The sequence below is a fragment of the Haliotis rufescens genome, unplaced genomic scaffold (assembly GCF_023055435.1).
Source record: "Haliotis rufescens isolate VD_foot unplaced genomic scaffold, xgHalRufe1.0.p SCAF_35, whole genome shotgun sequence".
NCBI lineage: Eukaryota > Metazoa > Mollusca > Gastropoda > Lepetellida > Haliotidae > Haliotis > Haliotis rufescens.
Window position 1 is genome coordinate 1,807,072 of NW_025964057.1, and position 144,179 is coordinate 1,951,250.

At 43.1% G+C, this 144,179-nt stretch overlaps 8 protein-coding genes and 1 long non-coding RNA gene across 10 annotated transcripts in view; 5 read left to right on the forward strand and 4 right to left on the reverse strand.

The window, feature by feature from the left end:
- Positions 1-3,042: 3,042 nt before the first annotated feature.
- LOC124134415 lies at positions 3,043-15,746 on the reverse strand. Its single transcript, XM_048381095.1, has 7 exons — positions 15,302-15,746; positions 11,906-11,985; positions 10,752-10,861; positions 10,025-10,097; positions 7,083-7,162; positions 6,022-6,100; positions 3,043-5,199 (listed from the first exon to the last, which is right to left on the reverse strand). Exons 1-7 carry the CDS (start codon positions 15,595-15,597, stop codon positions 5,018-5,020), a joined length of 900 nt encoding a protein of 299 aa, XP_048237052.1. The 5' UTR covers positions 15,598-15,746; the 3' UTR covers positions 3,043-5,017.
- A 34-nt stretch (positions 15,747-15,780) lies between these two features.
- LOC124134416 (exocyst complex component 1-like) lies at positions 15,781-60,490 on the forward strand. Of its 2 annotated transcripts, XM_048381047.1 has the most exons (26): positions 15,781-15,869; positions 16,293-16,433; positions 17,067-17,200; positions 17,596-17,691; positions 18,313-18,376; positions 19,132-19,328; positions 20,009-20,134; positions 22,213-22,314; positions 24,733-24,865; positions 28,513-28,622; positions 29,706-29,855; positions 31,929-32,034; positions 34,447-34,589; positions 39,993-40,103; positions 41,300-41,379; positions 45,667-45,726; positions 49,049-49,072; positions 49,836-49,916; positions 50,699-50,825; positions 51,838-51,921; positions 52,470-52,623; positions 53,021-53,041; positions 56,040-56,164; positions 56,567-56,689; positions 57,424-57,495; positions 58,641-60,490. In XM_048381047.1, the coding sequence occupies exons 2-26, from the start codon at positions 16,310-16,312 to the stop codon at positions 58,791-58,793; spliced, it is 2,700 nt and encodes an 899-aa protein (XP_048237004.1). In that variant the 5' UTR covers positions 15,781-15,869; positions 16,293-16,309; the 3' UTR covers positions 58,794-60,490. The 2 variants fall into 2 exon arrangements, with proteins under 2 accessions (XP_048237004.1, XP_048237005.1); XM_048381048.1 differs by lacking the exon at positions 45,667-45,726.
- On the forward strand, positions 53,595-56,030 carry LOC125372092. The gene is made up of 3 exons (XR_007217965.1): positions 53,595-54,513; positions 54,593-55,203; positions 55,283-56,030. It is a non-coding gene; the product is annotated as an uncharacterized LOC125372092 (long non-coding RNA).
- A 2,840-nt stretch (positions 60,491-63,330) lies between the features above and the next one.
- Positions 63,331-71,465, reverse strand: LOC124134499. The gene is made up of 9 exons (XM_048381093.1): positions 70,942-71,465; positions 70,169-70,314; positions 69,140-69,288; positions 68,810-68,930; positions 67,932-68,022; positions 67,334-67,490; positions 66,038-66,205; positions 64,368-64,581; positions 63,331-64,255 (listed from the first exon to the last, which is right to left on the reverse strand). Exons 1-9 carry the CDS (start codon positions 71,275-71,277, stop codon positions 63,877-63,879), a joined length of 1,761 nt encoding a protein of 586 aa, XP_048237050.1. The 5' UTR covers positions 71,278-71,465; the 3' UTR covers positions 63,331-63,876.
- Positions 71,466-76,232: 4,767 nt separating this feature from the next.
- On the forward strand, positions 76,233-85,375 carry LOC124134419 (collagen alpha-1(XXVII) chain-like). Its single transcript, XM_046499213.2, has 9 exons — positions 76,233-76,471; positions 76,762-76,848; positions 77,176-77,227; positions 78,117-78,152; positions 78,763-79,164; positions 79,969-80,232; positions 81,479-81,619; positions 83,902-84,059; positions 85,132-85,375. The coding sequence occupies exons 1-9, from the start codon at positions 76,277-76,279 to the stop codon at positions 85,321-85,323; spliced, it is 1,527 nt and encodes a 508-aa protein (XP_046355169.2). The 5' UTR covers positions 76,233-76,276; the 3' UTR covers positions 85,324-85,375.
- A 1,848-nt stretch (positions 85,376-87,223) lies between these two features.
- Positions 87,224-100,639, forward strand: LOC124134417. The gene is made up of 7 exons (XM_046499209.2): positions 87,224-87,810; positions 88,933-89,081; positions 89,724-89,841; positions 91,736-91,826; positions 96,741-96,897; positions 98,058-98,225; positions 100,091-100,639. The coding sequence occupies exons 1-7, from the start codon at positions 87,329-87,331 to the stop codon at positions 100,519-100,521; spliced, it is 1,596 nt and encodes a 531-aa protein (XP_046355165.2). The 5' UTR covers positions 87,224-87,328; the 3' UTR covers positions 100,522-100,639.
- Positions 100,640-102,095: 1,456 nt separating this feature from the next.
- Positions 102,096-120,246, forward strand: LOC124134500 (beta-lactamase-like protein 4). Its single transcript, XM_046499344.2, has 7 exons — positions 102,096-102,972; positions 112,933-113,081; positions 113,957-114,074; positions 115,792-115,882; positions 116,640-116,796; positions 117,341-117,508; positions 119,424-120,246. The coding sequence occupies exons 1-7, from the start codon at positions 102,452-102,454 to the stop codon at positions 119,969-119,971; spliced, it is 1,752 nt and encodes a 583-aa protein (XP_046355300.2). The 5' UTR covers positions 102,096-102,451; the 3' UTR covers positions 119,972-120,246.
- Positions 120,247-132,943: 12,697 nt separating this feature from the next.
- The window catches only part of LOC124134420 (folate receptor gamma-like), an 11,301-nt gene continuing 65 nt past the window's right edge, over positions 132,944-144,179 (reverse strand). The window contains exons 1-5 of the mRNA XM_046499214.2: positions 144,112-144,179; positions 138,296-138,458; positions 136,114-136,299; positions 135,501-135,636; positions 132,944-133,599 (exon numbers count right to left, since the gene is read on the reverse strand). The exon at positions 144,112-144,179 is cut by the window's right edge and continues 65 nt beyond it. Coding sequence (XP_046355170.2) covers positions 133,319-133,599; positions 135,501-135,636; positions 136,114-136,299; positions 138,296-138,451 — 759 coding nt within the window. The 5' untranslated portion in view covers positions 138,452-138,458; positions 144,112-144,179 and the 3' untranslated portion in view covers positions 132,944-133,318. The remainder of the gene's footprint in view (positions 133,600-135,500; positions 135,637-136,113; positions 136,300-138,295; positions 138,459-144,111) is intronic.
- LOC125372081 lies at positions 139,303-141,871 on the reverse strand. Its single transcript, XM_048381034.1, has 2 exons — positions 141,014-141,871; positions 139,303-139,354 (listed from the first exon to the last, which is right to left on the reverse strand). Exons 1-2 carry the CDS (start codon positions 141,385-141,387, stop codon positions 139,303-139,305), a joined length of 426 nt encoding a protein of 141 aa, XP_048236991.1. The 5' UTR covers positions 141,388-141,871.

Consider the following 144,179-nt stretch of genomic DNA (forward strand, 5'->3'; position numbering starts at 1 on the left):
GTAGGACGTGGCCAGGTTTTTGAGTAGCATTCTGGTGGTTGCTACACAGCAATATACCAAACACAAGAGAGATGTCGGTTCACACTATAGCAGGATCACGTGGTGAACATGGGATTTTATGCGTCCCGCGTTAGGCTTTACACGCGCCGGATTAATAAAACCTCATGTACCCCGAGTTATCTTACCGACATGTCTTAATATGGCATTGTCAATGAATTCAAACAAATTCAAAATTAACAGAAAACAGATGTTTGATTGAGCTAAGGTTAGCTTGCGCTATGTCACGTGAATTCCCTTGATTCCGGAAAAGCGTGCGACTTTTTGCTTTGAAGCGGGGTAGCTCCTCTGAGTAAGCGCCAGCGCAGCATACCCAGGGAACCAGGCTGGATTCATTCTACCTCTCAGAAATCCACGTGCAGCCTGACTTGCTCGTGTCGGAGTATAAAAGATTTAGTCCCCCGCTGAGAAACAAGTATTGCCCCCCCAAGGCGGGATACACAGTATTTAATCAAGACCACGTGGACCAATCAGATCACATCATTCTGACGTGGTGGAATGGTAATTCCATTTATTTCAAACGGCCTACAGACCAAAGTGTCGTAAAAGGCGACTAAGGGGATCGGGTGGTCAGAGTCGCTGACTTGGTTGATGTCATCGTATCCCAATTGCGTAGATCGATGCTCACGATGTCAATCACTGGATTGCCTTGCCCAGACGATTATTTACAGACCGCCGTCATATAGCTGGAATATTGTTGAGTGCGGCGTTAAACAACAAACAAACAAACAATCAATCATTACAGACGGAATGCATGTGAATACACATCAGAAATAGTTTGCACAGTAACACTTTTCCAGAAAATATACTGACCAATATTTACTTAAAGCAACTTGTGCACTTTAGTGTAACTGTTTAACAACAACACCATACTGCGTGACGGCTGCTGCTGCTGATACAGCAGTCCCAACATACAGAAGGTCTACAATAATCATAACACACCAGGAACAATATTTACTGGTCTTTCAGATTTCTCTGAACTCTGGCCTGAATTTCGAATACTACTTGCAACTTCGCACAAAAAATACTATTTCAAAAAAAAGACTTAGCATGAAGTGCAATAATATACAAAATTTGACCTATCAATGATAGGTCATACTGTTCATGTTTTACACAATCTTTCAATGTCAAAACGCCTAACGCTCACCACGAGGTTTCTGCCTCGCCTCGATACATCGAAAATACAACAATTATAAAATGCTATATCTGACAAAATACCTACAACATATTTACTAGCATTGTTATCTACAATATTTGATACAAGACGGCCTTATTTCAACCATTATTAATGCATACATACATAAAACAAAAGAAAGGTCAGGTCACACTTCATTTATTTCAAGCGGCATAGAGATCTTAGTCAGTTGTCAGTTGTTGTTAGTCAGTTGAGTTTACGGTGGTACCGCATCCACAAGCTCCTTCCTAGCGCGTGACACCTTCGTTACACTCTCGGTAACATCGCTGCCACCAGTGGCCTCAGACCACAGTTATCCCATGAACCGGAAGGAAAATAGGAGAATATAGTACCCAGTTGAAATGGGCTGTTCAGCCTGTGGCAATTTTTTTGGAGTGACTTGTGATAGCTTAAATGAAAGATAAGACATTGTAGTTTGCTGTCAATTTTTTGTAAGCCCCAATCTGTGAAGGTATTGATTCCAGCTTCCCATGATTTGACCCCAAGTTGAAGGCCGCTGTGTGTGTTTCGGCTCGAAATTTCCGGTGAGCATTGTTGACAGTGGTTACTGCGAAAGCAAGGTGGTGGATGCTGGACGTAAGTTTGCGTTTTAAGTGACAAGTGGCAGGTTGGTCAGCATGCAACAGGAGAACAGCCTACGACTGATAATAATTATGGTGGGCTGTCATGTCACTGTAGATAGCAAAGAAGGAAATTAATTGTGGTCTGAGGCCCAGTGTGAGCGCGGCCATTACAAGAATCTTGAAATTTGCCCTCTAACCCCAAATGAAGTAACGTTGATACTTTTGTTTATGTCTTTGGGAATGCCATGATATTTCATTTTGAAAAGGTTTACGACTGACCATGTTTTCCAGATGAATTTACTTTGTTGTTTTAATAATCAGATTGGTTCGAGAGTGCAGACTAACGGAAAATCAACCAACTTCTCCCTTACATTCTTACTATATCAATCAAGGATAGTTTTAATGAAACAGAAGTTCAAATTGACAAACGAAGAAAGTAATTTAGCAGCGATAAGTTTATTCGGCGTCACGACAGTCGTCACTTGTTTGTAAACATAACGGTCATTCGGTTGCGAGTGCAACTCCAAGCATGGTTGTGGCCACCTAGTCACAGTGGGGAGTTTTGACTGGTGGCAGCGATAGTATAGAGAGCTCCGCGAACGGGCTATCGCTGTGAGGAGCTTGCCGCGTGCATCCAATGAGTTACTTCCCTTTGACCATGGAAATTACCATGCGGCACTACAGTAATTTACCATTATATCACTTTCGTCCACCAGATAAAGTCGAAAAAAATTCTTTGCGCAAAATATTGATGTGTCTACTCTAAAAGAAATGTTTGGGCTGTGAGACATTAAAACTGCCACCCTCTGCGCTGCAATACGAACCCATTTCTTAAACCTCTTTCTTTACTTGTGGGCTCTGCACTTATACACAGCAGACGTAATTCGAAATTAACATATCGTTTTCAGTTTCAACAAAATCAGTAAATGGAGAAGAACTGTCTGCGGCGTCAGGCAACAACCAAACGCTAACTTTTTTTATGGGGTGACGAGTGGGGGCAGGACATACATTATTACCCTTTTCGCAGACACCTTGTATCATCACTGTTTTCCCGTGATCCATTCATATAATTATAAACACAATATTCCTGTTACGCCCAGTGGAATCTGTCTCGGCAGATAATCAAGGCTGGTTGTTCTACGGCGTTGACGTCATATATTCATAACACTAAAAGTAACATGTTTCATCATCCGTGATACCTTTTATTCAAGAAAAAATAAGACGACCCAATTTCAAACTGTTTATTCACAAAACAGACGTTATATTAAACAAATCGCATCTACAAAATCTGGCTACGAGTTCATTTTGGCAAAACAGGCTTTGGATACTGGGGCTTGTCGCTGGTGATGGTGATAAAAGACAATACATATATGGAATAAGTAATACTGGAGAATTACATTAATACTGGGGTGTATTATTACATTAAGGCTATAACATATACCAGTACCCATATACTGTCAGTGTATACGTGCTCCGGTACCTATTCAACAAACATATCTCCAGCATAAACAGCTGGTGTCATCAATTGGTGTATTAGTAATAACAACAAAACAGGACTTGACACACCACAATGTTCTTCCATAAATCGCTACAAACATTTCTGTTATTAACAAGGGCGTGTTCAACCGATTAGGAATACACAATGACGGCGAAAAGTGTCAAACCGCCACGTCCCAATAAATAAATAACTAAGGTATTAACCGAGTGAAACACATTGTTCATCAAGATACTTTATATTTTGGTGTCAAGGGCAGATAAAATCTTCTACGACTGCAGCTGTCTTAAGTGAGTGTGGTCGGTGTAATATATATTGTGATTCATTCAACAGCTGCAGATGCATATGTATGACGGATACTAGATATCCAAAGCAATGTTATGACATGTTGAGAGGACTGGACGAGCAAGGCAGCAATGGACCTCAAATGTTAAGAAATTACTTTATTCACGTGGTTTTAAATATGTATGGAATAATCAAAGTGTCGGAAACATTGATTTATTTCTTTTAGAATTTCAACAAAGATTTAGAGACTGTTGTGTTCAATCTCCTTTTCCAAAGTTAAATGAGCATTCAAAAGTAGATTTTTACTCCACTATGAAGTGAACTTTCGCAATTGAACCATATTTGCTTCATGTAAACCATCTTCCCGTGGCAAAAGTGGAGACTGACTTTTATTAAGTTAACACCTTTCCCGGGAAGATGCATGTACACCAAAGAGACCAAAGAAGATATTTAACATCATTAAGAATTGTAGAATTACAAATTATGAAATATATAGGTAGGCGGGAGGGTGTAGCTAGAAACCTCAGATTTTTTTCTTTTTGTAAAAATATTATTGAAGGTGAGTTACATTTATTGTTAGTATGCCCATCTTATGATATTTTAAGATACACAGATTTTCCCAACACTAACTTAAAAAAGAATATTCTCTCAGAACTTTACTACAAACTTCTAACATTGAAACCATGTCACTATGTGCTAAATACATTAAAGAGGCCCGATCTTTACGTTCTTCATAATAATAATAATAATAATAATAATTTTGTACTTTAATCGCACTCTGTACCTCTGGATATTAAGCCACCACTTTGTACATAATGCATGTACCTATAGTGTACTTGGGTCTGTGGCCTTTACACTAAAATAAACTTACTTACTGATGTCAGATGTTTTCATTAAGACGAGGATTTTCAGTTCGGCGTTACCACTGTAACTGCCAACGCATGCATCCACTTCTAAGAAACTGATACAGAGACCAATGTGTACATGGACTATAGTACATCTCTGACGATACATTACATACAGAGAAACCCGCACTTTGGCTTGCTTATCAACGTACAATGGAACGCATGTGTAAAAGTATAAAAAACACTCTTGTCATGGTATATGTAAGGAAGAATAATGCTGTCATTTCTGTTTCAAATGTACGAGAATTGCATTCTCATAATATGAAATCCAAACATCTCTTTGGTTCTTTACGGCGTCTGATCCCTGTGGAAGTTAGTAACTGGGAGTCTATATAAGGGAGTGGGTACTGGCTGGATCCACCTTCTTATGCAGGCTTCCTGGACTAGAGATCCTATTCTACAATGCCAGTGGGGGTTCATACGTATGCTGGCCTTCTCGCTACATGTCATTGGTTTTGACAAACTTAACACTACTATCTACAAGTCAGCAGCACGTATCTAGTCATGTGACTGTACGCTAAGGCACTCGATGGTGGGGCAAGGTTGGCGGCCAATCAGGATGCAGCAGAAAGTCACCACGACCGCATGCAGACGATACCCGCACCCGGCTGGTTGCCTCGATGTCACGTGACCTCATGTCCCCACTGTAGCCAATGATGGCGTGCGGAGGTCTCAGAAGAGGAGCCATTGCGCTGGATTCTGAAGTGAAAGAGATGTTTATAAATATACATTTAGAGGCACACTTTGCTCCCTTCCTCTTCTGTGGAACATCATTTTTTCACGGTTTACAAGTAACCAGCGAAATGTATTGCTGTGTGTATCTTTTATTTCAAACACCATCTTCCCGAGGCAAAGGAGTTAACTCTAAAAAGTAAATGTGGAAACAGTCAGTTAACTCTCTGGCCTCGGGGAGATGCTCAAAAACACAAAATCCGAGCAAAAGTAACAGTACACAAGTAGCCAGACTCTTAGTAAGCAAGTTGAGAAAATAAATATTTGCTATCTGTCAATTGAGTTATGAATCCGTTTTAATACCGTGAACCATGGCTACAAATAGGGAGATTTTGGTTTTGGATAGAAGATTTAACAGAGATTTCACCAGGAATGAAGTCTTCCTCGTGAAAGTAGTTACTGCTGTGGAGTAGGAGAGAACACATTGACTCCAGTCCGAAGTCAGAGTCTAGTACCTTTATTCGGTTTTGGAAACTTAGATATAAAAGCAGTCTTCAGCAGCCCATGCTTGTCATGAGAGGCAACTAAAGGGATCGGGTGGTCAGGCTCGCTGACTTAGTTGATGCATATCATCGTATCCTAATTGCGTAGATGCTGTTGATGTCACTCACTGGATTGTCTGGTTCGGACTTGATTATTTACAGACCGCCGTCATATAGCTGGAATATTGCTTAGTGCGGCGTAAAACAACAAACAAACAAAGATATAACAGGTCTTGATATAAAGGAGGTCACTGTACTGAAGGATGGAAGAGAACACGAGTCTTGTGTTTCTGACAGGGTGCCGTACCTGTGGCTCCAGCATACTTCATGAACCTGTTGAGTGACGGGTAGGCTGTGTTGGCTCTCGGCACCATTGGCGGGGTGGGCTGCAACATCGGTACGTGGAATGTACTCACACAATAATATATCAACATGGAATATTAATAACATAGATGTGTACATCTACAATGGTCTACTGGTGTTATGGGATATGAAGCATGGTTTGACGACTGATGCAACATACGTATTAAGGTTTCCATGTGTAAAATGATAATAACATATGTTCAATCGATAGGGATCATAAAAAGTGTTACCATTAATTGCAGCCGTGTGGTTGAAACAAGCACAGAGGTACATGATTGAGTGAGATGTGTTTAACGCAGTTTTCAACAGTATTTCGGTTGTAACAGGTATGTCATCTTGATGTGGAAAAAAAGGTACATAGACGCTAAACAAAGAGCACGGGTATAGTGCTGACAGACATAGTTTATTAAGGGAGAAAGTCCCCTTGCCGGGCATTAAAGGGACTCAACTCTGCACCAACTTGATGCGGTGCCTCAGAGCACTGAGGGGGCGGTCGGGTAGCCTAGTGGTTTAAGCGTTCGCTCGCCACGCCTAAGACCCGGGTTCGATTCCCAACATGGGTACATTGTGTGAAGCCCATTTCTGGTGTCCCCCGCCGTGATATTGCTGGAATATTGCTAAAAGCGGCGTAAAACCATACTCACTCACTCAGAGCACTGAGACAGTTCCACAAAGCAAATACTGTTCAAACCTTTTCAGCAATAATTACAGACATTGGCACTGAGACATCTTTCTTCCCTGTAGACGTGTAATTATGCAACGTTTTTTGATCACACATGACAGTATTGCCAACCATGCAGTCTGTTTCCAACCCAAACCAGTGACATTCTATCACTATATGTAACGTGAATGCACAGTAGACGTGTAATTATGCAACGTTTTTTGATCACACATGACAGTATTGCCAACCATGCAGTCTGTTTCCAACCCAAACCAGTGACATTCTATCACTATATGTAACGTGAATGCACAGTTACTACAAGTACACATCTATGTAATTGTTACCTGTCTGTGGGCGTCCCTGGTCGCCTGCAGGTCTTCCTGTTCGCGGTGTTTCTGTACAGCCATCATCACCTCGTCCTTGTCTGGTGACACACGGGGGAACAGTCAGGTAGGAGGCATAGAATGTTGTATTTAATATGTCATGTTGTTCGGGTAAACTTTAACGAAACGCTCAGCAATATTAATATTATGACGGCGGTCTGTAAATAATCAAGTCTGGGCCAGACAGTAGTGATCGATATCATGAGCATCGACCTTCGCAACTGGGATACGATGACAAACATCAACCAAGTCATCGAGCCTCTTTCGTCTGGAATAATACACTAAGTGCCTGTGGCGATGAGACTGGCAAACTGGATCTTTTAATAATTACTTTCAAAACGTCTTTCCTATCTTTAGTAACCGTGTCAGCATTGAAATACAGGTCACCTTTGCATAACTAAATATTAGTTTTATAATAATAACCTCAATTGGGATTTTCTCCATTCTAATTTGGGAGTTTCCTAGTCATGGTGTGGAATATATCAACACTTTGAGTGTGACTAGTTTATTCCCTGACAGGACACTTGGGACTCTCGCATTCGGGGACATTCTGCTTGGAACATCATTCGTGACCAACTCGTGTTATTCCGGGACAAGCCGAATGGCGTCTCGTGCCCCGCTCGTGGACATTTTTGCGACTGGGTTCCGCCTAAGCGCAAATGGGCATAGTTAAAAGAATTGTCAACTCGTTGCGTAATAAGTCACGTATATTTCCCCAAAGTCATATATGTTCCAGATGCTATTAAAACACATCGGGACTTACGGTATTTATACAGTATGATTGAACACATTCAACTGTATCTAGGGTATATTTTTAGATGCAAAACATATGTAAGATAATAAATTACCCTTGAGGGATTTTTTTACCAAAGCACTTGAAGTCATACGCGCATTCTGATTGGTTTGTAATATTCTTTCACATAACATTCATCGATTCTTCTACGGGGTTTTTGCAGGTTATGGAAAGGGGCGAGCGGTGACGAATAGTAGAACGTCTTAGAGCTGAGTATCGCCGGGTATCTTGCGATACAATACGTCACTGAACTATTTTACTCTGAAACCTCCGGATTTATACATTTATTATCACACAACAAAAATTTGTCAACAAAACCGTTTTAAATGAAGGGATGGTTATTAAATGTAACAGTTTAATAGCGGACACGCCCTTAATCACCACGTCCTCGTGTTCTGCTTTCAAGTTGCGCTGTCGCCCCATTCCGGGATATGCCGAATGCAGCCTTGTTGCAGGTTACGGAATCATGCGAGTGGTGACGAATGGTTGCTCTGTGCCACATCTGCCATTACGGGAGGTAACTCTATCAGTCTCTGTTCTATTTATAGCGTATCACATATAGCGATGTCATATTTATACCGTATGTACCTTAGTATCGATGATATCGTAGGTATCGGATAATCGTTACAGCCCAAGTCAACATATATACAAGATACATTACGCCGTGTCAGCGAAATGATAACCCGGTAAAACCGTTAATCTAGACGATTTCCCTGGGAAAAGTACCGTCCCGATTAAGCAGGTTTCATTGTACATACACAATGTACATGGGGAACGGGGACTATCGAACTCATCAAAATGAGTGAACACATCCACATGCCTTGCTCGTCTATATACAGCTGAAGGGGTGGTCGGGTAGCCTAGTGGTTAAAGCGTTCGTTCGTCACGACGAAGACCTGGGTTCGATTCCCCACATGGGTACAATGTGAAACCCATTTCTGGTGTCCCCCGCCGTCATAGTGATGGACTATTGCTAAAAGCGAGGTAAAACTATACTCAATCTTTATATACAGACGGTCCTGGGGGTATTCGGGATAGGATGGGTCACAAGGAATCAATGCTTGTCGCTAGAGGTGACTACATTGGTCGGGTTGCCAAGCTCAGACTCATTGGGTCATCGTTACCGAGAGTGAGTGAGTGAGTATGGTTTTACGCCGCTTTTAGCAATATTCCAGCAATATCACGGCGGGGGACACCAGAAATGGGCTTCACACATTGTACCCACGTCGGGAATCGAACCCGGGTTGTTACCGAGAGAGCGGGACGTTGCACATGATATAAACATGATATAAACAACTGGTCCTCGGTTTGTGTATCCCAGACCTGATTATTTACAGACCACCATGATGTAATTGCGGCGTTTATTAAAAACCTCCAGTCAGGTCATCCTATTGTTCTGCAGTGGGTTTAAATCTCATAAACGGGGATGTCATATAATATCTCAGGGATTTCTTTAATACAACTTCCGTTTATATTGTAACATATGAATGTTTCTCGCTAGAAATTAATTATGCATTTGAACACAATGTAATGTAAAATAAAATGACAAAGGTACCACTACAGAGGCGCTGATAAATCACAATGCTATTGAGAATGTCTTTTTCAAGTACACGTACGCCGGCAGCAGATATTTTACGCCCGTTTCTTACGGTTCATTGAATGTATGTTTGAAACATAAAAATGTTGATAATGTTGTTTTAAGTTTCTTTTTTTCGGTTTATATGTTAGAAAAGACACTTAGCCTCGTTTTTATGAGATTTAAAACCTTTATCCTCAGGATAACGCCCCCTTATTCTGACCCTTTGATTCGGGAATAAATCTCATAAAAAAACCCTGGCGTGTTTCATCCGACACATAACACTCATTCTCAAGCTGCGGACTATGAAGTCTTACGTATACATGACGGAGGGTGTTGAACAGAATCGCAGAGTATCAGCTTGAATATCAGCAAATACTGGAGTGAGGTTTACAAGACCTGATGGTCGTACGAAAGTCACTGATCACTATGTATTTGACAACTATGTTGTTTGTTTGTTGTGTAACGCCGAACTCAGCACTATGACAACTATGTAATAAAGGCATGAGTATATAGAACAAATGTATACCCCACCTTTATCATCCGCTATCTTGAGCCACGCCTCCGCTCCCTGGGCCGCAACGGGATCCAGGTAGTTCTTCACGCCCTATTGGAAATTAACAGTTTCTTTTATCCTGCCTTTACATAATTTCATGTCACTGCAGTGTGATAACGTGTAAGTTCGTGCACTTTCGAGAATTAGGAACACAGAAATGAATATGTAACAGTTACCATCCTGGTGAATATTGAAGAAGAAATATGTGACCTACATAGCCAATTACACCTTACCTCCATGTCAGAATACTGAGATCTGATTGGTTCAAGTTATCGTGATCTTGATAAATACTACGTATTCAGCCTAGGAGTGAAATATATTTGAGAGCGGGAGAATAACTCCCTTATACACCGCCCCGAAGACAACGGTCTGTACGTGGATTTCTGAGTGGGAGAATAAATCCTTTATACCCCGCCACGAAGCAAAAAAAAGCTCAATGTTTACGAGTCAGTGAAAGTCACGTTAGACATCACATGTTAACCTCAGCTCAACCGAACAGCTGTTTTCTATCAATATTGATAGAACCAGGACAGCCAAGTCGGAGTATTAATCATCAGTGCGATTTATTTCTGATCTAAATGTACCATCAAAATAATATCAACTTACTGACGTAAGGCGCTTTTGGACCTACCGAAAGCATTAAATTTTAAAATGATTAAGAATACAATATTACAATCCCAAACAGACTGCCCGCCCTATACGTACATATTGATCCTTATATGTGTTCAACAGTGCCGTGGATGGGCGGTCGGCGACGTATTTACGTCGTATATGACGTCGCTGATGCTGCTCTTCAGGCGGAAGACTAGCGTCGACTGAAACACACACTGTACTATAGAAACGCATTGAACATAAAATATATCCTTCCATAATTAACTAGGATTTCATAATTTCCAGCGGACATGTGTGAACGAGTTGTTTAAGGAGACCCTAGAAAGATGTGCTTGGATCCACGAGTCCATTTCTGGTTCGAATCCCAGACTCCTCCCATTATGATCCTTGATACATGAGCACAATATCCGTGTTCATATTCGTGCTGCTCTTCAGGCGGAAGACTAGCGTCGACTGAAACACACACTGTACTATAGAAACGCATTGAACATAAAATATATCCTTCCATAATTAACTAGGATTTCATAATTTCCAGCGGACATGTGTGAACGAGTTGTTTAAGGAGACCCTAGAAAGATGTGCTTGGATCCACGAGTCCATTTCTGGTTCGAATCCCAGACTCCTCCCATTATGATCCTTGATACATGAGCACAATATCCGTGTTCATATTCGTGCTGCTCTTCAGGCGGAAGACTAGCGTCGACTGAAACACACACTGTACTATAGAAACGCATTGAACATAAAATATATCCTTCCATAATTAACTAGGATTTCATAATTTCCAGCGGACATGTGTGAACGAGTTGTTTAAGGAGACCCTAGAAAGATGTGCTTGGATCCACGAGTCCATTTCTGGTTCGAATCCCAGACTCCTCCCATTATGATCCTTGATACATGAGCACAATATCCGTGTTCATATTCGTGCCCACCCCCCCCCCCCCCCCCATTTTTAAAAAAATGCGGAACGCCATGACATACCTTACATATTGGCCCTCCAACACCATCTCACTTTCGATCAAGTGACGGTTCCCCATGTGATCGAATGTCAACAACATTTCTCAAGTGCAGATAGGGGGCATAAATATCTTGACACGTCGTTATTCAAGAAAATAGTTTAAGACGCCGATTTTAGTTTTTATTCATAATATGTGATTTTCGTAAACTAACACACGTATATGTCATACAGTACCGTGGCAACAAGCTGAAAAAGGACACACTATGTGACTGACACGGAGCCTGCAGCTTACTTCTGTAGCACTGTTTGCCCAGCCTGGTGTCCGGGTTGTGGTATCCTTCAATGTAATGGAGTCGGTTGGTGAGAAAAACTCTAAAACAATGAATAAAGACAAATTACACAATGCGTGGACATATATAATCTTTCATTGTGACACCCCGAGTGTCCTTATCTCTTTGAATAAAACTTTCAACTCTCACTGATTTACTGATTACGACGGGAATACGTAAATGAAATGTACAAATAATACCACAAGGCACCACATAACCCTACAAACATTAGGCCACACATTTTTTATTTTTCGTTTCACGGCCCGCCGCCCCTAACGAAATGCATCTGGAAAAGAAATAAATTAAACATGAAAATATTTATTTTTATCATGTCACCCGCTAGTGATATACGAGTAGACCCTCTTACACAATACAAAATGCTATTTATAAATTCCACGTATACATCACTATCAGTGATTCATGAAGCCAGCTGCAGTTTTAACTCTACGGCAGAATGACTCTCATATAAATAAATGATTAACATAGTGTTTTATTTTTATTTTCGTTTCGACCGACCTTGTGTGGAAAATCTGGAATAAATCCGTGAAACATAAAACTAAAAAAGTGTGGCCTTAACCGTCACCATCTAGAGGTGAAATATACAGCAAGATCATGATACAATACGTATCACGATACACTACGTCACGATGTGATATACGTATCGCGATATACATACATCTTATCGCGTAGAAACGTCTTGACAATATACATGTATATTTCAGAACGGATTCAAAGGGAAAAAACTGGCTGTAGACACATGTTTGTAGCGGCTATTTCTGTTTTGAACTTGAAACGCTAAATTACAACGCATTTTGCGATATTGACAGACAAAAACGCTTGGGGCAATTTAACGAATAGTAAGTAATATATTTTAGCAAGTGTATCGTCTTATATCGATACAGAAAAAAACCATATTGTGTATCGTATCGTTGCATGTACAGTCACGACGCACCAGTTCACCGATATATGTTTTACCCCTATCAACATCCCTTACATTTTTGTACTGCGAATGCCAAATTTAATTTAGGGTAAGAGTTCAACATGCTTGAGTTTTCAATATGTATACAATGTTAACCATACCATTTAATATCTAAGGGTCACAATTACTCTCAAACTGAAGGTATGAATGAGTTGTTTGCCATACTATTTCACGTTGTAAAAAATATTTATATTGAGTCAGTGCTAATAAATCACGACTCCATAAAACGTACATTACTTGAGGTTGTTTGATAAACGAACTCGTTTACCTGTCGGATTCCTGAACAGAATTTAGGGCCAGTAGGAAGACTCCGCCTACTACAGACATGCAGTATTATTTTCAGACTGATTGGAGGTGAGATATATTAGCCATAATATACCACTCTATACTATTTGCTAACCCCGCGAGTGTTCTAACAACCATATCACCCTACTTATCAGATAGTCGACCGGAGGCAGTGTGTGTTAACACGGGTGTCAGGAGATTACCTCACGGGACGACGTCACATGATGATGCAGACAATGCCAACACGAAGGGGTGAAACGACAAAGCACGGCCACGATACGATACGTATCACGATACGCATATATACATCAAATCGCATGTAACTTCTTGACAATAAATATTTCAGAACAATTTCAAAAGGAAAAGCTACCCGTGGACATATGTTCGTTATGGCTATTTTAGTAGTGAACTTGAAACGCTAACTACAACACATATTGCGATATCTGACTGACAAAAACGCCAGAGGTCATAAAGCGAATAGTGAGTACAGTAAACTACGGTTATAACGAACTCAAAGGGACTACTAATTTTAGTTCGTTATAACCGTAGTTCGTTATAAGCATATATACAGCATGACTACAGCAATAGTCGGGACCAAAAAAGTTCGTTATATCCGTCAGTTCGTTATAAGCGTGTTCGTTATAACCGTAGTTTACTGTAATTTATTTCAGCAGGTATTTCATTTTGTATCATGACAGAAGAAAATGTATCGTGTATCGGGTATCGTATCATCACATGAAATCTTACACCGGTGCACCGGTATCGATTCACCCCGATGTCTATTCGTACACACCTTTCGTGTACTGATGTAGTTTGAAATTTAATATACTCCATTGCTACCTGGTAGAGTAAATAAGTCATGTTGTGATTGGCATGTATACTTTGGAAGAACATGACTCCATGACACATTCACGGAGAACAACACCTGGGGCTACTTCTAAACTAGTCATTTACATTTTCGTGACATCCCACACATCTTGTGGCTGCAATATTGCCATTGTGTTGATTGTTATGGATCTTCCATAAGCGCATTACAGGCAACTGTACAATCCGTACACACGGAGATCCGCACCTTGTATACATGTTGGCGTATTCGGACACAAATATTGGACAACCCGTACCCACCCGTACCTAATCCACTGAATGGCTCGTACCCAAATGAAAATTGATCTCATTTTCAACATTATTTATTTCTGTTGATATCTGTTGACCCGGAAATGTTATTTGACACTGGAGATTATGTAGTGACAGGCTGTTATAATGAAATTCAAGCTTAAATTCCATAAAATCCGTTTAGTACTCCCAACCTCTTCTGACCGCAATCTGATTTTTATAAGTACTCGTTACAAATGCAACAAATATGAAAATAAATGAGTACGGGTCATCCAAATTTATGTACGGGTCATCCAAATTTGTGCACGAGTCGGCGGAATAAAGTACGAATTCTGGAAATTAGGTACGGATCTGACGGGAATTTTAGGTACAGGTGAGCCATTTTCGGTACGGATGGACTAGTATCTGTATTATACTATAACCATTCAATGGTGGAATTTTCTCAATGAGTTATTTTGTTAATCCGTTACTCCCAAGACGTACCAATAGCAGTCTTATACTTTGTGAACAATTCAGAAACACATCGACTAAGATTTATTCATCACAGAGGACAAACTTAACAGCTGATAAATGCACTCATAGAGGTTGCATCTATTTTGCAATAACTTGGAATGACTGTCATCGGTTCTATAAATACATAACATAACTCTGAGATTATGCATCGCGGACAACTAATATTGAGGATCGCTGTTTAGTAAGAGCAGCTCCTTTGCTATGGAACACTCTACCGCCGTTTAACCTCAGAAGAATTCAAGAACGGACCTAATTCCAATCACAACTATTATGACCAGCGTCATATGCAGTCTCCAACAACGCGCTTTTGAACACTTAACTGTAGCTTGAATCTAGTGCTATATATACATGTTTAGTTGTTATTATCATCACCACCATCATCATCAACAACAACAATACCACCAACAACAACAATAATACATTACAATGCATGACATATTTCATAAGCAGTGGATGTTTGCAGACTTACGGCGGTGGGTGGGGCTTGTTCCTTCTGGTCGGCGATGTTGGTCGGGATCGTGTCTGTTCCTCTGGTGGTAGTTCCTGGCCCGAATGGAAGTGGTGGTAGGTTGTAGGTTCCCTATCCCTCCTCGACCACATATGACGCGCCTGTGCCCTTATCCTGTCGAACTCAAGGTCCCTGAGTTTGTAACTTGCCTCCATCTGCAGCAGGGTGTTACTGTCTAAGGGGTACCCTGACGAATTCACGCGCCTCAGCCTTGAGACTGGATCCCCATAGCCGGGCAAAATATGCCCCGTCGCCATTGTCAGTAACTGTCTATCAAATGATCCTTGTTAAACCGGGATCGTGATCTACTCCGCCGACACGATCACGGCTGGTGGGTTCAAACAATAACCAACTAACCGCTCTCGAATATCATTTGTTTACAATCGCCAGGCAACGACCGGAAGGAAGCAGGTCATCGGAAGTGTATGCTGCGTGCGCATTGAACACTGAAAGGGGAGTAATCCTGCTTCCGCATTAGGTGTGCGAACATTATTTATCGTGTTTGTTCCGCATTATCGATGAGCAATGTGTAAGTTGCGTTGCTTAGATTGCCATATTTTATTTCAGGCATGATGAAAAGTATGTGTCTCACATTTGTCCGTGCAGCCAGACCCAATGGTATCATAACCGTTGTCACAAATGCGAAGACTTGAAAAATCGTCTGCAATTTCGGATGACATAGTCACTAGCACCTGCACCATTAGCGGTGCAGTTATGTACGTTATTGAAAAAAATCACTCTCACTCATTTTTGTGTGTAGTATTATGAAAGTTTTAAGCACCTTTGTTTTTTAATTGTGTATTGCTTTATCATGCTTCCTGAAATATTTACTTTTAACTTAACAGTTTTGTCTGGTGACTATAGGCCTGTATTGTATTTGTGATGAAGGATGTTTCAAAATGCATGGAAATTATGATGAATCTTCCTATAAACTATGTCTTTTCTGACGCAGATTGATGACACCTGACGATGGCGGCCATAAAGCACACATTGAACCGTGACCTGTTCCTCCCCAATGATGAACGACTGATAGGTCTGATATACGTGTTTAAGGCCCCCAAAAAGAAGAAAGGGAGTTTCCTCTGTGCTGTCCGTAAGTGGTATATTATCAGAGACAGGAATTAGCATGAGAAGTGATTGAGAGTGTACTCCATGATGAGATTGATGCTTAAAAGGCCTTCTATGATTTTATCACAACTTAAATATTTTAAAGCATGTAATACACTGAAACTGTATCATCAAGAAAGGATGATTTCCAGACAAAACAGGGTCCTCAATTCTCGCACAATCTTATAATCCAAACATTCGTGACGTTACATTCGCTAAGCAACACATTTTGTCATAGGTTATGCTACACAACTGGGAACATATTTCATTGTTCAGTTTCTGACTGACCCGTGAAGATTCCAGGGTAGAAAAGATCTTTAGCAACTCATACTTGCCGTAAAAGGCAACTATGCTTGTCGTAAAAGGCGACTAACACGATCGGGTGGTCAGGCTCGCTGACTTGGTTGATACATGTCATCGATCCCAATTGTGTAGATCGATGCTTATGATGTCAATCACTGGATTGTCTGGTCCAGACTTGATTATTTTACAGACCGCCGTCATATAGCTGGAATATTGCTGAGTGCGGCGTTAAACAACAAACAAACAAACAAACAGTTTCTGACTAATGTTGTGATGAAATGTGAATTTGTCCCTGAAGTGTATAGGCTTGTTTCAGTGAACCAAGCAGAGAGCCCGGTACAAGCCCGCGTGTATCAGGTGAAGAAAGCCGACAGAGGAGAGTCGTACAAGAAGAAACTGTCATGGCTGCTCAGAGACCTCAAGATTGTTGATGGAAAGAATGCTAACAAAGTAGGAATGTCATGTTTGGAAAACAGTTACTTAAATATTATGAGATATAAATTTGTAAATGTTAAGTATATATTTTATTTTGAGAGTGAATGATAAATATATTATGTTCAATGTACAAGATGTTTATTTATTCACAGTATTTAGTTTCCATTCAAACTATTATAAACTGTTGTACACAAAAAAAAGTATTTTAAAACAAAGGAATAATGTTCTTGTAAAGTGTGGTAATTTCAATCTTAGGTGAATCAATTTTAAATGTGTTGTCTTTGGACATTAGATTCATCACAATTTGTGCATCTGATAGTGCTCTGGTACAGGGTAGTGTGTTTAAAACAGTTCTCCCTGTGGTTGTGTATGTTGCTTGATCAGCCTCTAGATGACTGATGTTATTTCAGGAGACAGCTGAATTTGACCTGAACTTTGAGAAGCTGTACAAATGGGTGGCCAGTAGTATTGATGAGAAGGAGTCCTTCATTGCCTGCTTGTGGAGGGTAGGTAACTCATGGACCACTTGACTACTCGTGACAACATTGACACGGTACCCTGGGGAAGAATAGGTCTCCAGCAACCTATGCTTTCTGTAAAAGGCGACTATGCTTGTTGTACCAGGCGACTTACGGGATCGGTTGGTCAGGCTCGCGGACTTGGTTGATGCATGTCAGCGTATCCCAATTGAGTAGATTGATGCTGATGATGTCAATCACTGGATTAACTGGTCATCACTCGATTATTTAGAGACTGTAAATAATCGAGTCTGGACCAGACAATAGCTGGAATATTGCTGAGTGCGCCGTTAAGTAACAAACAAACAAACAAAATATACATCTTAAACATTATTTCATAGTTTTTGAGATGTCAAAATATTTACTCAATTTCGGAAAAACCCCAATAGAGTTATAAATAGATGAGTGAAAAATATTGGTTACCCAATGAAAAATGTAATAACCCAATTAAAATAGAAACTCAATTGCTTTGCAATATTGCTTCAACAGAGAACATTAATCATCAAGTCAATTCATGTTATTTTTCTTTTTGTTTCCTTTATTAATTAGTATATATTGTTATGATCAAGCATTATTCCTTATCCTTTCCTATGAATGTTTCTCTTTCAGCTGAGTCAGCGATATCTGATACAGAAGCCTGAGTTTGTCAATGTCCCGCCAGGGCTGCTTGAAGGTACGTACACTAGTGTCCTGATTCATTGTAGTACTGGGGCAGTGTGGGTCAATGTGTGAAGCAGATCCTAGGTAGAATCTGTATACAGCAACCCATGCTTGCCGTAAATGGCGACTGTGCTTGTCATTAAAGGCGACTAATGGGATCGGGTTGTCAGACACGCTGACTTGGTTGATTCATGTCATCGATCCCAATTGTGTGGATCGATGCTCATGATATTAATCTCTGGATTGTCTGGTCCAGACTTGATTATTTACAGACCGCCGTCATATAGCTGGAATATTGCTGAGTGCGGCGTTACACAACCAACCATGTGTGAAGGATATAGTAAAGCAATATGGGCCTAGCACAATGACTACTGCAATCATTTGTAAAACCCTGTGAAGATCCAGTCAGAATTGGTCTTCAGCAACCCATGCTTGTCGTAAAAAAGGCGACTAACAGGATCAGGGAATCATGCTGAGATTGTATCAGAATTGTGTTGATCGATGTTCATGATATCAATCACTGGACCATCTTGTCTTGACTTGTTATTTACAAACTGCGAAGTATAGGTGAAATATTCATCATTTTTACATAAGTACTGTGATCTTATGTTAACTTATTTAAATTGCCAAAGTCATCCTGCTGTGATTACCTAATGGAATGAAGTCGTCACTATTCACAAGAGTTACTGCTGTTGTCATGTTAAATTTGGACTGGCTCACTTTTGGATGAGGCCCCAGTTTTCAGTGTTCCATGGTTCCTGTCCCCAGATATCACCGCCCCTCATGACCAGAACCAGAAGTCGGAGGGCGGGGACGACATCTCCATCGAGGACGAGGACTACCAGGCGCTCTCCTCCAAGGAAGAGTCGGACCTGGAACTCCTCATGTCCGAGTGCAAGGTGGCCATCAGTAACGCAGAGACCTTCACTGACCAGCTCTCCAGGCAGCTGTCCGTCCTAGATGGGGTGAGGGCAACACATGGCTATGGGTTTTTTGAGGCAAAATGTGCATTTTTTTATGGATTTTCAGAGGCAAATATACAGCCCTAGATCTGGAGCAAGTAACTAAATTCCCAAATTGGAACATTTTTGGATTCAGGTTATTGTTTAAGCAACCTATGTTGCAGTCAGAATGTGTTCACTCCCCACTGACCCGTGCGCCTTCTTCCTCCACTGGATTGTTTACGCTTTGATGTCTACATTTTGACACATGAATGTTACTTGTTATGTCATTGTTCTGTGACGTGGATTTTCATATTCAGCCCTTTGGGTTGCATAAGGGCTCCAGATAAGCTGGACATTTGAGAAAATTCTGAGGTTATAGCATACAAATATATATAATGAATGTCTTAACTTCATAATTATGTTTCCGGGGTAGAATAGGTCTTCAGCAACCCATACTTGCCGTAAAAGGTGACTATGCTTGTCGTAAAAGGTGGTCAGGCTCTCTGACTTGGTTGATACATGTCATCGATCCCAATTGCATGGGTCGATGCTCATGATTTCAATCACTGGATTGTCTGGTCCAGACTCGATTATTTTACAGACCGCCGTCATTTAGCTGGAATATTCCTTGGTGCGGCGTTAAACAACAAACAAACAAACAAAAATCATAATTATGTCTACATCTATTCCCCGTCCCCCAGGCCAACATCCACTCTATCATGGGGTCGGAGGACCAAGTGCTGAACCTGATGCGGCTGCTGGACGAGGGAATCCAACAGGCTGAGAGGATAGAGCGCAAGCTGGACTCGTATGACAACATACTGCTGGTAGGCTCAGTAGGAAAGGAAATCAGCTTGACTTGAGTGCAGGCAATTACTTTTGAAGACTTCTTGTGGGAGGTTATTTAACAATTGTGCTTACAATGGATTTCGAATTCCCAAGTTATAATAATAATAACAACAACAACAATAATAATAAACAGAAATGAGTGTCAACCAAGCGAAGTGCCATATCAAATCGGTCCAGACTCTATCTGAACGACCACTGCATCGAGTGTATATGCAGTGTGTTGAGAAGTTCAGCAATCCTGCAGAGTCCTTCGCTTGGATGAAGAAGGCTTTCTGTTTGCTGCTCAGTACCAGTCACTTCCCACTCGAAACCTTCAATGTGTGCTTTTGCATCAAAATATAAATATGAAATGTCGATTATGTAATGAATTTAATGAGACTGTCCAACACATTGTCAGTGGATGACCAGCTTTGGCACAAACACAGTATCTTAAGCGACGAGATGGAGTAGCTCGATCATTACCGTCTTTGCCATGCTTGTGGTTTTGACGCAGAGGTCCATCCATGGTACAACCCAGAATATGTCGAGGGTGTCATGGAAAATGATCAATACAAAATTCTTTGGAATAGGCCCATAAACAGCCTCAGACAAATCCAGGCCAACAAACCTGATGTTGTCCTTTTTGATAAATCCAATGAAATCATTTATATCATTGAATTTTCTGTCCCTTTTGACACTAATGTGATTGACAAGATTCCAAGAAAAACATATGCCAGACCTCGCTTTCGAAATGTCACGCTTGCATCCCAAGTACTAAGTTGTCGGACTCCCCATTGTTTTTGGTGCCTTAGGTTTGGTACCTCCCAATCTGTTGACTGACATTGGGAGAGTACCCGGATTTGCTACCAGGAATACAGCCCTTCTGACAATCTGGGTAATGCAGAAGGCTGCAGTGTTGGGGAGTCTTCACATTCCCCGAAAAGTTCTGGGTGGGTTTGACTAGGCAGCGCTTCCTGGGAGAAGTCCCATTTGCTGTCTGGGCTGCGTCTGGACTGCCAGGATCACCCAAACCCTCTTTGCTGCATTTTAAAAATTTTAATCTGTAAATAATAATAATAATAATAATAATAATAATAATAATAAGTGCATTTATATTGCGCCAGATTCCATTCACCAAGTGGATGTTCATGGCGCTGCACTTTTATTACCCCGGTCAATAGATCACTGATCACTCGATTTTCATTCTCAGCTCCCTGAGGAGTATACAACCTATGATGCCTGTGAGGTGCTAGAAGGTTAACAGCCACATTACCATTTCATCCCACCGTGTAATAATCCTGTTGTGTGTGCACCATACCCATCCTCTTTGTTTCACCAAAGTACACATCTAGTGGTGCCACGTACCTGCACCACTGTCGGCTTGACTCCCAGATAAGGCGGCACACATGTATAACTACATCCCAAAGCAGCAGAATAGGTCTTCATCAACCCATGCTTGCCGTAAAAGGTCACTTTGCTTGTCATAAGAAAAAAAGGCATATAATGTCGGGGGATGGAAAAGGCTACAAGTCTGCATAGTGATAAAATATAGCTATACCCCACCAAAATGTTTGAAATTCTGCCAGCACCAAGGATACCTTTAACTGTCACAAAACTGGTCTTGGCTAGCGGGCTAGTGCCAATATCTATTTTGTTATGTTATGTTCATGTAAGACACAGATATAGGGTTGACATTTCTACCAACGGGAGTGGGTGGTCAGACTCACTGACCACCCAATGTCTTGTATCCCAACTGCTCGATGCTCATGATGTCAATCTCTGGATTGTCTGGTTCAGGCTTGATTATTTACAGGCCGCTGTGTTATAGCTGGAATATTGCTGAGTGCGGCATTAAAAAACAAACAAACAAAGCAGCATCATACCAAATTCACTCGTCCATCTATGTATGTCAGTCACAGAAAATGGAAATGGACTGTGTTACTTGTATTTAGTGGGTATTACAATATATATTGCATTGTGGGTGTAGAAATCCCAGCTTGTGATTGGTGGGTGCAGAAATACCAACTTGTGATTGGTGGGTGTAGAAATACCAACTTGTGATTGGTTGTTCATGCAGAATGTGAAGGAGCAGATGGAGGTGATGCGGGACAAGGACATGCTGGTGAAGATCCGGAACATCAACCATCAGCAGCTGCTGGAGGAACTGGAGAGAGTGGTGGTGTGTATAGCTTGTATAGCCTGTCTGAAGAGAGTGGTGGTGTGTATAGCTTGTACAGCCTGTCTGGAGAGAGTGGTGGTGTGTATAGCCTGTCTGGAGAGAGTGGTGGTGTGTATAGCTTGTATAGCCTGTCTGGAGAGAGTGGTGGTGTGTACAGCTTGTATAGCCTGTCTGGAGAGAGTGGTGGTGTGTATAGCTTGTATAGCCTGTCTGGAGAGAGTGGTGGGGTGTATAGCCTGTCTGGAGAGAGTGGTGGTGTGTATAGCTTGTATAGCCTGTCTGGAGAGAGTGGTGGGGTGTAAAGCTAGTATAGCCTATCTGGAGAGAGTGGTGGTGTGTATAGCTTGTATAGCCTGTCTGGAGAGAGTGGTGGTGTGTATAGCTTGTATAGCCTGTCTGGAGAGAGTGGTGGTGTGTATAGCTTGTATAGCCTGTCTGGAGAGAGTGGTGATGTGTATAGCTTGTATAGCCTGTCTGGAGAGAGTGGTGGTGTGTATAGCTTGTATAGCCTGTCTAGAGAGAGTGGTGGTGTGTATAGCTTGTATAGCCTGTCTGGAGAGAGTGGTGGGGTGTATAGCCTGTCTGGAGAGAGTGGTGGTGTGTATAGCTTGTATAGCCTGTCTGGAGAGAGTGGTGGTGTGTATAGCTTGTATAGCCTGTCTGGAGAGAGTGGTGGTGTGTATAGCTTGTATAGCCTGTCTGGAGAGAGTGGTGGGGTGTATAGCCTGTCTGGAGAGAGTGGTGGTGTGTATAGCTTGTATAGCCTGTCTGGAGAGAGTGGTGGCTTGTATAGCTTGTATAGCCTATCTGGAGAGAGTGGTGGTGTGTATAGCTTGTATAGCCTGTCTGGAGAGAGTGGTGGTGTGTATAGCTTGTATAGCCTGTCTGGAGAGGGTGGTGGGGTGTATAGCCTGTCTGGAGAGAGTGGTGGTGTGTCTAGCTTGTATAGCCTGTCTGGAGAGAGTGGTGGTGTGTATAGCTTGTATAGCCTGTCTGGAGAGAGTGGTGGGGTGTAAAGCTAGTATAGACTATCTGGAGAGAGTGGTGGTGTGTATAGCTTGTATAGCCTGTCTGGAGAGAGTGGTGGGGTGTATAGCCTGTCTGGAGAGAGTGGTGGTGTGTATAGCTTGTATAGCCTGTCTGGAGAGAGTGGTGGTGTGTATAGCTTGTATAGCCTGTCTGGAGAGAGTGGTGGTGTGTATAGCTTGTATAGCCTGTCTGGAGAGAGTGGTGGGGTGTATAGCCTGTCTGGAGAGAGTGGTGGTGTGTATAGCTTGTATAGCCTGTCTGGAGAGAGTGGTGGTGTGTATAGCTTGTATAGCCTATCTGGAGAGAGTGGTGGTGTGTATAGCTTGTATAGCCTGTCTGGAGAGAGTGGTGGTGTGTATAGCTTGTATAGCCTGTCTGGAGAGGGTGGTGGGGTGTATAGCCTGTCTGGAGAGAGTGGTGGTGTGTCTAGCTTGTATAGCCTGTCTGGAGAGAGTGGTGGTGTGTATAGCTTGTATAGCCTGTCTGGAGAGAGTGGTGGGGTGTAAAGCTAGTATAGACTATCTGGAGAGAGTGGTGGTGTGTATAGCTTGTATAGCCTGTCTGGAGAGAGTGGCGGTGTGTATAGCTTGTATAGCCTGTCTGGAGAGAGTGGTGGTGTGTATAGCTTGTATAGCCTGTCTGGAGAGAGTGGTGGTGTGTATAGCTTGTATAGCCTATCTGGAGAGAGTGGTGGTGTGTATAGCTAGTATAGCCTGTCTGGAGAGAGTGGTGGTGGGTATAGCCTGTAAAGCCTGTATGGAGAGAATGGTGGTGGTTATAGCTTATTTACCCTGCCTTCAGAGAGTGGTGGCAGGTATAGCTAGTATAGCCTGTCTCGAGAGTATGGTGGTAGGTATGGCTTGTATAGCCTGTCTGTAGAGAGTGGTGGTGGGTATAGCTTGTATAGCCTGTATGGAGAGAATGGTGGTTTGTATAGCAGGCAAAGCGGATGACCTTGTGTATAGTCTGTCTGGAGAGAATGGCGGTGTGTATAGCAGGCAAAGAGGATGGCGGTGTGTATAGCAGGCAAAGAGGATGGCAGTGTGTATAGCAGGCAAAGAGGATTGCAGTGTGTATAGCAGACAAAGAGGATGGTGGGTTTGTATAGCAGGCAAAGAGGATGGCGGTGTGTGTAGCAGGCAAAGAGGATGGTAGTGTGTGTAGCAGGCAAAGAGGATGGTAGTGTGTATAGCAGGCAAAGAGGATGGCGGTGTGTATAGCAGGCAAAGAGGATGGTAGTGTGTATAGCAGGCAAAGAGGATGATGGTGTGTGTAGCAGGCAAAGAGGATGACGATGTGCATAACAGGCGAAGAGGATGGCGGTGTGTGTCGCTGATATCCATGGATATAAGAGAGGTGGGATTTGCAGGCTGTGCATATCTGTTATAGAACCAGCTTGACCTTGACGTAAAGCATGTGGACGCCTTAGTGAATGGTGACCTGGCGACACCCAATGGAATCTACGAGTGTACAAGGGCAGCACAGGCGTTACTCAAGTGCATGAATGCAAACATACACCCAGGTAATGGTGATTGTCTCCCTCTAGTTGTCAGAGCTGTATCATGTTGTATCTCCCTCAGAAATAAGGTACTTGGATCTGTTACATTAAGCATCAGGTACTTGGATCTGTTACATTAAGCATCAGGTACTTGGATCTGTTATATTAAGCATCAGGTACTTGGATGTGTTACATTAAGCAGTAGGTACTTGGATGTGTTACATTAAGCATCAGGTACTTGGATCTGTTACATTAAGCAGTAGGTACTTGGATGTGTTACATTAAGCATCAGGTACTTGGATCTGTTACATTAAGCATCAGGTACTTGGATCTGTTACATTAAGCATCAGGTACTTGGATCTGTTACATTAAGCATCAGGTACTTGGATGTGTTACATTAAGCATCAGGTACTTGGATCTGTTACATTAAGCATCAGGTACTTGGATGTGTTACATTAGGCTTCTGGTACTTGGATCTGTTACATTAAGCATCAGGTACTTGGATGTGTTACATTAAGCATCAGGTACTTGGATCTGTTACATTAAGCATCAGGTACTTGGATCTGTTACATTAAGCATCAGGTACTTGGATCTGTTACATTAAGCATCAGGTACTTGGATCTGTTACATTAAGCATCAGGTACTTGGATGTGTTACATTAAGCATCAGGTACTTGGATCTGTTACATTAAGCATCAGGTACTTGGATGTGTTACATTAGGCTTCTGGTACTTGGATCTGTTACATTAAGCATCAGGTACTTGGATGTGTTACATTAAGCATCAGGTACTTGGATCTGTTACATTAAGCATCAGGTACTTGGATCTGTTACATTAAGCAGTAGGTACTTGGATCTGTTACATTAAGCAGTAGGTACTTAGGTGTGTTACATTAAGCATCAGGTACTTGGATGTGTTACATTAAGCATCAGGTACTTGGATGTGTTACATTAAGCATCAGGTACTTGGATGTGTTACATTAGGCTTCTGGTACTTGGATGTGTTACATTAAGCATCAGGTACTTGGATCTGTTACATTAAGCATCAGGTACTTGGATCTGTTACATTAAGCATCAGGTACTTGGATGTGTTACATTAAGCATCAGGTACTTGGATCTGTTACATTAAGCATCAGGTACTTGGATGTGTTACATTAGGCTTCTGGTACTTGGATCTGTTACATTAAGCATCAGGTACTTGGATGTGTTACATTAAGCATCAGGTACTTGGATCTGTTACATTAAGCATCAGGTACTTGGATCTGTTACATTAAGCAGTAGGTACTTGGATCTGTTACATTAAGCAGTAGGTACTTAGGTGTGTTACTTTAAGCATCAGGTACTTGGATCTGTTACATTAAGCAGTAGGTACTTAGGTGTGTTACATTAGGCTTCTGGTACTTGGATGTGTTACATTAGGCTTCTGGTACTTGGATGTGTTACATTAAGCATCAGGTACTTGGATGTGTTACATTAAGCATCAGGTACTTGGATGTGTTACATTAGGCTTCTGGTACTTGGATGTGTTACATTAAGCATCAGGTACTTGGATGTGTTACATTAAGCATCAGGTACTTGGATGTGTTACATTAAGCATCAGGTACTTGGATGTGTTACATTAAGCATCAGGTACTTGGATGTGTTACATTAAGCATCAGGTACTTGGATGTGTTACATTAAGCATCAGGTACTTGGATGTGTTACATTAAGCATCAGGTACTTGGATCTGTTACATTAGGCTTCTGGTACTTGGATGTGTTACATTAAGCATCAGGTACTTGGATGTGTTACATTAAGCATCAGGTACTTGGATGTGTTACATTAAGCATCAGGTACTTGGATGTGTTACATTAGGCTTCTGGTACTTGGATGTGTTACATTAAGCATCAGGTACTTGGATGTGTTACATTAAGCATCAGGTACTTGGATGTGTTACATTAGGCATCAGGTACTTGGATGTGTTACATTAAGCATCAGGTACTTGGATGTGTTACATTAGGCTTCTGGTACTTGGATGTGTTACATTAAGCATCAGGTACTTGGATGTGTTACATTAGGCTTCTGGTACTTGGATGTGTTACATTAAGCATCAGGTACTTGGATCTGTTACATTGCATCAGGTACTTGGATGTGTTACATTAAGCATCAGGTTCTTTGATCTGTTACATTAAGCATCAGGTACTTGGATCTGTTACATTAAGCATCAGGTACTTGGATGTGTTACATGAAGCAGTAGGTACTTGGATCCGTTACATTAAGCATCAGGTACTTGGATCTGTTACATTAAGCATCAGGTACTTGGATGTGTTACATTAAGCATCAGGTACTTGGATCTGTTACATTAAGCAGTAGGTACTTGGATCTGTTACATTAAGCATCAGGTACTTGGATCTGTTACATTAAGCATCAGGTACTTGGATCTGTTACATTAAGCAGTAGGTACTTGGATGTGTTACATTAAGCATCAGGTACTTGGATCTGTTACATTAAGCAGTAGGTACTTGGATCTGTTACATTAAGCAGTAGGTACTTGGATGTGTTACATTAAGCATCAGGTACTTGGATGTGTTACATTAGGCATCAGGTACTTGGATGTGTTACATTAGGCTTCTGGTACTTGGATGTGTTACATTAAGCATCAGGTACTTGGATGTGTTACATTAAGCATCAGGTACTTGGATCTGTTACATTAGGCTTCTGGTACTTGGATGTGTTACATTAAGCATCAGGTACTTGGATCTGTTACATTGCATCAGGTACTTGGATGTGTTACATTAAGCATCAGGTTCTTTGATCTGTTACATTAAGCATCAGGTACTTGGATCTGTTACATTAAGCATCAGGTACTTGGATCTGTTACATTAAGCATCAGGTACTTGGATCTGTTACATTAAGCATCAGGTACTTGGATGTGTTACATTAGGCTTCTGGTACTTGGATCTGTTACATTAAGCATCAGGTACTTGGATGTGTTACATTAAGCATCAGGTACTTGGATCTGTTACATTAAGCATCAGGTACTTGGATCTGTTACATTAAGCATCAGGTACTTGGATCTGTTACATTAAGCATCAGGTACTTGGATCTGTTACATTAAGCAGTAGGTACTTGGATCTGTTACATTAAGCATCAGGTACTTGGATCTGTTACATTAAGCATCAGGTACTTGGATCTGTTACATTAAGCAGTAGGTACTTGGATCTGTTACATTAAGCAGTAGGTACTTGGATGTGTTACATTAAGCATCAGGTACTTGGATCTGTTACATTAAGCAGTAGGTACTTGGATCTGTTACATTAAGCATCAGGTACTTGGATCTGTTACATTAAGCATCAGGTACTTGGATCCGTTACATTAAGCATCAGGTACTTGGATCTGTTACATTAAGCATCAGGTAATTGGATCTGTTACATTAAGCATCAGGTACTTGGATCTGTTACATTAAGCATCAGGTACTGGTCATCTTTTATAACAAATGTTCAATATAGACAAAAACAAATGCTACACTACACTCAAACACTGTTTAAATTTGTGAAATGTGTGTGCTCAGTGCTTGCTCGTTACTGGTTTTTATCATAATCATGATAATGCTGCCAGACAAATCAGGTTACATTTGTGACCAAGTTGATCCTCCAAGCTCCGAGTTGTAATGCCTTGTTTTGTTCGTCTGTCAGCGGTGAGGAGGATGGCGGCAGTGGAGGAACAACAGAAGAGGTTCAGCAAGCTGTCCGTCAGTTTCTCCAAGCGGGTGGCCCACCACCTCAACAATCTCTTCATACACCAGGTCAGCCCGTGTTGTCGTGTAGTCGGTGTCCCAAATATCTGGCTGCCCCACTGCCCATGGCTGGTAACTTTTCTGTTGGGCTGTCGGAAACTTTCCTCCACCTGTCCACCTGTCAGGCAGATAATTGTAACACTACTTATGTATTCACTTTTATCATAACTATATTAGATTTTCAAGAAATTTTGTTTGCATAACTTCAACTGAATCAAGATACAATTTGTCTCTTATTTTTCACGATCTTTCAATATATAATGTCTGTGTGCGGGCAGGAAGCTCTGAAGATGGGCAGGCAACACTTATGGGTCTCGACTGTCTTTTTGTTTTGTATAAATTATTTCAAACACTGAGGGTACTGTTATCATGTGCAAAGTACTGTCCTACATGATAGATTTCCATTGCAAGGCATCCGTTATATTTCTGCTTAACTCTTTAGATTTTTAAATGTTTTTTTTTGAGATTTTCATTTGTTCATTCTTTACTGGGAAAAGGCATATAATGTCGGGGGATGGAAAAGGCAACAAGTCTGCTTACTGATAATATATTGCAATACCCCACCAAAATGTTTGAAATTCTGCCAGCACTAACGATACCTTTAACAGTCACAATACTGGTCAGGGCTAGTGCCAATATCTATTTTGTTACATTATGTTCATGTAAGGCACAGATATAGGGTTAACGTTTCAATTTGTACTTTCTGACCCTTGAAGATCTGGGTTAGAAAAGGTCTTCAGCTTGTGGTAAGAGTCGACTAACGGGAGCGGATGATCAGACTCACTGACTTGGTTGATGAATGTCTTGTATCCCAACTGCTCGATGCTCATTGGATAGTCTGGTTCAGACTTGATTATTTACAGACCACCATCATATAGCTGAAATATTGCTGAGTGCGGCGTTAAACAACAAACGTACAAACAACCTTGTACTTTCTGGAACTGTGAAAATAGATCTTTATACATTTTGTCTGGCTATTATGAGTCATTGTGGAAATATCTCAATGAGAGGTGTATTATATTTACTGATTGTCACTATGATTTTTCAAAAAGCTATTAATTATGATGCTCTGCATTGTCTGTCGGACCACAGGGTAACGAGTTGGGAGAAACACTGAGTCGTTTCTCGGGGGAGCTGAAGATGCCAATCCATGACACGATGCAGAGGGAGTTGGTTGTCTATGCAGACCTGATGCTGTGGCTGAAGAACACTGACCTCCTTGTGTTTGAGGAACTGACCAAGGTATGTCCACCTGATCCAGGTGTGGGGAGTGAGAGGGTGAAGCTATGATCCAGGTGTGGGGAGTGAGAGGGTGAAGCTATGATCCAGGTGTGGGGAGTGAGAGGGTGAAGCTATGATCCAGGTTTGGGGAGTGAGAGGGTGAAGCTATGATCCAGGTGTGGGGAGTGAGAGGGTGAAGCTATGATCCAGGTGTGGGGAGTGAGAGGGTGAAGCTATGATCCAGGTGTGGGGAGTGAAATGGTGAAGCTATGATCCAGGTGTGTGGAGAGAGAGGGTAAAGCTATGATCCAGGTGTGGGGAGTGAGAGGGTGAAGCTGTGATCCAGGTGTGGGGAGTGAGAGGGTGAAGCTGTGATCCAGGTGTGGGGAGTGAGAGGGTGAAGCTATGATCCAGGTGTGGAGAGAGAGGGTGAAGCTATGATCCAGGTGTGGGGAGTGAGAGGGTGAAGCTATGATCCAGGTGTGGGGAGTGAGAGGGTGAAGCTATGATCCAGGTGTGTGGAGAGAGAGGGTAAAGCTATGATCCAGGTGTGGGGAGTGAGAGGGTGAAGCTGTGATCCAGGTGTGGGGAGTGAGAGGGTGAAGCTATGATCCAGGTGTGGAGAGAGAGGGTGAAGCTATGATCCAGGTGTGGGGAGAGAGAGGGTGAAGCTATGATCCAGGTGTGGGGAGAGAGAGGGTAAAGCTATGATCCAGGTGTGGAGAGAGAGGGTAAAGCTATGATCCAGGTGTAGGGAGAGAGAGGGTGAAGCTATGATCCAGGTGTGGGGAGAGAGAGGGTGAAGCTATGATCCAGGTGTGGAGAGAGAGGGTAAAGCTATGATCCAGGTGTGGGAGTGAGAGGGTGAAGCTATGATCCAGGTGTGGAGAGAGAGGGTAAAGCTATGATCCAGGTGTGGGGAGAGAGGGTAAAGCTATGATCCAGGTGTGGGAGTGAGAGGGTGAAGCTATGATCCAGGTGTGGGGAGAGAGGCTGAAGCTATGATCCAGGTGTGGGGAGTGAGAGGGTGAAGCTATGATCCAGGTGTGGGCAGTGAGAGGGTAAAGCTATGATCCAGGTGTGGGGAGTGAGAGGGTGAAGCTATGATCCAGGTGTGGGGAGTGAGAGGGTGAAGTTATGATCCAGGTGTGTGGAGAGAGAGGGTGAAGCTATGATCCAGGTGTGGGGAGTGAGAGGGTGAAGCTATGATCCAGGTGTGGGGAGTGAGAGGGTGAAACTATGATGCAGGCAAGGTGAGTGAGAAGGTGAAGCTATGATCCAGGTGTGGGGAGTGAGAAGGTGAAGCTATGATCCAGGTGTGGGGAGTGAGAGGGTGAAGTTATGATCCAGGTGTGTGGAGAGAGAGGGTGAAGCTATGATCCAGGTGTGGGGAGTGAGAGGGTGAAGTTATGATCCAGGTGTGGGGAGTGAGAGGGTGAAACTATGATGCAGGCAAGGTGAGTGAGAAGGTGAAGCTATGATCCAGGTGTGGGGAGTGAGAGGGTGAAGCTATGATCCAGGTGTGGGGAGTGAGAGGGTGAAGCTATGATCCAGGTGTGGGGAGTGAGAGGGTGAAGCTATGATCCAGGTGTGGGGAGTGAGAGGGTGAAGCTATGATCCAGGTGTGGGGAGTGAAATGGTGAAGCTGTGTTCCAGGTGTGGGGAGTGAGAGGGTGAAGCTATGATCCAGGTGTGGGGAGTGAGAGGGTGAAGCTATGATCCAGGTGTGGGGAGTGAGAGGGTAAAGCTATGATCCAGGTGTGGGGAGTGAAAGGGTGAAGCTATGATCCAGGTGTGGGGAGTGAGAGGGTGAAGCTATGATCCAGGTGTGGGGAGTGAGAGGTTGAAGCTGTGATCCAGGTGTGTGTAGAGAGAGGGTGAAGTTATGATCCAGGTGTGGGGAGTGAGAAGGTGAAGCTATGATCCAGGTGTGGGGAGTGAGAGGGTGAAGCTATGATCCAGGTGTGGGGAGTGAGAGGGTGAAGCTATGATCATTATAACACGACAAATCACTGTCAAATACGGCTTTTTGAAAATAGGTGTCATTCGAAAATTGGGTACTTGATGATATCTACTTTATCCTGTGTTGACTAGGTGTACACAGTCAGCATGAACAAGATGTACACACGGGAATTACAAGACTTCCTGGAGAATGCCAAGCAGAGACTTATGGGAAAATCTGAAAAGGGAAGTAAATACGGTAAGATGTCACTATTATTAAATGGGTTAAAGCGTTCGCTTGTCACGCCGAAGACCCGGTACCATGGGTACAATGTGTGAAGCCCATTTCTGGTGTCACCCGCCGTGATATTGCTGGAATATTGCTAAAAGCGGCGTAAAACCATACTCACTCACTCACTATTATTAAATGTTGTGTAGCAGTGTGTGGAGTCATCCCACAGTTGACACCCTTACCTTGCCAGCTTGCTGATGGGGTTAACCTCTTTGGTCATGTGGATAAGGTGTCCAAGCTTGGATGAGAAGGTCTGTGGTTCGAATCCCATCACGGGACTTGGAAATTTTATGGCCACTACAGTTGCACACCATAGCGGGTGCACAGCTACAATGCCAGGTAGGATCAGTGGTGTCAACTACATGCAAGTGCTGGGGTATTTTATGAAGAAGATTGTGCTGAGGAAGAGAATTTATGGATGTCAATGTTTCGGAGTATATACGCCCGCCTCCGTGGTCTAGAAGTAGAGCGTCCGCCTGGAGAGCGGAAGGTCCGGGGTTCGATCCCCAGCCACGTCATACCAAAAGACGTTAAAAGATGGTACTTGTTGTTACCCTGTCTGGCGCTCGGCATTAAGGGGCTAAACAAGGACTGGTCAGCTCGGAGTCAATATACTGTGTCTGAGTGGGGTATTCATGTGAAACTGCGGCATGGTATCTAATGAGCTAGCACTATAAATCGGCATCAGTCCGGTCTAGTACAAGCAGCCACACACACACGTGCATGCACGTGGCTATATAAGTGCAATAGTCTTGGACGCGACGTTAAACCCAATTTCATCTCACCTCACCTCAGAGTATATACCTACTTCTTCATCAGGTGAATGAAGGTGTAAGTAAACACTCCGAAATGTTGTGTCCCTCCTAAAAAAGAAGTTGACATCTATAAATTCTCTTCCTTATGTGTATCACTTCTAAATGCCTTAAATTTGCACAAAAAAAAGGCCATCACATGAAAAATACAGCACTGAAGATGTTACGTACTATCACAAGGTAATTTATGAATTGAAATGCAAATGTTAACCCAGAAATGTGAAATCAGTGGTGATGAAACAAGATCAATGAATAACCAACACGTTATATTGAAACACACAATTTTAGGTATACAATAAAGAAAACAATAAAATGGGTCAAGTACATGCTGCAACAATGAGTACCAAGCCCTATGATAAATAATAGTGCACTGATGTCCACATTTTTGTCACTGACAAATGTTTTGCAACAGCCTTTCACTGTTCTAGAATCTGGAATAGAGTTGGAGTGAGTGAGTGAGTATGGTTTTACGCTGCTTTTAGCAATATTCCAGCAATATCACGGCGGTGGACACCAGAAATGGGCATCACACATTGTACCCATGTCGGGAATCGAACCCGGGTCTTCGGCGTGACAAGCAAACGCTTTAACCACTAGGCTTCTCGACCGCCCCGAATAGTGTTGGAAGCTGCCACGAATTTGGTGTATCACATTCACACTTGGCAAGGAGATAAGGTGTAAAAGACCTCGAACCACCCCTGTGTAGCTTCTATGAGGTACCGCCGGCCTTTTAGAAACTGTCTCATCCCACAACTTGGGGTGGGTTGTCAACAACTGATGGTAACTTTAATTTTAATCAGCTTTAATCATTTGCTGCAGCCGACAATCACTACACATTAACCTCCAACAATCTCTACTGCCATATAATAATACAGACTTGTTTTAAATCTTGGACAGTTTGGCGGCTGAGGTGGTCATTACAGCTGGTGTGATAAGTGAAAAATAACCACTGCATTATGCACGAGACCTGTGTCATTCTGGTTGAGACGAGGTTCCTGCTATGTCTGTCTTAGTCACCTACACTGGGTCTTCAGTTGTTAATCCATCTCTTCCTGGATTGGTGGATAACAGGCTATAAGATGCCGCAAACATAAATAGCAATGAATTCTATATGCAGAGTTGCCTCCCTTAGTTGTGACGCTAAGACGGATCAAGAGGCTGAAAGACTTGGTTGTTTGTGGGTCGACATACATCGACGATGAGGGACCTTGCTCATGATATCAATCACGGGTTTGTCTGATCCAGATTTGATTAATTACAGGCCGCCATCATGTTCTGGGAATATTGCTCAGTGCTGCGTTAAACAACAAGCAAGCAAACTTCAACCTTTGTTAACATGATTACAATGGCATACAGTGTTGTAACCATGGTAACGGAAATACTTTTCTGTTAATACTGTGTTGAAGCTAGCTTGCTCAGACTCCAGTTAATGCATGGTTCTGGTGATCGAATTCTACGGAAACTGATCAGTGGAAAGATGGTAGACAAGAAGCATTTGTCGAGGACCTTGTCCTACTCCTGCTGTTGTGTGTTGAGCACTAACTGTGAGGCTCTCTCCACCCTACAGCCACACTGACCAAGCTGTCTGGGTCCTCCACCAGTCTGGGGAAGATCTCCGAGCTCCGGGGGAGATCCTCCTCCATGCAGAGCGTGGACAGAGCATCGCTGGGCTCGGACCAGGACCTGGCTCAACGTGGACCCTTTGAACAGGTGAGACGCTTGTGTAGAATACAGGGTGGGACAAGTACTGTGTAGAATACGGAGTGGGACTGGTACTGTGTAGAATACGGAGTGGGACTAGTACTGTGTAGAATACGGAGTGGGACTAGTACTGTGTAGAATACGGAGTGGGACTGGTACTGTGTAGAATACGGAGTGGGACTGGTACTGTGTAGAATACAGGGTGGGACAAGTACTGTGTAGAATACGGAGTGGGACTAGTACTGTGTAGAATACGGAGTGGGACTAGTACTGTGTAGAATACGGAGTGGGACTGGTACTGTGTAGAATACGGAGTGGGACAAGTACTGTGTAGAATACGGAGTGGGACAAGTACTGTGTAGAATACGGAGTGGGACTAGTACTGTGTAGAATACGGAGTGGGACTAGTACTGTGTAGAATACGGAGTGGGACTGGTACTGTGTAGAATACGGAGTGGGACTGGTACTGTGTAGAATACAGGGTGGGACAAGTACTGTGTAGAATACGGAGTGGGACTAGTACTGTGTAGAATACGGAGTGGGACTAGTACTGTGTAGAATACGGAGTGGGACTGGTACTGTGTAGAATACGGAGTGGGACAAGTACTGTGTAGAATACGGAGTGGGACAAGTACTGTGTAGAATACGGAGTGGGACAAGTACTGTGTAGAATACGGAGTGGGACTGGTACTGTGTAGAATACGGAGTGGGACTGGTACTGTGTAGAATACGGAGTGGGACTGGTACTGTGTAGAATACAGGGTGGGACTAGTACTGTGTAGAATACAGGGTGGGACTAGTACTGTGTAGAATACGGAGTTGGACAAGTACTGTGTAGAATACGGAGTGGGACAAGTACTGTGTAGAATACGGAGTGGGACTGGTACTGTGTAGAATACGGAGTGGGACTGGTACTGTGTAGAATACAGGGTGGGACTAGTACTGTGTAGAATACGGAGTGGGACAAGTACTGTGTAGAATACGGAGTGGGACTAGTACTGTGTAGAATACGGAGTGGGACTGGTACTGTGTAGAATACGGAGTGGGACTAGTACTGTGTAGAATACAGGGTGGGACTAGTACTGTGTAGAATACAGGGTGGGACTAGTACTGTGTAGAATACGGAGTGGGACTAGTACTGTGTAGAATACGGAGTGGGACTAGTACTGTGTAGAATACGGAGTGGGACTAGTACTGTGTAGAATACGGAGTGGGACAAGTACTGTGTAGAATACAGGGTGGGACTAGTACTGTGTAGAATACGGAGTGGGACAAGTACTGTGTAGAATACGGAGTGGGACTGGTACTGTGTAGAATACGGAGTGGGACTGGTACTGTGTAGAATACAGGGTGGGACTAGTACTGTGTAGAATACGGAGTGGGACAAGTACTGTGTAGAATACGGAGTGGGACTAGTACTGTGTAGAATACGGAGTGGGACTGGTACTGTGTAGAATACGGAGTGGGACTAGTACTGTGTAGAATACAGGGTGGGACTAGTACTGTGTAGAATACAGGGTGGGACTAGTACTGTGTAGAATACGGAGTGGGACTAGTACTGTGTAGAATACGGAGTGGGACTAGTACTGTGTAGAATACGGAGTGGGACTAGTACTGTGTAGAATACGGAGTGGGACAAGTACTGTGTAGAATACAGGGTGGGACTAGTACTGTGTAGAATACAGGGTGGGACTAGTACTGTGTAGAATACGGAGTGGGACTAGTACTGTGTAGAATACGGAGTGGGACTAGTACTGTGTAGAATACGGAGTGGGACTAGTACTGTGTAGAATACGGAGTGGGACTAGTACTGTGTAGAATACGGAGTGGGACTGGTACTGTGTAGAATACGGAGTGGGACTAGTACTGTGTAGAATACGGAGTGGGACTAGTACTGTGTAGAATACGGAGTGGGACTGGTACTGTGTAGAATACGGAGTGGGACTGGTACTGTGTAGAATACGGAGTGGGACTGGTACTGTGTAGAATACGGAGTGGGACTGGTACTGTGTAGAATACGGAGTGGGACTAGTACTGTGTAGAATACGGAGTGGGACAAGTACTGTGTAGAATACGGAGTGGGACTAGTACTGTGTAGAATACAGGGTGGGACTAGTACTGTGTAGAATACGGAGTGGGACTGGTACTGTGTAGAATACGGAGTGGGACAAGTACTGTGTAGAATACGGAGTGGGACAAGTACTGTGTAGAATACGGAGTGGGACAAGTACTGTGTAGAATACGGAGTGGGACTAGTACTGTGTAGAATACGGAGTGGGACAAGTACTGTGTAGAATACGGAGTGGGACAAGTACTGTGTAGAATACGGAGTGGGACTGGTACTGTGTAGAATACGGAGTTGGACAAGTACTGTGTAGAATACGGAGTGGGACTAGTACTGTGTAGAATACGGAGTGGGACTAGTACTGTGTAGAATACGGAGTGGGACTGGTACTGTGTAGAATACGGAGTGGGACTAGTACTGTGTAGAATACGGAGTGGGACAAGTACTGTGTAGAATACAGGGTGGGACTAGTACTGTGTAGAATACAGGGTGGGACTAGTACTGTGTAGAATACGGAGTGGGACTAGTACTGTGTAGAATACGGAGTGGGACAAGTACTGTGTAGAATACGGAGTGGGACTAGTACTGTGTAGAATACGGAGTGGGACAAGTACTGTGTAGAATACGGAGTGGGACTGGTACTGTGTAGAATACAGGGTGGGACTAGTACTGTGTAGAATACGGAGTGGGACTAGTACTGTGTAGAATACGGAGTGGGACAAGTACTGTGTAGAATACGGAGTGGGACAAGTACTGTGTAGAATACGGAGTGGGACAAGTACTGTGTAGAATACGGAGTGGGACTAGTACTGTGTAGAATACGGAGTGGGACTAGTACTGTGTAGAATACGGAGTGGGACTGGTACTGTGTAGAATACGGAGTGGGACTAGTACTGTGTAGAATACGGAGTGGGACTAGTACTGTGTAGAATACGGAGTGGGACTGGTACTGTGTAGAATACGGAGTGGGACTGGTACTGTGTAGAATACGGAGTGGGACAAGTACTGTGTAGAATACGGAGTGGGACTAGTACTGTGTAGAATACGGAGTGGGACAAGTACTGTGTAGAATACGGAGTGGGACAAGTACTGTGTAGAATACGGAGTGGGACTGGTACTGTGTAGAATACGGAGTTGGACTGGTACTGTGTAGAATACAGGGTGGGACTAGTACTGTGTAGAATACAGGGTGGGACTAGTACTGTGTAGAATACAGGGTGGGACTAGTACTGTGTAGAATACGGAGTGGGACTAGTACTGTGTAGAATACGGAGTGGGACAAGTACTGTGTAGAATACGGAGTGGGACTGGTACTGTGTAGAATACGGAGTGGGACTAGTACTGTGTAGAATACGGAGTGGGACAAGTACTGTGTAGAATACGGAGTGGGACTGGTACTGTGTAGAATACAGGGTGGGACTAGTACTGTGTAGAATACAGGGTGGGACTAGTACTGTGTAGAATACGGAGTTGGACAAGTACTGTGTAGAATACGGAGTGGGACTAGTACTGTGTAGAATACGGAGTGGGACTAGTACTGTGTAGAATACGGAGTTGGACAAGTACTGTGTAGAATACGGAGTGGGACTGGTACTGTGTAGAATACGGAGTGGGACTAGTACTGTGTAGAATACGGAGTGGGACTAGTACTGTGTAGAATACGGAGTTGGACAAGTACTGTGTAGAATACGGAGTGGGACTAGTACTGTGTAGAATACGGAGTGGGACTAGTACTGTGTAGAATACGGAGTTGGACAAGTACTGTGTAGAATACGGAGTGGGACTAGTACTGTGTAGAATACGGAGTGGGACTGGTACTGTGTAGAATACGGAGTGGGACTGGTACTGTGTAGAATACGGAGTGGGACTGGTACTGTGTAGAATACGGAGTGGGACTAGTACTGTGTAGAATACGGAGTGGGACTGGTACTGTGTAGAATACGGAGTGGGACTGGTACTGTGTAGAATACGGAGTGGGACTGGTACTGTGTAGAATACGGAGTGGGACTAGTACTGTGTAGAATACGGAGTGGGACTAGTACTGTGTAGAATACGGAGTGGGACTAGTACTGTGTAGAATACGGAGTGGGACTGGTACTGTGTAGAATACGGAGTGGGACTGGTACTGTGTAGAATACGGAGTGGGACTGGTACTGTGTAGAATACGGAGTGGGACTGGTACTGTGTAGAATACGGAGTGGGACTAGTACTGTGTAGAATACGGAGTGGGACTAGTACTGTGTAGAATACGGAGTGGGACTGGTACTGTGTAGAATACGGAGTGGGACTAGTACTGTGTAGAATACGGAGTGGGACTGGTACTGTGTAGAATACGGAGTGGGACTAGTACTGTGTAGAATACGGAGTGGGACTAGTACTGTGTGAAACTACAGCTGCAACCAATGCCTGGGCGCTGATGTGTAAGGCATACTCTTGGCTCTCACACTTCATCAATATAGCACGCGGTAATGCATATCTCAAAATTTATGAACATTTTTAATAAACTCAAGTTTTGCACTTACACAATGTTTTTTCCCTTGGCAAAAACATTACCAGCTGATCACTGCGAGCAAGCAGCACCGGAAATACCAATCAACAAAGTCCTATGAAGTGATTGAATTCTATTTTTACACATTTTCATTGTATATCTGGTCTTATGTTTGTAACATATTTAATGAATTTTATTAAAAGAATCATTCAATATTGTTTACATTAATTTTGGCGAAATCATGTGTGAAGTGATCGGCAGATTGCACAACACACTGTTATTTACAGTAACCACGGTCAGATTACCCCTATTGACGCCTTGAAATGAACTTCAGTTGACAGGGACAGGGAATAGTAGCGTTGTAGTGAGGGATCACTGTATAATGTAAGATAATGTCTCCTACTCAGAGCTCCAGATAACTTTTTGAGCAATTGAGTTTTTACTCTAGGGTTTTCTTTTAACTGGGTTATTACATTTTTCATTTGGTAACCTATATTTTTTCACTCATCCATTTTAATCACTCTATTGGCTTTTTCCCAAAATTAGTGAACATTTTAAAATTTCAATAAAATTAAATAATGTTTTAGATGTATAACTGTTCTTAATATATAGGTTTGACTCGGAAAGTAAATTAGCTCGTAATTGTGTTTTGGAAATTAGCTCCTTTGTACGCATGCTGAAAAAGCTTCATTGGGTATTTACACATGCTGTTTTTATACATTTGAGTTTTTCATTTACTGCATGTGTTCTGTACGCAAGTCACTTGAAAGTAATTGGGTTTTGAATATTTTTGGGGGTATTTTATACAAATACGCAGCTTATCTGAGGCTCTGCTCACTGCCTGGCGTTGTTCCTGCAGACGCTGGAGAAGGTGCTGAGTGAACTGGAGCGGGTGTGTGTAGCGGAGCAGGACTTCTGCTACAAGTTCTTCCAGCTCATCGAGAAGACGCCATCAGTGTCAGATGCAAAGGTGATTACATTACTTGATACCAGACCCTGAAGAACCAGGGTGGAATAGGTCTTAGCAACCCATAGGAAGCTCTACAATATTCGACACTAAAAGAATTTCATCAATCATTGCCAGATCTTGTCTAGTGGCATTATGTGCATTAGATGTTTGCTACCCTTGAAGATCCGGGGTAGAATAGGTCTTAGCTACCCATAGGAATCTCTACAATGTTCCACACAAAAAAAATTTCATCAGTCATTGCCAAACTTTTAGCATTCTAGCCAGATCTTGTCTAGTGGCATTATATGCATTAGATGTTTGCTACCCGTGAAGATCCGGGTTTGAATAGGTTTTCAGCAACCTATGCTTGCCATAAAAGGCGACTATGCTTGTCGTAAGAGGCGACTAACGGGATCGGTGGTCAGGCTCGCTGACTTGGTAGATGCATGTCATCATATCCCAATTACGTGGATTGATGCTAATGATGTCAGTCACTGGATTGTCTGGTCCAGTCTCGATTATTTACAGACCGCCGTCATATAGCTGTAAAATTGTGTGTGGCGTTAAACAAAAAACAAACAAAACTTGATACCATTAGATGTACATGATCAGGACTGTTGGAGGGGATTTGTTGTTAACAGGGGTGCTGTGGTGTGTGTGTGTGATTTAACACATCTGTGATCCCATGTAACACACCTGTGATTCAATGTAACACACCTGTGATTCTATGTGACACACCTGTGATTCGATGTAACCAGGGTCTTACCTTGACCTTCAAAACTGCAGGTCCAGGGAACACCAAGTTACTAATTTCAAGGGCCCTTATAGGGAATAAGTGGCCCTGCAAGTAATGAAATAGTATAGTGTAGTCAACTGTAAAATTTCATAATTACTTTTATTAAAGGAACTTTATATTTCATGTCAAGAATTTAGTATGATGAATAGTATTGTGCATCCCATGGGATGCAATATATATATTTTATGCGCCCATTCTAAACATTTGTGTGTACTGGATGCACATTTCTGTTTGGCATAAAAGCCTTGTAACACACCTATGATTCTATGTATCACACCTGTGATTCTATGTAACACACCTGTGATTCTATGTAACACACCTGTGATTCTGTGTAACGCACCTGTGATTCTATGTAACACACCTGTGATTCTGTGTGGCACACCTTTGACTCCATGTGGTATACCTGCTTGATGTGTTCTAGGGGTCCCCCGGGCAGCACAATGTCAGTGCTGAGGACGACAGTGAGGTGTGGACTCTAAGGAACCCGTCAAATGTAGCAGAGTAAGTAGGAAAAAATGGCTGCTGCTTTCAAAACTGACACTGTTCTTGTTTCTTCAGACCGACGGATGCCTGCATGTGTACAGCATGGGGGTCCCAGGAATGTCCCTGCTGGCGTGGTTGGCTAAGTGTGGAGTGGGGCAACCAGTGATATGGCGTGGTGGTGCTGTGTGGGGTAGGGGCACTTGGCTTGATGGTTCTGTGTGGGGTGGGGGCACATGGCTTGATGGTGCTATGTGGGGTGGGGGCACATGGCTTGATGGTGCTGTGTGGGGTGGGGGCACATGGCTTGATGGTGCTGTGTGGGGTGGGGGCACATGGCTTGATGGTGCTGTGTCGGGTGGGGGCACATGGCTTGATGGTGCTGTGTGGGGTGGGGGCACATGGCTTGATGGTGCTATGTGGGGTGGGGGCACATGGCTTGATGGTGCTGTGTGGGGTGGGGGCACATGGCTTGATGGTGCTGTGTGGGTAGGGGGCACATGGCTTGATTGTGTTGTGTGGGGGCACATGGCTTGATGGTGCTGTGTGGGGTGGGGCCACATGGCTTGATGGTGCTGTGTGGGGTGGGGGCACATGGCTTGATGGTGCTGTGTGGGGTGGGGGCACATGGCTTGATGGTTCTGTGTGGGGTGGGGGCACATGGCTTGATGGTGCTGTGTGGGGTGGGGGCACATGGCTTGATGGTGCTGTGTGGGGTGGGGGCACATGGCTTGATGGTGCTGTGTCAGGTGGGGGCACATGGCTTGATGGTGCTGTGTGGGGTGGGGGCACATGGCTTGATGGTGCTGTGTGGGGTGGGGGCACATGGCTTGATGGTGCTGTGTCGGGTGGGGGCACATGGCTTGATGGTGCTGTGTGGGGTGGGGGCACATGGCTTGATCGTGCTGTGTGGGGTGGGGGCACATGGCTTGATGGTTCTGTGTGGGGTGGGGCCACATGGCTTGATGGTCCTGTGTGGGGTGGGGGCACATGGCTTGATGGTGCTGTGTAGGGTAGGGGCACATGGCTTGATGGTTCTGTGTAGGGTGGGGGCACATGGCTTGATGGTGCTGTGTGGGGTGGGAGCACATGGCTTGATGGTGCTGTGTGGGGTGGGGGCACATGGCTTGATGGTGCTGTGTCGGGTGGGGGCACATGGCTTGATGGTTCTGTGTGGGGGCACATGGCTTGATGGTGCTGTGTGGGGTGGGGGCACATGTCTTGATGGTTCTGTGTGGGATTGGGGCACGTGGCTTGATGGTTCTGTGTGGGGTGGGGGCACATGGCTTGATTGTGTTGTGTGGGGTGGGGGCACATGGCTTGATTGTGTTGTGTGGGGGCAAATGGCTTGATGGTTCTGTGTAAGGAGGTGGCACATGGCTTGATGGTGCTGTGTGGGGTGGGGGCACATGTCTTGATGGTTCTGTGTGGGATTGGGGCACGTGGCTTGATGGTTCTGTGTGGGGTGGGGGCACATGGCTTGATGGTGCTGTGTGGGGTGGGGGCACATGGCTTGATGGTGCTGTTTGGGGTGGGGGCACATGGCTTGATGGTGCTATGTGGGGTGGGGGCACATGGCATGGTGGTGCTGTGTGGGGTGGGGCAATGTTTGGCATGTCATGAGGTTGAGGAGTGGGGTAGTTAGTTGTATGCAGTGAGGTTTGGATGGAAAAAGGATAGAACAGCGTTTTCTAATTTTGATTCAATTGACGGTGTGTATGGTGTGTTTACTAAGGGAAGTTGCTTCCAAGGAAATAAATTTTGTCTCGGGTCACAACAAACTGATCTGGTTCTTCAAGGATTTGGTTGCAGCATGAGCTCATGGTAAACATGGTGAAAGGTGAAACTATTTTGAACAGTGAATTGTTTTAGAAAATAACATATTCATTACGGCATTAGATCTGCATAACACCTCATATGCAGAATTCTATGTTAGAAGATTATACAGATTTATTATAAAATGGTAACCATGACAATGAAGCATCATGCAATGAAGGATGTAAAATGCATAAAAGGATCTCAATGTACCTGTTATCAAGTTGTTGTGCCCTGAGGTGGTTCACTGTACCCATAACTGTGTCGACATGTATAATGCACGTCAGTAATCCTCACCACTAGAGTCGCATAGTTACACATATATACTCTCGGAAACTTAAAAATAATTATTTTTAAAATGTCATGGCTTATCTGGAAATCTGACCTGTCAAAACATTTTGGGACAAGAAAACTGTTAACACAGAGGTCCCAATAAGTTCACTTGCAGCCCATGAATATTTCACATCTGTAACTAGTTGTGAAGAAAATAATATTTGTTTATTTGATTGATTAGCTGGTAGTTTTCAAGGGTATTGTGACACAGCATGTTGTTTTGGTGACTTCAAGGACGGCATGATTATCAAGCCAACACTCTTTCCTAAACTAACTTCTGAAAATGTATAATGGAAAATATATGAAGCTTATGCATGTGACAAGAGCGTGAAGATCAGTGCATGGAATACAGACAACTACATGATCATGAAACGTTTAAGTTTGATGTCAGATATGTGCATTGATAATGCATGGTGTGATGCATGATATAATGCATGGTGTGATGCATGATATAATGCATGGTGTGATGCATGGTGTGATGAATGATATAATGCATGGTGTGATGCATGGTGTGATGCATGACATAATGCATGGTGTGATGCATGATATAATGCCTGATGTGATGCATGGTGTGATGCATGATATAATTCATGGTGTGATGCATGATATTATGCATGGTGTGATGCATGGTGTGATGCATGATATAATGCATGGTGTGATGCATGATATAATGCATGGTGTGATGCATGGTGTGATGCATGATATAATGCATGGTGTGATGCATGATATAATGCATGGTGTGATGAATGATATAATGCATGGTGTGATGCATGGTGTGATGCATGACATAATGCATGGTGTGATGCATGATATAATGCCTGATGTGATGCATGGTGTGATGCATGATATAATGCATGGTGTGATGCATGATATAATGCATGGTGTGATGCATGGTGTGATGCATGATATAATGCATGGTGTGATGCATGATATAATGCATGGTGTGATGCATGGTGTGATGCATGATATAATGCATGGTGTGATGCATGATAAAATGCATGGTGTGATGCATGATAAAATGCATGGTGTGATGCATGATATAATGCATGGTGTGATGCATGATATAATGCCTGATGTGATGCATGGTATAATCCTGCTTTTTAGGCGTATGCATGCAAGCCCCCGTTCCTGTCCTCCAATCAGATCACGGCCACAGCCTACTCATGGTAACATTAATGTTACTCATGATGTGAAACACTTTCATGATCTGATCGATCACTTTCACCTTGTGATGTACTGTGTCTCTGCTTCCTTTAACATCATGAACAATTCAGCTCAATATTCATTTCATGTTTATAATCATGATAACAGAAGACTAGTTTGGAAACTGCATCATTTTCAAACTAATCTTGAAATATGTTTGTCAGTTAACAGTTATTAACGTGAGGACTCATGTCAATCAACTTCTTGAGGTCAGACTGTTGGGATGAGGCATATTCCACATGCATTATTTAGCCCACATGAGAAGATTGACATGAGTCCAGAGCAGTGACACCATATGGAGAAAGTTTCACGAGCATGAAAGGACAACAGCATATAACTTCAGAAAATAAGCAGCATTATTTTCTGTAGCAGTACTAGGAGTAATCTTCTTAAACAAAGCCAGATGAATTTTGGAGGGTTACAGATTTTGTAAGTGAAAATTTGGTTAGTAGGTCGAAAATTTAAAAAAAAATTAAAGGATACTTTTTTTTACGTTGAAAAGATGATTTGGATCAGTAGGTGATTAAGAAAATATAATAATCTTGGCCTGGTTTGGGTGCTTATAAATATTTTACACCTAAAATCAGACAGTGGCATTTCATTGTCATTTTCTACTGTTGTGGGTTGAAAAAAAGCTTCTCACTCTGATTTATTTTTCCACCTGAATTTGCTATTTTTGAGGTTGGCAGATCTGTAAGCAAAAACATGTAAGGCCCAACTTGACAACTGTCTGTTGTGGTATTAACAGTGAGGTCATATTTCCCTGTCTACTGCTCATCACTGTCAGTCATATGGTGTCACTGCTGTATATAATCCTTGATTGTTCATATCATTAACATCATTTAACATTGTTACACATTTACACATGCTGGAGCTGCCTGTTGGTCAGACGGTGTGACAGGTCATCCAAGGTCAAGATCGTGGTCTGTAATAAGGGAACTTGGTGATTCTTTTTAGGGATTACTTTATGGAGAATCTAGGGGAGGGGTTGCTGCAGAAACGATCCACGTCACAATTGTAAGTACTGTGTTGTCAGCCCATCTGGTTACCATGGTTACAGTATGTCCTCCATTTGCTTTTTTGGTGGATTAGAACACGCAACCCGAGCCTCCTACCCTGATTTTCTGCAGCACATGTTGCGAGTGTATTCTGTAAGAAATTATGCACAGTCATGAGGTTTTGCCAGCATTCCTATGTTTTTAGCTTCTTTGTGTATTTGGATCCCTGTCACAACAAAGTTGTGAAAATACATCAATCGACCCGTAAAGTTCCGGGGGAAGAATAGGTCTTCAGCGATAGGCGACTATGCTTGTCGTAAGAGGCAACAAGTGGGATCGGGTGGTCAGGCTCATTGACTTGTTTGATGCATGTCATCGTATCCCAATTGCGTGGATCGATGCTCATAATGTCAATCACTGGATGTTTCTGGTCCAGACTCGATTATTTACAGACCCCCGTCATATAGCTGGAATAAAACAAACAAACAAACAAACAAACAAACTAACATTTATCCCACTAATGATGTAATGTAACACCATTTGTAGTGAATTGTTTGATAGTCATTCCTTAGAAGTTGATGGATGACAAAGTAGACACAATTTATGGATCTTGCTTGACAACGGTATAAGAATCTATACTGAAACATCCCCTTTACAGTAATTAAAGAAATTGTTATCCATAAATTGTGTCTACTTTACCATGTGTAGTGCCTGGATTGTGTCTGTTGTGTCTTTGGTTCAGTGTCTTGTGTGCATGCTCGTTGAACAGTAAGAGCACAGTTTACATGTACTTTAGCCTTTCAAGGACATGTCACCGTGGAGAATCAACTCTGGTGTGTACAGGCCACACAGACTTTGAACCATGCTCACTGCTGCACTGTGACTGTGTTACATGTCTACCTGTCATTATGAGTCCATCCCAAAATTGAAACAATATTAACTAAGAAGTCTGTACGTAAAAGAATTTTGTGTGAAACCAACAAATGGATTTCAGTCAGCAATTGTATTACAAAATGAACTAAGTTTACAAATGATTACAAATTACTACACAGCAATTAAAATGCAGTACACGATAGAGTGGTAGTACAATATTCATTGGCAATACTAAATGTGAGGGCAGTGGAAATGACAATAATAGAATAATAATCACCTCGACCCAACAATGGTCAAGCTTCCAAGATAGGCTTGGCTGAACACCAGGGTGAAAAGTGATCTTCAAACGAAAGCTGGTCTTGATGTAATGTCAGTTGAAGTGTGAGATGCATGAGGCACACACTTATGTAGTCCAAACACCTTCCAGAACATTCTCCTATGATCCACATCAGTACACACTGTCACGAAAGTTTGCACATCACACTAGCATCTAAATATGATAACTTCCTCACCACTGCTTACATTAGATAGTACTACATTCCTGACAACTAATCATTGTCCAAATACAATGCAATGAACATCTACTGAACAGAAACCATGTAATACAGTTACAATCATTGTTTAACAATAAATTACACTGCCTTAAAACACTATTGTAAAATCAGCATATGTACACTCAGTTTGTCAGTTGGTTTTGTTTTGTTTTGTTGTTTAACGGTGCACTCAGCAATATTCAAGCTGTATCATGGCAGTCTGTAAATAATCGAGTCTGGACCAGACAATCTAGTGATTGGTATCATGAGCATCAATCTACGCAATTGGGATAAGATGACATGCATCAACCTAGTCAGCGAGCCTGACCACCTGATCCCGTTAGTCGCTGTTTAAGGCAATCATGGTTGCTGAAGACCTATTCTACCCCGGATCTTCACGGGTCATTTTGTCATTTGAGCTACCAAGGCATATAACATCTATGTTATATCAGTGTAACAAAACAACACACAAGTTTTACATGTGCACATGGTAAGAATATTCATACAAATTATCATGCATGAAAATATTGTTTGCAGTGTTCTCTGAGAATACATGAAGGGAACAGGTTTTCACAATCCCTGTCTGAGACACAGGACATTTTTAGTGCTTTTCAAGAGGAAAATTTCCTTGAACATGTTAGGAGGTTTGCAATTCATCAATTTTGAATGGAATGTATGTTGTTAGTGTTACCAAATTTTTAACCTCTTTAGGAAAACAATCTCAGTGGCCTAAAATATGGACCAATTATAAACCTGCATTTGCCTTGTTCTCTGTGACTTCCTGTCTCTCATACCTGCATCATTGTTCTGTAAATACCCGACTGAACCGTTTGAGGTATAAATGCATGACATAGCTGAATTTTGTGGGAAAGTCAGAATGCGCATTAAGCAACAGAATAAGTCTTCATATAAATAACAAGAAGGCTTGATAATCAGCTATTCATATTTACAATAAGTATGTAGGTGTGTCATGGCATTTAGTGGTAGAATTCTACCACTACCCAACAAGTTGACTGGATGGGTAGAAATCTGCAAACTTGTTATAAAGAGGTTCAGGGCTTGGGATGCTGCATGTCTGCCTTGTGTGGGGGAATATCACTCGTATCCCTCCTGGAGGAATAATATTCCTGCAATGTAACTTGTGATGCATGTGGGTGATATATCTCCATTTCCGTGTCTTCTTCACCATGTTTTCAGCCCACTGTGACTGATGCTCATATCTTCCACCCTCCATAGTAACCATTGCTTTACTTTGTATCAGGAACAGCTTGTTCGTACTATCAAGATATCTTGTTGTATTTTGTTCATCCCTTTTAGTTTTATTTATTTGCTTTTTCACTTGTTCAGCTTCTTCCATTCTGCTCGTATTTATTCAATCTTCTCCAGACACATTGCTTTTCCCTTGCAGTATCGGTTGATACACATTGTCAAATTATTAATTCACATTGTATTTGCGCTTTTGAAATTTATTTTGAAGCTTCTAGGTTTTATGTATTTGTTAAACTGTTATGTTATGACTGTACTGGACTAGTTGTATCATTCATTTCTATTTTGTGTGTGAAATTATGTTGTAATGCAACATGTACAGGTCTTTTCAGTCTTTGATTATAAGACAATGCAAACAAAGAATGTATATGATTCTATGCTGATATTCAATTTAAGGCAATAACCATGATAACAGTAAAATGAAAAATACCATTGAAAGAGTTACGATGTAACGTCGGGTGATGTTACAGGTGTAACTGCTTTGGTTTCAAATAGATATGTTCAGGTTGATAATAAATGTTTAATATGCACTTTACACTGTGTGTACATGTGTTTTATATTACAACTTGTTTTCTGTAATGTGAAAGAGATTACCAATATGTTACACGTGGTATTGAAAATACCAATCCTCGGTGATCAGATTGTACATTGACTTTTTTCTTTTTCCAGGAGGCAGATTAATGATGCAGTGAGGTAACTACTTTATTTTATCATATAATGGATAGTGTTGTCATTTAAGGAACAGTGTATTTATATAGTGGATAGTGCTGTCATTTAAGGAACAGTGTTGTTATATAATGGATAGTGCTGAGTATTGGCTGAATATTGGCTGAGAACCCTTATACTTAAAACAGTGGTAGGAAAGGACTGACTTGCCCATTCCTATTGATCGCTAACCTGCCTGGGTCATTGACCCCTGAACAAAAGTGTTTTATTTGTGTCTGAGCAATATGGTGCCCAGTGAAACCTGCCCCATCACATTTACAGAATTATAGTCATCTTTCCCTCACACATCTGTCCTATCATGACTCCACTACATCTGGACCTCCGTCCTTGATGTCTTACATCTGTTATTCTGTGACGTGTGATGTTGTAGGAGTCTAACATCTGTTATTCCGTGATGTGTGATGTTTTAGGAGTCTGACATCTGTTATTCTGTGACCTGTGATGTTGTAGGAGTCTGACATCTGTTATTCTGTGACGTGTGATGTTGTAGGAGTCTGACATCTGTTATTCTGTGACCTGTGATGTTGTAGGAGTCTGACATCTGTTATTCTGTGACCTGTGATGTTGTAGGAGTCTGACATCTGTTTTTCTGTGACCTGTGATGTTGTAGGAGTCTGACATCTGTTATTCTGTGATGTGTGCTGTTATAGGAGCATGACATCTGTTATTCCGTGATGTGTGATGTTTTAGGAGTTTAACATCTGTTATTCCCTGATGTGTGATGTTGTAGAAGCATGATGGCGGCCCTGTTCCCCACGCTGGAGTGTGAGCTGGACAACTTCTTCGTCTTCGCTGACCAGAGGGATGGATTGTAAGTGCTGTCTGGATTCACACTGACTGTCAGATGTTAGGGTAGCCCAGTGGTTAGTGCCATCACTCCTCACACTCAGGGTTGATCCCCACATGGGTACAAATGTGAAAACCTTTCTTGGTGACACCCCCCTTGATCACATGTAGTGTTGCTAAGGTAAATGTAAAGAATAGTGAAAAAATCAGATTCATTTATATCACTCACTCACTCACTCACTCACTCACTCACTCACTCACTCACTCACTCACTCACTCACTCACTCACTCACTCACTCACTCACTCACTCACTCACTCACATGAAGAGTGAGTGAGTATGGTTTTACGCCGCTTCATTAGCAGTATTCTAGCAATATCAAGGCAGGGGACACCAGAAATGGGTTTCACACATTGTACCCATGTCGGGAATCGAACCCGGGTCTTTGGCGTGACGAGCAAACGCTTTAACCACTAGGCTACCCGACCACCATCCACCCATGTAGATCTGGGTTAGAAAAGGTCTTCAGTTCATGCTTGCCGTAAAACAAGCGACTATGCTTGTCGTAAGAGGCGACTAACGGGATCGGGTGGATAAGCCACGCTGACTTGGTTGATGCATGTCATCGTATCCGAATTGCATAGATTGATGCTCATGATATCAATCACTGGATTATAAACAGACTGCCGTCATATAGCTGAAATATTGCTGAGTGTGGCGTTAAACAACAACAAACATCACTCACTCACCCTTGCCTGTATCACCTACTCACCCTGTTTCCATATAACTGACTCCCCCCTGCCTGCAGGAACTCCATGTACATGCTGGTGAAGCTGAGCGCCCACGTCAACCACTCACAGGACATGGGGTCCTTCCTCAGCAAGACCTTCGGCAACTGCCTCGTCAAGGTCAAGCGCAACTTTGACAAGTACATTGTAAGTAAAAACAAAGGTTAGGCTAAAAAAAATAATAGTCTTGGTTCTTAGGCACCGCCCACATTATCATAAAGTCTGCCGCATGTTTTGGTTTTATTAACATTTAATTTAAAAAAAAAAAATATCCTAAATATTCTACTTGAAAACAATGCAATCCAATATAGCACACAGTTACTTCCCTTTACATGCACACTGCTTTACTGCACATGTTGTGTCATGGTCATGGGGCAATAAGAGTTTGTATGCTTCTTCATGTAGGAAGTCCTTTCCCAGGTTGATGGTACACAACTGTTTATTTGGTTACAAACTAGTTTGAGTAAGAAAAGAAAAAAACAACGCCCACCCACACTATATTTTCAAAAGCCATTGCCTGAGAACCAATTCTTTTATTTTTTTAAGCCTTAAGAACATAAAATCCGTTTCACTCACTCAGTTTCTTCGGGGATCAATTTTGTACAGGTCAGGATTTCCTTTCCCATTTTGGTGTGTAAATGTCAGAGTGGGCATCTTTGTCAGGGTTAGCAGGGTAATGAGGATGGGATGGTTAAAATGTGTGAATATTTGTGCTGAGTCAGCATTAAGGGTATGTAGCTACTATCGTCTTTCCACTGAGACCACTTTGCGGAATGTGGAAGGTAGATGGTGTTTTTCCCAGCCCTTGTTGTTGCTCATGCTGTCAACCTCTGGTCAGGATATCTCTGACCTGATTATTTACAGGCCATAGTAAGAAGTGTCCTAAACTTTTACTCTGTTTGTAGTGATCCCTTATTGAAACCCTTGCAACTTGTTATTGATACAATTGTACTTGTACACTGATACAATTAGAATCTGGAATGAATAATGCAATGTGAACAGGCTACGGAAATATGCACATCAGAAAAATATGCAAACATTATTGAAATATGCTCATGAAGTGTTTACATGCTTTCAGATGTCTAGCATGTCCAAAAAAGATTGTTTAATGTTCACATTTTCAACCACGTTGACTACATGTTGTGTGTTTGGGTTTCAGCAAGTCCAGATTCGAGGGGTGGAGGAGACAAAAGTGTCCAAGAAGAACAGATGTGGGATCATCAGCTTTGTACACAACTTTGAGGTAGGTCTTGCATGTGTTGATGTAAAGAAGCATGCACAAAGTCTTAGATGGGTTGATTCTCACAGACACTGAGGAAGTCTAAAGCCTGAAAATTAAAAGAATTCCATAAGGTTGATTCGAAATAAACATCATGATGTACAAATAATTGGTACATGTTGTTGTTACCGCCTCCGTGGTCGACGGTTCGATCCCCTTGAAGCGTCGTACCAAAAGACATGAAAAGATATTGCAATTATATCAAAGAGGCTCATGAAGATGTGTACCACTTTGTAGAAATGAGAAGACTTTGTTGCAGACCTGTGAAGATCCGGGGTAGAATAGATCTTCAGCAACCCATGATTGCCGTAAGAGGTGACTAACGGGATCAGGTGGTCAGACTCGCTGACTTGGTTGATGCATGTCATTGTATCCCGATTGTTTGGATTAATGCTCATGATGTCAACCACTTGATTGTCTGGTCCAGACTCGATTATTTACAGATTGTTGCAGTATTGCTGAGTGCTGCATTAAACAACAAACAAACAAGCAAACAAAAAACTTTGTTGCAGGACTTTGCCAACCTGGCTGAACGGATCTTCAAGGGCTCAAATCGCCATGCGGATCTGGAGAAGGCTTACGCTAAACTGGTGCAGGTTATATTTGAGCAGATTGTTAGAGTGGCCACAGAACAGCAGAAGAATCCGAGGGAGGTTGTCATGATGGGTTAGTGTCACCTCACATCCATCCATCCATCCTTCCATCCGTCCATCAGTCCGTCCATCCATCCATCCTTCCATCCTTCCGTCTGTCCGTCCATCCATCCATCCATCCATCCATCCATCCATCCATCCATCCATCCTTCCTTCCTTCCTTCCTTCCTTCCTTCCTTCCGTCCGTTCATCCATCCTTCCATCCATCCTTCCATCCATCCATCCTTCCATCCATCCTTCCATCCGTCCGTCCGTCCGTCCGTCCGTCCATCCATCCATCCATCCATCCTTCCTTCCATCCTTCCATGTTGTGTAGCTTTAAAAAACCCTTTGAGGGCTCCAAATAAATTCTTGTAAGTTGTATTTGTTTCATTAAATGTTATGATTCATCATTTGTTCTTATTTTCCAGAGAACTTCCACAGAATGTATTGTAAGTATGACAGATCTTAGTTTAGTTTTAATCACTTTCTAAACTCTTATTGTATATTTGCAATACCTTTTAACATGTTTAATCATGTTAATTATTTTATGATCACAACAATGAATATAGAGTAATTTCTTCCAGAAGTACACCAGGCTCTGTGACATCACCATGAGTAGGGTGTGATGACTAGAATGTCAGCATGGTAACAACATGTTGGCGTGTCTCTGTTGACATGTCTCTGTTGACTATCACAGGACTGGTCTGTCTCTGTTGGTGTGTGTCTGTTGGTGTGTCTCTGTCTCAGGACTGGTCTGTCTCTGTTGGTGTGTCTCTGTTGACTGTCACAGGACTGGTGTGTCTCTGTTGGTGTGTGTCTGTTGGTGTGTCTCTGTCTCAGGACTGGTCTGTCTCTGTTGACTGTCACAGGACTGGTCTGTCTCTGTTGGTGTGTCTCTGTTGACTCTCACAGGACTGGTCTGTCTCTGTTAGTGTGTCTCTGTTGACTGTCACAGGACTGGACTGTCTCTGTTGGTGTGTCTCTGTCACAGGGCTGGTCTGTCTCTGTTGGTGTGTCTCTGTTGACTCTCACAGGACTGGTCTGTCTCTGTTAGTGTGTCTCTGTTGACTGTCACAGGACTGGACTGTCTCTGTTGGTGTGTCTCTGTCACAGGACTAGTCTGTCTCTGTTGGAGTGTCTCTGTTGACTGTCACAGGACTGGTCTGTCTCTGTTGGTGTGTCTCTGTTGACTCTCACAGGACTGGTCTGTCTCTGTTAGTGTGTCTCTGTTGACTGTCACAGGACTGGACTGTCTCTGTTGGTGTGTCTCTGTCACAGGACTAGTCTGTCTCTGTTGGAGTGTCTCTGTTGACTGTCACAGGACTGGTCTGTCTCTGTTGGTGTGTCTCTGTTGACTCTCACAGGACTGGTCTGTCTCTGTTGGTGTGTCTCTGTCACAGGACTAGTCTGTCTCTGTTGGAGTGTCTCTGTTGACTGTCACAGGACTGGTCTGTCTCTGTTGGTGTGTCTCTGTCACAGGACTAGTCTGTCTCTGTTGGAGTGTCTCTGTTGACTGTCACAGGACTGGTCTGTCTCTGTTGGTGTGTCTCTGTTGACTCTCACAGGACTGGTCTGTCTCTGTTAGTGTGTCTCTGTTGACTGTCACAGGACTGGACTGTCTCTGTTGGTGTGTCTCTGTCACAGGACTAGTCTGTCTCTGTTGGAGTGTCTCTGTTGACTGTTACAGGACTTGTCTGTCTCTGTTGGTGTGTCTCTGTTGACTGTCACAGGACTGGTCTGTCTCTGTAGGTGTGTCTCTGTTGACTGTCACAGGACTGGTCTGTCTCTGTTGGTGTGTGTCTGTTGATTGTCACAGGACTAGTCTGTCTCTGTTGGAGTGTCTCTGTTGACTGTCACAGGACTGGTCTATCTCTGTTGGTGTGTCTCTGTTGACTGTCACAGGACTGGTCTGTCTCTGTTGGTGTGTCTCTGTCACAGGACTAGTCTGTCTCTGTTGGAGTGTCTCTGTTGACTGTCACAGGACTGGTCTGTCTCTGTAGGTGTGTCTCTGTTGACTGTCACAGGACTGGTCTGTCTCTGTTGGTGTGTCTCTGTTGATTGTCACAGGACTAGTCTGTCTCTGTTGGAGTGTCTCTGTTGACTGTCACAGGACTGGTCTATCTCTGTTGGTGTGTCTCTGTTGACTGTCACAGGACTGGTCTGTCTCTGTTAGTGTGTCTCTGTTGACTGTCACAGGACTGGACTGTCTCTGTTGGTGTGTCTCTGTCACAGGACTAGTCTGTCTCTGTTGGAGTGTCTCTGTTGACTGTCACAGGACTGGTCTGTCTCTGTTGACTGTCACAGGACTGGTGTGTCTCTGTTGGTGTGTCTCTGTCACAGGACTGGTCTGTCTCTGTTGACTGTCACAGGACTGGTGTGTCTCTGTTGGTGTGTGTCTGTTGGTGTGTCTCTGTCACAGGACTGGTCTGTCTCTGTTGGTGTGTCTCTGTTGACTGTCACAGTACTGGTCTGTCTCTGTTGGGTATGTCTCTGTTGACTGTCACAGGACTGGTCTGTCTCTGTTGGTGTGTCTCTGTTGACTGTCACAGGACTGGTCTGTCTCTGTTGGTGTGTGTCTGTTGACTGTCACAGGACTGGTCTGTCTCTGTTGGTGTGTCTCTGTCACAGGGCTGGTCTGTCTCTGTTGGTGTGTCTCTGTTGACTGTCACAGGACTGGCCTGTCTCTGTAGGTGTGTGTCTGTTGACTGTCACAGGACTGGTCTGTCTCTGTTGGTGTGTCTCTGTTGACTGTCACAGGACTTGTCTGTCTCTGTAGGTGTGTGTCTGTTGACTGTCACAGGACTGGTCTGTCTCTGTTGGTGTGTCTCTGTTGACTGTCACAGGACTGGTCTGTCTCTGTTGGTGTGTCTCTGTTGACTGTCACACGACTGGTCTGTCTCTGTTGGTGTGTGTCTGTTGACTGTCACAGGACTGGTCTGTCTCTGTTGGTGTGTGTCTGTTGACTGTCACAGGACTGGTCTGTCTCTGTTGGTGTGTCTCTGTTGACTCTCACAGGACTGGTCTGTCTCTGTTGGTGTGTGTCTGTTGACTGTCACAGGACTGGTCTGTCTCTGTTGGTGTGTGTCTGTTGACTGTCACAGGACTGGTCTGTCTCTGTTGGTGTGTCTCTGTTGACTCTCACAGGACTTGTCTGTCTCTGTTGGTGTGTGTCTGTTGACTGTCACAGGACTGGTCTGTCTCTGTTGGTGTGTCTCTGTTGACTCTCACAGGACTTGTCTGTCTCTGTTGGTGTGTGTCTGTTGACTGTCACAGGACTGGTCTGTCTCTGTTGGTGTGTCTCTGTTGACTCTCACAGGACTTGTCTGTCTCTGTTGGTGTGTGTCTGTTGGTGTGTGTCTGTTGGTGTGTGTCTGTTGACTGTCACAGGACTTGTGTGTTGACAGTAAGATTTATAATGTGATGTTGCTGATGTTTCTGTCCCCACAGCCATCTTGTCCCAGCTGAAGCTGTCCTGTCTGGAGAATGAGCGGAAGGATGCCAAGCAGCGTTACTGGGACAACCTGCGGACATACACCACCACGCTGCTGGGGCGCCCCCTGGAGAAACTACATGTGAGTGCCCAACATAACACAGTTCCCAGGGTTTCTTGGTGTATTCAGCAGAACATGAACACATCAGACTTTCTCATTGACAGTTCATGTTTGAATCTTGTCCCTTCACCATTTCAGCTGATGAAGTGAGATGACGCAACCTAAACATTTTTTTCATCAGGAAGTTGTCATCCATTAATTTTATGTCCAGTAAGTACCAACCAAAGGCTTACCGCTGATTGCCTGACAGGGTTTTGACAAGGTTCTGACAAGGTTCTTGTGCGCAAAGAACACATTTCATACCATGCTTATCCATGTTACCTCTGCTGTAATTAATACGCTACATTAACTTGAGTTGTTTACAGCATTGTTGGAATTTTTTCTTCAATATCTAATGGAGACTAACTTGCACTGTTTCTGCAGATATTCTTCGAGGGTGTTGAGAAGCGTGTGGCCAGCGGTGTGAAGCCCGAGGAGGTCGGCTTCCAGCTCGCCTTCAGTAAACAGGAGCTGCGCAAAGTCATCAAGGAGTACCCTGGGAAGGAGGTCAGTGCTTGCAGAACTTGGTCGATTATTTATGGACCGACGTCATATGGCTGGAATATTGCTAAGTGCGGCGTTAAACAGCAAACAAACCAACATTTGTAGATCTGTCTTTGAACGTTTGGATGATATGACAGTGTAGCCCTCTTGTTGGGGAGAAATGCTTTGTTATTCAGACTGTAGACACACAACAAAATGTTTCTATTGTAACATTTTATTTTATTTTTAAACAAATAAGCATTCAATAGCTATTAGATGTACATGTGTCCTTTTCCGAGTACAGGAAGCTGAACACACTACCCTCAGTTACTCCCCAAATGTCTCTTGTTTGAAAATATCTGTGGTCATTTTCAGCAGAAGTTATCATGTTATAAAAGACAGCACTAAATATAGATAAAACATTGTCCGCTTTAATTACTGGATGGATGTACATTTAAAAACATAAATCCTTACACAAAATCATCCAATCACAGTGCCAGATGATTCATTCTGCACTGAAGGCTCTCTATGAAAACTGCGTGTCGAACGACTGATGCTGATTTGGTGTAGTAGAACCTGTGCAGTTAGGAAATTGAATATTTGTTGAAAGTTTGACTGTTGATGATCTACAGTGTTCCCGCTGGCTTTGAAACTTTCCAGGCCTAGTGGACGGGCAACTCTAAAAATTACCAGCCCCCCAAATATTTGGATCTACCACATGTTTGATGTTGTGTTTGATGTTTTGTTACTCTGTGCAGGTGAAGAAGAACCTGGAACACCTCAACAAGAAGGTGGAGAAGCAGCTCAGTGATGAGGAGCACCTGCTCGAGGTAGTTGTCTCCCCTTGGTAGAGGTTATCTCCCCTAGAGGGAATAACGCATTTGAAAAAATATATTGACTTCAATTTGCCCTTTGCATTTTGGTCAGCTATCACCAAGAAAACACTGACTATAAATGAAGTTTCCACTTGAATCATCTGATTTAATAGGAACACTGATTTATTGTTTGATAGACATTTTTTAGAAGTTGACATAGTAGACAAAAGACTGTTACAGTATAATAAAGAAGTTGTTATCCATACGTTTTTGTCTACATTGGAACACTGATTTGTTTGATCTGGGGCTAGAATGTGTCCCCAGCTCCCTATTGCTAGTTGAAAGAGGGGACTACATTGTTAAACCTGTGGGTATTCCAAATTGGAATTGACCCGTGAAGATCCGGGGTAGAATAGGTCTTCAGCAACCCATGCTTGCCGGCGACTATGCTTATTGTAAGAGGCGACAAACGCTGTCGGGTGGACAGGCTTGCTGACTTGGTTGAAGCAGGTCATCAATCCCAATCGTGTGGTTTGATGCTCATGATATCAATCACTTGATTGTCTGGTCCAGACTCGATTATTTACAGACCGCCGACGTATAGCTAAAACATTGCTGAGTTCGGCGTAAAACAACCAACAAACCAAATTAGAATTGGTCACCAGCATCCTATCAAAGTCATGAGAGGCCACTTGATGGATCAGGTGGTCAGGCTTGAATACATGGTTGATTGCATGTCAACACACTTTGACAGCGTAGATCGTTGCTCATGATATCAATCACTCGACTGCCTGGTCCAGACTTCATAATTTTCAGTCCACCTCATGTAGTTGGAATATTGCTGTATGCGGCGTAAAACACACAGCCAGTGAAACTAATCTCAACAAATGATACAGTGATTTAACTATTTTTTTTACAAATTTTTCCCATTTCCTTATTTTCGTAGATTCAGTGATATTGCTTTTTTCAATGCTAAAATGTAAAACTGTTTAAAAGTTTGTTTTCCTTTTTTGAAACAAAGTTGTTAGTTATTGTTATGTAACCTTTGAATATTGGACCCCACGAATGCATATGAATAATATAATTCAAAAATGTTTTACTCTGTTTATGCAACAAAGTATGTTGTCACAAGTATGTTTAATGGCTGTGTTTGTGTGTAGGTTGTGTGGCGCGAGATGCAGGACGAGTTCATCAAGCAGTACAAGCACTATGACGACCTGAGCAAGAAGTGCTACCCCGACATGCAGATCACCCTGGACTTCAGCATAGACGATGTGCTCGAGTTCTTCTCCAGTATAGCCCGCTCACACTAGATGGGTCACTTCGCTTTAGTCTGTCTGGAGTGGTGGGATTATACTGCAGATCTGTAGTGTGGATGTTGGCCTCGGTCTGACTACATGGGTTAACCCTTGCTGGTCTGTGGTGGGATTATACTGCAGATCTGTACTGTGGATGTTGGCCTCGTTCTGACTAAATGGGTTAACCCTTGCTGGTCTGTGGTGGGGTTTTACTTCAACTTGATACTGAGGATGTTTGCCACATTCTGACTACATGGGTTAACCCTTGCTGGTCTGTGGTGGGATAATACTTCAGCTCGATACTGAAGATGTTTTGTCCATTCAGACTATGTCAGTGGGATTATACATCAGCTTGATACGAAAATATGTTTTACTAGTTCAGACTACATAGGTTAACCCTTACTGGTCTGTGATGTAGCATCATACTGCAGATCAATACTGGGAATATTTTGCCCATTTAGATCAGTCAGTTTAACGCTTACTGGTCTGTCTAGAATGTTTGGATTATACTGCAGGTCGATGCTTAGAATGATTAGCCAAGTCAGGTTACAAGGGTTAACCTTCCCTAGTCTATCTGGTGCGTAGGTATTTCAATACAGGTCTGTGACACAGATTCTCTTCTTTATACCTCTGGCACGGTATATACGTACAGTGACTGTATGGGAAGATTTAGTGGATATGCAATGGATTAGATAAATAAGAAATGCCCACCAATTTTTATAATGGATAAAAGGTCCCAATTATTTGGGCTTGAAGTATCCCATCAATGACAGGTCTACACATGGAAGGGCTTTGTGCCTTTCACACATAGAAAGACTCCATCAACAGTAACAATGAGTGAACCAAACCATTGCTATGGTTGAAGATGGATGTTTTATGAGTGCTTCCGGTGAAGCCGATTTTGTACTCAGTAACCATGGTTCTGTGACTGTCGATGTGGAATGTCAACAAGGAAATACAAAGGAAACCTTGGACATAGTCACTCTACGAAATATGGGGTAGTTGCAGGTTTACAATAGAACATTCAGGTCATGACTTCAATAATAATAATAATATATTAAAGCACTCCCCAAGTTATTGTCAACATTGATTCTTGTTTTCATGACATGGGTATTTCTTGGTGAACAGGGTTGGAATATCACATGATACATTCCATGAAATGTTAAACAACATTGTAAGCTGGACATACTTGATGTTCTGAGAAATATGTGTCCAAAAAAAACACCATATTATGTTTTTAAGGACTGAGTGAGTATGGTTTTACGCCGCTTTTAGCAATATTCCAGCAATATCTTGGCGGTGGACACCAGAAATGGGCTTCACAAATTGTACCCATGTCGGGAATCGAACCCGGGTGATGAGGGAACCACTAGGCTACCCCACCGCTCTGTGTTTTCAAGGAAAACTCGCAGGGCACATCAAGAATAGTAAATGGTGGGTCCTTAAAACAACTGTGTAGTTGTACCCACCACACCCACACAATGTCACATGTGCTCATCAGCTAGTGCTTGTTTCTGTGTTTTGCAAAATTTTCAGTCACATTTTTGTAACGTGCAATATTTTCTGGTGAATGGCTTATCAGTTACTTTATCATTTATAAGAAAATTCATGTAAACATATACACACTGTTTAATAAGAATGCTGTAAATACACCTGTTTATATATTGTATCAAAATATGTTCATATGAAAGCTTAATAAATATTTACTATTCTGTCATTGAATATTTTGAGATTTTTTGTGAAATCATATCACTGAATGTACATGTGTGTGTGCGTAACAAATTCAGGAATATTTCAGCCATTGAACATGGAAATGTAGTTCTGTGGGGTGCTGAGAAGGTGACTTCCTTGTAATGATTGAGTGAGTGAGTGAGTTGGGTTTAACACCGCTTTTAACAGTATTTCAGTTATATCACGGCGTGTCAGCTTAAGTTTTGAGGAAAGCCGAGGTGATGCAGGTCTCAGACATTTACCATTTCGGGGAAACCCACGAGCAAGGGTATGGTGCTGACAAACCTAGAAACATAATCGGGGCGAACCTGGATTTGAACCCACAATCAGGTTTCTGGCGTGCCAAAGGGACGCAATTCTGCACAGAGAATCGCGGCGCCTTGGACGACTGGGCCACCAATTCCTTGTAATGAAAGGTGGCAATGGGAACATGAGGCTGCAAAGCCGTCCAGTGTATTCAGAGGTGGTGGAGGAACATCTGCAGGACCTGTAATGGATGCTTGCATGGGGTCTTGTCTTGAAGGTGTGAATGTTAATGTGGGCACACGTTCAATGTAAACTCTTGTCAACTTTGATATTCCAACAGAATGGGTAATAGAAAGGGCATCAGAGGTCACATTACTATCACCACAGTTTGTTTAATCTGATTTGACCTTGAAAAACTTATTTGACAAACTGTGTGTTGATAGGTACTGGTCAAGTAGGAATATAACCTTAGTCAGTCAGTGTTTAACCAATGGGGTCGGGTAGTCAGGTCTGAGAACTTGGTTGATGCATATCGTATCCCAATTGTATAGGTTGATGCTTATGATGTAAATCACTGAATTGTCTTGTCCAGATTCAAATACTTGCTTGCCATCAAATAGCTGCAACATTGCTGAGTGTGGCGTTAAACAAGAAAGAAACAAACTTTATGAATTCCAAGGATGGTGATACCGAGATTTGGATTTCTAGAAGGAATGCATCCCCAGAAACATGTCTTTCTCTCCAGGTGGCTAAGTGAATAGGGTGGTCAGACACAGTGGCTTGGTTGATTGCATGCCATCTTACCTCTACTGCATGGGACGTTCGTAATCACTGGATTGTCTGGTTCAGACTCAATTATTTATAGACCATCATGTAGCTGAATGAGGCCGTGAAACAATACAATGTTATTGCAAAGATCAATATCCCAGAAATAACATTGAATATGGCCTCTGGACAAAGAATAAGTTACAGGCAACATTTACCATGCGTTACTGACATAATGTTCCGAGGGCTAGATATGTGCCATCTCCCTGAGGCAAGTTAACTGACTGTAAAAGTCTAGTTTCTACCCTTGTCGAATTAGGCTGGAATATCTGGGCTCGTTCATAACTGTAACAATATGTATACTCGCATGTCATCCTAAATTCCAGTGGCGATTACGAGTTATGTCCCTTCTATGACCCTCCCATTGACCAATCATATTCCACCTCTTATATCACTTGCATTTGCTTCAAACAAAATGGCCGCCCCCAGGTCAAGACAATCTGATTGATTATCATAATCTATATGTAATAAAACGAGTCTTACTTCGCGAAATGAATCAAATCACGTGAACAATTGGATTAAAAACATGAAACGATCTGGAAAATATATGTTGATGCCGAATTGGCGGTACACATGCTTTGCAAATCCTGCAAGTGACCGAAATCTGCACGGCAGTTTACGAACTAGATGTCGATTTCGTACACGATTTTATTGGACTATGCAAAGACTCGTTAGTCCAGCCAAAATATAACTCTATAATACCAGCCTAGTTCTGCGATGGTTGAAACTGGACTTTTATAGTCAGTTACTTCCCTTGCCTCGGGAAAATGCACATGTGCTTGAGAGACAGTTAATTTCATATTACTGAAAAGCCCGTTTTGGGTATTCTAGGGTTCGGGAAAAATTTGCTGTTTGTTCCTTCTGTTGTGTTGTTTGTCATAAACTCTGTGTAGCATGTATATAACATCGGTAGAGAAGACGATACCACAACGGCAATGTAGGGAAAGTGTTAAATGGGTCGGCTATTGGAATACCATGTCTGTAAAAGAAGTATAAGTTTCCATGCGCTGTTCCAGGGTGTTGAACTGGGCACCTGTCTACTGATATAGCTGACTGGGTATAACAAGTAAAACCAACATGGAAAGGAGCCTCAAACGCAAATGCAACAGGAACCAGTTGAAAGTATTGACCCAGGCAGTATCACAGGCAACACTCCATTGACATTTACTCTGTAAGACAACACATGCAAATGTGAATAGAGTATAGAACCGTCTCAGAATTATTTTGGAAAACGTATTATACTCAGCGTGATTATTGAGGGGGCACGCAGATAATATGAGAACAGTATTAAAAGAAAACCGTCACATTTTCAACTTCCAAGAATGTAGTTCAGTTACATCTGGTGCGAACCATTTTATTCCCACATTGACTGTTACTTGTCACGTGTTGCACGTGCATGGGTTAAACCGCTGGTTGCCTTTAGGTGGATGTTTGGGTAGCCTCTTCCATAACGTTCAATCCTGCACTTTTCATTGTTGTACTTTTTCCAGCTTCATGAAAGCATCCGATCAGTGTGACATGGGCATAACATGGTCTTCAAAACAAACTCAGACCTATTGACGCTTGTTGGCATATGTTCATGTTTGACACCCTACATACCAAGGTGTCCCTTCAATAATGACACTGTGTGTATGTATTTGTTTACATTATTTTCTTAAATCTTAATATGTTAGAAACTTGTAACCTACTGATAAACAAAAAGTGCTCCTGGGAAAAGTCAATTTTTAGTCCAAAACAACCACAATGTAGATAAAGAATTGTTTATTGCAAAGGCAATGAAATATAATCTTAAAGTATGTTTATGCATAAATGAAAGGATTACCGATTACATGGGACTGAAATGAATAATTATCAATATATGAATGTAAGAAAGAAAGGCAAATATGAATGTATGTGAAATACACTTAATTAAATTGAATACAATAAATGACGTTATGAATATGATTATATGAATACTTTGTCTGAGAAAACATTGATGAAAAATGATTTAATGACAATAATGATCAAATTCGATTAATAAAAGCAATCAAATCAAATGCCTGAAAGAAAGAATATTCAAAGAGAAAATATACATAAACATATAAGCGGCAAAGAAAATGTTCTTAGCTGAGAATATAGGCAGGACTCGTATTGTGTATTGTTTACATGTAAGTAGACATAATGGTCATAGAAGGAACATGCAGAAAATTTCTTCATGTTTCAACATATGCGCCAGAGGCTGTTTATGTGTTATAAAGAGTCACAATTAAGCGCAGAATAATCTGTAATCATGATATATTTAGAATTATTGTTTATATCAAACAACTAATTTTAAACAGAGTAAAAAATTAACATAGAAAAACGAAACCATCCCCTTACTCGACCGGAAGTGAGACAACCCGGAAGTGGGCCCTGCAGTTGATGGTGGATGCGATGACGGCGCAGCACAGGCGGACACCACGGTGTTGTTTCCTGGCTTCACTTCCACGATTGTGAACACCGGTGGTTTAGAAAACTCGAAATAGTGGAACTGTACGCTCTCAACAGCGCCGGAATCATCTCGGTTAAAATTGACGTTAAAACCGTCAGGGTCATCGTAGACGTGAATAATACCAAGCGGTCCTGTCATAAACTGGATAAAGTCCTCGCGGTTACCTCCCTTGGCTTTCAAGTATCCGACCATGAGTTCCCCGTACCTGAAAGTAAGGATGTGAAATATGGTTATTCTTCGAACGATAATACTACACAGCTTTAACAGTTTATCAGAGCTGAGTATTAACAACGGTGAGAGTGGACGGTGACGCTCACCTGTAGCCAAGCAAATGGTCATCGTTGTCGTCGTCGAAGATCTCCAGCGTTCCGAACGCTGGGTGGTAGTATTTGCCGATGTACTCGGTGGTATTGATGAAGACGCTAGGACGTGCATATTCCGGGACGGTAGGGGCCGGTGGTGCGGCATCATCCTGATACCACGGCGCGGGGAAGGAACAAGCCGTGCTGGAGTTCAACCAGATCTCGTTGCCTTTATCACGGGACGAGAGTATAATCATGTATATAAAATATATTACGTATACAATGAAGATCAAGATGGTAATATGCTTTAATAAGTGATATAAACACTGTAACGTAATATTGTGTTCAAATGTACAATGTGTGATTGAGTGAGTATAATTTTACGCCGCTTTTAGCAATATTCCAGCAATATCACGGCTTCACACATTGTACCCATGTCGGGAATCCAGCCCTGCTCTTTGGTGACATGCTAATATACATATTGTTACAGTTATACATATTTTGGCGACAACTGATTGGGGATGACATACAATTATACATATTTTGTCGAACAGCATACGATTATCCTATACAAGCTCCGTCTGATCCAGTTGACCGCCTCCGTGGTCTAGTGGTTAGAGCGTCCGCCCGGAGAGCGGAAGGTCGGTGGTTCAATCCCCTGCCGCGTCATACGTTAAAAATGGTACTTGTTGTTACTCTGCCTGGCGCTCGGCATTAAGGGGCTAAAACAAGGACTGGTCGGCTCGGAGTCAGTATACTGTGTCTGAGTGGGGTATTCATGTTAAACTGTGGCATGGTATCGCAGTGGGCTAGTACTATAAAATCGACATTGGTACAGACAAGTACAAGCAGCTACACACACGTGCATGCACGTCGCCATATAAGTGCAACAATCTTGAACGCGATGTCCAACTCCATTTCACCTCACCTCTGATACAGCTGCCCCCCGAATAAATTCTTTGTTGTACCTTGCCCGTACCCTGTGACGGTCAAAAACAGATGAGTATCAGGGTCTGTAAATTACGGAAGCCTTTTAGATTTGATTTAGATTTGATTTAGATTTGATTTAGATTTGATTTTTTATTTGTTTCTTGAAATTTCAAGATGTTATGTTGAAATTTCAAGATACTAAGTTGAAATTTCAAGATGCATACTAAGTTGAAATGTCAAGGTAATCATCTAGAAATTTCAAGATAATCATCTTGAAATTTCAAAATACTAAGTTGAAATTTCAGGATGCTAACTTGAAATTTCAAGATACTAAGTTGAAATTTCAAGATACTAAGTTGAAAGTTATTATCTTGAAATTTCACCTTAATAGATATCTTAAAATTTCAAATGAGTATCTTGAAATTTTAAGAAGAAAAATACAAAAACAAATGGCCCTAAAAGGCTTCCGTAGTAAATAATCTTGTCTGACCTGGAAAGATCCGAGGTCGACATGAGAAACGCCCCTTACCATCGGGTCAAGTTGACGCAATCAACCGTCACCGAGTTGGACCGCTTTTACAATTTCAAGTTTTGCTTCCAAATCAGACACTGACAATTTGATATTCTCTTTTGGGACATTCAAACCAGACAATTACACGAGAGGTTATCGCAGTATTCAAATAATTGTGATCAGAGACCAGAATCTATTTTAAGGTGTCTGTTGTGATCCACGAGATTTTTAGGAATCAGTTTACCAAGCAACAGGTCCAGACTGTACATGGTGACGGTGTTTCTGGCGTCGTAGCCCCTGTTGTTGGCAGCGCCGGAGAGGTGCGCCCAAACACCGACGCCGACGTCAGGCAGGAACGTCAGGGTTCCCTGGTAGCCGTTGTAGGCGGCCATATGGAGGTTCTTCCTGTAGCCTGCAGTGTAAGACAAGGTAACGTTCTTAATTGACAATTATACAAAATGGGGATAAATGATGTGACGTAACTGGGTATGAATACATTGTTTGTTTGTTTATTTTTAAACGCCGCACTCATCAATATTCCAGCCATATGATTGCGGTCTAAAAATAATCGAGTCTGGACGAGACAATCCAGTGATTAACATCATGAGCATCGATCTACGCATTTGGGATACAATGACATGCATCAACAAAGTCAGCGAGCCTGACCACGCGATCCCGTTATTCGCCTCCTAAACAAGCAATTTTCACGGGTCCAGTATTAATACATTGCATAGGTCGAATTTCTTATATTGCGTTTGTAGAAATAAAAATATCTTTAGGATAAGTCGTATTCTTCTTTCAACCAATTGTATTCTCTGGTTAGAGATTATGCAACCACAGAGGAAACACGTATTCTAATTGCACCGAGGTTCATCTTCCCGAGGCAAGTGAGTTCAGTGACTAATAAAGTCCAGTTTCCACCCTTGTCGAACTAGGCTGGTATTATGGAGTTAGATTTTGGCTGGACTAAGGAGTCTATGCATAGTCCAATCAAAATCGCGCACCGAAATCGAAATCCGGTTCGTAGAGTGTCATGCAGATTTAGGTCGATTGCAGGATTTGCAAAGCATGTGCACCGCTAACTCGTTGTCAACAGATATTTTCTGAATCTTTTCATGTTTTTAATCAAGGTGCTCACGTGATTTGATGCACTTCGCGATGTAAGACTCATTTTATCACAATATATATCTTGATTATCGATCAGATCGTCTTGACTGGGCGCCACCGTTTTGTTTGAAACAAATGCAAGTGATACGAGAGGTTAAATCTGATTGGTCAATAGGAGAGGCATAGAAAGGACATAACTCGTAATAGCCACTGGTGGCGCTACGATCGAGCCCAGGAATTCCAGCCTAGTTCGGCAAGGGTGGAAACTGGACTTTCAAAGTCAGTTAACTCTCTTGCCTCGGGATGATGACCGAGGTTAGGATTAGCGAACGCACTATCCACTGCGCTGTGTTTGTAACAGAGGGGAAGGGAAGCACGAATTCCAAAATATTAATGCTCTTGATATGTTTCGTTAATATGTTTGTCACGTGACCTCTGTACACGCCGTTCCTCCAGCCCATGGCGTAGGAGTAGATGAGGTCGTCCACGGGGAAGATGTCCCGGGTCAGGTCAGGGCTGTATTCGGCGGTGTTCGGGTGGTAGGTGTCCCGCATAGCATCCGCATCAACCACCTGGTGGCCTTGCTCGCTCTGAAATAAAAGTGATGGAGGATTCGAAGATTATGCAGGTGATTTTCTGGCCGGATCAAAGCGAGTGGTGTGTTTGTCTGGGTGGGTGTGGGTGTGGGTGGGTGTGGGGTGGGGTGTGTGTGGGGGTGGGTCAGTGCACTGGCTGGTGGTTGGCTTGGTGAGTGGGTGAGTGATTGAGTCAACATTATCTCAACTGCACTGACACACCGTTAGTCCGGACCTCGTTAATCCGGACACCCGTCAATCCGGAATCTCTACCTTCAGGACGACTGCTGCGGGTATCACTGACATGTATACATAGTGACATTGCTCAGTGACCTTGATTCTTTAAGTCTTCAATCCGGCAATTCTATTTCAGTCATAGCTCTGTCGTCCGAATACACGGGGTTCCACTGTATAACGGGTGGCCTGTAAAGCATCGTTTAATACATCAATACCTACCTTCCCCGAGTTGAGATGGAAGCGCAGCCACTTCGCCATATCCTGGGCGTTACTGTAGACGCCGGCAGCTGGAGCCAGCTCCTGGACGATCCTGGAAAAACGTCATCCTACTATAAAACATCAGGGCCCGCTTGAAGAAAGCGATCTTAGCGCTACGATTACCGTAAGTCTATGTTTTTAGCATGGAAGTTAAGTACTAGTGTCGTAGCGCTAAGATCACGTTGTGCCAGTGGACTAATGTCGGTATGTATTGGAGGATTTTACGGCACTTCATGTTTGAAATCTGTATAACACAGAACTACCTAATTGACACACATGACCCCAACATTATGTGGGTATTTTTCTTGTCGGATCGAGAGTGAGTGAGTGAGTTGGGTTTAACGCCGCTTTATATACAGTTATATTTGTCGCTTCGTGTCAGCTTAATGTGGGAGGAAAACCCGAAGTGATGTAGGTCTCAGACGTTTCCCACTTCGGTGAAACCCACGAGCACGGGTATGGTGCTGACAAACCTAGAAACATAATCGAGGCGAACCGGGATTCGAACCCACAATCATAGGTTTCTGGCGTGCCCAAGGGACGCAACTCTGCACAGCGAATCGCGGCGCATTGACTGGTTGGATAGAGGTGAGTTTGTGAGTGTGTGTGAGTGAGTGAGTATGGTTGTATCCAGCAATATCGGGGAGGGGGCACCAACGATGCACTTCACCTATTTCTCCGTCTTTCCAACCGGTCTTTTGTGATGAGCAATCGTTTTGGTCCCCATGAGTGGCAGTGCATTAGCATGTACAGTCGTGGGTACTGGATATGTTCCATGTTTTAAATCTAAATATATTGTGGTCTGATATCGTGTATATATGGGAATGGTCGGCACTCACGGTAGCAGCGCCGGCTCGTCGAACTGCTCCACCTTGTTGTGTTGGACGATGTCGGCGGAGTAGGCGATGTTGTCCCAGTCGCCGTCCGTCAAACGCGTGCTGAGACGGCTCGCCGTCATTCCTGAAGTTGCCATTGAGAGTCAACCAATGACTCAAGTCTCGATCGTCACACAGCTCATTTCACTCCTTCAGGGGTTTGTGACCAGGTTGTGTCCACAAAAGTTATTTAAAAAAGTTGCTTTGAAATTATGGTTTTCAAAAGTTCTTTTTTCATTTCCTTAACTTTTAAGTCTGCTAATCTGTTGGACAAGTAAGTAATTGTGGTCTTACCAAGAGGTTTGAATATTCTGTTTTGGACGGCGTCTTCCCACGTCTCGCACGATGCCGTCTCGACCACCGCTGCCGCCGCCACGTACAGGTAGTTGCTGTAGAGGTAGCGGTCCCGGAAGTCGTACAGGACTGGAAAGTCTTTTAGACGTCTACAGCAACAACAGAATAGTTTACTAATGCTGGTGCCATTATCTAACTCTTCTCTAACTACTACTGCTACTGCTACTACTACTGCTGCTACTACTGATACTTCTACTGCTACTGCTACTGCTGCTGCTACTACTGCTACTACTACTGCTGCTACTACTACTGCTGCTGCTACTACTACTACTGCTACATCTACAATTACTACTACTACTACTACTACTACTAATACTACTACTACTACTACTTCTACTATTACAACTGCCACCACCACTACTACACTACTGTAATATTGCTGAGTGCGGCATTTAACAACAAACCACCACCACCACCACAGCTACTACTACTACTACTGCTGCTGCTGCTGGTGCTACTACTACTACTACTACTACTGCTACTACTACTACTACTACTACTGCTACTGCTACTACTACTGCTGCTGCTGCTGCTGGTGCTACTACTACTACTACTACTGCTACTGCTACTACTACTGCTGGTGCTACTACTACTGCTGCTGCTGCTGCTGGTGCTACTACTACTACTACTACTACTACTGCTACTGCTACTACTACTGCTGGTGCTACTACTACTACTATTACTACTACTACTACTGCTACTACTACTACTTCTACTGCTACTGCTACTGCTACTACTACTGCTGCTGCTGCTGGTGCTACTACTACTACTACTACTACTACTACTACTGCTACTACTACTACTGCTTCTACTACTACTACTACTGCTACTACTGCTACTGCTACTACTACTACTACTACTACTACTACTGCTGCTACTACTACTACTACTACTACTGCTACTACTACTACTACTACAACTTCTACTACTACTACTACTACTACTACTACTACTTCTACTTCTACGTACTCCAGAATCTGCAGTCTTGTAAGGTTCATGACTGACGTAGTGATGCCCCAGTAAGACGGCATCCCGAGGCGGTGTGACAGCAGGTCACGTAGGGACGCCTCCTCAGACCGGAACTCATCCTGCAGCCGGAAGTTAGGGCCCAGAACCTGTATTGTTAACACCACCGTTATAATAACCCAAATCTCTGGGCGAATATATCGTGTAGGAAAACCTAGAGAAATCTGCAAATGTCACATACCCGTCGAAAATTCCTTAAAGGTTCCGTAAATGCAACGTACCAGTCAAACAGATGTTATAAAGATAACCCCAAAGGCAACTATACAACGGACACCTCAGTTGCTTTATGAAGAGTCAAATAGCACCGAATAACCATATCCTCGTATAAGGGAGTTAAAACGCGCTTCTTTAATGTTAGATGTACACTGGTTGCCCTGGGGTCTGAGAAGTCCAATTCGTTGTGCAGAGTTGCGTCCCTTTGGCACGCTATGATCGTTTGTTCGATTCCCGGTTCGCCCGACTATATTTCAAGGTTTGTTTCTTCGCGTGAAATACAACACGTTCACTAACTCACTATCAAATGTTACATAACATAAAAAGGGGATGGTTATGTTATTAAGAGGGATCCGTTAATGCAACAAACACGTCAAAAAGGCGTTAAAATCGCTTCTCATGTACACCGATCCCATCAGATATATGGACACTTAAATGTATCCATGTCATAGGAAATTTTGAATCAGCATCTAATATACACAAATAATAAGCACAGCACACACCTCTCTGAGTGGCGCGTCCCACGTGATCTTCCCTCTTGCAACGGCGTCAGCTGCCACAGTGCTGGTGAACGCCTTCGACTGCGACGCTAGATTGAACAACGTTTTGTCAGTGACAGCATCGCTTGAGTTGGTCTCGCGGATACCAAAGCCACCAGTGTAAACGGTCTCGTTACGACGGACCAGCGCTACCGCCATCCCCGGGACGTTACGACATTGTACAACGTTCCGTATCAACTCCTCCAACTTTTGAATCTGCTCCACACTGAGGGAACTGGCCTCGACGTCGTACGTCACACTACATAATATAACCACAAGCCACAGAACACACGTTGACATCGCGAGTTGAGGAAGACGTGGTCTGTTTTGGATCACGACGTCATCAGCCAGGGCTCTGCGGGCGTATCTCAGAGGACGCGTCAAGGGATCAGTTACACAGGGTTCCCACTGGCATCAATCAGTACAACTATCAGTGAGACACTAGGGTAGCGGGGCTGCCGTGCGATGTAAGGCAAAGGAGTGACCCGAACTAACCTGACTATGGATGTTTGTGGGAAGATAAAGTTGCAATTTGGTTTCTTGATTTGTGTATAGATACTGTGTAAATGAGGATTTGTGGGGAGTACAACTACCATGGAATCCTACGGGGGATAGACGGACGGCTTCATGTGACCTTCCGTTATATGTGTGCCCGCGTGAAGATCCGGGTTAGTATTGGTCTTCAGAAACCCATTATTATCGTAATATTTAATTATTTTCATTCATTTAAAATAATTATATCTTTTTTTATATATTTGAAAAGGTTCTCAGTTTCTGAAACTGTAAAGAATAATATAAATTGCCGAGCAAATAACCATCTGTATTTTGTTTTATGTTTAGCATCATCAAACATGGGTCTAAAATTTCATTTGTCCGGCAGATAGTCCCTTTTGACTTTGTCTTCTTAATGATACGAACATGCATGTCCCAGGCTGACCAAATACAAAACTATCGCCTTGCATCAGGGGATCGAACTGGATCCAGCTCCACCATGGGTTAACCTTCACAATGTCAATGCTATGCTCCGGTTCTACCCCACTTTGCTGACATAAGATGGGACGTATAAGATGGGACGGACAGGTTCACCTAACAGTATGATGGACGTTTCCAGAATACAGATTTAATCTTTTTTAGATGTTGTGACAATATAGAAAAATGAGCCGTGTGCCATATATGTTTGGATCAAAGGGATTATAATCAGTTGTTAGTGAAAGGCCACACCATCCCTAGACTGCAACTGGAAGGCCTCTTGACAGCATGGTAAGACATGTCTGGTCCTCATTGACGGAGAAGACGACAAGATGGTTGTGTTCGACCAGCTGAGATTGCTTCAGTGCCGACACCATTTACACTCTTCATAAAAATAAACGCACAGGTAGATATTTTGTAAATTTATTGTACCTAATAAAGTCGATATATTTAATTTAATATCATAGATACAAATATGAAATTTTGGATCTCGATAGTCACATGTTGTCGTACAAAGGCATTGAAAACTGTTCATTGTCATGTCACATTATGCCACAAGGTGGCGCTGAACTCAGTATCTCGTGTGACTGCCCCGGGCAGCAATCACGACTCTGCATCTCCTCGGCACTGACTGGATAAGTGTACGAATGAATTCTGTCCTGCAGAATTCTGCGCCAATCTGCTTGTAACGCGTTGGCCAGTAACTGTTGTGGGAGTGTCTGCGGCGTGTTCTGACGTTGACGTACACGTCGATCGAGTTCATCCCAGGGGCGTTCGATTGAGATCTGGAGATCTCGACTGCCAGGGCAAGACGTTGATGTTGGCATTATGCAGGTAGTCTACTGTGACACGAGCCGTGTGCGGTGGAGCGTTGTCCTGTTGAAACAGCTCCCTGTGGCGGTCAATGAGTTGAAGAAGGTGAGGCTGAAGAATTTGATTCATGTAGCGCTTTGCTGTCAAATTTCCCTGAACCACCACCAAGATAGATCTCGTGGTATAGGATGTGGCCCCCCACACCATGACACTACCGCCACGGGAATTTTCGAATTAACGTACACAATGTGGGGCAAAGCGCTCATTTCGACGAAGATAAACACGTTGTCTTCCATTTCGCCGGGGAAGAAGAAATCGTGATTCATCGTTAAACCACACTCGTCTCCAGTTTCTCAAATTCCAAAGCTGTAAGGTATGGCATCAACGCAAGCGTCACTGTGGATGGATCTGTTGCACAACAGGGACGATAACTGGTCTTCTGGGTCGGATTCCAGCCTCGCGAAGATGGTTGCCGACAGTCTCGTCCTATATCCTCCTCAAACCTGGGATGCGTCCTGCAGTCTCCGTAGCTGTGGCATTGACGTAGGTGGAACAGTCGAAAGTAGCGATTCGTGCAGGGGTGGTAACTCTTGGTCGGCCGGTTCTCGGATGATCTGCAGTTGAATTGAACTGTGTGTATCGGTCCCAAAGGCGGCAAATGGTGCTGTGGTGGATGTTGAAGTTGCGTGCAACAGAAGTCTCGGCATTTTCGAACTTGAAAAATGTTGACAATTGAATGACAAATTATTGGCTAATGCTTGCCTTTTTATAGCCACTACCACGAGTTACAAGTGCCATAACTTGCACGTGCATTTTGCTTTACTGTTTTCCTCCATGACATTTTTTAACAAGTGTGAAAACAATGCCGTTTAAGACAATGCAAAACGACAATGGCTGCGTTTTGACGAATATCAGGCCACTAACATTTTCCAATAACATATATTTAATTTATATACCGGATTTTTTGTGTAGTCATGTTCAATGTACTACATACTACCTGTGCGTTTCGCTTTCTGATTAGTGTACATGGATACATCACGTCCTTTGTCTTCCAATCTGGATCCACATCACGTCCTTCTTCTTTCAGACTGCATCTACATCACATCCTTCTTCTCCCAGACTGCATCCACATCACATCCTTCTTCTTCCAGACTGCATCCACATTTATCCTTCTTCTCCAAGACTGCATCCACATCACGTCCTTCTTCTTTCAGACTGCATCTACATCACATCCTTCTTCTTCCAGACTGCATCCACATTTATCCTTCTTCTCCCAGACTGCATCCACATCACGTCCTTCTTCTTCCAGACTGCATCCACATTTAACCTTCTTCTTCCAGTCTGCATCCACATCACGTCCTTCTTCTTCCAGACTGCATCCACATTTATCCTTCTTCTTCCAGACTTCATCCACATTAACCTTCTTCTTCCAGACTGCATCCACATCACATCCTTATTCTCCCAGACTGCATCCACATCACATCCTTCTACTCCCAGACTGCATCCACATTTATCCTTCTTCTCCCAGACTGCATCCACATTTATCCTTCTACTTCCAGACTGCATCCACATCACATCCTTATTCTCCCAGACTGCATCCACATCACATCCTTCTACTCCCAGACTGCATCCACATTTATCCTTCTTCTCCAAGACTGCATCCACATTTATCCTTCTACTTCCAGACTGCATCCACATCACATCCTTATTCTCCCAGACTGCATCCACATTTATCATTCTACTCCCAGACTGCATCCACATTTATCCTTCTACTTCCAGACTGCATCCACATTTATCCATCTACTCCCAGACTGCATCCGCATTTATCCTTCTACTTCCAGACTGCATTCACATCTATCCTTCTTCTTCCAGACTGCATCCACATCACATCCTTCTTCTTCAAGACTGCATCCACATCACATCCTTCTACTCCCAGACTGCATCCACATCACACCCTTATTCTCCCAGACTGCATCCACATCACATCCTTCTTCTTCAAGACTGCATCCACATCACATCCTTATTCTCCCAGACTGCTTCCACATCACATCCTTCTTCTTCAAGACTGCATCCACATCACATCCTTCTACTTCCAGACTGCATCCACATCACATCCTTATTCTTCCAGACTGCATCCACATCCATCCTTATTCTTCAAGACTGCATCCACATCTATCCTTCTTCAAGACTGCATCCACCTTCATCTTTCTTCAAGACTGCATCCACCTTCGAGATAAACATGCTCGAAACCTGATTTTATCACCATGGTTTCCGAAACACAAAAGATATTCAGTTTAATCATTTTCCCCTTCGCTGGCGGATATCTCCAGAAAAATGTGAATCTTAATTATCAAAATATTAATTCCGTTGGCCCAATATTACAAGACTAGCGATTAAAATCACTGATTTCTGTAAATCTTGAAATTAACGCGAGCGTGAATTGAATGCGACAAATGCAAGTGGTCTTTGTTATCATTAATGAAACTTGGCATTAATGTCTCCAAAATGACTATCAACAATAAGACGGCCTCACTGCACGCTTTGGATAGCGGAAATAGCAACTTGAATATAAACACAAACACGGTTTATCGAACGGCAGTTGTAACAAGCATGTAACCATGTCATTCAAAGAATAGGAATTTCACACACAATAGGCATCCTGTGAGTTATCACTGTTGTATCCCTATTACTTGACTTGTGAGTGGGTGAATTAAACTTGTTGATCGCATCAGGCGTATCTCACCACATATTTGAGAGTATAGACACAAACTGACATAAAATGGCACATTTATATATATATATATATATATATATATATATATATATATATACACACACACACACACACACACACACACACACACACACACACACACACACACACACAATGGCGATCAATATGATAATATGCTTCAATAAGTGATTTAGACACTTTAACGTAAATATATTGTACCTAATGAAGTCGATATATTTAATTTAATATCATAGATACAAATATGAACTTTTGGAGTTCGATAGTCACATGTTGTCGTTGTACAAAGGCATTAAAAACTGTTCATTGTCATATCACATAAGGTCACAAGGTTGCGCTGAACTCAGTATCTCGTGTGACCGCCCCGGGCAGCAATCAAGGCTCTGCATCTCTTAGGCACTGAGTGGATAAGTGTACGAATTCTGTCCTGCGGAATTCTGCGCCTTTCTGCTTGTAACGCGTTGGCCAGATGTGGGAGTGTCTGTGGTGTGTTCTAACGTGGCTGTGTTTGACGCACCGTTTGTCGAATTTCTTATTTTCGAATTCTTATCTTATTACTGCAGAGGCCAAATTAAAATAATCAGGAACAATTAATTTAAGGTGAAACAATTTCAACCTGGGGCATTGACCTTACGTTCAGATAATATTCAAAATCGCGCACCTTTTTAAAAGGAAGGGAACTATCTCCAGAACGTGGACTAGATTCTCACACTGTTCTTATCAAGATCTTATCTGTGATTCTCCACCACCCTGCCACCTGTCGACATGGGGTATCAAACAGAACAACGACGGACGGCGTGTCTATACGGACTACTCACCTTTATCCTGCTTCAGTCCGTGGCCTTTGTTTGTGTCAATCTGTGGCTAGAATGGCGTCTGGACTACTTCCGGTCTAAAATTTCAAGGAAAGGGGAGGCCATCGACCTGCTTGAGGCCGAGTGTCTTACGCACCATGTGCAGGTGGGTCCCAGATGGCAGTGTCTGACTTCTAATCTCACAGGTTGACAGCTGGTGAAGGTCATGCAGTTGTTTTGGTATCATATTTGTGTATTTCAACAATTCGTTGTAGAACTGATATATTGAATTATTGAAATATGTAGAGTCGTAGACAAGTCTAAAATCGCGTTTGTTGTTTATTGATTATTCTTATTTTCAAAAAATATTATATCCCACAATTAAATATGCGATTTCATTACAAAATGTAATTACATTTAATATAAATGAAATTATTTGTGGTATATTCAAACCAGCATAGTACACCGGAAGCTGCCCATGCGCATGTCCGGCGGCAAAGTCCGACCATCGTTGATTTCATGCGGGATTTCCTGGCGTCTCAGGTAAACTATAGGTTGCTTCTGATTAATTCTATGGGAAGGGGAAGTGGGTTTGTTCAAAGATGATCCCGACCCCAAACTTCTATAACATAACTTCTATATTTAAATATTGGCTAACATAATGACAAGACAAATAGGGTGACAATGTGATGTGTAACTTTATGTTTCATGATTAGCAATATATTAAACTTTTTACACATGTGGCGTTAACCTAACCTGATATAAAGGGTTTTAGTTTGATACTTTTTTTAGCACGTTATGTTAAGTATTTCTAGACTTGCTTTGTTTACTTATAATTATATACATTATGGTTTTTTTGACATTATCTAGGAAGCAGCACTTGAACAAATCTGCAACAAAAGACAAGATTTGTGTATTCCCGGTGAGCTTGAGCTTCTCGTTGATACAAGGATATTCTCAGCACTGGAAGAATCCGTACTTACTGCAACTAGAATTACTAGTTTCACCTGTGTGGGCGACGATGACTTTAGGGACAATATTGCCACTCTCGTGTCCTTTATACAAACGTATCTCAATAAAATGATGACATACACAATTCGCATTAACCATGAAGCATGTTTTAACAAAATCGGAAGGAGGAGATTTAGGATCTTACACGGTTTCCAGTGAAATCATACAATATTGCGAAGCCATTTCTGCCCAATTATCAGACGGAATAAGCCGAGTGTTACCGAGTAAATCTAGTTCCGGTATGGATTCATCCCGGGGTTGGCTGAGATGACCTATGACCTATGGCAATGAGGTTAGCCCGGTCGAGTGTCTATAAGTGTCCAGTTACAGATTATTTATCAGTTGATTTTTGCATCTAAGCCTGTGACCTTACAACAATCGGTAGACTCGTGAAGATCCGGCATAGAATAAGTCTTCGGCAACCAATGCTTGCCGTAAAAGGCGGCTATGTTTGTCGTAAAAGACGACTAACGGGATCGGGCGGTCAGGCTCGCTGACTTGGTTGTTGCATGTCATCGATACCAATTGCACGGATCGATGCTCATGACATTAATCACTGGATTGTCTGGTCCAGACTCGATTATTTACAGACCGCCGTCATATAGCTGGAATATTGATGAGAGCGGCCTAAATAACCAACCAACTAACAGTCATTATAGTATAACCAACAAGTCTTATCATTGCACAGATGGAAATGGATGTATTAAGTAGTATTACTAACGAAATGTGAGTAGGAGGCCATCTACACACGGACAACTGGTACTGTTGTTTACTTATCTATATTATTTACTTATTTACAGGAGCCAAAGGGGTTACCGGTGACAAAGGTGCCACGGGTAGGTTACCAAAAGATTGGTGCCAATGTAGATAACTTCCGTGAAGATACAGGTTATAACTGTTCTTCAGCAACCATACCTGTCTTTAGAGACGACTAACGGGATGCGGAAGTCAGGTTCGCTGAGCTGGTTGATGCCTGTCATCGTAACCCAATTGCGTTGATCAAAGCTTATAATGTCAATCACTGGATTGTCTGGTTCAGAGTCGAATATTTACATACCACCGTCATCAAGCTGGAATATTGGTGGGTGCGGCTCTAACAACCCCCAAAACAATGTAGATAAACAAAGGTGAACTGTCAAATCAGAATCACTTGTTTATGATGATGATGATGATTATATACTATTGGTTTATAAAATAGTATGTTTCAAAATTGAGAACAAGAACAAGTTATAATGAAGAACGTCATTAATTTGAGAAAAACTTCATTTGAAGATGTGTTTTTATTAACAATGCACAATAGTGGTGTATGGATATTTTACAACATTCAGTGTGAAATCTGAAAAAAAACCCACATAGGATGAGCAACATTTAAAAAAAATATATCTATAGTTGGTGACATAAAAATCAATTCGCTAACTGTATAACGAGGAGACTCTGTATCCACAGGGCCACGTGGGGACCGTGGGGAAATTGGCACCCCGGGATCGAAGGGAGACCCAGGGCCCGTTGGTGAACCGGGAAGTAAAGGTGACCCCGGGGCTAAAGGGGTCAAAGGTCTCCCTGGGAATCAGGGAACACCGGGTGTTAATGGAACGGATGGTGTCGACGGTCAGAGAGGCGAAACAGGACCTAAAGGTGACCCTGGTCTCCCTGGAAACAACGGCACTGATGGTATAGCGGGGGCGAAGGGGCTGCCTGGCATCAAGGGACAAGCTGGATCGAAGGGGGAGGCGGGAACGCTCGGGGTGAAAGGGAACATCGGGTCCACGGGCCTGACAGGGCAGAAAGGGGATGCTGGGCAACAGGGGCCAGATGGGGCCTTACTACATGATGACTGCTACTGTCTGAGTGAGTCTGTGCCCTTTACGTGTTGTTTATGTGTACGTCGGCAGGAGAATTTTGTTCGTTTGCTTATTATCATATCATATTATTATACTGGTTACCCGTTTTGTGGATGATGTAAATAAAAACGACCAACTGCAGTTGCAAAGTAAATCTCTACTAAAAGCAGAGGCCAGAGTACGATTCCGACAACCTCATATGCACGTGTAAGACTTGAATGACAGTGAAAGGATCATTCGTGACCAACTCGTGTTATTCCGGGACAAGCCGAATAGCGACTCGTGCCCCTCTCGTGACCATTTTTGCGACCGGGTTCCGTCTTAGCGCAAACGGGCATACCTAAAACAATTGTCAATTCGTTGCGTTATGGTTCACATATATTTCCCCATATATTATATATATTTCAGATGCAATTTAAAGCACACCGGGACGTGCGGGATTATACAGTATGACTGAACACATTTAACTGTGTCTTGGGTATATTTTTATATGCAAGACATATGTAAAATCAAAAATTATTTCTGAGGGATTCTTTGACGAAGTACTTGAAATCATACGCGCATTCTGATTGGTTTGTCGTATTTTCGCACATAACATTCATCGATAGGGGGACGAGTCTTCTTGCAGGTTACGGAAAGGGGCGAGTGGTGACGAATGTGAAAGGATAACAAGAAGAATTGGAAATGAATACACGACACTGTTTGTATGGATAACAACTTCTTAAGATATGACTGATGTTTTTAGCTTTACGTGAATCTTCAGAAATTGAAGAAAAGTAAACGAAAAGTAACATTTGATTTTTTATCTCAGATGAATTCGAAATTACTGGCAATTTCTCCGACGTCATTAACGTGCCCTATGGTGCGCCATTGTCTCTCGGTTGCGGCTTCAGCAAGCTCGATGTACCGGTCACGTGGGTAAAAGACGACGGACCAATCAGCAAACGTGGTATTGTTACCGGAAATGACCTCAGTTTCCAGCAGGTGTTGAAAGGTGATGCCGGGACATATAGCTGTGTCGGGCCCGACGGCATTCTGGGATACAATTCAAAGTCAGTGAAGATTGTAGTTGGCAGTAAGTATACTATTAGTCAGATAACGGTACAACTATAGTTCCAATCCATCACTATCTCAGAACGATGTCAGTTGTGGTCTCCCCTTGAAGATCCCGACTAGAATTGGTCTTCAGCAGTCATGCTTGTCGTAAAAGCTGTCTAACGGGATTGGGTGGTCAGGCTGGCGTCATCGTATCATAAAAGGATGGATTGGAATCACCGGATTGTCTGATCCAGATTTAATTATTTACAGACCGTCTTCATACAGCTGGACTATTGCAGAGGGCCGCGTTAAACAACAAACAAACACACATAAACAGTTGTGGTTATTATCATGCCGTGTACTTAATGTATTAATGTTTTATCAAAAACGGGTGACGGGTTTCATAGTGGCTAAAGTAGTGACTGGCCTCCCTGGTAGGGAATCGTGGGGAAGTGGTCACCAGTAATCTATGCTTCTCGTAAGTAGAATGGATCGTAAGGTGAGGCTCGATGTGCCTGGTAGCTGTTATATCGTTCCCAAATGACATGGAATGTCGCTTAATCACTGTTCAATTCAATTCAATTCAAAGTGTCTTTTGTCACAACATTTGTACATAAAGAAGATAAAAGTCAACGGAGCATGATACATTAAAACACATGTACCAACACATGTACCAACGCCAACCAAACGGCTTATAAGAGACCGTAAAATCAAGGATTATTCTTGATAAAAACATTAAAATGACATACACATAATATATATAACATATTAGCATATATACATAACTTCGCGTAATATACACCATAGAGAAAGAACAAGTAAAATATACATGAAATAATTAAAGGCATAACAAATAATTTAAAAAGACAAAAAATATATAAAATATGAATGATAGTATCGTTTTCTGCGGGTGAACATTTTAAAGTGGGTTTGATAGATTCAGGCTCGATAATAACAGGCCTCCGTGATGAACAGAGAATATTGCAGACAGTTGAGAAAAACAAACTCACTCTTGGTGTCCTCTGACTTGATAGGCTGCAATAAACATCAGAATACATCCGTACCCACATAGTGCAACGATGTTACTCAGGCAACCAGCAAGTGGGGCAACCCCCTCAACGTGTAGTGGAACCGACCACGGGCGTCGCCACATTGTGACACTTGTATTTGTCGTCCACACTGAACTCGGTGGGACGGATAGTTCTGTGCTAAACTTTGTGAACGTTGAGTATACATAACTGTTGTCTTGGAAACTATATTGTGTTGTTTACGGTATACGTCAGAGATCTACGAGTACGACTGTGACTTCGAGAGTCCCTGTTCCTGGAAGGACGAAACGACGGATACATTGGATTGGACAATGAACAAAGGCGGTACCCCTTCCGTCGGGACCGGACCTTCGAACGACCACACCTTAGAAAATGGTACGATAATGATATGTATAGCGCAATACCTTCCTCGCACCAACACACCGCACCTGCACCAACTCACCGGACTCGCACCCACTCCACACCTGCACCCACTCCCCGCACCTGCACCCACTCCCCGCACCTGCACCCACTCACCGGACTCGCACCCACTCCACACCTGCACCCACTCCCCGCACCTGCACCCACTCCCCGCACCTGCACCCACTCCACACCTGCACCCACTCACCAGACTCGCACCCACTCCACACCTGCACCCACTCCCCGCACCGGCACCCACTCACAGGACTCGCACCCACTCCACACTCGCACCAACTCCCCGCACCTGCACCCACTCACCGGACTCTCACCCACTCCACACCTGCACCCACTCCCCGCACTTGCACCCACTCACAGGATTCGCACCCACTCCACACCTGCACCCACTCCCCTCACCTGCACCCACTCACCGGACTCGCACCCACTCCACACCTGCACCCACTCCCCGCACCTGCACCCACTCACAGGATTCGCACCCACTCTCGACACTCGCACCCACTCCCCGCACCTGCACCCACTCCCCGCACCTGCACCCACTCACCGGACTCGCACCCACTCCACACCTGCACCCACTCCCCGCACCTGCACCCACTCCCCGCACCTGCACCCACTCACCGGACTCGCACCCACACCACACCTGCACCCACTCCCCGCACCTGCACCCACTCCCCGCACCTGCACCCACTCCACACCTGCACCCACTCACCGGACTCGCACCCACTCCACACCTGCACCCACTCCCCGCACCGGCACCCACTCACAGGACTCGCACCCACTCCACACTCGCACCAACTCCCCGCACCTGCACCCACTCACCGGACTCGCACCCACTCCACACCTGCACCCACTCCCCGCACCTGCACCCACTCACAGGATTCTTACCCACTCCACACCTGCACCCACTCCCCTCACCTGCACCCACTCACCGGACTCGCACCCACTCCACACCTGCACCCACTCCCCGTACCTGCACCCACTCACAGGATTCGCACCCACTCCACACCTGCACCCACTCCCCTCACCTGCACCCACTCACCGGACTCGCACCCACTCCACACCTGCACCCACTCCCCGCACCTGCACCCACTCACAGGATTCGCACCCACTCTCCACACTCGCACCCACTCACCGCACCTGCACCCACTCACAGGTTTCGCACCCACTCCACACCTGCACCCACTCCCCGCACCTGCACCCACACACAGGACTCACTCTCCACACTCGCACCCACTCACCGCACCTGCACCCACGCACAGGATTCGCACCCACTCCACACCTGCACCCACTCACCGCACCTGCACCCACGCACAGGACTCGCACCCACTCCACACCTGCACCCACTCACCGCACCGGCACCCACTCACAGGACTCGCACCCACTCTCCACACTCGCACCCACTCACCGCACCTGCACCCACTCACAGGACTCGCACCCACTCTCCACACTCGCACCCACTCACCGCACCTGCACCCACTCACAGGATTCGCACCCACTCCACACCTGCACCCACTCACCGCACTTGCACCCACTCACAGGACTCGCACCCACTCCCCACTCTCGCACCAACTCTCCACACTCGCACCCACTCACCGCACTTGCACCACTCACAGCACCCGCACCACTCACAGCATCTGTACCCACTCCTCGCACCTGCACCCGCTCCTCGAACCTGCACCCACTCACAGCACCTGCACCCACTCACCGCATCCGCACCACTCACAGCACCTGCACCCACTCCCTGCACCCATTTACAGCACCTGTACCCACTTCTCGCACCTGCACCCACTCATATCACCCGCACCACTCACAGCACCTGCACCCACTTACAGCACCTGCACCCACTCACCACACATGCATTAACTCATTCCACATTTACCCTTTTACCACACCTGCACGCACTCACCACATCTGCTCGCACTAACACCTATTCACAACACCTACACCAACTTATATGTCCTTCATACAAACCTCATACCTGTTCGGATTCGAATCCCAGTTCGCCCCGATTAATTTTCTAGGTTTGTCAGCACCATACCCGTGCTCGTGGGTTTCACCGAAGTGGTAAACGTCTGAGACCTACATCACTTCGGGCTTTCCTCCCACATTAAGCTGACAAGCCGTGATATGACTGGAATAATGTAAAAAGCGGCGTTAAACCCAACTCACTCGCTCACTCATACCTGTTCTCTCAGAAATACTCAAAACATAAAAAGACATTATATATATGTGTAATGTTTCAGCAAACGGCCATTACATCTATCTGGAGACGTCGGCGGGCATCCCAAACAGTGCCGCCGCTTACCGTTCCTCCCCTCTTGGCACCAATCACCACTTCTGTCTAACGTTCTGGTACCACATGTACGGTCAGACTGTGGGCTCTCTGCAGGTCAAAATCATGGTAAGAGTGACGTGATCTCAGCACCCCACATGACAGTGTTTCACTCACAACAAGGCAGTAACACACGGGAAAGCCTGCAGGTCGTCGGAGTATGCCATCTTCCTGAGGCATTAACTGACAATAAAAGTCCAGTTTCCTGGTTTCGGCTGAACTAACGAGTCTATGCACAGTCCAATCAATATCGCGCAACAAACTTAACATCCGGTTCGTAAACAACATGGATTCCAACGTGGAGATTTCGGTCGACTGCAGGATTTGCAAACATGTGTACCGCCAGCTTGGTGTCGACAGATAGAGCTTTATTTTCGATCAGATCGTCTTGACTGGGCGCCGCCATCTTGTTTAAAGCAAATGCAAGCGGTATGAGACGTGGGATCTTATTGGGCAATAGGAGGTGAGGTGAAATAGGGTTTAAAGTCGCATCCAAGATTATTGCACTTATATAGCGACGTGCATGTACGTGTGTGTGTTTGTGTGGCTGCTTGTACTAGTCCGGACTGATGCCGATTTATAGTGCTAGCTCACTGAGATACCATGCCGCAGTTTAACATGAATACCCCACTCGGACACAGTATACTGACTCCGAGCCGACCAGTCCTTGTTTTAGCCCCTTAATGCCGAGCGGTAGACAGGGTAACAACAAGTACTATCTTTCAACGTCTTTTGGTATGACGCGGCCGGGGATCGAACCCCGGACCTTCCGCTCCCCGGGCAATAGGAGGTACATAGAAGGGGCATAATTCGTAAAAGCCAATTTTGAGAAATTACCAATCATGGTTCCGTAGTTGATACGTACCTAAGTATTTTCTTCTGATCGTCATAGGTTCGAAAGTTTCTAAGTTTATTTAAAACAGAGTAAGGTGGGAGAGTAAGATCACACTTCCGTCATATCATACAAACAAATACACATCCTCGTAGACACTGAACAGTTAGGCACTAAGGTAGTCAATGGTTATCATGGTGCAAGGATTAGGAGAGTCCTATGTATTCTCGAACCTTGATGTATAAATCAGCATATTCTTCTCGTTTGTTTGACAAACCTCACCGACGTGTGTTTGAATCTTGTGTTTAGACTGCACATACCACGGGTAGCCCTATCTGGAAGAAAGATGGAAGCCAAGGTGACCAGTGGAAGTTAGCCAAAGTTGACCTCTTGCCCCAGTCTGTCGACTACTACATTGTCATCAACGGCATCAGGGGAAACGGCTACTTTGGGGACATCGCCATTGACGACATAATCGTCTTGGACGGTGCTTGTCCGTAATGCGATTATTGTATACATGTTGAAGATGAAAAGATGATGGTCATGTACCAACTGTAATGTTGTGTTGTTCTGTAAGGACTGATGCACGTGTTACCTCTTTGAATTAGTGAGTGAATGTTGTTTTACGCCGTAACATATATTCACGTAGCATGTAACTAACCAATCTCCGTCGGTAGCACGAACAACGATCCACGCGGGGGTGTTACGATATAAATCACAATTTGTAACAACCTGACCCTGAAATAAGTCGGCTCTTTGGCCAAGCATGGGGTGCTGGGGACCTGTTCTACTCCGGATCCCACAGGTTAAACTTGTATCAAGGGCTTCATACTGAGGGCTTCATAGCAAATATTTATAACAATTTGGTTATTTGAACCACCGCCTTTGTCAGAAGACGGCTTTTCTAAACAAATATAAAAATACAACTATTTAACTCTAAATGTTGTTCAAAGGCGCACAGGGGCGGTCGGGTAGCCTGGTGGTTAAAGCGTTCGCTCGTCACGCCAAGACCCGGGTTCGATTCCCGACATGGGTACAATGTGTGAAGCCCATTTCTGGTTTCCCCCGCCGTGATATTGCTGGAATATTGCTAAAAGCGGCGTTAAACCATACTCACTCACTCACTCACTCAAAGGCGCACAGATTCACTGAAAGTATCATGTCAGTTCAGTTTCGTTTATTTCTCTGACAAAAAAACCACATATATATATATATATATATATATATATATATATATATATATATATTATGTACGCATTGACGATCAAGATGATAATATGTTTTAATAAGTGATTTAGACACTTTAACGTTATAACATTCTCTTCAAAAAGGAAACGCACATGTAGATATTTAGTAAATTTATTGTACCTATTGAAGTCGATATATTTAATCTAATATCATAGGTACCAATATGAAATTTTGGAGTTGGATAGTCACATGTTGTCGTTGTACAAAGGCATGGAAACTGTTCATTGTCATGTCACATACGGCCACTGAACTCGTGTGACCGGCTCTGGGAGCAATCACGGCTCTGCATCTCCTCTGCCCTGACTGGATAAGTGTACGAATTCTGTCCTGCGGAAATCTGCGCCTTTCTGCTTGTAACGCGTTGGCCAGTTGTGGGAGTGTCTGTGGTGCGTTCTAACGTGGCTGCGTTTTGACGCACCGTTTGTCGAATATCAGGCCACCGACATTTCCCAATAACATATATCCAGTTTATATACCGGTCAGGTTCAATGAACTACATACTACCTGTGCGTTTCTTTTTTTGAAGAGTGTATGTTCAAATGTACAGTGAGTGAGTGAGTATGGTTTTGCGCCGCTCTTAGCAATATTCCAGCAGTATCACGGCGGGGGACACCAGAAATGAGCTTCACACATTATAGTCATGTAGGGAATCGAACGTGACGAGCGAACACTTGTATGAGAACGAGAAAATCACCGCCCCCAAACTGAATTGAATCTGGACAGTTGTTTCAAAGTGTATATAGTTTTAGGTGATAATATTTTACGTATTGTAAACATATTTGGCCAAATATAACAATTCTTTGGGAAAAGCTTCACACCTAAAAAGATAGTGAAACCCGTCTCCAACAGCAGATGAATGGCATACTGTAAAGACACGCTTTTCTCTCAGTAACCCTCGCCATCGGCCGGTTTCAATGGGCAAATGATGATTTGATGTGCGAAATTTTGAAATCAGTAAGCATATATTTTTTTAAGTAATATGAAATTTTCGAATTTTGGTAATTCTTTAAAGTGTTGGTATCATGAACCTTTTAATCTTGATACATCAGGGTAGTATTCACTAAACATGCCGGTAATTTTCGGTGGCACGATTTATGGATGAGACGGATGGCGATGTTGTGTTGTGCCGGAGATGACAACCATGGTATGACCCCCGTGTTATCTGACTGCTGGGTGGGATGGTAGAGGTGAAGTGGGTCAGTTCAACACAGGGCATGCGAATCAGCTTCAGTGTGTCCTTCGACATTACACGCTCAAGATGCTGAAGGCGCTCGCCTCTCTGTTTCTGTTACTGGGATCATGTGTTACTCATCCCGGACGCCCAAAACAAGATGCAGCGACATTCGCAGATCTTGAACGCTACGTCAACGACGTCATGAAGTGTCGCGACGTCAAAGGTCTTTCTCTTACGCTAGTTAAAAAGGACGGGAGTGTCTACACGAAGGGGTTTGGACTGAGGGACATCACAACAAACGCGCCGTTGACGGAGACCACGCTGCTCAACATCGGGTCGGAGTCGAAGGCGTTCACAGCCACCCTTGCCGCTGACGCCGTCGCTAGAAAACTGGTCACCTGGGACGAACCTCTCAAGAATATTTTCCCTGCTGGCTTCCGGCTCCAGGACCAGTTCCGGTCGGAGAGGGCTTCTCTACGGGATCTCCTGTCTCACCGCCTCGGCATGCCGTCCTACTGGGGCCTCAGCACCGCCGTCATGAACCTCACCCTCGTGGACATCGCCGAGTGAGTTGCATTTTGTCACTGAAATATCAAAATTATCTTGGTTTAACGCCGCTTTTAACAGTATACCAGTTATACCACGGCGTGTCCGCTTAATGTGGGAGGAAAGCCCGAAGTGATGCAGGTTTTAGACGTTTACCACTTCGGTGAAACCCCCGAGCACGGACATGCTGACAAACCTAAACTAATCGGGGCGAACTGGGATTCGAACCCACAATCATAGGTTTCTGGTGTGCCCAAGGGACGCAACTCTGCACAGCGAATCGCGGCGCCTTAGACGACAGGTCCACCCGTCGTCCCCCCCCCCCCCCCTCACCCTCCCTCACGCTAACTGAGATATATGTCAGTACATATACTACAAGGTCACTACTACATTGCGCCTTATGATGATAACTATGTTTAGTATGTTTCTGATGTTTCTTATTTTTATGAACGCCGTGATATGACTGGAATACTGTTAAAAGCGGCGTTAAACACAACTCACTCACTCACTTATTTTTATGATGCTTAGTATGTATATTATTAAAGATAATATAGGAATTGTGTTACACTGGGAGCTTTATGGTGGAATTTGACAAAAGTATCAGCGGAAATAGTAAACTAAATCAACAAATGGTTAGTAAATATAAGATATATGGATGAAAAAGTTCTTAATTACGTTTAGCAGCGACGTTTCGGTGTAGGTTCTAACTACCATATCCAGGAAGTGTTGCTTGATATCGGTGTCAGAACCAAATTGTAAAAAAGAAGTTGTTCATCCATATATCTTATCTTTACTAAGTACTCCAACTTCTAAATGCCTCTCAAAGAAACAAAGGGCAAATTAAGAATCATACATAATGCACTTTATAATTGCATTAACTGTTTTAACAAAAAAACACATCATTAACACAAAACATCTTTACGATACGAAAACTGTGACGCCTACTCAATAATCAGTCAAATCAGGAAACAATTGTGTGCTAGAGGGCACGGCCTAATTTGTATATTTTTAGGTTAATGGTAACATAAACGTAAATAATTGTTTGGTTAGTCAGTCAAGTGCCATGGAATCACTTGCAGTTTATGTATATTGATCTGTATATGAATTAACCCATAGCACTTCCTTGTTCGCATAATGGTCAGACGGCTGAAGGATTTTCCTGTTCGATACGAGTTCCGTCAGCGCTTCCTGTACAGCAATTACCTGTTCGTGGTGGCGGGGGCGGCCTTGGAGAACGCTACGGGCGAGACCTGGGAGGACGGAGTGTATAACCGCATATACAAACCACTAAGTCGGTAGACCCTGTATAACTTCCGGGCTATACAAACTTCCGGGCAATACAAACTTCCGGGCAAAAGAAATTATACACCCACGTCTAACAGCAAGAAGTAGTTATTCGATAGTGATGTATATAATACGAGATGTGTTATGGACTTTAGGTTTGCAGTGTTTCCGCGACTGTTTTCAGCCCAGTAACGTTTTGAAAACGTTTGTTATATTTTGGTCATATCCAATGTTGCAGTGTATACTTACTTTCGCCCGGTAGTTTACTTCATCTGTGGTATACGTTGTTTTTACTCACACTGTTTAAGTTCTACACACTTAGTTTCTTCCAGGGGCGGTCGGGTAAGCGTTCGCTCGTCACGCCGAAGACCCGGGTTCGATTCCCGACATGGTTACAATATGTAAAGCCCATTTGTGGATTTCCCCGCCGTCATATTGCTGGAATATTGCTGAAAGCGGCGTAAAAGCATACTCACTCACTTGTCTCTTCCATGTCGTTCCATGACTATGATTTACGTGAACGTCATGCATGGGATTTAGTTTGTTATACATGCATGATGCATTGGCTCAGCATTCATTTCTGATTCTTGACAGACTCTTTGTTTGGAGACACGATAATGGAAGTTCTAGATGTGCCATGTTTGCCCAGATATGACCGGAAGTCGCGTGAGCACGACGTTGACGGCAGCTGATTGGTCCAACACCGCCTACTCCTACACTGTCATCAACTCCACGGCTGTGCAGAACCCAGAGAAAGCTTTAATGCCGTAAGCCTACCAGCTGCTCCAAGATGAGTGAGTGAGTGAGTGAGTGTGGTTTTACCAAGCTTTCAGCAATATTCTAGCAATATCACTTTGGGGGACACCAGAAATGAGCTTCACACGATTTACCCAATTGGGGATTCGAACCGGGCCTTCGGCTTGACGAGCGAACGCTTTAACCACTAGGCTACCCCACCGCCCCGCTTCGAGGCAGGTTATATATCATGATGGCGCGGGACGTATTTCTCAAAATATGAAATATGTGACCAACTATGAATTAAGGGACCTTATTGGTGAAAAATCACATTTTTTACTTCTTCTTATTATTTAAAACTACAGTATCTTAGGACCACATGAGTACAGTTCATAAGCTTTAATACATATTTATTACATGGTCACATGGCATCAAACATTTTGACTCATTTTCTGCAAAGTTCCATTTTCAGACTTATGCATGTGACTGTTTATGTAATAACTGCAGTTTTGAGATATAATGTCTGTTTAATTGAAAATAGGCATGCTGAAATGCATTGAAATAACGTTTTTATTACATAACAAACTTACGAGAAAACAATACGAAATTGATGTACATCGCCCCACACATGTCGACTTTTACGGAAGTAAGTTTATGTCGAACGTCTTTCTTTATCACGTCACAGCACAATTGTGTCCTAGCACCCAAAAGGTCTCTTTTCTCCTGATGGGTCACATATATCAACCACTGGCTTGTCTGGTCTAGATTCGATTTTTTACATTCCGACGTCAATAACACGGACTGCAGTGTAAACCAACATATACACAACCCGTATCTCATGGTGTACATAAGTTGTTATCGTGATGGAGGGCGTCGAGGTAGCCTGGGTGGAGAGGGCGTCGACTCGCGATGTACTCGACCTCCCAACACGAGTGCAGTGTGTGAGGCGCTTTCCCAGTCTCCCCATCCTGATATTACTGGACTAGTGGTGAATGCAGCGGAACACGAATACAATGTGTAAGTGCGTATGTTATGTGTATGTATGTATGTTATGTTTAAGTGCGTATGGTATGTGTATGTGCGTATAAAATGTGTAAGTGCGTATCTTATGTATAAGTGCGTAGGTTATGTGTAAGTGCGTATGCTAAATGTAAGTGCGTATGCTAAGTGTAAGTGCGTATGGTATGTGTATGTGCGTATAAAATGTGTAAGTGCGTATCTTATGTATAAGTGCGTAGGTTAAGTGTAAGTGCGTATGCTAAGTGTAAGTGCTATACAATGAGTAAGTGCGTATGTTATGTGTAAGTGCGTATGTTATATGTAAGTGCGTATGTTATGTGTAAATGCGTATGATATGTGTAAGTGCGTATGTTATATGTAAGTGCGTATGTTATGTGTAAGTACGTATGGTATGTGTAAGTGCGTATGTTATATGTAAGTGCGTATGTTATGTGTAAATGCGTATGATATGTGTAAGTGCGTATGTTATATGTACGTGCGTTTGCTATATGTACATGCGTATACAATGTGTAAGCCCGTATGTTATGTGTGCGTGTGTATATACAATGTCTATGTTATGCGTACCTGCGTATGCGTTGTGTTAGTGCGTATGCTATGTGTACGTGCGTATAAAATGTGTAAGTGCGTGTGTTATGTGTACAGTGTGTTAAGAAAGTATGTCTCTGTACAGTATGGGGAGGAGTGAATGAGTATGGGTTTACGCCGCTTTTAGCAATATTCCAGCAATATGACGGTTGGGGACACCAGAAATGGGCTTCACACATTGTACCCATGTCGGGAATCGAACCCGGGTCTTCGGCGTGACAAGCGAACGATTTAACCACTAGGCTACCCGACCGCTCCGGATGGGGAGGAAGCTATACACCACGTATACTATGTATATGTAAAGTGTACTTCTATACACAGGATAGTGCGAGAGATCAACCCTGCTGCCGGCGTGTACACTAACGCTGTGGACATGACCAAGTGGATGAAGTTCCACATCAGCGGAGGCAAGGTAACTGCATCTACACATATTGCGATCACACACTGCGACTACACACACTGCGGCTATACACAAATGTATTGTAGGTCGCTCACCCAGGTACACACATGTGTAATGTAGGTCGCTCATCCAGATACACACATGTGTAATGTTGGTCGCTCATCCAGGCACACACGTGTGTAATGTAGGTCGGTCATCCAGGCACACACGTGTGTAATGTAGGTCGGTCATCCAGGCACACACATGTGTAATGTAGGTCGGTCATCCAGGCACACACATGCGTAATGTAGGTCGGTCATCCAGGCACACACGTGTAATGTAGGTCGGTCATCCAGGCACACACATGTGTAATGTAGGTCGCTCATCCAGGCATACACGTGTAATGTAGGTCGGTCATCCAGGCACACACATGTGTATTGTAGGTCGGTCATCCAGGTACACATGTGCAATGTAGGTCGGTCATCCAGGCACACACATGTGTAATGTAGGTCGGTCATCCAGGTACACACATGTGTAATGTAGGTCGGTCATCCAGGTACACACGTGTAATGTAGGTCGGTCATCCAGGCACACACATGTGTAATGTAGGTCGGTCATCCAGGTACACACGTGTAATGTTGGTCGCTCATGCAGGTACACACATGTGTAATGTAGGTCGGTCATCCAGGTACACACGTGTAATGTAGGTCGCTCATGCAGGTACACACATGTGTAATGTAGGTCGGTCATCCAGGTACACACGTGTAATGTTGGTCGCTCATGCAGGTACACACATGTGTAATGTAGGTCGGTCATCCAGGTACACACGTGTAATGTAGGTCGGTCATCCAGGCACACACATGTGTAATGTAGGTCGGTCATCCAGGTACACACATGTGTAATGTAGGTCGGTCATCCAGGTACACACGTGTAATGTTGGTCGCTCATGCAGGTACACACATGTGTAATGTAGGTCGGTCATCCAGGTACACACGTGTAATGTAGGTCGGTCATCCAGGCACACACATGTGTAATGTAGGTCGGTCATCCAGGTACACACATGTGTAATGTAGGTCGGTCATCCAGGTACACACGTGTAATGTTGGTCGCTCATGCAGGTACACACATGTGTAATGTCGGTCGCTCTTGCAGGTATACACATGTGTAATGTTGGTCGGTCATCCATGTACACACATGTGTAATGTAGGTCGCTCATGCAGGTACACACATGTGTAATGTAGGTCGCTCATCCAGGTACACACGTGTAATGTTGGTCGCTCATGCAGGCACACACATGTGTAATGTAGGTCGGTCATCCAGGTACACACATGTGTAATGTAGGTCGGTCATCCAGGTACACACGTGTAATGTTGGTCGCTCATGCAGGTACACACATGTGTAATGTCGGTCGCTCTTGCAGGTATACACATGTGTAATGTTGGTCGGTCATCCATGTACACACATGTGTAATGTAGGTCGCTCATGCAGGTACACACATGTGTAATGTAGGTCGCTCATGCAGGTACACACATGTGTAATGTAGGTCGCTCATCCAGGTATACATATGTGTATCGTAGGTCGCTCACCCAGGTACACACATGTGTAATGTAGGCCGCTCACCCAGGTACACACATGTGTAATGTAGGTCACTCATCCAGGTACACACATGTGTAATGTAGGTCGCTCATCCAGGTACACACATGTGTAATGTAGGTCGCTCATGCAGGTACACACATGTGTAATGTAGGTCGCTCATCCAGGTACACACATGTGTAATGTTGGTCGCTCATCCAGGTACACACATGTGTAATGTTGGTCGCTCATCCAGGTACATACATGTGTAATGTTGGTCGCTCATCCAGGTACACACTTGTGTAATGTTGGTCGCTCATGCAGGTACACACATGTGTAATGTTGGTCGCTCATCCAGGTACACACATGTGTAATGTTGGTCGCTCATCCAGGTACACACATGTGTAATGTTGGTCGCTCATCCAGGTACACACATGTGTAATGTTGCTCGCTCTCCCAGGTACACACTTGTGTAATGTTGGTCGCTCATCCAGGTACATACATGTGTAATGTTGGTCGCTCATCCAGGTACACACATGTGTAATGTTGGTCGCTCATGCAGGTACACACTTGTGTAATGTTGGTCGCTCATCCAGGTACACACATGTGTAATGTTGGTCGCTCATGCAGGTACATACATGTGTAATGTAGGTCGCTCATCCAGGTACACACATGTGTAATGTTGGTCGCTCATCCAGGTACACACATGTGTAATGTTGGTCGCTCACCCAGGTACACACATGTGTAATGTTGGTCGCTCATCCAGGTACATACATGTGTAATGTTGGTCGCTCATGCAGGTACATACATGTGTAATGTTGGTCGCTCATCCAGGTACACACATGTGTAATGTTGGTCGCTCATCCAGGTACACACATGTGTAATGTTGGTCGCTCATCCAGGTACACACATGTGTAATGTTGGTCGCTCATGCAGGTACACACATGTGTAATGTTGGGCGCTAACCCAGCTGCTCATAAAATTATCAAATTTGTAAAACCCTGCCAATAGCTATCTCCACAAAGGAGGGGACCCATTTTGGCCTTTAAAATCTGAATTTCTTGATGATTGTTTTTAAAAAAAATCGCTATGGAAATTATCAGGTATGTTTCTGTGAATGAGTGAGTGAGTGAGTGAGTATGGGTTTACGCCGCTTTTAGCAATATTCCATCAATATCATGGCGAGGGATACCAGAAATGGGCTTCACATAATGTACCCATATAGGGAATCGAACCGGGGTCTTCGGCGTGACAAGCGAACGCTTTAACCACTAGGCTACGCCACGGCGCTTCTGTGAATGTGAATTAATGTTTAAGAGTTGAGGTAAAGACGGTGTACACACAAGGTCACCGACTTCTTCACTGTTAGAGTTTCCCTTGAAGGGAAGACGGTCGGTACCAAGTATGCATTTTAGCCACATCTATGTCCGAAAACCTTAAAATGGCGACTAGTAATAAAAGGCTTCGCACGCCGAAGTCCCGGGTTCGATTCCCAACATGGGTACAATGTGTTAAACTCAATTCTAGTGTCCCCCGTCGTGATATTGCTGGAATAATGCTACAAGCGGTAAAACCATACTCACTCACTCAAGGAATTAAGTCAAGTAGAGCTGTAGATCACATGAGTTTATTGTCAACAGTTTAACACGTAACTAACGTTGCTGTCAGAATTAAGATTAAACTGTTTCGTAGATTAATATTGACAAAAACACCACTAAAATCCTTATGATGTAATCAACATAATATGATGACGTCATAAGGAGAAAGACACATGCCAAAGTTGATTTTCTACCTGCTTGCAAGTTCGACTGTCTCCGTGGTCTTGTTGATAGACCTTCCGCCCGGAGAGCGGAAGGTCCGGGGTTCGATCCCCGGCCGCGTCATACCAAAAGACGTTAAAAGATGGTACTTGTTGTTACCCTGTCTGGTGCTCGGCATTAAAGGGCTAAAACAAGGACTGGTCGGCTCGGAGTCAGTATACTGTGTCTGAGTGGGGTATTCATGTTAAACTGTGGCATGGTATCTCAGTGAGCTAGCACTATAAATCGGCATCAATCCTGACCAGTACAAGCGGCAACACACACACACACACACACACACACACACACACACACACACACACACACACACACACACACACACACACACACACACACACACACACAATCACACACACACACACACACACACACACAGGTGCATGCACGTCTCTATATAAGTGACCGCCTCCGTGGTCTTGTGGTAGAGCGTCCGCCCGGAGAGCGGAAGGTCCAGGGTTCGATCCCGGGCCGCGTCATACAAAAAGACGTTAAAAGATTGTACTTGTTGTTACCCTGTCTGGCGCTCGGCATTAAGGGGCTAAAACAAGGACTGGTCGGCTCGGAGTCAGCACTATAGCTAGCACTATAAATCGGCATCAGTCCGGACTAGTACAAGCAGCCACACACACACATACACGTGCATGCACGTCGCTATATAAGTGCAATAATCTTGGACGCGACGTTAAACCCAATTTCACCTCACCTCTATATAAGTGCAATAATCTCGACGTTAAACCCCATTTCACCTCACCTCATCCCTGGGAAGTTCACAGAGGATGCCAAAATTGCGAATATCTGAAAATATTGCGAAAAAATAGAATAAGTTTTAAACCTCACTAGTAATAACTAAACGCATACCAAAGGCCATTAAAAAAACTTGCCAAATAAAGACCATAAATAGGATCTTTCAATGTGGCTGTTGTGGCGGGTATTTTGAAAAACGTAATCGAACCGCTTGAACTAATACAGGCGTCACAATTAGAGGCAACAAACGTGACGTTCAGCGTCATTGCTGTCGTGGTCTCTGAGGAGATTATGCTTACATAGCCCAGAAATGCATTTCGAGAGAATGAAGGAACTTTGTCATGTTGCACAAGCAAAATCACGGTCTAACATGTTTTACTATCGCGAAAAACTACAAACTTGAAACCATATCTCATTACATTCTGACCAAAAATGGTGGGCAACAGCAAGGAAAATGTGTTTTTTCAATATTGGTGATATGACGGCCATATTGTATGTTCGATCAGGAGAATAAAGACAATCTCATATCGGATCATTGCCCTCATGATCCCAGCAAAGTGTTAGCAGAATTTGGAATAAATGTGAGCAAGTGCCCCACTACAGATAACATTTTCGGTGGGCCAAAAAATATATTATCATTCCTCGCCAATTAATGTTCACGGGCAAAACATCATTATTACTTATCTCGACTTTGTTTATTCACCATGGTTACCGTATCTTACCGAACGTAAGAACGTAATAGCACTGCAGTAAAAAGTTTACAATTGAATGCATATGCAATACTGACTCTTGACTATTTCCCTGTATGCAGGACAGCGCAGGGCGTCAGGTCATAACGAAGTCTGTGCTGAAGGAGACTCACGACGCCTCTATGACGATGGGTCTTGGTGGCATCCACCGCGACACATTCCCAGTCGACAACCTCAGCTTCGACTACGGCCTTGGTTGGATGAAGGGAATTTACAATGGTAGAGTAATAATAGCGAAAACTAGACGTTTATGTTTGGGTCTTTAATAAGTTATTATTCCAGACTTATTCCACTTTTGTTGCAAGCCCTACAATGTTTGAGGCTCACGATGACGTCATCGTATACGCCTATCAAGTTCATCTAACCCACTGGAGATCAGGAATGTGTTTCTGTGCTAGGAAATATTGTGAATGGAGTATGGTCGAGCAGTGTCGTGCTGGAAAACGACGTAGGAGAAATCTCGATTGATCACCCCAAACATCATTTCCCCCATCGCTGTCGATGTTATCGCTATTGGCACAAGAAACCAATGTATCATTGGGAGTTCACAAGCTACACGGACAGTTGTGGCCTGGCAAGCACCAATGTTTAAAATATCCGCCTGTCCGACAGCCCGAGACGATCTATTTTGCTGACGGAGGGTCAGTTTTGATGGTCGGGCTATTATTGTATTCCCTAAATTACCTAAGCATTCTAGTTTTAATTCAATGTGAGAGGTAAATTAACTGTATACGTTGAACACATTATTGAGTTATTTCCTCGTATGTTGATATCAAATTTCTGTCCTCGTTTAATGTTGGCTAAATGCTCGAAATCATCCAATCAGAACGCTCGTAGTTAATATTTTCGGCTTGTATTGTTCATAACAGTGCATGTACTAATATTCTCTAAAAGTGCGATGCCTACTGTGTGTATGGAGCTCTGGTTACTGTTGCCAAAATGGCGACGCCCTAGCAATGGGCATGTATTCTATATGGGTGGGATATCGGCTGTTCTGTAATTATGGATATGAGTTTTCAGATACCGATGAGAACAAACATTAAACGGTACTAGCCTTTTGTTACTTGCGATCGTTTGTCTAGGATATTCTGAACAAGCAACATTTTATCTGGTCTGGTAACTTTTCAAAGTCAGTTCGGTTGTCTGACTGAAATTTTGGGAATTTTTATACACTGCAAGTACTAACGTCATATCAAACATTATTGCGTCAAGACATCCGAACAGGGAGACAAGCTGATTTGCATGAGTTCTTACCAGATGACATCTGGCCAATCAGACAGCTCGACTCTTAACGAGTTATAATAGATTTTAACTGTTGCGTTATGTTGACTTACTCGTGTCTGTGTCTGTGTCGTTGACGAGAGCCGTCTGTGTTGCAGGGTACGTGAAGACATTCCACACGGGGGAGTACAGTAGCTACAGTGCCACCCTCACCTTCCTCCCGGATGTTGGGGTTGGGGTGTGGGTCGGCATCACCGGCAGCAGGAACGGGGAGGGGGAAACCGTCCGCGACGTCATCACCATGTACGCCCTCGACGTTTTGCTGGGTACCTAAAGCCTTTGTGGTCATTTTGTCATTTTGAAGTTGAAATAGCACTGTTTAAATAGAACAATACCTAGAAGGCTCATCGGGATGTTATTATTATTAATTTTTTTTAAATATTATTATTATTATTATTATTATTATTATTATTATTATTATCATCATTATCATTATTATTATTATTATTATTATTATTATTATTATTATTAATAATAATTGATGATGACGACGACGACGACGACGATGATGATGATGATGTACAAATTAAAATAAAAAATGCAGCAAAGAGGGTTTGGGTGATCCTGGCACAGTCAGGCTGGTTCAGCTCATCATCAGCTCAGGGCCCTTGCCCCATCTACACGCAGCCCTGATAGCGAATGGGACTTCTCCCAGGAAGCGCTGTCTAATCAAACCCACCCAGAACTTTTCGGAGAATGTGTAGACTCCCCAAAACTGCAGCCTTCTGCATTACCCAGATAGTCAGAAGGGCTGTATTCCTTGTAGCAAACACGGGTACTCTCCCATTGTCAGTCAACAGATTGGGAGGTACCAAACCTAAGGCACCCAGAACAATGGGGAGTCCCACAACTTGGTACTTGGTATGCAAGCGTGACATTTCGAACGCGAGGTCCGCATATTTGCCATGTTTTTCCTGAATCTTGTCAATCACATTATTGTCAAGGGACAGAAAATTCAATAACATAAATGATTTCATTGGATTTATCAAAAAGGACAAGATCAGGTTTGTTGGCCTGGATACGTCTGAGGCTGTATACGGGCCTATTCCAAAGAATTATGTATTTATCATTTCCCATGACGCCCTCTACATATTCCGGGTCGTACCATGGATTGACCTCTGTGTCAAAACCACAAGCATGGCGAAGACGGTAATAACATGATCGGGCCACTCCATCATGTCGCTTAAGATACTGTGTTTGTGCCAAAGCTGAGCATCCACTGACAATGTGTTGGACAGTCTCATTAAATTCATTTCATAATCTACATTTCATATATATATTTTGATGCAAAATCACACATTGACTGTTTCGAGTGGGAAGTGACTGGTCCTGAGCAGCAAACAGAAAGCCTTCTGTTTCACTTTTCAGGCCAGCCGACTTCATCCAAGTGAAGGACTCTGCAGGATTGCCGAACTTCTCAACACACTTCACATAAACTCGATGCAGTGGTCGTTCAGACAGCCTCTCCTTGAAAAACTTAGTCTGGGCTGATTTCATATGGCACTTCGCTTGGTTGACACTCATTTCTGTACCGTCCAGCAGTACAGAACCATCAACAAAATCAACACTGACATTGAGATAATGTACCACACCCTTGGCTCGTTTAAATAAACTGTGGAATGCCTTGTTTTCATCATGAGTCTTGACATGCTTCACAAAAGGTTCATCAGACAAATGAATGTGTGCAAAAGTGCTCAAAACAATTCTATCATGAAGAGCCTCCACATTAATCAAACCACGCCCTCCTATTATCAATGGTAAATATAAGCGATTGAGGGAAGAGCGAGGGTGGTGGGATCTATTGTCTGACATGATTCTTCGTGTGAGGGTGTCAAAACCCTGAATTTCTTGTTTCGTCAAATCAACAACACCAGACGAATATGAACGGACGGGTACAGCATAAGTATTTGTGGCTTTATCTTTATTGCGAGCATTCAGCTCTGAAATGCAGATTATTATTATAATAATAATAATAATGATAATAATAATAATAATAATAATAATAATAATATAGTACAGTAAACTGATGTGGATGGGTGTTCTACAAGTATTCAGAAACAATCTTTACAAGGTAGTATAAATAGGAACACGCAGACAGGGAATTCACTTCCTCATTGACTGTTTGATGCAGGTGAGACTCCGTGGTTAAACTCCACCACAGGGTGCACCTACCCGGCCCCCTGGGACCCCCCGAAACAGCCCCGACCCAGGCGGAACGCTTACGAGGATGCCACAGCGACGGACGACCCCGCCGACATCAGCGAATATGTTGGCGACTATATTCATCCAGCATTTGGGACTTTTCGGGTGTTTCAAGATGGCGGGCAACTCAAGTATTCGTTCGGCGTCCTGCTGCGCGGTGACCTTAACCTTAAGTCAGGTGATCAGTTCTACCAGACTCTGGATTTCCCGCTCACTTTTCGAATAGTCGGTTATCCTGAATACCCCAAAGGGTTTCCACTCTCGTTCTCCAGGGATGACCAGGGAACCGTGTCATCAATTAGAATCCCCTACCTGGAGTTCAATAAACCGCCAGTCTTCAGTAGGTCATCCAGTCAGTGAAGGATGATAGTGTATGCGCACGCGCATGCGTGTAGCAATGTTTTGTTGTGCCTAAAACTAAAAACAATGAAAATCATCCTTAAACCATCATTTGTTCACGAATTTTGTAAAATAAACATGTTGCAATGTTTTGTTTGCTTTATAGTCATATGTACAGCCCTAATTAATACAAAGGCATTGCGGGGCGGTTTGGTAGCCTAGTGGTTAAAGTGTGAGGTCGTCACGCCGAAGACCCGGGTTCGATTCCCAACATGGGTACAATGTGTGAAGCCAATTTCTGGTCTCCCCCGCTGTGATATGGCTGGAATATTTCTGAAAGTGGCGTAAAACAATACTCACTCACTAAGGCATTACAAGGATGAGACAATTATGGTACAATTTTGTTCTGTGAACCCTTGTTAGCCCGTGCACCGTTTAATCCGGAAATGTCTACATCAGCACAACTAATGATCTGTTAATCTGGACATGTTTTAATGCGTTATTGCAAAGGTAAATAAAGTAGAATGTCTGAAATCGTTCATCAAACATACATCAGTCAATTATGAAAAAAGTCACTAATTACTGAAATAATACAAACATGTTAAACATTGTGACGTAGTTATGGACAGGACTAATTCTTATCGTAGGGTTTGCACTTCATTATGCTGCCCTGGGAGTGAGTGAGTGAGGGAGTGAGTTGGGTTTTAAAGCTACTTTGAACAGTAAACCAGCTGACAGCTAACTGTGGGAGGGATGCCCAAAGTGATGCAGGTCTCAGACATTTACCCATGTGGTGAAACCCACGAGCACGGGTATGGTGCTGACAAACCTAGAAAGATAATCGGGGCGAACCGGGATTCGAACCCTCAAACATAGGTTTCTGGCGTGCCCAAGGGACGCAACTCTGCCTTAGACGACTGGGCCACCTATGCTCATCTGTAAACTGTGTGGGTCGTTGGTTTTTAACTTGAATCTTCTTTTGAAAGGTTTATGATATGCTATTTCGGATTTAAATTCCATACTTGGAGATATGTATTATGGGAAATAATATATAAGTTTTCTTTTCTAATTTACGTGTTGTGATTTTTCAACAAAATGTTAGATATTTGCTTTAGCTGAGAACAAAAAAAATATCCGTCTCTTGTGTACATTATTCAGAATAAGAAGGTTTGTTTTTGCCAGGGTCCTCTGAACAGAGTGAAGGTGACAAGTGTATGTCTCCCATCCCTAAAGGGCGGCTTCATTAATCACTCTGGATCCCATGTAAGTCCAGGTCTAGAGTTTGTAATTTGTATCATGTGTAAAATTAAGACAATATCTCTCGGGAATTAAGATCATAATATAATACTACAGTGATGTACGTCATAAAGTTCGAGTTAGATAACTATAGGAGTTTGTGAACGACGTGAATCAATCTTTCTTGGAGTGCGAATTTGCTCAAGGCGAGACCTCCTTCAACAAAACTGTGCGATAACTTTCAGCATGGGTTAACATTCACACATAGTTATAACTATTCATATGTGATGTTGTATATAGGTCGCTGGAACAGAATGCATCAGGGTATAGTATGTGTTTGTTGTCGCCGAATGCTCAACACGCGCTATTGGTTGTCCCGGCTGACACACATTTCCACTACATAACGCTGGAGGAATCTAATATTACTGACACTTAATTTCACTACAGGAATTCTTGGACTACAGCGAGCGAAGCTATTACCTAGAAGTAATCCCTCGTAAGCCGTAGTACAAGTTAACTGATAGTGATTCTCATCACGTCGGTCGAAGGCTGAGCGGCGTTATCCGGGTTGTATCTCTGTGCTCCCAGGTAGCTGAGCGCTGCTTGTCGATCCTAGGCTATGGACAGCGGTACATCTCGCATATCCCCTGGATTTCACATGCATCTGATCGACTTCACGATAATCCTTTACCAGGCTGTAAGATAGGTGTCTTATATGTTAGACACAGATGTAGCAGTGGCTGGTTTCCTCACAGACGGGACAATGCAAGGTGTGGCAGTTCCGGGTTTGGTGTTATTTTTCCTTCCGACCGTCTTGTCAACGTTCGGGATAGAGGAGAAGAATTCCTTGGATGAGTTCATCCGAACAGTGATGAAATGTCGTAACGTAACCGGCGTCAGTGTTGCCTTGGTGAAAAAGCGACACATCGTCTACACCGCAGGCTATGGAGTCGCCAACGTGGTAACAGGTGCTCGGATGACGGACCAAACGCTCATAAGTATGGCATCGATTTCGAAGTCGTTTACAGCGACGTTGGCGGCCGACGCCGTTGCGAAGGGTCTGACGGATTGGGAGACGCCGATACGGAAGCTGTTAGGTCCGAGGTTCAAACTCCAGAATGAGTTCCGAACCAAGCGAACATCCCTGAAGGACCTACTCTCCCATCGCCTCGGGATGCCGTCGTATTACGGCCTGAGTCAAGCCGTCCTTAACCTGACGATAGAACAACTGGCACAGTGAGTACTATGGGCATGCTTTCTTGAATTTTGAGGGGGGATATTCGCGTAGAACGCCATATCCACTGTTTGAATCCTCTTTTATGTTCAAAGGAACCCGCATAGACCTGTTATGCTTGTTGCTTAAAAATGGTGACATGAAATGTATTCACTCGTATATAGATGGGTCGGAGTTACACTCACAGTACTTGGTTGCTATGTTTCATCACAAATATTAAGAAGGCCATTGGGTAGTCCAGTGGTTAAAGCGTTCGCTCGTTACGCCGAAGACCCAGGTTCTATTCCCCACATGGGTACAATGTGTGAAAGCCATTTCTGGTCTCCACCGCCGTGATATTGCTTGAATATTGCTAAAAACGGCGTAACACCATACTCACTTACTCACTCACTCATAAATATTAAGGTGATAGATGTGCATGTGATGTCAGATCTTGTTGATATTTGGATCCTGTTCATGATACTTTCACTTTTGCGGAATCCTGTTGAACTATCTCCGCTGTCTTAACCTGTATCATGAAGAAATGGTGTGACTGGATAGATAATATTATCCATAGACAAAAGTTTATGTTTATTTGATAATGCAACTTACAACTCAAATAAGCCCTTGTTTTAGGTATATGTATCACGGCTCTGTTTACTATTCTGGTCATTGTGTAGTGTTACGTACATTTACCCGTGATTTGTTGTCAGAGTTGCTCTGTGCATTGTTCAATTGTTTTTACCATTGTTACATGTATTGTTTGAGCATTCGTCTTTTCCAACTGTTTATTCATTGTTTTGAGCACTGTTCTGTGCATTGTTTTTAATTGTTTTGAGCACTGTTCTGTGCATTGTTCATTGTTTTAAGCTCTGTTTTGTGTACTGTTTATTATTGTTCTGTGAATTGTTCTTTCATTGTTCTGAGCAGTTTTGGGTATTGTCCTGTGCAATGTTTAACACACCTAGTAATATAGGTGATTGTTTCAAGTTTGTGTGGGATTACGATACGAACGAACAATTTCAAGATGCTTTTTACTCTGATAGTGTACAAGAATTAATTCGCAGATCAATGGAGTGAGTGAGTGAGTGAGTTTGGTTTTACGCCGCTTTTAGCAATATTCCAGCAATATCACGGCGGGGGACACCAGAAATGGGCTTCACACATTGTACCCATGTCGGGAATCGAACCCGGGTCTTCGGCGTGACGAGCGAACGCTTTAACCACTAGGCTACCCGACCGCCCCGCAGATCAATGGAAGTGGCATTTACTGATATCAATGAGAGCGTGCAATGTTTGCTTGAAGCATTGTGTAATGCTGGTATGTGTATGAGAAGGAAAGTTGGTCGATTAATTTCAGATAAGAAATGGTTTGATTTTGACTGTGAATTCCTCGAAAAGGAAAGATAAAGGTGCTTAAATAAATTTAGAAAAAAAAGATGTAGTATCCTTATCTATTTACAACCAGGCTAGAAATAATAGTACATGCAGGAGTTAAAAAGGGAATACAAGGCGAGACAGCGAGAAAGACTAGAAAGCAGCAGAAATGATCCAAAACATTTCTGGTCTACTCTTAAACACTTGGATGGCAAAATATATATATAATAATAACATAAACATAGAAACCTTGTATCAACATTTTAGAAACTTTTGACAATAACAGTGGAGATTTGCATGAAGACATGAAAATAGACAGTGGGGAGGCTAGTTTAGTGGCTGATATATTCGATTTTCCTATTTTAAGAGAAGTAATTACTTCTTGTATACAAAGATTGAAAAAAGAAAAATCTCCTGGTATTGACAAACTAATACCCGAGTTTCTAAGAATTCATGAGATATAATTGTCCCATATTTAGAAGTTTTGTTTAATGCATCTTTTGAAAATTCAAATTTTTCCAAAGATTGGTCAGTGGGTATTATCATTCCTCTACAGAAACAAGGTAATGTAAAAGGTACCAATAACTACAGAGGCATCACATTAATAAGCATACTGAGTAAAATATTTTTAGATATTACGAATAGACGATTAATAGTTTGGTCTGAATCGTTTAAGAAAATAGATGAGGCACAAGCTGATTTTAGAGAGGGGTACTCCACTGTACACAATATTTTGGTTTAAACATATTTTTATTTCAAAAGAAATCTGGATCGGCAAATAAGCAAAATTTGCTTATGTAAATACTTCTCCAGGTAATAACTTAACAACAGCTGGTTATATATAAGATAGTGCTAAACATAAACATACAAAATGCACAAATGAAATACATGAAGCCAATACATGGAAGCACGTGGCGTCTGTATTTATATATATATATAATGATGCATAATGCATACTATATGCATAAAATTAAGCTACTCAAATCTTTTGCTTTTGGCAATGAAATCGTGACCTGATTGAAGAATAGCCATGTTTGTAGAAATGCTGACTGAACTATTGACATGTAATATTGTTTTTAAATCATACGCATGTATGTAGAAATGCATAATGTTTCTGATATCGTATTTTTGACAGGTAGAGAAAAAGTGAATAGCGTTTACAAAATGATATCCACAAGTGCAGTCTGGTATGTCTGATACAAGTCGTCTAAAATTATCAGCGTGTAAGTCACTGCAGCCGAGCCTAAGGCGACAGTGTACAATTTGGCATGATTTATGACCGTATTTTAAGTCTAGGTTATTAATAATTGTACGATTAGTTAGGGATTTAAATTCTTTGAATGGGCGAGCATTAGTTACTTCGTCAGGTGGATGAATGATCTTGCATAGGTCTGGGTTCTACATTCTACATTTCTAAGGTTATAATTGCTGTTATCAAAAACTTGACTTGGAGTGAAATCGTTGAGATATGCAGGTGAAATACCGATTTTTCATTTTGTAAAATGTAATCAGTTTGAAATGATGTTTTTTCGTTATTTTAAAGTTTGAAAATTTGTTTCGTTATAAATGTTAACATGATTGGTACGACGAACCGCCCCGCAAATAGTTCTCAATGCGTCCAAATGTAAATGCTCGAGTAACAAGGAGAGTTCGTTTGTACAATTGTTCCAAATATGACAACAGTATTCGAAGATAGGTTGGGTAAAAGATGTGTACATAATTTCAAGTATATTTTTTGTAAGTCTGTATCTGTATCTAAAACTCCTTAGGCATTAATAAGAGTACTCCTAATGTATAGTGAGTGAGTGAGTATGGTTTTACGCCGCTTTTAGCAATATCCAGCAATGTCACGGCGGGGGACACCAGAAATGGGCTTCACACATTGTACCCATGTCGGGAACCGCTAGGCTACCCGACCCCCGACCCCCCCCCCCCCCCCCGACTTAATGTTATAGTTTTGGTCTTATCGGGATTTGATCTTCAATGATGACATAAGGGACGCATCATCTGTGAATATGCGTAAATTACTCTCGATACCTTCGACAATGTCGTTTATATAAACAATAAACAGCAGTGGTCCAAGGACCGACCCTTGGGAGACCCCAGCTTGTACAACTTTTGATTCTGAGCTATAACAATTAATGACTACTTTTTTTACTCTACTTTCAAAATAACTTTCGAAACATTTCAAAAGATCACCTTGGATGCCGTAAGCATTGAGTTTATGAATGATTCCTTTATGCCATACTCTATGAAAGGCTTTGCTGACATCACAATAACCAGCTCTAATTTCTTTACCTTCGTCTAGTGCCCTACAATAAAAGTATGCAGGTAAGTGAGTTGATAAGACGTGGAGTCACCAAGCATGAATCCCGAGTGTAAACTAGTCAACAATTCGTTTTCCCTTAAAAAGTGAAACACATATTTGAAAATACACTTTTCACAAATTTTGGCAAAGCAATTTGTGAGTGCTACAGGTCTGTAGTTTGAGCATTCATGTGTGCATTTTTGTGAATTGGCGTTACTGATGCTTGCTTCAACACTAACGGAAAGGTTTTGTTTTGAATAATTCTGTCAGGATCGGAGCTAGACAAGTCGCTGTTAATTTAGATAACTTGTTATCTATACCATCTGGCCTTCTTGCCTTAGTCGTATCTACAGAAAGAAGAATATCACGAACCTCTTCTAGATTTAAATTCACAGATAGTAATGGATCGTCGATTGTATATGGTCCAATAGATGGAAGGTCAGAATCGGGGTTTCTTACTCTTGCTTGATCAGTGAAAAATCCATTCAGGACATTGGTAATATCTACCATATCATCATACAAAATATTAGTTGATACTATTGACGGAAACGAGTTTTCGGTGTGCGTTTTGACATATTTTTATCTAATCGCCACAAGATCTTAGTACTTATGATGTTATCTATTTTTAATTCATGAGCTCTTTGGGCTATTCCTTTTTATTCCTGCATAGCCTACATTTTACCCAATCTGATGGTCGATTTCTATTTCAGCAATTTTGTGAATACGATTACGTTTCCTAATACGAGAGCGTATCTCATGATTTCTCCACAGAGGATCCTTTGTTCTTACTGTGACAGTCGTTGTTGGAATGTATTTCTCGAATATGTCTTTAAGTCTTCAAGTCAGATCTTCAGTGATAATATGAATATTATCCGATGAGAATAGACTATCGGAGTCTATTTCATTAATACCTTGGTTTATACCATCTTCATCTGCGAAGGGATGGTTATATATTTTTCTCTTAAAGGTGTATTTTTGGTATAGTTTCTTTTATATTAACAAAGATAGAGCTACAGATTGGATCAAGTATACCGGAAATCCATACATTGTTTACACAGGAAACGAATATAAAATCAATCGGAATTTGATAATTAGGGGTTATTCTTGTAGGGACTGTAATTATTTGTTTTAAACCGTACATAGTTTGTAATTTTCAATCTTTCGAGTGGTTTCGCATGGAATATCTAGATTGAAGTCGCCAGTAACAATAGTAAACATTTTTAGATCAACAGCGTTGCCTATTGACGCATCGATTAAATTCCAATGATGGACACTTTTATCAACACGATAAAATGTACCACTTAAGTAATTTTGAGTTTTACATTTAACCTGCATCCATATCGCCTCAAGCTCGGCAAGTTCTCAATTTCCCATTATTTTATCGCATAGATTATGTTTAACATAAGCCGAAACGTCACCACCATGTGTTTTTCTGTCTTTTCTAAATGGGGATTGAAAACCGGGGACCTCATTGCTTCGAATTACCATGTTTCAGTCAAACAAATTACATCATACGACCCGAATTCTGCACTTAAAATGTTTAATTTATCCCTACGACTACGAACATTTAGGTGTATAATATTTAAGTCTTAAAGGTATTTGGGTACAGGATGAGGGTGAACAACTCCACGGCAGAGGAGTAGAAAAATACAGAAAATTGGTAATCGCAGATTATACAAATATCGAAATTTGAAAATGTGTACACGAATCGGAAACTCAAATGAGTATTTAACATGAAGTTTCACTGCAAATGTACCCACTCCTTGTCTATATTGTAATATGTCAACCGACATCGAACGTTAGTATGATAAACAAAGACACAGTGGGTCTCAAAAGAAATGAACAATCATACAGACACTCACAAGCTACAGATATGTCACGGTACATATATCATGTATATAGATAAGCACTATTTTGGTTTTCTTTTTTTTGACAACAAACAAATGCGGAAAAAACAACAAAAATGAACAAGAGAATGAATAACTGAAACATAGTTTTTTCGGTTCGAGAAACATAAATGTCCAATAAAATTTGTTCTTTTCATTGTTTTGGGCATTGTTCTTTTCATTGTTTTGGGCATAGTTCTGTGTATCAATATAAGCATCGTTCTTTTCATTGTTTTGAGCATTGTTCTGTGTATTGTTATGAGCATTGTTCTTTTCATTGTTTTAAGCACTGTTCTGTATATTGTTCTGTGCATTGTTCGTTTCATTGTTTTGGTCATAGTTCTGTGGATTGTTCTTTCCGTTGTCTTGAGCACTGTTTCTGTGTATTGTTATGAGCATTATATTTTTCATTGTTTTGGGCATAGTTCCCCGTATCGTTATGAACATTGTTCTTTTCATTGTTTTAAGCGCTGTTCTGTGTATTGTTATAAGCATTATTCTTTTCACTGTATTGAGCACTGTTCTGTGTCTTGTTATAAGCATTGTTCTTTTCATTGTTTTGAGCACAGTTCTGTTTATTCTTATGAACATTGTTCTTTTTATTGTTTTAAGCATAGTTCTGTGTATCGTTAAGAGCATTGTTCTTTTCATTGTTTTGGCCATGGTTCTGTGTATCGTTAAGAGCATTGTTCTTTTCATTGTTTTGGTCATAGTTCTGTGTATCGTTAAGGGCATTGTTCCTTTCATTGTTTTAGTCATAGTTCTGTGTATCGTTATGAACATTGTTCTTTTCATTGTTTTAAGCGCTGTTCTGTGTATTGTTATAAGCATTATTCTTTTCACTGTATTGAGCACTGTTCTGTGTCTTGTTATAAGCATTGTTCTTTTCATTGTTTTGGTCATAGTTCTTGCACTGTCATAAGTATTATGTTTTTCATTGTTTTAAGCATAGTTCTGTGTATCGTTAAGAGCATTGTTCTTTTCATTGTTTTGGCCATGGTTCTGTGTATCGTTAAGAGCATTGTTCTTTTCATTGTTTTGGTCATGGTTCTGTGTATCGTTAAGGGCATTGTTCCTTTCATTGTTTTAGTCATAGTTCTGTGCATTATTATGAGCATTGTTCTTTAATTATTCTATCCATACATTGTTGTGTAGATTGTTCCATTAATTGTTTTGGCAGTGTACGTTTACTGTTTATTGTTCTATACATTGTTCACATGATTTTTCTGTGTTTTTTTCTGTTTCTTGTTCTGCCAGTTGTTCCGTACGTTGTTATGTAAATGTTCTGTACATTGTTCTGTGTACTGTTCCGACCTGGATGACATGACTAATCTGTTTCCGTCATTGCATTGCCCGACACATCGTCGTTGTCGTGTAATTATCTGTCGATCAAGTCGCCCCGGACAGTCCTCACACCGGGGAATCCGACTACCACGTGTTTCCATTAGGAAGAGATTTACCCTCTTAAACAACAGCCGTGCCTGAATATCAAGCGTTGAGGGTAGAGCTGCCAGATTTGTCAGAGATCGGCTTTTTAAGCAGACAGTGTTATTGGAGACAATTGAAAGAATTGTGCACTAAATTAAATTGTCTGTCGATTTAGGACAATTACTCCAAATTAGGATAACTTGATACTGCCACCCACTCTATCTATCTCTGTCTTTCTGTGCCTGCTGCTATATATAGTGTATACACATTTAGCAATGCTAATGTCAATACATTGGCTTACTCTTGGAAAGATGAAGCATATCATAGTGTCTGGTTTACTTCCAAATGCTAATTGGTACGCTGTTTATTGAGATATATCCAGACATTGCAGTTCAAATTTCCCTAATGTCGTCATGATACAGACAGAAGTGTGACAAAACGCGTTTCGTCGTCTATTTCATTAGAAAGACAGATAGATGAGATATGCATATATGAGTGACAAAACACTCTCCACAAGACTATGACAAGAGGCATGACTTCAACTTTCCAATAGTCAACTTTCCCTTCATGTCTAGCAATATTCCAGCTTTAGGTATTTGCATTTCACAACTTTTGAGATACAATCTAGCATGCTCTTTCTACCACGATTTCAAAGAGTGCTCAGAAGTTGTTTGATCAAGGTTGCAACATTCAAGGCCTCAGTAAAGCGTTCAAAATGATAAATGGTAGACATGAAGAGGACATTTCAAAATTTGACGCATCAGTGACAAACATGATGTCCGATGCAATTCCCTATTTCGACTTGTACCATATGTCCCTGTGTATATTTCAGGCGAACAATTGACTTGCCTGTAGATGTGTTTGTGACGGGTACCACCGGCGGGGCAGGGTACCTGGTATCATCACTACTTTATAGTGATTCACAAACACATGATATAGTCGGAATCATACAATCGACTCTGCTTTTAACAGACATTTCTATTTAATATGGAAAGTGTTTGGCCGCTTGTATTTATTCCTTACGCATTACCCTGAGTGGTTTGGGGCCAAACAACTCACCCGTACCTGCAGCTGATGCTTGTGGTAAGACACCTCTGAAATGGGGATCGGGTGGTCCTGCTCGGTTAGATGACTTGTATCCCGTTGGTATGGTTCGATGCTTATGATATCCACCTCTAGTTTCTCTGATCCACACTCGATTATTTACATGCCGTCGTATGGCAGGATTGCGGCGTTAAACATTTACGTATGAGCGTATACTGCCTCGCTGATGGCAGACGTCTCAAACACATGCACTGGCAAGTCAATTGTTCACCAAAAAAGACAAGGGAGCATATGGTATAAGTCAAAATGGAGAGGTTTCACAGGTTTCACTGATGAGTCAAATTTGGAAATGTCCTCTACAACCTTTTGAGAAAAAGATACCGAGGCCTTGAATGCTGTAACCCTGATCAAACAGCTTTTTAGCAAGAGTTGTATGAAACAAATGAGAGGGTGTCACTGGACTCTCTGGCTATTTGACCTTTATTCCACGATATGAGATCATCGATATACCAGGAAGATTAAGTTCCACGTTTTGTCCAAATTTCCTTGTTTTGATTTTGCCAATCTGAGCAGAAATTCTGATTCATACGTACAACGAAACAGATCATCCTGTGAAGATTCCGGATATGAATAGGTCTTCAGCTACCCATGCTTGTCGTATGGGTTGATTCATGTCATCATATCCCAATTGTGTAGATCGATGCTCATGATGTCAGTCACTGGATTGTCTGGTCCAGATGCGATTAATTGCGGACCGTCGTCATATAGCTGGAATATTGCTGAGTGTGGCATTAAACAACAAACAAAATGTTAACCTGAGATTTATCCTTTGTAACATTAATCAGTGGTGTCTGGCTGTAAAGAACTAACTAAACGGCTACTTATATTCCTCACTGTGTTCTCCAATACGTGTCATGTTCCATCCACTATTTAATGGTCTTTTGTGTCCTTGTTAAACAACAAACAAAAAAACCCAACCTAACAAACAAAGCGATCAGCAAAAAGGGGATGACAGTTTGTGCTTCTTGTCAAAATATCCTATCCCCAAAGTTCCCACAGATGTTATCAATGAGGACGTCGTGTAATATATCCTCAGTAGACTACAGAGGACATTTGCTTTCAGTTTTGATCCATTGTCCTGCACCTCTGAAGATAGTGATGTATCTATATGTGTCTACGGTCACCACATTTAGTGACAAAAGCCCCATGGATCCTGGAATAAAGCTTTCCCTTCAGTGTTTCGTGTGGGATAGTGATGTATCTATATGTGTCTACGGTCACCATATTTAGTGACAAAAGCCCCATGAATCCTGGAATAAAGCTTTCCCTTCAGTGTTTCGTGTGGGATAGTGATGTATCTATATGTGTCTACGGTCACCACATTTAGTGACAAAAGCCCCATGAATCATGGAATAAAGCTTTCCCTTCAGTGTTTCGTGTGGGATAGTGATGTATCTATATGTGTCTACGGTCACCATATTTAGTGACAAAAGCCCCATGAATCCTGGAATAAAGCTTTCCCTTCAGTGTTTCGTGTGGGATAGTGATGTATCTATATGTGTCTACGGTCACCACATTTAGTGACAAAAGCCCCATGAATCATGGAATAAAGCTTTCCCTTCAGTGTTTCGTGTGGGATAGTGCTTTACAAAGTTAAATATCAAATGTTATGACAGAATAGAAGAAAGTTAATTTAAAGCTGACGCATCAGTGACAAAGAAGATGTCGGATGCAATTCCCTATTTTGACTTGCCTTTGCATGTGTTTGTGACGGGTGCCACCGATGGGTCAGGGTACGTTAAACTTTTCGTGAAAACCTGATATCATTACTATTTGATAGTGATTCATAAACACATTCTCAAGATATAGTCGGAATCATATACTGGACTCTGCTTTTAGAAGAGATGTTTTATTGTTATGAAAATGATTTTGTGTTTCAGTCGCCTGCAGTATTTCCCTGTGTTGTATCAGTTCCGCAGTCGCTACATCTATAGCAACTTCCTGTACGTCTTGGCGGGGTTGGTGCTGCAGCGGGCGACGGGGACGATGTGGGGCGACGCCATCGTCAACAACATCTTCAAGCCTCTCGGTAGGTACTTGTCTCTGACTGTAATGCACAAAGCAGCTCGTTTTAGTACTTGTCATCCAGTGCAATACGTCAAACATCTAGATGGGTAGATGTTATTTGCTGACTATCTCAACCATCCATCACAGTTATACGCTGCAAGGTTCGGGGCGCTCGTGTAGCCTTACGGTAAAAGCGTTAGCTCGTCACGCCGAAGGCCCGGGTTCGATTTCCGACATGGGTACAATGTGTGAAGCCCATTTCTGGTGTCCCCCGCCTTGAGATTGCTAGAATAGTGCTAAAAGCGGCGTAAAACAACACTCACTCACTAGTTCAGTGTTGCTGTCCACTCCGAACATTGCTGCAAACGATGCGAATACCTTCATCTCACACTGAGTGATGCATATTGGAATACCAGCAAGTCTTGCTTGTACTCAGTGCCCATATGAGGACCACGTGGAAGTCCTCCTGATTGTGTATCACAGTCACAACGAGAGGCTAGTTGCCCATACAATCAACAACTGGTCTTCCAAGTAGAGTTTGTTTGTTTGTTTGTTGATTAACGCCGCACTCAGCAATATTCCAGCTATATAACCGCGGTCTGTACATAATCGAGTCTGGACCAGACAATCCAGTGATCGATATCCTGAACATCGATCCACGCATTTGGGATACGATGACATGTATCAACCAAGCGAGTCTGGGCACCCGATCCCGTTAGTCGCCTTTTACGACAAGCATGGGTTGCCGAAGACCTATTCTACCCCGGATCTTCACGGGGCTCTTCCAGGTAGAGACTCGATTATCAACGGGTTATTGGTTATAGCAAGACTGGGTGTAAAATGTCCTTCACTGCACTCGCGTGTATACAATTTGTGACGTTAACTCAACATGTACAGGAATGGAGAGCAGCCGCGTGGTGTCCCAGTTGTCTGACACCGACATCAGGGACATGGCCTACTCCTGCACCATCGTCAACAACACCTGTCTCCACAACGAGGAACAACTCCTGCTGCCGTAAGTCGACCATAACTGCGCTGTTGATGTTATATATATGGTATCAAAACATCCCCACTTACCTACATCGTCAAAAACGACGTTTGAATCTGAAACCTGTCTAAAGGGAGACAACTCGGGAGACTTATTAGTCTCTATATCAATAGCTACAGTCTACACCGATATCAATGTCCTACTCTCAAGACGGGGAAGAAGCTACACGTGTAATACAGGTGACCAGGTGAAATATAGGTATACCATGTGTAATACAGGTGACCACCTGTAATATAGGTGACCATGTGTAATACACGTGACCATGTATAATATAGGTGACCATGTGTAATACAGGTGACCATGTGTAATATAGGTGTCCATGTGTAATACAGGTGTCCATGTGTGATATAGGTGTCCATGAGTAATACAGGTGTCCATGTGTAATATAGGTGTCCATGAGTAACATAGGTGTCCATGTGTGATATAGGTGACCATGTGTAATATAGGTGTCCATGTGTGATATAGGTGTCCATGTGTGATATAGGTGACCATGTGTGATATAGGTGTCCATGTGTGATATAGGTGTCCATGTGTGATATAGGTGACCATGTGTAATATAGGTGTCCATGTGTGATATAGGTGTCCATGTGTGATATAGGTGACCATGTGTGATATAGGTGTCCATGTGTGATATAGGTGACCATGTGTAATATAGGTGTCCATGTGTAATATAGGTGTCCATGTGTGATATAGGTGTCCATGTGTGATATAGGTGACCATGTGTAATATAGGTGTCCATGTGTGATATAGGTGACCATGTGTGATATAGGTGACCATGTGTAATATAGGTGTCCATGTGTGATATAGGTGTCCATGTGTAATATAGGTGTCCATGTGTGATATAGGTGTCCATGTGTGATATAGGTGTCCATGTGTGATATAGGTGTCCATGTGTGATATAGGTGTCCATGTGTAATACAGGTGTCCATGTGTAATATAGGTGTCCATGTGTGATATAGGTGACCATGTGTGATATAGGTGTCCATGTGTAATACAGGTGACCATGTGTAATATAGGTCTCCATGTGTAATACAGGTGTCCATGTGTGATATAGGTGTCCATGAGTAATACAGGTGTCCATGTGTAATATAGGTGTCCATGAGTAACATAGGTGTCCATGTGTGATATAGGTGACCATGTGTAATATAGGTGTCCATGTGTGATATAGGTGTCCATGTGTGATATAGGTGACCATGTGTGATATAGGTGTCCATGTGTGATATAGGTCTCCATGTGTGATATAGGTGACCATGTGTAATATAGGTGTCCATGTGTGATATAGGTGTCCATGTGTGATATAGGTGACCATGTGTGCTATAGGTGACCATGTGTAATACAGGTGTCCATGTGTGATATTGGTGTCCATGTGTGATATAGGTGTCCATGTGTGATATAGGTGACCATGTGTAATAAAGATGTCCATGGACCCGTGAAGAACCAGATTAGAACCCATGCTTGACGTAAAAGGCGACTGTGCTTGTCGCAAGAGGCGACTAACGAAATTGGGTGGTCAGGCTCGCTGACTTTTTTTGGTGCATGTCATCATATCCCAATTGCGTGGGTCGATGCTCATGATATCAGTCACAAACAAACAGGTGTCCATGTGTGATATAGGTCTCCGTGTGTGATATGGGTGTCCACGTGTTATACCGGAAGCCATATGTATTTCTCGTCTCTGCTGCAGGGTGATACGACAGGCCCAGGCGGCGGCGGGTGTGTTCAGCACGGCCAGGGACATGGCGAAGTGGCTTCAGTTCCATCTGAGGGGTGGAAAGGTTTGCTCTTAAACTTCTCAACATTATTAATAGTTGGCTGTTAGCCAGTTGTAGTCGGGGCCAAGAGACCCAGTGACATGAGTCCACGCTGCTTTCAAATGTCCTTTAGCCGAGCCAGGATCCTGTGATCATTGTTTGATTCCCAGATTCGCCCCGATTATGATCCTTGGATTGTCTGAATATCATCATGGCGTCTTGGTCTCTATAAAATGTAGAAGACCTGCGTCAATTTCAGCTTTGCTGGCGTTAAACTCTTTCAGTACGTCAATTGTAGTGCATGTGTACATAACATAGGCCTATTTGAAAATGGAAACGATTTTTATTGTATTTTTATATATCGAAAGATATCTAAATTTACAACATTCCTACACTGAAACATTTGACCCTGGTAAACATCGAGCGTCACGTATGTATTTAACGGAACAGTAGAAATGATCAATATTACATTGAAGTACATACGTGGGGTACAATAGCAGGGACACCTTTTACGAGAATCGTTTAAAGGTGTAAAAAGACACATTGATGAACTATATTACTATAGCATTACAACAGACGGTCGACCTGTGAAGATGCGGTTGATGCGTGTCATTGATCCCAATTGCGTGGATCGATGCTCATTATATCAATCAATGGATTGACTCGATTATTTACAGACCGCCGTCATATAGCTGGAATATTGCTGAGTGCGGCGTTAAACAACCAACCAACCACCCTATAGACGGTCTTACTATTGAGTGAATGTCTTGTGTTTTCTCAGAATGACAAAGGGTACCAGATCTTGAACCGAACTGCTCTTAGGGAGACGTATAGGCCTCAAATCGTCCTTGAGAGGTCAGGCATCACGCGGGCCCGATTTCCGGTCGCAAACCTCGACTTCACATACGCCCTCGGCTGGATGAACGGGGTTTACAGAGGTACAGATCGATCTTACTGTAAAATGCCTTTTGAAATCGTTTCGGGGAAAGCCTGTAAATGTTTGGACTTCTTAGCTTGTGTTTTATGATGATGTTTGGTTACTTAAATCAGAACACCTGTACACAGCAGACGTAATTCAAAGTTAACATATCGTGTTTAGTTTCAAAACCTCACTGGATCACCTGAATGTCTGATTTCTTTATGGGCCGATTCGCCTGACAGGCGGACCGCTGTGCCGCGCCAGGCAACATACAAACACTTACATTCTTATGCAAATTGTGTGAATAGCGGTTGCTTCCGGTAGGGATACATTGTATACGTTAAGGACTTCTTGATGTTCTGTTTGTATATTTTAAGGACATCGTGATATTCTGTTTGTGTACATTAAGGACTTCTTGATGTTCTGTTTGTATATTTTAAGGAAATCGTGATGTTCTGTTTGTGTACATTAAGGACTTCTTCATGTTCTGTTTGTATATTTTAAGGACATCGTGATGTTCTGCTTGTGTACATTAAGGACTTCTTCATGTTGTGTTTCTCCAGGGTACAAGAAGTTGAGTCACACTGGGTCGTTCAGCGGGTACCGACTGATGCAGACGCTGCTCCCCGAGGAGGGCGTGGGGGTGTGGGTGGCCATCACCAGCTTCGCGCCAAGTCAGCAGACCATTATCAGAGACATCATCACCATGTACAGCCTCGATCTCATGCTGGGTAGGTCCTTTGTTCTGCTTTGATACACATGGGTCAAATTGTATTCTTGTTTAACAGATAAGTTTGACATATATTTTGAACTGACGATCATAAGAAAGTATACCGATCAGCTTTTTTCAAAATGATCATGAATCACATGTTGATGCATATATTGTATTACAAAAGTATTATCAGATATTTACTCCGATAAAGACACTATCGACCTGCAAGTGTCAACGTCACAGATCCCACACCACCAGCTATTTCACAAATTACAGTGAGTGAGTGAGTGAGTGAGTGAGTGAGTGAGTGAGTGAGTGAGTGTGGCTTTACACCGCTTTTTGCAATATTTCCGCAATGTTTCGGCGGGGGATACTAGAAATGGGCTTCACACATTGTACCCATGTCGGACAATCGAACTCGGGTCTTCAGCGTGACGAGCGAACGCTTTAACCACCAGGCTACCCGACCGCCCCAATTACACTTAGTACGACATGTGCATTACCATGATCATAACTGTCACTAAATCATTGTCAATGCATCAGTCAGGATGTAACATATTTACCCCATCGCCGTGCAAACATACAGTCGTGCACATGACGTTGGACAGAGTTCGTTCGGCATCTGATGACGTCATCAGGAAATGCCCAACGTAAAGGATGAAGTCGATGTTGCCTAGTCAACGTGATTCCTCTAAATGTTCGATAAGTCCTGACATCATGCTCTCGAAGTCGGCGACGTATGGTGTGACGACGTCATGTCCAAGCGCAGACAGTGCCTTGCAATAGTTTCATACAGTGATGATTCTTGCGCTATACCAACTGCACCATACCAATTGCTCTCTCAAAGTCAAAGTCAAAAATATTTATTGCATGTAAGGCCTCCGGCCCATATACAAGAGAGTTACAAATAAGCAGTTTACATATTTGGATATATACTCATGTTTAACAATTTGTTTTTGAGGGAAATTGTATTCTTAACATATAGAGCCAGTTTTAATATGACAGCATCATCTTTTGAAGAAAGAAGAGAAATAAAAGCAGGTACAGAATAATGTGACAGATAGCGTTCTGGTATAAACTTGTTTCCTAGATCACAATAATAAGGACATACAAAAGTAAAATGAAATTTGATTTGCTATAGCTGAATGACAGCTAAACGGAATGCTAAGAAGGCCAGGACAGCGCTTTGCGAACATTTTACTTATTCTGGAATAGGAGAAATGAAAACACGGCTATAAGAAATGCTTATGTCGTTGACTGAAGGACGACTGAACAGTCAGGGTGTAACATATCTACTACACTGCGAATAAATTATTATTTTCTATTCGGATCTGGCCGTTCACGTTCGTTTTCGAAATACAGAAATGGTATATCCTGCTCTTTCGTACAGAGAACTGAGAAGCATCCATGCTAATTAACTGATTAGAAAGTTTACCTGACGTGACAGACTGTGGAGGACTTATCAGAGAGCGGTATCGAAGCGGAGTAAAATATCTAGTTTAATTAGATTCACAAGGCTACGAAGACGCTTTAGATGGCCGTTACTAATCTTGTTTAATTTGCTTAAATTGAGTGACATGTTACATATAAAAGTCGACATACATGATGCATGTACGTAGTAACGCGTGAAACTTAATTTGTTAACGACATATGAAACTTGGGGCAAGGGTGTCCGCTGTGCAGAGTTGCGTCCCTTAGCTTTCAAGATGCGCGCTGCTCATGTTTCTCTATTTGTAAGCACCACACTCGTGCTTGTGGAATTCAAAGCTGTAAGTGTGCTTCAGAATCTTAATCGCTAATATAACTGAAATTTTGTTAAAAGTGGTAATTAACTAAAGCCACAATTCACAAATGGATTTTGGTTGTGGCAGTGATCGTAACGACATGGACCAGAAGCAAAAACATATGACGAAATTCTTGATTCTTCACTCCAGGCAAGAACCAGTGGCTCGGGACGGCGACAGCCTGTATGTATCCGGAGCCGTGGGGAAGAGCTCCAGTCAAGGAGGAGATAACTCGTGCTCCACGTCCGGCTGTCAACCAAGATCCAGACTTCATCAACAAGACAGAATATGTTGGCAAATATTTTCATAAAGCGTTTGGGAAGTTTGAAATAATTATCAAAAACGAAACACTTCGATTTACATTTGGCCTGTTACTTAGAGGGACGCTGCAGCCATCGACATCACGTGACGTGATGTACCAGCAGCCAGAAGCACCGTACAACCATTTACCACGTGACGTTGTCCACTTCGGCAAGCCCCTTTACTTTCTCAGACACCATAATGGATCCGTGGCTGCTCTCAAAGTTCCATTCCTCGAACCCTCCATACCGCCGGTGTTCGTTAAAGATGACCCGGAAGCAGTTGGTTTTGTAGAAGAATCAATGAACATTATTGCGCCAAGAGAAATGACATCCGGAACTACTTCCACCAACACGTGCTTCATTTTAATTATTGTTTCATCCATATACCTATTCTAAATACATCCCCAATAACCCATCCTCGGTTATCCAGTGTAATATATCACATTTGTATTAAGATTTATAACCTGGACCATACGTCAACATATAGGTTCGTCTCGGAGAGTGTCCCAGTTTGAAACGGAAGGAAACATGACCAATCGTTTAGTGGATATCATTCGTCACCACTCGCCCCTTTCCGTAACCTGCAAGAAGACTCGTCCCCCTATCGATCAATGTTATGTGCGAAATTACGACAAACCAATCAGAATGCGCGTATGATTTCAAGTACTTCGTCAAAGAATCCCTCAGAAATAATTTTTGATTTTACATATGTCTTGCATATAAAAATATACCCAAGACACAGTTAAATGTGTTCAGTCATACTGAATAATCCCGCACGTCCCGGTGTGCTTTAAATTGCATCTGAAATATATATAATATATGGGGAAATATATGTGAACCATAACGCAACGAATTGACAATTGTTTTAGGTATGCCCGTTTGCGCTAAGACGGAACCTCGTCGCCAAAATGGTCACGAGAGGGACACGAGTCGCTATTCGGCTTGTCCCGGAATAACACGAGTTGGTCACGAATGAGTGGATACCTGTCGCTTGTCCCAATCAGGACAGAAAAGCGTAATTTGATTTGAGAGGGCGGGGTGTCATAACAAAGTTGATATATGATAGGCGGGATAATCGAGGATGTACCAACGTTGTGATGTCGCTAAGAGATTACCACATATACTCAACGTCATTATTAAAGAACACTTAGGTATGTAGGGTGTCAAACATGAGCATCTGCAAACAAGCGTCAGTAGGTCTGACTATATTGAAAATGTGATTAACAATTGAAGAACATATTCTTTATGGATTGGATTAGATTATTTTATGAAAAATGAAAAATGGACAACGACTATTCAAAATAATGAAAAGTGCAAGATTGAAGGTTATGGAAAATGTAGCCAAAACACTCGCCTAAACACAACCACTGGTTTAAACCCATGCACGTGCAAAACATGCCAATAACAGTAAATGTGGGTATAAAATGGTTCATTCCAGATGCAACTGAACTGTACTCATGAAAGTTGCAAATTTTTTATACTTTTATCTCTTATTATTTGCGTGTCCCTCAATAATGACGCTGAGTGTACTTTGTATATATGCCCATTAATGCTTGTCTTTGGCTGCAACTGTACCAATGTGATATTCTAAATATACAGACCCATGCTTCAATGCTCATCGTTTGTGCAGCTAATGTGTTCTAATTATTCGTAATCGGTACATTATCATGACAATCGTTGTTTCTTGAATATATTTGTACAAATATTGTACTATTCAATATTTTGTTATTTTACTCAATGCCTCAACAAATAGTAATGGCCTCCCGTGTTATCCATGCAACGCTCTGGTGATCGTGGGTTCGATTCCCGGTTTCACCGCGATCATGATTCTTGGTCCTCTGGGTGTTCGGTAAAGTGGTAAATGTGTTTACCTTGTCTCACGTTGAGATTTCCCCACACAGAAGGTTTATACGCCGTGATATAACTGACATAATGTTCCACGCGATGTAAAAACGACCGTCACTGTACATACGTACGCCTCACTGTTACATTGCTGTGTTGTGTGTCTGTGTGTGTATAGCTGTCGTGTATTATGAACATACTTCACACATTATCCATGGGCGGATACAGCCTTTTTTAAAAGGGGGGTGCACAATTAAGATCTATTTATTGTCTTTGGTGGTAATTTATACAGAAATAAAGATTTCCCCCCCCCACCCCCACCCCACCCCCCCCCCCCCACCCCCCCCACCCCCACCCCCCACCCCCTCTGTATCCACCCATGTTATCCATGTACTGTATAACCGTGAGCTTAGATATCACCTGGTTTTCGCTCACCTTGACAGACACCCGTCGGGGAAGATGTCTGTTGGCTGTTCTAAAACATATCCCAATGGACGTGTTTCACGGGTGGTCAAGTTGCGTAAACAATATCGAGGCGACGAGTCACAGACGACAGCCATGTTAAGTTAATAAATTGATTTATAATTGTATGTAATTAAGTGAATATGTTTTTTTGTAATCCAAATCACAAGATTCTAGATGATCTCGCAAACACATGAGCTTTAGTGTATGTATTGTACCATGTCTGTATTTCCATATGCAAAATACACGCACACACACGTGAAGGTACATCGTGTTTGCTGTCTTCGATTGTAGTGTTTATAATGTCAATCAAGTACCTGTATTTACTGTACCACGGAGCAGATTCGATAGCCGACACGAATGCGTGCTCGACGTGTTTTTACTGAGCGTTTATTTATGAGACAGATTATGTGTGCACGACTGCACAACAATGGGATGTATATGGTATGTACATGGTTGAGCTCATATGGGTGGTTGAACCCTAAAATGGGATATGGATGGTTGAGCTTGTGTGATGGTTGATGGTTAAGCTCATGGCTTGTTGTTCGTTTCTGTGTTGTTTAAAGTTGCACTTAGCAATAGATACAAAAAATAACAGCGGTCTGTAAATAGTCGAGTCTGGATCAGACACACACCAGTGGTGGATGTATGAGCAACGTCCTAGTCCAGTGTCTGTTACGTCCTAGACCGGTGTCTGTTGCGTCCTAGACCGGTGTCTGGTGCGTCCTAGACTGGTGTCTGGCGCTTCCTAGACCGGTGTCTGGTGCGACCTACACTGGTGTCTGGTGCGTCCTAGACCGGTGTCTGGTGCGTCCTAGACTGGTGCCTGGTGCGTCCTAGACTGGTGTCTGGTGCGTCCTAGACCGGTGTCTGGTGCGTCCTAGACTTGTGTCTGGTGCGTCCTTGACTGGTGTCTGGTGCGTCCTAGACCGGTGTCTGGTGCGTCCTAGACTTGTGTCTGGTGCGTCCTAGACTGGTGTCTGGTGCGTCCTAGACTAGTGCCTGGTGCGTCCTAGACCGGTGTCTGGTGCGCCCTAGACTGATGTCTGGTGCGTCCTAGACTGGTGTCTGGTGCGTCCTAGACCGGTGTCTGGTGCGTCCTAGACTTGTGTCTGGTGCGTCCTAGACTGGTGTCTGGTGCGTCCTAGACTAGTGCCTGGTGCGTCCTAGACCGGTGTCTGGTGCGTCCTAGACTTGTGTCGGGTGCGTCCTAGACTGGTGCCTGGTGCGTCCTTGACTGGTGTCTGGTGCGTCTTTGACTGGTGTCTGGTACGTCCAAGACTGATGTCTGGTGCGTCTTGACTGGTTTCTGGTGCGCCCTAGACTGGTGTCTGGTGCGTCCTAGACTGGTGTCTGGTGCGTCCTAGACCGGTGTCTGGTGCGTCCTTGACTGGTTTCTGGTGCGTCCTAGACTGGTGTCTGGTGCGTCCTAGACCGGTGTCTGGTGCGTCCTAGACTGGTGTCTGGTGCGTCCTAGACCGGTGTCTGGTGCGTCTTTGACTGGTGTCTGGTACGTCCAAGACTGATCTCTGGTGCGTCTTGACTGATCTCTGGTGCGCCCTAGACTGATGTCTGGTGCGTCCTAGACTGGTGTCTGGTGCGTCCTAGACCGGTGTCTGTTACGTCCTAGACTGGTGTCTGTTGCGTCCTAGACTGGTGTCTGGTGCGTCCTAGACCGGTGTCTGGTGCGTCCAAAACTGATCTCTGGTGCGTCTTGACTGGTTTCTGGTGCGCCCTAGACTGATGTCTGGTGCGTCCTAGACTGGTGTCTGGTGCGTCCTAGACCGGTGTCTGGTGCGTCCTAGACCGGTGTCTGGTGCGTCCTAGACTGGTGTCGAAGTCGTCCTAGGCTGATGTTCTATATATTTTGCTTACTAAGTATTTTCTCACCAATGTTGTGACCGTGTGTGTTTCCATAGTAACGTACATTTTTATAACGAAGAGAGATGTGTGCTATTTTTGTACGTGGCCTGTATGTAACTGTTGAACAAAATATTTATTGGAAAACTTGATTTTGACTTTTTTGTTTGTTTCTAACGCCGCACTCGGCAATAATCTGGACCGCACAATCCAGTGGTTGATACTATGATCAACAATCCACATCGTCGATGAAGGGTGACACGCAGGTCTGACCACCAGATCTAATAATTCGCCTCTAACGACCAATTCCACCAGGTATTTCCCACAGGGTTCTTGGCTTGTCTAATAGTGAGTGAGTGAGTGAGTATGGTTTTACGCCGCTTTTAGCAATATTGCAACAATATCACGGCGGGGCACACCAGAAACTGGCTTAACACATTGTACCCATGTGGGGAATCGAACTCGGGTCTTCGGCGTGACAAGCGACCGCTTTAAAAACAAGGCTACCCCACCGCCCTCCGTCCAATACGGGAATCTAATTAAACTGGTTTACACCTCACGTATTAAAAGAAACGGGCGTGTAACCATTATGTCTATCCATTGAAAGAGTGGAGGTGAAATTGGGTTTAACGTCGCGTCAAAGATTATTGCACTAATATAGCGACGTGCATGCACGTGTGTGTGTGTGTGGGGGGGGGGGGGGGGGGGGGGGCTGCTTGTACTAGACCGGACTGATGACGATTTATAGTGAGATACCATGCCGCAATTTAACATGAATACCCCACTCAGACACAGTATACTGACTCCGAGCCGACCAGTCCTTGTATTAGCCCCTTAATGCTGAGCGCCAGGCAGGGTAACAACAAGTAGCATCTTTTAACGTCTTTTGGTATGACGCTGCCGGGGATCGAACCCCGAACCTTCCGCTCTCCGGGCGGACGCTCTACCACTATACCACGGAGGAGGTCTCAATTGAAAGAAGTAATAGGAGTTATGAAAACTTACATCAAGTTTTACGCCACTTTTTGAAATATTCCCCCAAATTCACGGCGCAAGTATCTTTGTCACAAGGTGATAACCATGCCACCCTGGCCAACACACCTTGCACGTCAAATTGCCCAGCGGTGATCTAATGTCGACATTGCATGACGTCTCAAGGTTACCAGAGCAGCGGCATGGTGAGGGAGACAACTCCGTCCTATTGATTCTGATCTCGATTCTTTCTTTCAGTATTTCTGGCCACGTGGACTATATAATACGATGACATTTCTTGACTACATATGTCACGTGAAAATAATTTGTTTGAAGGTTACATTTTGTTTGTTTGTTTGTTTGTTGTTTAACGCCGCACTCAGCAATATTCCAGCTATATGATGGCGGTCTGTAAATAATCGAGTCTGGATCACACAATCCAGTGGTTGACATCATGAGCATCGATCTCCGCACTTTGGATATGATGACATGCATCAACCAAGTCAGCGAGTCTGACCACCCGATCCTGTTAGTCGCCTCTTACGACAACCAGTCGCCTTTTAGGGCAAGCATACGTTGCTGAAGACCTATTCTACCTGGGATCTTCAAGGGGGGACAGAGCAGTGACTGATTCAGTGTTTTACCCCCAGTTCGCCATATTTCAACCGTACCACAGGGCCTGTCAGTAGCTGAGGTTGAAGCAGTGGATAATGTTACCGATACAAACTGAACATGTGTGTGTTTGTTGTTCAACTCTACACACACCAATATTCCAGCTGTATGATTGTGGCCTGTGAATGATCAAATCTGGACCAGACAGTCCAGTGATTATTATCATCAGCAGCAATCCACACGGTTAGGTATCTTGACGCACAATCAGGTTTGTTTGTTGTTAAACACCGCACTCAGCAATATTCCAGCTGTATGACGGGAGTTTGTATATAATTGACACTGGACCTGACAATCCAGTGATTGACATCATGAGCACCAATCCATGTAATTGGGATAGAATGGCATGCATCTACCAATTCAGCGAACCTTACCACCGGATCCCGTTAGTCACATCTTACGACAAGTATGGGTTGCTGAAGACCAATTCTAACCCGAAGTCTTCCCATGCAATCAGCCAAGTCATCCAGTCGGACCACCTGATCTATTGAGTAGGCTCTCCGGGATTGCCAGGGACCATTCCACTAAAGAATCCCCGTGGAAGATGAAAATGAGCTACGTGACATACAGTGATCAAACAATCCCCACTTAATTGGACCTTACAAGAACGATGTGCTCATGCAAATTCTTCCCTCGAATATCCATAGAGAACACAAACACATAAAGATCAAGACAAACACCACCTGTTTTGAATAAATGTGTGTATTCAGCAAGACGTAAAATATCTTGTACACAAAATGTAACTTAACAGCTTTTGATGGTGTACTAAGCAGAGCCTACTGCTAAGAGAGCATAAAAACAAACATAACAAGCAATAACGTGAGGTCATGGCACCAAGAAGACGATAGAGGAACAAGACATAACATGTTAATTGGATGTTGATACTGTAAATCCTCAGTTGGATTTCAAGGGCTGCTGGCTGATCCACAAACCTGCAAAGTCTGAGTTAGGATCAGAGCTGAGGGCAGGTCTCCTAACAATATTACTTGAAATATAACAACAAAGCATGGAGTGGTTTAAGCCATTCTCATACTACTTTTTGTTATCTTAATTTTGAAGGTTTGTTAGTTGTTGTTTCCTGGTACACCTTGAGGATGCAACTCTGAACAATGGAATGTGGTGCGAAAGATGGTTGGGCCACTTGGAATAGCCAAAATACTGCAAGTTGGACATTCTAGGCAATTTGTTAATCCAACATGAAACCCCTTTCAAATATAGAACTATTTTTGGAATTAATGTATCTGGAATCTCGTGCCATACCCTGGGGATTTACGGTATATAATTTTTTGTTGAGTATTTAGGTCTTTTAACCTTCCTCAGCATCATTGAAGGCAACCATCTGGATGGAGAGAGATCTAAGAAAGTCTTAGACTGTTCGGCCTTGTGCTGTTTGTTAAAAGTCACCGTGATGATGTCAGCATAAACGTCCTCATGACTACCGTCACACGAGATAAACGAAATAGCACTAATACAAGCAAAAGCACTGCAGTTGATAACAGCAGACGGCATGAGGTGAAGATTTGACCATGCACACTCCTGGACCATGCACATTCCTGGACCATGCACACTCCTGGACCATGCACATTCCTGGACCATGCACACTCCTGCGCCCTGCACGCTCCTGGACCATGCACACTCCTGGACACTGCACAGTCCCGGTCCATGCACACTGCTGGACACTGCACAGTCCTGGTCCATGCACACTCCTGGACACTGCACAGTCCCGGTCCATGCACACTCCTGGACCATGTACACTACTGCGCCCTGCACGCTCCTGGACCATGTACACTCCTGCGCCCTGCACGCTCCTGGACCACGCACGCTCCTGGACCATGTACACTCCTGGACCACGCACACTCCTGCGCCCTGCACACTCCTGGACCATGCACACTACTGCGCCCTGCACGCTCCTGGACCATGTACACTCCTGCGCCCTGCACGCTCCTGGACCATGTACACTCCTGCGCCCTGCACGCTCCTGGACCATGTACACTCCTGGACCATGCACACTCCTGGACCATGCACACTCCTGGACCATGCACACTACTGCGCCCTGCACGCTCCTGGACCATGTACACTCCTGCGCCCTGCACGCTCCTGGACCATGTACACTCCTGCGCCCTGCACGCTCCTGGACCATGCACACTCCTGGACCATGCACACTCCTGGACCATGTACACTCCTGCGCCCTGCACGCTCCTGGACCATGTACACTCCTGCGCCCTGCACGCTCCTGGACCATGTACACTCCTGCGCCCTGCACGCTCCTGGACCATGTACACTCCTGCGCCCTGCACGCTCCTGGACCATGTACACTCCTGCGCCCTGCACGCTCCTGGACCATGTACACTCCTGCGCCCTGCACGCTCCTGGACCATGTACACTCCTGCGCCCTGCACGCTCCTGGACCATGTACACTCCTGCGCCCTGCACGCTCCTGGACCATGTACACTCCTGCGCCCTGCACGCTCCTGGACCATGTACACTCCTGCGCCCTGCACGCTCCTGGACCATGTACACTCCTGCGCCCTGCACGCTCCTGGACCACGCACACTCCTGGACCATGTACACTACTGGACCATGCACACTCCTGGACCATGTACACTCCTGCGCCCTGCACGCTCCTGGACCATGTACACTCCTGCGCCCTGCACGCTCCTGGACCACGCACACTCCTGGACCATGTACACTACTGGACCATGCACACTCCTGGACCATGTACACTCCTGGACCATGCACACTCCTGGACCATGTACACTCCTGCGCCCTGCACGCTCCTGGACCACGCACACTCCTGGACCATGTACACTACTGCGCCCTGCACATTCCTGGACCATGCACACTCCTGGACCATGCACACTCCTGGACCATGCACGCTCCTGGACCATGTACACTCCTGCGCCCTGCACGCTCCTGGACCATGCACACTCCTGCGCCCTGCACGCTCCTGGACCATGTACACTACTGCGCCCTGCACGCTCCTGGACCACGCACACTCCTGGACCATGTACACTACTGCGCCCTGCACATTCCTGGACCATGCACACTCCTGCGCCCTGCACACTCCTGGACCATGCACGCTCCTGGACCATGTACACTCCTGCGCCCTGCACACTACTGCGCCCTGCACGCTCCTGGACCACGCACACTCCTGCGCCCTGCACGCTCCTGGACCATGCACACTCCTGGACCATGTACACTCCTGGACCATGCACACTCCTGCGCCCTGCACGCTCCTGGACCACGCACACTCCTGGACCATGCACACTCCTGGACCATGCACGCTCCTGGACCACGCACACTCCTGGACCATGCACACTCCTGCGCCCTGCACGCTCCTGGACCACGCACACTCCTGGACCATGCACACTCCTGGACACTGCACAGTCCCGGTCCATGCACACTCCTGGACCATGTACACTCCTGCGCCCTGCACGCTCCTGGACCACGCACACTCCTGGACCATGCACACTCCTGGACCATGCACACTCCTGGACACTGCACAGTCTCGGTCCATGCACACTCCTGGACCATGCACACTCCTGCGCCCTGCACGCTCCTGGACCACGCACACTCCTGGACCATGTACACTCCTGGACCATGCACACTCCTGCGCCCTGCACGCTCCTGGACCACGCACACTCCTGGACCATGCACACTCCTGGACCATGCACACTCCTGGACACTGCACAGTCTCGGTCCATGCACACTCCTGGACCATGCACACTCCTGCGCCCTGCACGCTCCTGGACCACGCACACTCCTGGACCATGTACACTCCTGGACCATGCACACTCCTGCGCCCTGCACGCTCCTGGACCACGCACACTCCTGGACCATGCACACTCCTGGACCATGCACACTCCTGGACCATGCACACTCCTGGACACTGCACAGTCTCGGTCCATGCACACTCCTGGACCATGCACACTCCTGCGCCCTGCACGCTCCTGGACCACGCACACTCCTGGACCATGTACACTCCTGGACCATGCACACTCCTGCGCCCTGCACGCTCCTGGACCACGCACACTCCTGGACCATGTACACTCCTGCGCCCTGCACGCTCCTGGACCACGCACACTCCTGCGCCCTGCACACTCCTGGACCATGTACACTCCTGCGCCCTGCACACTCCTGGACCACGCACACTCCTGCGCCCTGCACACTCCTGGACCACGCACACTCCTGCGCCCTGCACACTCCTGGACCATGTACACTCCTGGACCATGCACACTCCTGGACACTGCACAGTCTCGGTCCATGCACACTCCTGGACCATGCACACTCCTGGACACTGCACAGTCTCGGTCCATGCACACTCCTGGACCATGCACACTCCTGGACACTGCACAGTCTCGGTCCATGCACACTCCTGGACCATGCACACTCCTGGACCATGCACACTCCTGGACCACGCACACTCCTGGACCATGCACACTCCTGGACCATGTACACTCCTGGACCATGCACACTCCTGGACCATGCACACTCCTGGACCATGCACACTCCTGGACCATGCACACTCCTGGACCATGCACACTCCTGGACCATGCACACTCCTGGACCATGCACACTCCTGGACCATGCACACTCCTGGACCATGTACACTCCTGGACCATGCACGCTCCTGGACACTGCACACTCCTGGACCACGCACACTCCTGGACCATGCACGCTCCTGGACCATGCACACTCCTGGACCATGCACACTCCTGGACCCTGCACGCTCTCATCCATCCAACCACATCAACACTCCACAGTTCTGGCTATACATACATACACACCATATATACATGATAAGATTCTGGCATACATTACTGGTAAAGAATAGAGTGAATGAGCTGATTTATTGCCACATCAAACATTTTTCTGGCATATCAGTTTGATACTGGAAGAAAGGCCAAGGGATGCACATCTTTCAGTGAAACCTGTGTTTGTTCAGGTGAACACCTGGTGTCTCCACTATTTGATAGTGCTTCACAAACACATGCTCATGACAGTCGGAATCGTACAAAGGACTCATTTGCCAGAGATTTCTTATGATAATGAAAAGGGTTTTGTCGTGTGATTATTTGAGCGAGCGATTGTTTCTTGACGCTGTTGTCAGTGATATTCCAGCCATATCGCAGTACACTGTTCCCAGTCGAGTCTGGGCCAGGTGACCAGAGGCTGCTTGCATCAACATCTATGCTATTTAGGCATGATGACACACAATCAGCAGACAAACCCTTACCACCAATTTTAGTTGTCTCTTATCACAAGCATAAGTTACTGGAGATAAATCTACCCTGAATCATTTCCTCAAAGGGAATGACCTAGAAAATCTTGAACACACAGCATGAGATATTTCAGCATAATTTCTCCAAAATGTTTTTTCTTTTCTTATCACATTCCAGTCTTATAGCAATCCGAAAGCAAAACAGAAACTCATACAGTATAAATAGTATTTACATATTTCAACAACAAAACGAAAACTGTCATGTGACTTGAAGTACCACAATAAACCACCATGAAATGACAAAGCATCTTGAAATATACAACACTTGAACTCTGGCTACTGGTGAGGGTTTGTCAAATGTCAACCGTTCACGTATACAGAATATAACTTGACACAGATGGATCAATCCTAACATATAACTGTTCTATGAGATTCAACCATAACTTTTGAAGTTGATACAATCTCAGATATTTGAGGTCCAAGGACACATTTACAGACATGCGTTGTGTAGGCACTCATGAGCACCGAGTTTACAAATCAATATCATTTCTTTTCACCGAACAAATCAAATGTTTTAGCAAAACAGACATATTGATCAACCTCTGTTTAGATCCATCAATAATTGTCCTGCAAGGCAGATACAGACTGGTCAATGGTCAACGGTCAACTACATCCAAATCAAACTGCAGTCTTGAAGATGCATCCTAAAATCCAACACAACTCAAAAGCATGTACTCCAATATCCTATCGCATATCATAAGACATTATGTGTATAAATGCCTCCACGCAAGGAGGTCTTGCCATCCTTGATGAAGCAGAAACAATGTTGTTGAATTTGTTTCTAAATGAGGAACAAAATATACAAACTTCAATAAAAAAACACTTTTGTATAATTTCTTGCATAATATGACTTAAGTAAAACAGCATTTTCCTACATTTAAAGCACATGCATTTGATCGTTTTTATTCAGCTGAAAATGTCACAATCTACAGTATTGTATGTGTCTGTGTTTCAGCACGCGTTCCCCGTCAAGTTTACAGGAAATAAATATGGTTCCAAGAGAGGACTAGGATCAAGCCAATAGGCAATCAAGGAAAGTTTGATTCACAGTGAATCTTGAAAGCACCACTTTGTTGATCTGAGAATGCAAATTTAGAGCGTAATCCCAAATATAGATTTAGGAAAAAAATACATTAGCGTAAGCCAAAAACATTAAGAGATCAAAACAGCATATTTGGAATGAGGCCTAGCGAGTAAACATACACCACACATACGTATACTACCCAACCTTCAATAGGGACATTCATAATTTCACGACTTCCTAATTTGATAATTTACAGTGAGTGAGTGAGTGGGCATGCTGCCAACTTTCCCAAATTACAATTAGTATTTTGTTACAATCTTATGGTTGAACACTAAAGCCCGACAAATTATGATCTATCCATGTCATTCCCTAACCCAGTTAGGCTAAAAAAAATAAAAGTCTTGGTTCTCAGGCACCGCCCGCATCATCATAAAGTTCGACGCACGTGTCGTTTCATTTCCATTTTTAAAAAAATATTAAAAAATCCTAATACTTAAAAACAATGCAATCCAATATAGCACGCAGTTACTTCCCTTTACATGGCTACTGCTTTACTGCACATGTTGTGTCATGGTCATGGGGCAATAAGAGTTTGTATGCTTCTTCATGTAGGAAGTCCTTTCCCAGGTTGATGGTACACAGCTGTTTTTTTGGTCACATACTAGTTTGAGAAAGCAAACAAAAAAACCTAACCAAAGCCCTCCCACACTATATTGCCTGAGAACCAATTCTTTATTTTTTTAAGCCTTAGCGAGAATTTGGATTTATTGCTGCTTTGAAAGCAGTTTTGATTTATCACAGTGTGGCAGCTAGACACAAGGAGCATGAAGAGTTACCCAGCCTACCTGTCACCAGGGGCGGTGGGTAGCCTAGTGGTTCAAGCGTTCGCTCGCCACGCTGAAGGCAAGAGTGAGTGAGTGAGTGAGTGAGTTGGGTTTAACGCCGCTTTTAACAGTATTCCAGTTATATCATGGCGTGTCAGCTTAATGTGGGAGGAAAGCCCGAAGTGATGCAGGTCTCAGACGTTTACCACTTCGGTGAAACCCACAAGCAAGGGTATGGTGCTGACAAACCTAGAAACATAATCGAGGCGAACCTGGATTCGAACCCACAATCATAGGTTTCTGGCGTGCCCAAGCGACGCAACTCTGCACAGCGGATCGCGGCGCCTTAGATGACTGGGCCACCCGTGCCCCCAAAGGCAAAAAGTACAATTCCCCCAATGGGTACAAAGTGTGAATCCCTTTTCTGGTGTCCCCCACCGTGATATTGCTGGAATACTGCTAAAAATGGTGTGAAACCATACTCACTCACTCACCTAACTGTTACCATAGGGCAAAAGCCACTAATGGGTATAGTGCTGACAACCCAATAATAATAATCAGTGCAAATCTGGAATAAGAATCAACAATAATTGGATCCTGCCACACATAAGGGATGCAACTCTGCACAACGAATTGCATTACCAACGACACCTGGGCCACCCATGTCCCCTGGATACTTATATGTTTAAACACATTATATTAAATATCTCAGTGCCCCTATCAAACATTGAGTAGTATAGTGCATATTTGCTGCCAAACATTATCTGTATTTTAAACATTCTTATAGAAAAGTATAAACTGCCCCAAACTTATAAAAATAACCCCAAACACACACACCACAACAGTGTGAGTAATGTAACCGTGTCTTTTCCTGATGCTCCGTTGATGCCCAGCAACTTTTCGGCCTGTTTCCTGGCTACGTCATCGTTGGGGTTGTCCCCCTCCTCGCTGAACCACAGGTACATACACGGCTGTCCCTCCTCCACCACCTTCCATGACCCCCCCCACACCCGCTCGCAGAACGCGGTCGAGTCGCTGTAGATCTCACGAAACGGTCGGCATGGCTTTCCTTTTGGACACGAGTTGATCCCTGCATGACGACAAAGGTTTCATCATTGCGTTACTAGTTACTCCGTCCAGATACAAGTACAAGTCAGAGTGAGTGAGTGAGTTGGGTTTAATGCCGCTTTTAACAGTATTCCAGTTATATCACGGAGTGTCAGCTTAATGTGGGAGGAAACCACAAGCACGGGTAGCGTGCTGACAAACCTAGAAACATAATCGGATCGAACCGGAATTCGAACCCACAATCATAGGTTTCTGGCGTGCCTAAGGGATGCAACTCTGCACAGCGAATTGCGGCGCCTTAGACGACTGGGCCACCCGTGCCCCCGTACAAATCAGATAAAAGAAATTGTGGCTTTGTTGATACACACACATATGGCATCAATATTGATATGACGTATAGATATGGTTGTTTGTTTGTTGTTTAAAGTCGCACACAGAAATATTCCAGTTATATGATGGACGTCTGTAAATAAAGTCGGGACCAGACAATCCAGTGATTGACATCATGAGCATCGACCATGATCATCGATCATAATGATGACATGCATCAACCAAGTCAGCGAGCCTGACCACCCAATCCCGTTAGTCACCTCTTACGACAATCATAGTCGCTTTTTACGGCAAGCATTGGTTACTGTAGAGCTATTCTACTCTGGATTTTCACTGGTCCCACATATGGTGTCAATACTGATATGTTTGTTTGCTGTTTAACGCCACACTCAGCAATATTCCAGCTATATGACAATCCAGTGATTGACATCATGAGCATCGATCCACACAATTGGGATACGATGACATACATCAACCAAGTCAGTGAGCCTAACCACCCAATCCCGTTAGTCGCCTTTTACGGCACAATACTGATATGACAGACATATCGTGTCAATATTGATACGATGAATTTATAAGGTGTCGAGGGGCGGTCAGGTAGCCTAGTGGTTAAAGCCTTCGCTCGTCACGCCGTAGACCGGGTTCGATTCCCGACATGGGTACAATGTGTGAAGCCAATTTCTGGTGTCCCCCACTGTGATATTGCTGGAATATTGCTAAAAGCAGCGTAAAACCTTACTCACTCACTCACTCACTATAAAGTGTCAATATTGATATGACTTTATCAACACATAGCATCCTACCCCGATTACATAAATTACATATGGAGTCATTCCTTGTATGAGGCAGAGAATATATAGCTGACAACTTCTTAATTATGAGGAACACAACGTTTCGGAGTATATGCTTACTCCATCATACACGAGCATCATCATTCATTCACCTGATGAAGGAGTAAGCATATACTCCAAAACGTAGTGTTCCTCATAATAAAGAAGTTGACATCCATATACTCTCTGCCTTATGTGTATCACTTCTAATTGCCTTTCAAAGACCTGATTCCTTTTATGGTTTTAGTTAAAGTATTGATCTTTGCAGTTACTCTCAAGATATGATCAGCGGTGGGCGACCTCGACTCCAGAGAGTTACTAGGACTCGTGTGCTGCTCCATGCTATGTCATGGTTAGGAAACATGGTGTCTCCCTCGGCAAAGGACTGTCCAACTCTCGCCTGTTCAACCAGCAGAGAATGGGTACCAGGTAGGATGAGATGGACATCCTGGTGCTAGCCCTAACTAGGCAACATGGACTGTATACACAATCCCAAATAACCATACCGAGAACTGGGCAGTAAATGCACGCATCATATGCATGTGCTTTCAGGGAAATTAGCACCATCAATATCATCATCATGACATTAATATTACCTGTAGTACCCCGTGAGGATCTGGGTTAGAATTGGTCTTCAGCAACCCATGCTTGTAGTAATCTCAATCACTGGATTGTCTGGTTAAGACTCAATTATTTACAGACATTTTCGCCATCATATAGCTGGAATATTCCTGAGATTAGCGTTAGACAAGAAATGAATTACCTGTAGTCCAGTTGAAGCCACTGCTCCAGTTGTCGAGGCAAGTGTTTTCGTTCTTGCAGTCTTCCCACCATGCATCACACTCACTCCGGCACATCGGCACATTCTCGAACCTCTCATTGCGAATCTTCTTGTCATCCTACAAACACGGAACCAGGGTGAGAGAGAGAACAAAGGTCATGAGTTCTCCAATGTTACATTACTCAGCTGTAAATTACTGTAAATTATGAAATAAACGCGAGGATGGAATTAATGTGCCAAAAGCTAGTGCCCCTTGCTCTCAATCATAAGTGACACATTTTTATCCGGACATATGGGAGTTTATTGACATGTCAGGTTCACTGCACATTGGCAGAAACAATGGCAAACATAGTTTGTCTCCAGACTTATTTTACTGTGCAGCAAAGACAATTTGCATGGAAAGCATTTAATATTTATTCAGGCGATTCATTTCTAAAAAATATTTTACAGATCTGTAAAAATTTGAACGAATCTGTTTATTCTATTCCGCCAAATGAACACTTTAAACAAACACAACAAAATATTTGCATGTTTTTAAAAAAAGACTGTAGAGGTAAGATTAACAAAACAAAATGAAATATCTGGTGTGCCATACCGTCACTAGCCAAGGTCCTACATTGGGTGAGCACTCGTAGAAACACAGATCCTGCAGGAAATGGCGCCGGCACTGTGGTGACAGCCAGCCACAGTGGTTCCAATCAAAGTTGAGCCATTTCTGAGAGATGTGCAGGTCTTGGCTCACCTTACTCGTACAACAGGATCTCTTCTTCCAGGGAGTGCACTATATAACGATTATACCTTAACTAGTGTGTTAAACAACAATTATACCTTAACTAGTGCATTATACAACAGTTATACCTTAACTAGTGCATTATACAACAATTATACCTTAACTAGTGCATTATATAACAATTATACCTTATTTAGTGCATTATACAACAATAATACCCTAACTAGTGTATTATGCAACAATTATACCTCATTTAGTGTGTTATGCAACAATTATACCTTATTTAGTGAACCATACAACAATCATACCTTAACTAGTGTTACACAACAATTATACCTTATTTAGTGCACAATACAACAATTACACCTTACTTAGCATGCTTACTGTTATGCAACAATTATACCTTATTTAGTGCTAACAAGAATTATACCCTAACTAGTGTGTTATGCAACAATTATACCTTATTCAGTGCATTATACAACAATTATACTTTAACTAGAGTGTTATACAACAATTATACCTCATTTAGTGTGTTATACAACAAGTATATGGTTTATGGATTTCAAATTCATTTCAAAAGTGAGGTAGTCCTATTTAAACAAGAGTGCTCTGAGAGAACAACATCCCCCGCATGAATTTTTTTAACGTGTTTATATTTTCTTTGTATTTTATGAAACAACAACAGTAGATGGCACTGCGTTTGAAACAAATTGTGCAGGACATTAGTTATCCAGTCTGAATGCTAATGCCATAAGGATGTAGCTCACCAACAAAAGCCTTATACAAGAAAACTAACTATAGTTATAGTTATAGTTAGATAGTGTGATATTTTCTGGAAACTGGAGGAGGAGTAGATTTCATGAAGCTCCGTAAAACAGGGGCAGTAACTCTGTCAAAATTTGTCGAAATGAAATGGGACTGCGATATGCGTATCATCAACATGTCGACATCTTGTTAGTAGAGTGTCGGGGATATTCTCTAAAAGCTGGAGGAGGAGTTGATTTCACAAGCTTAGTACCTCTCTCACAATTAGGCAAACTGCTTGAGTATATACAGCACCATATTTTGTTCGGTGATTCTGTAATTCAGATCGATAACCCACTCAAAACACTGGACTCAACCCATGCCGCTTCACTCAGTATATTTGATAACACCAAAGAGTTCACGTTTAACCTCGCTAAATTGAACATCTAAAACCTCACACTGCGCGTTCGGTTCCAAATTCAATTTAACGAGGTTAAATCTACAGGTAACCTAGCTCTACATTGAAAACGCAGTATGTTTATCTCCTAAATGTAATATGTTTGTTTAATTATAGATTCTTGTAGTTGTATATTACTAATTCAACCGTATTATATTATGTTTTAGGGAATTATCATCTTAAGCCATATTGTGGTGGGATCTCCATATCCCTGATATGAACAGACAGAATAAATCCCATGGACCCCCAACAAGTATTTGTCGTTGTTACATAGACGTCATACATGGGACATAATTATACCTCAACTAGTGTGTTATACAATTATACCTCAATTAGTGTGTTATACAATTATACCACCACTATGTGTGTTATACAATTATACCTCAACTAGTGTGTTATACAATTATACCCCCACTATGTGTTATACAATTATACCTCAACTAGTGTTATACAATTATACCTCAACTAGTGTGTTATACAATTATACCTCAACTAGTGTGTTATACAATTATACCTCAACTAGTGTGTTATACAATTATACCCCCACTATGTGTGTTATACAATTATACCTCAACTAGTGTGTTATACAATTATACACATAAGACATGTAGAACTGTAAGAAATATACCCCAAGCATCTTTCTGTATACAGTAATGAACCTTGGCAAAAAAATCACAATACAGAAACATACAGTATCAAAAACACAAATATTACATTTTCATCCTGAACCTCTGGAAAGAATAAGGTCAACAACAATAATAACAACAGTACAATCGTAATAAATACAACTTGAAGACATAACTGTCAATATATACACCCAGATACTTCTGTATAACACGTGCTGACCTGTTGGAACATGGCACTCTCTGGTCCCGGAGTCGTCTTGTGGTGTCTGCCATCGAGGCAGATGTTGAGGTAGTCATGGACGGTGGAGAGATAGGAAAGTCGGTCAGCGGAGAGAGCCACTTCCACAAATATCAGCACAAGCCATAATGGAGTCATCTTGCCTCTGAAACAAAGGATGTATGATGAGGGTTGATGTGGTTTAGACAACTCCAACTCTCTGTGTGTTTGTTGGATCTGCTCCAGTCAGCAATATTCCAGCCATGTCACATATGACTGTAACTGTAAGTACCGGTAATCTGGGGCAGACAAACCAAATCTCACTGAAATTAGTTGAACAGATATAATGGTCAAAATGTTTATTTCCATTTCCTATCAGTTACAAAGGTCTGAGAACTCTCTTTTGTGAGGTTAAAATTATTCTCAACGGAAGACTTATCACTGATGTACCATATCATCCATTCGTCACCACTCGCCCCTTTCCGTAACCTGCAAGAAGACTCGTCCCCCTCTTGATGAATGTTATGTGCGAAAATACGACAAACCAATCAGAATGTGTGTCTATGATTTCGCGTTCTTTGTCAAATAATCCCTCAGAAATAATTTTTGATTTTACATATGTCTTGCATCTAAAAATATACCTAAGACACAGTTAAATGTGTTCAATCATACTGTATAATTCTGCACGTCCTGAAGTCCTTCAAATTGCATCAGAAATATATATAATATGGGGAAATATATGTGAACCATTATGCAACGAGTTGACAATTGTTTTAGGTATGCCCGTTTGCGCTAAGACGGAACCTCGTCGAAAAAATGGCCATGAGAGGGGCACGAGTCGCTATTTGGCTTGTCCCGGAATAACATGAGTTGGTCACGAATGCCATATCATCCTCTTGATCTAAAACCCCTCACGCCAAATAATCTTTTACCTCTATCCCGGGTCAAAAGATGCCACCAGGAACATTTTGTAAAGATGATGTCAACTCTGGCCAAGGATGGAAGCAAGTTCAGTATTTAGCTGATACATTTTGGAAGCGATACGTAAAGGAATACCTAACACTGCAGCATGAGAGAAAAATGGGTTACAAGGAAAGCCCAATCTTCAAGTTGTTCTTCTGTCTGACAGTTGTCGTAATTCATGAAAACTTTGGCATGTCATGGAGGTCATGACAGACAGAAAGGGACCTGTATGCATCGTGCGTGTGAGGACAGATTTTACAGAGCTTGAACATCCTATAAACAAATGGTGCATCATTGTGCAGTGATCAAAATGAACACTTCTGAAAGAGTATGAATATGTTACCTCAAAGGTTTATTGGGTTATTTGAGTGAAGTTGATTATCCTTATAAGGTTTTTGTTTTCACGTCTTTTCATTATGAAATGTTTAAAAATCAAGATAAACTTTGACCACTTTTCTACTATATTTTATAATTGTTATACTCTCATTCTACAATTAGGAGACCAGAATGTAATGGTCAGCGGCGTGTCAGCTTAATGTGGGAGGAAAGCCCGAAGTGATGCAAGTCTCAGACGTTTACCACTTCAGTGAAACCCCGAGCACGGGTAGGTGCTGACAAACCTAGAAACATAATCGTGGCGAACCGGGATTCGAACCCACAATCATAGGTTTCTGCAGAGATGCAACTCTGCACAGCAAATCGCGGCTCCTTAGCCACCCATGTCCCCCCCCCCCCATTTCATTAATGACAAAATCTGGTTTATAACTTGTCCATCACTTGTCTATTGCATGATACAACAGTATCACACGGTATTGAATGATTGTAATGGTTAAATGTTTATTTCTATTTCATGGTTTTTATTGTTATATTATTTATCTAGTGCTAATTTTATGTCAACCTTAATAAGAAGGGAGATAACTACTGATTGGTATGGTCAAATCACTATGTCTTGTGAGGAATGTTTGTGAGGTTTAACGTGAGTGAGTGAGTGAGTGAGTGAGTGAGTGAGTATGGTTTAACGATGCTTTTAGCAATATTCAAGCAATATCACGGCGGGGGACACCAGAAATGGGCTTCACACGTTGTACCCATGTCGGGAATCAAACCTGGGTCTTCAGCGTGACGAGTGAACGCTTTAACCACTAGGCAACAAGACCCCCCCTTGTGAGGTCTAAAGTATTTATGGTAAGGCAAATTCACTTATTTGACAATTCATAAATAGGAATTTGCTTGCAAATGCATCTTCCTAATTCCTACCATACATAGTAACTTAATTCTTAATAATTTAGGTTTTATGGCTGATTTTTAATTGGCTCATGGATATTTGGTGTAGAATTCAAGTGATTGACATCATGAACATTGATCCATGCAATTGGGATTTATGACATGCATAATCCGGTTACAGGCCGGCAACGCCACATTTCGAAAAAAGATAGCCCAAATTGATGTGGCGCTCCCGGCAATGGTTATGGTTGTGTGATTGTATAATGTGGCTCTCACGGCTATGCTGTCAAAACATGCTTTGTGATTCTAACAGGTTACCGTATATAACAAAACAAGTCTTGTTTTCTCATTTCTTATTCAACAAGGATATATATTGAATAGCATATGAATATCATAATGGATCATAACTGCAGATGAAGGAGGTCGCCCACGTGGTAAGCATATTCCATCTCACTCAGGTGTTGGTTCAGGAGCTGAATCTTGAGGGACGCAATACGTGCATCGATTGCCTTGTACTTCTTTCTTCGCGAAGGTTCTGACCACTGGTGAGAGAGTCTCAGGACTGCAACCTCTTTGAGTGACTGCTCTCGCTGAAATAGCTTCACTACCTCGTAGATGTTCGGGTGGCACTTCTTGGCAAGTTTCTTTATCTTGTTGTGCCACCCTTCCAGGTGATTGTTGGTACGGTGGCCTTGGTTTTCGAAGTGATTCCAAATCTCTGGCATGAAGGCCTGTCCTTGAACCCAACTGGTTGTCACGTAGTCCATGAAAGCAGTCACTTTAGGGCCAGCAGGAGAGTCAGCAATGGCATCAAGCCACACATCATCCACTTTGTCACGAGGTACAAGAGGGAGGGCAGCAGCTCTTCTCACCAGCTTCTTCACCTCCTCATCTTCCTTATAGTCCATCACCAGACCTTCTTTCTGCACCCTCCTCCAGATACATTGAAGTGAAGTGATAGAAACACCCTCTAACTAATGTCCCAGGAAATACATCAGTCACGCCATTGGGAGCTGCACGTTCAAAGTCCAACTGAATTGTAAGTGGGGCAAACTCTAGACCTCCTCTACTAGCAAAATCGCATAGGTACTGAAACATGTTGACATAACACACTTTTTTTCGATTGGACAACAAACAGTAAACTAATGGAAACATATGGCCAAACACCTCAGCATGTAAACAATAAATCTGATCAAACAACTTGGGACAGGCATAAAATGTACCATCACAAAATACAATGTCTGCAGTACACAAATGTTCAATGTTCAATATGTTATGAACAACAGGATGAACTCAATGTCAATTAAGACGGCCTTTGATCTCTAAAGAACACCACGCTTAGTAATTTAAATGTGAGATACTCATTTAAAGGTATCTCTAAAGAACACCACGCTTCGTAATTTAAATGTGAGATACTCATTTAAAGGTATCTCTAAAGAACACCACGCTTCGTAATTTAAATGTGAGATACTCATTTAAAGGTATCTCTAAAGAACACCACGCTTCGTAATTTAAATGTGAGATACTCATTTAAAGGTATCTCTAAAGAACACCACGCTTAGTAATTTAAATGTGGGACACTCATTTAAAGGTATCTCTAAAGAACACCACGCTTAGTAATTTAAATGTGGGACACTCATTTAAAGGTATCGGTAATCGGATTAATTAATTACCCACTAGAATAGGTGAAATGCACTCAGCTGGAAATGTGGCCCTACCGGCAATAGCCATTTCTGAAATGTGGCGCTCCCGGCTAGACACCCATAATCCAAGACAGCGAGCCTGACCACCCGAACCCGTTAGTCGCCTTTTACGACAAGCATAGTCACCTTTTACGGCAAGGATGGGTCACTGAAGACCTATTCTACCCGGGAAACTTCACGGATCAGTGAGTGGATGAGTGGGTGTGTGAGTTGGTGTGTGAGTGGGTGTGTGAGTAGGCGTGAGAGTAGGTGTGTGAGTGGATGTGTGAGTGGGTGTGTTGGTGTGAGAGTGAGCGGGTGTGTGAGTAGGCGTGAGAGTAGGTGTGAGAGTGAGTGGATGAGTGGGTGTGTGAGAAGGTGTGACTATGCATGTCGTAAGAGGCAACAATACTTGCCGGGTGGTGAGGGTCGCTGACTTGATGCATAACATTGTATCCCAATTGCGAAGTTCAAAGCTCATGATGTCAATCACTAGATTGTCTAAATGTGTGAGTCTGGACTAGACAATCATCATATAGCTGGAATATTGCTGAGTGAGGAGTTAAATAACAAACAACCCTAGAAAAGATGTGTCCCCTGGCTGTCTGACTCAGGATCAGGCTAGAAATGTATTGTGACCAAAATGGTAAGACAGGAAGTAGGACATAGCACACATATACTGCAAAACAGACAGGACGGACTTTCCAAGGTTTGACACTTATTGGCGGGAACAAAACTACCGGTAGTCATGGAAACATAAACAAACAGAAACAAAGATTTTGTCAGATTATTGCCAGATGAGAGCAACTTCATTATTACCTTGCTGAAATATCAACAAATATAACAACAATAGCTCTAACTGTGGAATGATAATTCATAGTTCATAAAGACATGGAACACAAAACTGCAAGGCCTCTTCAAGGCTGTCAACTGTCATTTTCAACACTTTCTTAAGTTCGGTTATTAGTTTTAGTCTGTCAATTGTTTATTAAATCTAGTTCATATTTTTGTGTGCTTTAATACTTTTACTAACAAGTACATATGCCATTTTGTATAAATTCAAGGCTTTTCAAGCTATGTTGGTGATTTTCAAGGCTTTTCAAGGTTGACACTAAATATCAAGGCTTTTCAAGAGGGAATTAAAATTCAAGGCCTTTTCAAGCCTGTATGACCCCTACAGGTTATTGTGACCCGCGATAAAGGCAAGATAACACTATACAGCACCGGTGCATACCAGATGATAACAACTCCGATATTTTCTAAGTCTAAAGGCGGCGTTAAACAACAAACCAACCAACAACTAAGTCTAAAGAGAACTAAAATGACAAAAGACTAATATATGCAGCAGCCTCAGGTCCATGGAACATTGCACAATATGCACAGTAGCAATGGACAGCATCACATAGGTATCATACAACATGACTCTCTACATGAAAGATATTTGTATGAGATGTTTAACACCATGGCAATGATTACATACAGAAATGATGTAGTAATGACCTACAATTCAAATGAATACTGACATACAAACAATCCAGTCGGTGACAACATGGTTTTCAAAGCTGAGGTTTGTGCAATCAAAGGCAATGTATACAACTGATTTAGGATCACTAGAAGGGCAGTATATATATTGTCTACACAAACGTAAAATTCCTCAATTGTAAAACGATCCAGGCGGTATTAAAGGTGTTTCCAATACTAAACTTCTACTTGCTGTACTGGAATCGGGGTTCAAATACACTAAACGCGACGACGAACGGGGTAAAAGTGTTACAAAAACGCCATTCAATTGACAATGTTTACATGCACGATCGGTTTTCGTGAAAGAACCGAGTCAAACTTTCATATTACCATTACCGCATTGGATGAACAATATCATAATGATGCAACTTCGAATATATTAACAACTTGATAATAATACACGACGACTTACATTCGAAACATACTTACCTCACAGATTCCTGCAGTATGTTCAACTGCCAGCGCGATGAGCACAAAAAACTAACAAATACCCAAGA

Bases quoted from the DNA above. Each gene is read 5' to 3' on its own strand.
- LOC124134500 (XM_046499344.2), top strand. From the start codon at position 102,452: ATGTTAGACACAGATGTAGCAGTGGCTGGTTTCCTCACAGACGGGACA. The intron at 113,082-113,956 runs GTAGGTACTTGT...CAACATGTACAG, and splicing joins CAACATCTTCAAGCCTCTCG to GAATGGAGAGCAGCCGCGTG. The intron at 114,075-115,791 runs GTAAGTCGACCA...TCTCTGCTGCAG, and splicing joins GAGGAACAACTCCTGCTGCC to GGTGATACGACAGGCCCAGG.
- LOC125372081 (XM_048381034.1), bottom strand. From the start codon at position 141,387: ATGGACTATAAGGAAGATGAGGAGGTGAAGAAGCTGGTGAGAAGAGCT. The intron at 139,355-141,013 runs ACCTTCGCGAAG...CTCATGCTGCAG, and splicing joins CTCTCTCACCAGTGGTCAGA to TGTTAGGTATTCCTTTACGT.
- LOC124134499 (XM_048381093.1), bottom strand. From the start codon at position 71,277: ATGTCAACGTGTGTTCTGTGGCTTGTGGTTATATTATGTAGTGTGACG. The intron at 69,289-70,168 runs GTACGTAGAAGT...TTGTTGCTGTAG, and splicing joins ACAAGACTGCAGATTCTGGA to ACGTCTAAAAGACTTTCCAG. The intron at 64,256-64,367 runs GTGAGCGTCACC...CCTTACTTTCAG, and splicing joins GACCATTTGCTTGGCTACAG to GTACGGGGAACTCATGGTCG.
- LOC124134415 (XM_048381095.1), bottom strand. From the start codon at position 15,597: ATGGCGACGGGGCATATTTTGCCCGGCTATGGGGATCCAGTCTCAAGG. The intron at 10,098-10,751 runs GTACGTATAGGG...AATTTCCAATAG, and splicing joins ACACATATAAGGATCAATAT to GGCGTGAAGAACTACCTGGA. The intron at 5,200-6,021 runs GTACGGCACCCT...CTTTCACTTCAG, and splicing joins GAAGTATGCTGGAGCCACAG to AATCCAGCGCAATGGCTCCT.
- LOC124134419 (XM_046499213.2), top strand. From the start codon at position 76,277: ATGGGGTATCAAACAGAACAACGACGGACGGCGTGTCTATACGGACTA. The intron at 76,472-76,761 runs GTGGGTCCCAGA...TATTCAAACCAG, and splicing joins GTCTTACGCACCATGTGCAG to CATAGTACACCGGAAGCTGC. The intron at 79,165-79,968 runs GTGAGTCTGTGC...TTTTTATCTCAG, and splicing joins TGATGACTGCTACTGTCTGA to ATGAATTCGAAATTACTGGC.
- LOC124134417 (XM_046499209.2), top strand. From the start codon at position 87,329: ATGCTGAAGGCGCTCGCCTCTCTGTTTCTGTTACTGGGATCATGTGTT. The intron at 87,811-88,932 runs GTGAGTTGCATT...CATAATGGTCAG, and splicing joins ACCCTCGTGGACATCGCCGA to ACGGCTGAAGGATTTTCCTG. The intron at 89,082-89,723 runs GTCGGTAGACCC...ATGTTTGCCCAG, and splicing joins CCGCATATACAAACCACTAA to ATATGACCGGAAGTCGCGTG.
- LOC124134416 (XM_048381047.1), top strand. From the start codon at position 16,310: ATGGCGGCCATAAAGCACACATTGAACCGTGACCTGTTCCTCCCCAAT. The intron at 16,434-17,066 runs GTAAGTGGTATA...GGCTTGTTTCAG, and splicing joins GAGTTTCCTCTGTGCTGTCC to TGAACCAAGCAGAGAGCCCG. The intron at 29,856-31,928 runs GTATGTCCACCT...TGTGTTGACTAG, and splicing joins TGTTTGAGGAACTGACCAAG to GTGTACACAGTCAGCATGAA.